Genomic DNA, 143,746 nt, shown 5'->3' on the forward strand with positions numbered 1-143,746 from the left:
TAGAATTAAATTAGAAACCAGGAGCAGAAAGACATCTAGAAAATAGCCCAGTATTTTAAACCAAATAAAACAATTCTAAAGAACCCACAAGTCAAAGAAAAAATTGAAGGGGAATTTTAAAATAATTGAACTAAAGTTTGTGGAGATTTGTGGACTCCAGAAAGGCAGTAGGCAGTACTTTTGGAGGAAATTTGTTCTAAACTTACCAAATACTCAGTATTTAACAGAAACAAGCTATTGATTTATACATCAACATAAACGAATCTCAGTTACTAACGGTGAAAGGAGCCAGTCAAAAAAGTATATCTTGTATAATTACAGGTCCTATTTTTTAAAAGATTTTATTTATTTATTTATTTATTTATTTATTTTTTTTTTTTAAATTTTTTTTTAATTTATTTATGATAGTCACAGAGAGAGAGAGAGGCAGAGACACAGGCAGAGGGAGAAGCAGGCTCCATGCACCGGGAGCCCGACGTGGGATTCGATCCCGGGTCTCCAGGATCATGCCCTGGGCCAAAGGCAGGCGCCAAACCGCTGCGCCACCCAGGGATCCCAGATTTTATTTATTTATTCATGAGAGACACAAAGGGAGAGAGAGGCAGAGACACAGGCAGAGGGAGAAGCAGGCTCCATGCACCGGGAGCCTGATGTGGGATTCGATCCCGGGTCTCCAGGATCGTGCCCTGGGCCAAAGGCAGGCGCCAAACCACTGAGCTATTCAGGGATCCCCAGGTCCTTTTTTTTTTTTTTTTTTTTTAATTACTATTTTCTTTCTTTTTTTTTTTTTAAATTTTTATTTATTTATGATAGTCACAGAGAGAGAGAGAGAGAGAGGCAGAGACACAGGCAGAGGGAGAAGCAGGCTCCATGCACCGGGACCCCGATGTGGGATTCGATCCTGGGTCTCCAGAATCGCGCCCTGGGCCAAAGGCAGGCGCCAAACCGCTGCGCCACCCAGGGATCCCCAGGTCCTATTTTTTAAAAAGGATTTTATTTATTCATGGGACACACACGGAGAGAGAGGCAGAGACACAGGCAGAGGGAGAAGTAGGCTCCATGCAGGAAGCCCGATGTGGGATTCAATCCTGGGACTTCAGGATCATGCCCTGAGCCAAAGGCAGACGCTCAATGGCTGAGCCACCCAGGCATCCCACAGGTCCAATTTTTAAAAATTCTGGAAAATTCAAACTAATCTTTTTTTTTTTTTTTCAAACTAATCTTTAGTGACAAAATAGATCAGTGGTTACCTGGTGCCAAAATTTGGGGTGGGGGGATCCCTGGGTGGCCCTGCCTTTGGCCCAGGGCACGATCCTGGAGACGCAGGATCGAATCCCACGTCGGGCTCCCGGGGCATGGAGCCTGCTTCTCCCTCTGCCTGTGTCTCTGCCTCTCTCTCTCTCTGTGACTATCATAAATAAATAAATAAAAATTAAAAAAAAAAAGAACTGCTTAAAACAAAATTTGGGGTGGGGAAAGAGGAAGGATTACAAAGGCGCATTAAAGAAGCTTTTTGGAGTGATTGGTATGTTTATTTTTATTTTGGTGATGGTGTGTGGGTGTATAAATATGTCGAAAATTATCAAATTAAACACTTTAAATATTAAATTGAAAAAGAGCCCAGAAATCTGTATAGAGATCTTGAATCTTCGATTGAATTCTAAGCTGTGCACATGAGAATAAGTTTCTTTCTTTCTTTCTTTCTTTTTTTTTTTTTTGTTTTTTTTTTTTTGAGGATAAGTTTCTACTTAGTTTTAGCTTTCTGTAAAACTTGCCTGATGTTGCTTACTATGCCTCCAGTGTTGATGTGATGCCAAGATTTGAACCACTCTTTATCCCTCTTATGGGACATGTATCAGGGATGCAAAAACCAATGAACTCTATTTCCACAAGGAGTTCTCATCAGAGCATGGACCCCAATCTTCAGGAGCCAGGCACGTATATATGTGTGTATAGCTATTAGGCAAGAAAGTATAAAGACTAAAAGCACTCTAGAAAGGCCAAATGCAAAAAGCAGTAAAATCCAAGTGCTATATTTAAACATCTCCATACTAATTAACTAATTAAACATTTCTGTGGCTGACCATTTTATCACTGCTGGTGTAGATGGATAAGGGCAAAAAGTATGGCAAGATCAAGGTATGAGGATATATCAGGGAAGAACATAGGCAAAGGATTGCAAAATAAAAGTTTGATTTAATTAAATAGTTTTATGTATTTGGGAAGACTGGAACATAAAGTATAAGTGAGAGGCCAATACTTGTTCCTTTATTTTTTTTAAAGATTTTATTTATTTATTCATAGACACAGAGAGAGAGGCAGAGACACAGGCAGAGGGAGGAGCAGGCTCCATGCACCGGGAGCCCGATGTGGGACTTGATTCCGGGTCTCCAGGATCACGCCCTGGGCTGCCGGGGGCGCTAAGCCGCTGCCCCACGGGGGCTGCCCTACTTGTTCCTTTATAATATATATTGAAATTTTCAATAGTTTTTGTAAGTATTTGCTTAGTTATGTCACCAGACTGGATGATAACAGAGGAGGAAGGGTCTTGGAAATTCACAAGTGAGTTGTTTACCTATAGAAATACCATTCTGAATACTAATTTCATCAGAAGATGTTTTACGCTCATGAGCCATTCCTTCCCTAAGCCGGAAAACAGATGCCATTCTTGGATGATTAAATCAAACAACCTTGATATCTACTCTGGACAATGCTCAGAAATTGTGTGTCAAATCATAATTGGTCTCAATTGCTCTTGAATTAGTTCCACTATATTTTGAAAAATGGTCTGTATCCATATGTAGTATCATCAAGAAGCTTTAAAGCACTAACTTTTTAAAATTTTTTAATTTTAGGTGGTTACTGTATAGTGCAATACTGGTTTCTGGAGTAGAATTCAGTGATTCATTATATGCAACACCCAGTGCTCATCGTAACAATGCCCTCCTTAATTCTCATCACCCATCTAGCCCATTCCCCACCCACCTCTGTCCATCAGCCCTGTTTGTTCTCCATTATCAAGAGCCTCCTATGGCTTGTGTCCTTCTCTCCTTTTTTTCTTTTCTCCCTTCCCATATGTTCATCTGTTTTCTTTTTTAAATTCCACATATAAGTGAGAGCATATGGTATTTGTCTCTCTCGAGCTGACTTATTTCACTTAGTATAATACACACTAGCTCCATCCAAGTCATTGCAAATACCAAGATTTCATTCTTTTTTTTAGATTATTTATTTATTTATTTATTTATTTATTTATTTATTTATTTATAGACACACACACAGAGAGAGAGAGAGAGAGAGGCAGAGACACAGGCAGAGGGAGAAGCAGGCTCCATGCAGGGAGCCCGATGTGGGACTCGATTCTGGGTCTCCAGGATCACACCCTGGGCTCAGGCGGCGCTAAACCGCTGCGCCACCGGGGCTGCCCAATATTTCATTCTTTTTGATGGCTGAGTAATATTCCATTGTGTGATGTGTGAGTGTGTGTGTGTATGTGTGTATGCATATCACATCCTCTTTATCCATTCATCAGTTGATGGACATCTGGGCTCTCTCCATCGTTTGGCTGTTGCTGATAATGCTGCTATAAACAATTAGTGCATGTATCCCTTCAAATCTGTATTTTTGTATCCTTTGGGTAAATACCTAGTGGTGCAATTGCTGGATGGCAGGGTAGTTCTATTTTTAACATTTTGAGGAACCTCCATACTGTTCTCCCAGTAGCTGCACCGGTTTGCATTGCAAAAAGCATTAACCTTTGAAGTTAAAGACTGAATCTAAATCCTTCGTTAATGTTATTCTATAACCAGATACACCAACTTGATTTATTACCATATCAATAATCACAGTATTATTCATTATATTTCAACTACAGTTCTCAAACCACACTTTTTAAAAAAATATTTTATTTATTTATTTTGGATTTTATTTATTTATTCACGAGAGACACACACACACACACAAACACACACAGGCAGAGACACAGGCAGAGGGAGAAGCAGGCTCCATGCAGGAAGCCCAATGTGGGACTCCATCCCAAGACCTCGGGAATCACAACCTGAGCCAAAGGCGTAGACGCTCAACCACTGAGCCACCCAGGTGTTCCTGAAAATCTCTCTCTTTCATTACCCCAACAGAAATAAAACAATAATTGGAGGCTGTTCAAATGCTGAATACTCCTTAAATGAATAGGTTAAAAGATGTGTAGAGAAAAATATGGAGACCAAGCTAAGGATTTAGAATTTCATTATTTGCCTTTCCCATTAGACTAATTTCCAGGAGGGCATATCCATGTCTTATTCTCTGTTGGATTCTCACTGTGTAGCTAATGGTAGGAATTGTGGAATTTATTGAATGAGTGAATACTGATTCCCATTTTTCAAACTCTATTCCAATGAGAGGGATATGTAAGGCTGAGTAGGCAAGGCTCCAGAATAGTTTCTTTAATCAGTTTGTTAGAATTTTAATTAACTTATATGGAACAAAGGATTTCGTGACTAAAGTTTTAAAGTTGCTGCTTTATTCAACAGAGCTTTATGTGGGAGAGGATTTTACTTTAAAATTTTGTTTTAGTTAATTAATTAATTTATTTATAGAGAGTGAGAGAGAACATGAGCAGGGGGAGGGACAGAGGGAGTGGGAAAGAAGGAATCCCAAGCCAACTCTGCACGGAGTGTGCAGCCCAACTCCGGACTCGATCCCAGGACTCTGAGATCATGACCCAGCCAAAACTGAGAGTTGGGCACTTAACTGACTGAGCCAACCAGGAGACCTGGGAGGTTTTACAGTCAACCCACCTTACGGAGGTAAGTGTAGAGGGATTCTTAGTGGAAAGTAGAACAGTTAGGAAATTATGTCAATAGCCTGCTCAGGGTGGTCTTTCTTTCTTTCATTTGAGAGAGAGTGAGTGAGTGGGGGTAGAGACAGAAGGACAGAAGGACAGGGAGGAGAGAATCTCAAGGGGATTCCCCACTGAGCAGGGAGTCCAATGCAGGGCCCCCTCTCATGATCCTGAGATCATGACCTGAGCCAACATCAAGAGTTGGTCACTTAACTGACTGAGCCACCCAGGTGCGCCCTAGGTGGTTTTCAATTAAGGCATTAGGAATGAAGAGAGAGGGGATAGACAGAATTTTTTTCTTTTTCTAAAGATTTTATTTATTTATTCATGAGAGAGAGAGATAGAGAGAGAGAGAGAGAGAGAGAGGCAGAGACACAGGCAGAGGGAGAAGCAGGCTCCATGCTGGGAGCCTAATGTGAGACCGGATCCCAGGTCTCCAGGATCATGCCCTGGGCTGAAGGTGGTGTTAAACCGCTGAGCCACCTGGGCTGCCTCAGAAATTTTTTCTTAAAATAATTTTAAAAAGCCAAAACACACACACACACACACACACACACACACACACACACACAAAGCCAAAACACTTAACATAGGGGCGCCTGGCTGGCTCAGTTAGTAAAGCATGTGACTCTTAATCTCAGGGTGTGGCTCAAGCCCCATGTTGTGTATACAGATTACTCAAAAATAAAAAATCTAAAAAAACCAAAAATCCCCCAACAAAGCCTTTAACATAAACAAATGATTACCATCCTAACCATTTTTTAAGTGTAGTTAGTTCAGTGAGATTAAGTATATTCACATTGTTGTGCAACCCTCACCCTCTATCTTCAGAACTTTTTCATCTTCCCCAATTGAAATTCTGTACTCATTAAACCAAATTCTTCCTCTCCTTTCTCCAACCCCTCGCAAACACCATTCTATCTTGTCTCTATGAATGTGACTAATTAAGGTACCGTATATAAGTGGAATCATACAATATTTGCCTGTTTGTGACTGGCTTATTTTACACAGCTTAATGTCTTTAAGGTTCGTCCATGTTGTAGCATGTGCCAGAATTTCCTTCCTTCTCTCTTTTTTTTTTTTTTAAGATTTTATTTATTCATGAGAGACAGAGAGAGAGAGGCAGAGACACAGGCAGAGGGAGAAGCAGGCTCCATGCGGGGAGCCCAATGGACTCGATCCCGGGTCCCCAGGATCAGGCCCTGGGCTGAAGGTGGCGCTAAACCGCTGAGCCACCAGGGCTGCCCAGAATTTCCTTTCTTTTTTTTTCTTTTTAAAACATTTTTTTTTTTTTTTAATTCATAGAGACAGAGAGAGAGGCAGAGGAGGCAGAGGCACAGGCAGAGGGAGAAGCAGGCATCACACAGGGAGCCCAATGTAGGACTCGATCCAGGGTCCCCAGGATCACTCACTCCCCGGGCCGCAGGCAGTGCCAAACCACTGCGCCACCGGGGCTGCCCAGAATTTCCTTTCTTTTGAGGCTGAATACTATTCCACTGTGTAGATATACTGCTTTTTGTTTATCAATTCATCTGTGAGGGTCATTTAGGTTGCTTCCATCTTTGGGCTATTGTGAATGCTTCATGGATATACAGATGTCTCTGAGGCCCTGATTCCACTGGAGTCTATACCCAGAAGTGGAATTACTAGATCATATGGTAATTCTATTTTTAATTTTTGATAACTACCATACTGTTTTCCATACCAAAGACACCATTTTACTTTCCATTAATGATGCACAGCAGGGAGCCTGGGTGACTCAGTTGGTTAAGCCTTCGGCTCAGGTCATGACCCCAGGGTCCTGGGATTGATGACAAGGAGCTCCCTGGTCAGCGGGGAGCCTGCTTGTCCCTCTCTCCCTCTGCTATCCACCCTGCCTCCCCCCTCCCTCCCCCCCCTCCGCCCCCTGTGTGGGCTTTCTGGCTCTGTCAAGATTTTATTTACTTGAGAAAGAGCGAGCACAAGAGGGGTGGGGAGGAGGGCAGAGGGAGAAGCAGACTCCCCACTGAGCAGGGAGCCCAATGTGGGGCTGAATCCCAGGATCATGACCTGAGTTGAAGGCTGAAGGCAGATGCTTAACCCCAACTGAGCCATCCAGGAACCCTTTTTCAAATTTTTGAAAAAGCTTTTCTTTTGATAGTAGCTATTCTAATGCGTGTGAGGTGCTCACTGTAGTTTTGACTTGCATTTCCCTAATGATTAGTGACAATGAGCATTTTTTCTTGTGCTTATTGCCGATTTGTAGAACTCCTTGGGGAAAGATCTGTTCATGTTCTTTGCCCATTTAAAAAAAAATTTTTTTTTGTTCACCTGTAGTTCTTTATATATCCTGAATACTATTCCCTCATCAGATAGGTCATTTATGAATATATTCTGACAATCTGAATGCTTTTTTTTTTTTTTTTTAAGGTTTTATTTATCTGACAGAGCACAGGCAGGGGGAGTGGCAGGAAGAAGCAGACTCCCTACAGAGCAGGGAGCCTGATGCAAAAATTTTTTGAGGGGTGCCTGGGTAGCTCAGTTGGTTTAGTGGCTGCCTTTGGCTCAGGTCATGTCAGGTCATGACCTCCGGGTCCTGGGATCAAGCTCCTGTTAGTGAGTCTAGCAGTTAAGCAGTTAGAGTCTGCTTCTGTCCCACCCTGCCCCTCACCCCACCACATACTCTCTCTCAAAATCTTAAAAAAAAAAAAAGACTTTTTTCTGAGAGAGAGAGAGAGAGAAGAAAGCACAAGCTGATGGGGGTGGAGTGGGGTGGCAGGGTGGGTGTAGAGGGCTAGGGAGAAGACTTCCTGCTGAGCAGGGAGCTCAAGGCAGGGCCCGATCCCAGGACCCTGGGATCATGACTTGAGCTGAACACAGCTGCTTAACCAACTGAGCTGCCCAGGTACCCCTGTAGGTTGCCTTTTTATTCTGTTGATTTATGTCCTTTGTTGCAGAGAAATTTTAAATTTTGGTGAAATCTACATTTACTTTTTTTTTATGGCAAGAGATTTATATTTAGATTTATTGCCAGCTGGACTCAGTTCAGATGATCCCAATTTTGTTGGCAACATCCAAAGCATCAGTCAGGAGCTAGTGGAACATATGGTTTCTTCTCTCCATCAGGCTTGAACAGGGTGTTATCTTGGCCACAGCAATATTGTAGAGCTTCTTCACAGCCTGATCTGGTGCTTGTTGGCCTTAACATCCACAATGAACACGAGTGTGTTCTCTTCTATTTTCCTCATGGCTGACTTGGTAGTCAGGGGGGACTTGATGATGGCATAGTGATCAAGCTTGTTTCTCCTGGGGGTACTCTTTTGAGGATATTTGGGCTGCCTTCTGAGATGCAGGGTGTGTTGGGTCTTCGGAATGTAGGCATTGTGCAGATCTTTTTTTTGGATGCCTTTCAGCACAGCTTTCTTGGCTTTCAAAGCCTTTGCTTTGGCTTCTGCTTTGGGAGGGGCAAGGGCTTCCTTCTTCACCTTAGGGAACATCTTCATGAAAGTTTTTTTTTTTTTTTTTTTTTAAGATTTTATTTATTTATTCATAGAGACATAGCTGGAGAGAGAGGCAAAGACACAGCAGAGGGAGAAGCAGGCTCCATGCAAGGAGCCCGACGCGGGACTCGATCCCGGGTCTCCAAGATCACGCCCCGGGCTGCAGGCGGTGCTAAACCGCTGCGCCACTGGGGCTGCCCTGTTTTTGTTTTTTAAGGTAATCTCTACACCCAACGTGGGGCTTGAACTCACCACCCTAAGATCAAGAGTCATATGCTTTACCAACTGAGCCAGCCAGGCACTCAAACCTATTTTGCTATTGCCTATGCTTTTGGGATCACATAAACCATTGCCATATCAAAGGCACGAGGCTTTTCTCCTGTTTTCTTCTTAGAGTTTTATGGTTTTAGGTCTTATAGTTAGGCCTTTGATCCATTTGCAGTTAATTTCTTTATATGGTAAGGTGAGAATGCTTTGTCATTCATGAGCTGTGTTAACACAGGGAAAACACAGGAAAATTCTGAGAGGGTAGACAGATAATGGAATTAATTTTGGGGATGTCAAAACTGAAGATGAAACAAATTTAAGAGGAACCAAGGGGATGTTAAGGAGACTAATTTGAAGACAAATATAGCTATGCATCAAAGCCCATTGGAATTAGCAACTAGGTGAACTTGAGAGCTATTTGGTGGAAAGGTACAGATAAAAGCCTACTATGGACTAGAAAGGGAATGAATGTAGAGCTACATCTATCATCATAGAGAGATCATGGAAACAAAGTTGAAGTGAAAAGAAATCTGCAGGAAGATATATAATGTACAAAGTTTTTTCTTTTTTTCACATTGTTTAAAGTTTTAAAACTTGTAAATCACTAACTTCTTTGGGTATATAAATATGTATTGAGAAAATATCAACTTAGGTAGAGGAATTATAAAACTAGTTCATGATAGTGCTATCTCGGAGGGAAATAGATCTGAGGAAGGATATACAAGGGTCTCTATACCTATCTGTAATGTTTAATTTCTAAAAAACAAAATAGCAGGAGCCTGGGTGGCTCAGCAGCTGAGCATCTGCCTTTGGCCCAGGGTGTGATCCTGGAGTCCTGGGATCTGGTCTCACATTAGGCTCCCAGCATGGAGCCTGCTTCTCCCTCTACCTGTGTCTTTCTCTCTCTCTGTCTCTCATGAACAAACAAAGTCTTAAAAACAAAAAACAGGGATCCCTGGGTGGCGCAGCAGTTTAGCGCCTGCCTTTGGCCCAGGGCGCGATCCTGGAGACCGGGGATCGAATCCCACGTCAGGCTCCCGGTGCATGGAGCCTGCTTCTCCCTCTGCCTATGTCTCTGCCTCTCTCTCTCTCTCTTTCCGTGTGTGACTATCATAAATAAATGAAAAAAAAAATTAAAAAACAACAACAACAACAACAACAACAAAATAGCTGATGTCAGGTGCACAGTTCTCTATCTGCACGTTTGAAGTATTTCCCCAAATAAGAAGAAAGTCTGCTAATGGAGAAACATGGTGAGAGAATACAGCTAACTGGCCTACTTTGTTTTCTTCATCTTTTCCTTTATAAATCAGAAGGGTCATTCAGTAAATAACCAGTGGGATCTAACAATCCTATACATGTTTTGGAAGTATCAGTTTGTTTTTATTCCCTTTAACAGATGAAGTCAGAGGTTACTTAAAATATCACTGTTGGGACGGCTGGGTGGCTCAGCGGTTGAGCGTCTGCCTTTGGCTCAGGGTCTGATCCCGGAATCCCAGGATCGAGTCCCAGGTTGGGCTCCCCGCATGGAGCCTGCTTCTCCCTCTGCCTGTGTCTCTGCCTCTCTCTCGGTCTCTCATGAATAAGTAAATAACTTTAAAAGAATATATCACTGTTAAATGGTCCTTCGGGAGCACCTGGGTGGCTCAGGTCTTGATTTCAGGTTTCTGAGATAAAGCCCCAAGTTGGGCTCTCTGCTCAGCGGGGATTCTTCTTCCTGTTTCTGCCCCCCACACCCCATACTCAGGCTCTTTATTGCTCTGCTTTAAAATAAATAAAACCTTAAAAAAAAAAAAAAGGTCTGGTGACTATTTGAACAGAGACTTAATCATTTTAAGAACCAGGAAAGAGGGGATCCCTGGGTGGCTCAGTGGTTTAGCACCTGCCTTCGGCCCAGGGCGTGATCCTGGGGTCCTGGGATCAAGTCCCACAACAGGCTCCTTGCATGGAGTCCGCTTCTCCCTCTGCCTCTCTCTGTCTCTCATAAATAAATAAAACAATCTTAAAACAAACTATATATTCCCTAACTTAAGAACCAAAAATTTGAAAAAAAAAAAAAATTTGATCATTCTGTGACAGAGGATGTTAGTGATACATTTCAAGTGTGTTGGAAAAAAAATGCTTGAAGGGAAGGAAATAATGGTTGAAGAAAAAAGTAGCGATAACAAGGTTCTTGAGATGGGAAGAAAGCACTATAGCACTAGTGGCAGTAATAGCCTTGAACAAGATACTTCTCTAAAAGTAACCAAGAATTGGCAGTTTAACACTGTAGAGAGGGAAAGGTGAGGGAACTAGGAGTTAATATCCCTGAATTTCTTCCTGAAATGAGAATTACAGAGCTAAGTCAGATTTGGCAACCAAGGGGCCTATCTTCAGCCTCATGAGCAAATGAACTCTTCTACCCCAGTAAAATGGAAGGTCACCATTCTTAGCGAGATATCCATTTGTGGTTCTTCAGTACAGCCTACGACTTCTTACAAATATAGCCTACCCCAATGAAAAGACACTACTATTCAGTGGCTGTCTTTGGGGGAAGTCATTTAACCTCTTTGGCCCTCAGCTTTCACTCACATCTGTTAAAATATCTACTCTTAGGAATCAAGAAGACTGAATTCAAGGGGCACCTGACTGGCTGTCAGAGGAGCATACAACTCTTGACCTCAGGGTTGTGAATACAAGCCCCATGCTGGGTGAAGAATCTTACATAAATAAACTAAAAAAAAATATTGAACAGTAATATAAATGTAAGTTTCGTCCCCAAAGCCTTCCACCATGTTAACCTCCCATCCTAACATTGCTTCGAGTTGTATTATCACTCGTTTTAGGATTCTTATCTCTACATTTACTTTTAAGCCTTCCTATTTCCAAATTTCAGTCCTCAGCTTTTCCCCCAAACCATTTTCTAACAATTCAAACTCAGAAGCTTTACCCTTCATAGGACTTCTATGGAATTAGGTATATTTTTCATATACTGGCTAATTATGTATCAATTTACCTGGTTTCCACTCACTGCCTTAGCGTAAATTATGGCTACTCTAATTATAATTTATTCTGTACATTAAAATGTCTGTATAATGAGAGCAGAGGATTTGCACTGTATACAACAGTCAAAAACTCCCTTCATGAGGTACCTTTTCATTTTTAGTCTTTTCATCTACATCCATTATGTTCCCTCTAAACCCTGTATCAAGCTTTTACGTATCAAGATGTAACCAGTGTGAACTGCTTCTCAAAGGCCAATATATATATTCAAAAAGATTGTGGGCCACCTGATTTTGGGCCAAAAAGAAGTGGCTGAGAGCCTCTGCCTTTGGCTCATGGTGTGATCCCGGAGTATCGGGATTGAGTCTCACATCGGGCTCCCTGCAGGGAGCCTGCTTCTCCCTCTGCCTGTGTCTCTGCCTCTCTCTCTCATGAATAAAGAAATAAAAATCTTAAAAAAAAAAAAAGAAAAAAGAGGGATCCCTGGGTGGCGCAGCTGTTTGGCGCCTGCCTTTGGCCCAGGGCGCGATCCTGGAGACCTGGGATCGAATCCCACGTCAGGCTCCCGGTGCGTGGAGCCTGCCTCTCTCTCTCTCTCTGTGACTATCATCAAAACAAAACAAAAAAGAAAAAAGAAAAAAGAGAAAAAAGAAAAAAAAAGATTGTAGGCCAGAAAAGAGGCTGATGATTATCAAATAAAGAAGAGTCACGGGCAGCCCCAGTGGCACAGCGGTTTAGCGCCACCTGCAGCCCGGGGTGTGATCCTGGAGACCCGGGATCGAGTCCCACACGTTGGGCTTCCTGCATGGAGCCTCCTTCTCCCTCTGCCTCTCTCTTTGCTCTCTTTGAATGAATAAATAAATAAATCTTAAAAAAAATAAAAAAAATAAAAAAAGAATCAGGATTTGCTAACAGTTAACACCTGGGAAAGAAAATGGAAAGGAGAAACTTTACATGTAAGTTGTATTCTCTGAAGACAAGACAGTCCTAACAGCCTAATATAGCATCTTCTTACAAGAGTCAAAAAGACTGAGATTTTAAGTGGGGAATATGTGGCTTTAAACCTTTTCAACTAAAGCTGAGGTCTGAAGAGTAATTATGGATTTTTCATTCTAGAACCTTCATGTTTTTTTTGGGAGGTGGGGTGGGGGGGAGGGGGGAAGAGACCAAGCACCCACTGAGTTCATCCAACAAGAAGCCATAACTTTATTAATGATAGAAACAGTACAAATTTCAAACCAAGCTGCAGTTATTCTTTTGAAACACCAAAAAAAGTCCTCGTTTTCATACGGTTACATTGTTAATTCCTGTAAGAAAAGAGATCATTAGTAGTAGTAATAAGCAAATTGAGAATTCAGGCCATTAAAATATGAAGTAACTCAGAATAGGCTTTGGGATGAAGCTTCCTAACTGGCTAATATTAAACAGAGAAAATAAAGTCACCCATAACTGGTCGGGGCAGAAGTCAAGGAATAAAGGTTTGGACACTTACCATAATAGCATTTACAATATCATTACTGTTGTTCTTCAGGGCTCGAACTGCCTTTGCTCTTGACACATTTGCTTGTGACATGACCAATTCTATGTCCTTAACCTCTACACCCGTTTCATCAACCTAAGAGAGGGAAAAAAATACACAATAAATTAGAAGGCCAAGAACAACTCCAGTAGTTCTTTGGAGTCAGGAGTCTCTTGAACCTAGATAATATAATTCAGAAACTATTGAACTCCATTGAATTAGATAGTCTAAAGCAATACAGAATCCACTCATCAATACAAACATACTACTATCTGGAGAGGATGAAAAGTATAAAAGATTTCCCTATATACCTCTTCTTCTTCACTCTCCTCTTGTACAGTTGGAGTCTGTGTGTTTTCTTGAATGTTTGAGACAGCTTCACCTTGAACTTTGAATTTCTCAGCAGCTGCTAGTTGTGCTTGCTGAGATAAGTCCTCAATCTATAGGGCAGAAAATACAGATTTATGTAAATAGATCAGTCTGCAGTAAATGAAATACATCATTTTTATCTTTTCTAAACTCTCACTCTAAAACCATTTCAGGGTAACTTACTATATGGCTATAAATGCTTGCCCTCACCAAGATTATAGATCACTGTACAAAGAGAAGTAGTTTAGGGACAGTTGGGGGGGGGGGGGGGGGGGGCTCAGCGGTTGAGTGTCTGGCTTTGTCCCAGGGTGTGATCCTGGAGTTTCGGGATCGAGGCCCACATTGGGCTCCCTGCATGGAGCCTGCTTCTCCCTCTGCCTGCATCTCTGCTCTCTCTGTCTCTCATAAATAAACAAACAAACAAACAAACAAACAAACTCTTAAAAAAAAAAAAAAGCAGTTTAGGTATAAAGCAGTGGTTTACAACCAGGAGGTGGTTTTGTCACCAAGGGACATCAATGTCTTGAGATCTTTTTTTTGGTTATCACAACTGGGTAGGATGCTGCTAAACATCTCTAACACTCAGGAAAGCTTTTCTACAATAAAGAATTACCTTATCCCAAATTCCACACCAAAGAATTATCCAACGGAGTATCAATAGGGCTAAGGTTGAGAAACCGTGGTCTAGAGCACATCCAAGAAAACTTTCTTTACCTTGGCTTCCCCAAAAACTATGTAGGTATCTGAAGCTGGGCTCTTGTAGACATCTGGTTTTGTGATGACAAACAGGATATTCTTAGATTTCCGGATAGTGACTCTTGTAACCCCTGTAACCTGTCGAAGACCCAGTTTGGACATAGCCTAAGGAATAGAAAAGAACATCAGATCTTTAACTTCTCTAGAAGCAGGTTCAGAGGGGGATCTGGGTGGCTCAGATGGTTGCATGTCCAACTCTTGATTTCAGGTCAGGTCATGATCTCAGGGTTATGAGATCAAGCTCTACTTCGGGCTCTGCGCTTGGTGGGGAGTCTGCTTCTCCCTCTGCCCCTCCACCTGCTCGTGTGTGAGCTCTCGCTTTCACATAAATGAGTAAATAAAGTAAAATATTAAAAAAAAAAAAAAAAGAGAAGTAGCTTTAGAAAGTAAAAAACATAGTAATAACTACATCCAAAGCAAAGCCTTTTCCTAGGCTAACTTTATATAATACTGAATTGGTTTTCAGGACTCCTGTTTTTTTTTTTTTTTTTTTTTGCCATAGTAATTTCTATCACTTTAAGTATGATTTTACTACTATGGTTCCTCCTCTCTAAAGCTGCTTCATCATAACTTTTAATCATCGTTTGTAACTTAAAAAATCTTACCTTTCGTGCCTTCTTTTCACTCCGGCTCTGTTTTGCTTTACTGACTGGTTCTTCATCGATTTCAGCTGCTGCTGCCAGCTAAGATAAAACAGCTATGAGTAAACTGGAATATAAGGCCTGGATAACAGAATCCCCATGAGGTTTTCCGTTTATTAAGGTTCACATTTCCTAATATTTAAGTCAGCTCTCAACCCTCGTTTTCCAATGCTTCCTTGACTCAAGTACTTTGACCAGCAAGTAAGAGAATACCCACCTGGGCTTGTTGTGTGGTTGCTTGTGTGGAATCCTGTTCCTCAAGCTCTGGTACTGATTCATCACTGTCAGATTCTGTTCCAGACCCTGAGATGACAAATAACTTTTATTATTTTATAATAGATTATAAGGAGGCACCTCACCACAGCCTGCCTGGATTAAAGGTCACTGGCTTATGCTAGACCTCACAAAGTTAAATGTAAACCAACCGACTTGTGTGAAGCCAGCCTGACAGCCTCCAACTTAGCTAAACTAGTGTGTACACATCCATTAAAGACCCAGCCCCAGAAATAAGAGGTGATAACTAGTTACAGCCAAGCAGTTTATCAACTGTAACTGCTTCCTTTCTCTCAAGGTCTTCACTTGGCACACGCCAACACCAATGACCTATATAACTCCAAATTCTACCCAACAGCTCAACCACCCCCCAAAGGTTCTAGCAGACAAGGTATCTCCAGATAAATAAGATTACATTGTGGAAGTAGACCAGGGAGGACACTTTCCCTTCATCCTTTATATTGGTTTGGGGAAGGCCAGAAGCAGTTGTGTACACACATTCAGCTTTACTTTCAAACTACTTACCCTAGCAATTTGGTTTCATCAATATAACTTGATGATTTTCAATGATTGCCAACCTACAATTCTAACAGTCACCTCTGTTAGAGCCTATCCTGTGACCTCTCCCATTTCTTCCAAATATAATTTACATATTTTACATTTACCTCAATCACAAGGCCAAGCATCAATAAAGACTACTGAGAGAAAAAAAGCATACACCTGCACCATTCTCAGGCTAGGAAAAAAGTCTTGAAAAGGAAGTCCCTTGGGCACTGGTCATTACTAAATCGAAGATGTGAAAAGAAATTCAAGTACTTCCATATTTCCCAACATTTTAGCAAATCCCAGGCCCAGGGACAAGGTTAGTTATGTGGTAGAGATTAGAGCAAATTAAAAGGCCTAATAGGTCTTGGTTTTCAATGTCAGATCATTCAGGTAGAAAAGATGGCAGATTCGTAGTTAGCTTGGACTGTATTATAGATGATGATACAAAACAGACTATCTGAGGTGATGAAAACCAAGATTATTACACATTCCTAGAGCTTTTGCATTTAAAATTATCACTCTATGTTCTATGTCCAAACACAAGCAGATATACTGGAGAAAGCGGCGCATCCTAGGGTTAGTATTGGTGGGTAGCCCCAGGAGGGGTGTGGGCGACACACCATGCACACAGCAAACCAAGGCAAATACCCTTGTTGTTCTTCAGAACAGGCTGCTTGGCAGAGGGGGTTGGGGCAGGGATCCCAGCAGGTTTGGGGGTGGGCATGTTGACGAGGACCGACTGGAAAGGCACTCCCCCCGAGATTGGTTCCGGGGGAATCAGAGGCGGCAGCTCATCCTCATCAGCAGGGGCTGAGGGCTTACAGGGTGATTCCAGCACCAGCCCAGGTGAGGACGGCAGAAATTGCTGTTTAGGAAGCAGAGGGGGGACTGGGGAGGGAGCGAGAGGCAGAGAGACTGATGGGGTGGGTGCTGGAGAGACAGGTGCTGATCCAGCTTTGGAAAGGACTTTCTCAGAGGAAACTGTTGCTAGAGGAGGAGACATCAGAGACTCAGGAGGAAGAGCCAAAGGGCTTTTTGGGGAATGAAAAGAATCTTTGCTTTTTAACGGAGAAACAGGGAGGGTTTTGGGAGTCTTTGAAGAGACTTTCTGAGCAGAAACGGTCTCTGTAGAAAGGGGTCCTTTAGTACCATTCTTAGCTGAGGGATCTGGGCACACAGGTGAAGCAGAATTCTTCTTGGCCAGGAGACCTTTCTCAGAGGGAGCTGTAGAGCCTTTCTTTACTGGTAGGCCTTTAGAAGCCTGAGGGGCAACGGACCCCAAGGGACATGTGACTGAAACTGGAGACATAGGGGCCTCTTTGGGTGAGGGAGGAATCTCAGATGAGGAAGTGGGGGCACCTTTGGATGGGGTAGCTGGGGCTCTCTTGGGGGATGGAGTTGCTGAGGCACCTTTGGAGGATGGGGTTCCTTTAGAGGATGGAGTCATAGCTGGGGGAATGGAGGCCCCCTTGGGAGATGGGGTTGCTGGGGCCCCTTTGGGGGCTGGAGTTGCCAGAGACTCTTTGTGGGAGGAAAGAGCCACAGTTGAGGGAGGGGGAACCCCTTTGGGAGGTGGAGTAGCTGGGGCATTTTTTGAAGGAGTCATTGCTGGGGGAATGGGGGCCCCTTTGGGAGGTTGGTTAGCTGGAGACTCTTTGGGGGAGGAAGGAGCTACTGATGAAGGGGTGGATGTCTCTTTAGGGGATGGGGCTGCCGAACCCCCTTTGGGAGAAGGAGGAGCCACAGCTGGGGCAGTGGGGGCCCCTTTGGGAGGTGGAGTAGCTGGGGCATTTTTTGAAGGAGTCATTGCTGGGGGAATGGGGGCCCCTTTGGGAGGTTGGTTAGCTGGAGACTCTTTGGGGGAGGAAGGAGCTACTGATGAAGGGGTGGATATCTCTTTAGGGGATGGGGCTGCTGAGCCCCCTTTGGGAGGAGGAGCCACAGCTGGGGCAGTGGGGGCCCCTTTGGGAGGTGGAGTAACTGGGGCTTTTTTGGAGGCTGGAGTTGCCTGAGACTCTTTGGGGGAGGGAGGAGCTACAGCTGGAGGAATGGTGGTCTCTTTAGGGGATGAGGTTGCTTGTCCCCCTTTGGGAGATGGAGCTGCTGGTGTTCTTTTGGGGGCTGGAGTTGCTTGGGGCTTTTTGGGGGAGGGAGGAGCCACAGCTGGGGCAATGGAGGCCCCTTTGACAGGTGGGTTAGGTGGGGCTCTTTTGGGGGCTGGAGTTGTTTGGGACTCTTTGGGAGAGGAAGGAGCCATAGCCTGGGAAGTAGAGGTCTCTTTAGGGGATGGGGTTGCTGGGCCCCCTTTGGGAGGTGGAGTAGCTGGGGCTCTTTGGGGGTCTGGAATTGTTTGGGACTCTTTGGAGGAGGGAGGAGCCACAGTTTGGGGGGTGGGAGCCCCTTTGGGAGACTGGGTAGTTGGGGATTTTTTGGGGGAGGAAGGAGTCATAGCTGGGGGAGTGGAAATCTCTTTAAGGGATGGAGTTGCTGGGCCCCCTTTGGGAGGTGGGGTAGCTGGGGTTTTTTTGGAGGCTGGAGTTGCTTGAGACTCTTTGGGGGAGGAAGGAGGTACAGCTTGAGGCGTGGTGGCCCCACTGGGAGGATGGGTAGCTGGAGACTTTTGGGGGGAGGAAGGAGCCACACTTGAGGGAGTAGAGGTCTCTTTAGGGGGTGGGGTTGCTGGGCCTCCTTTGGGGGAAGGAGGACCCACAGCTGGGGCAGTGGGGGCCTCTTTGGGAGGTGGAATAGCTGGGGTTCTTTTTGGGGCTGGAGTTGCTGGAGACTCTTTGGGGGATGAAGGAGCCACAATTGAGGGAGTGGAGGTCCCTTTGGGAGGTGGGTTAGCTGGGGTTCTTTTTGGGGCTGGAGTTGCTTGAGAGTCTTTGGGCGAGGAAGGAGCCACAATCGAGGGAGTGGAGGTCTCTTTTGGGGATGGGGTTGCTAGACCACCTTTGTGGGAAGGCGGAGCCACAGCTAGAGCAGTGGGGGCCCCTCTGGGAGACTGGGTATCTGGAGATTCTTTGGGGGAGGAAGGAGTCACAGCTGAGGGAGTGGAGGTCTTTTCTGGGGATGGGGCTGTGGGGCCCCCTTTGGGGCAAGGAGAAGCTACAGCTGGGGCAGTGGAGGTCCCTTTGGGAGGTGGGTTAGCTGGGGTTCTTTTGGGGGCTAGAGTTGCTTGAGACTCTTTGGGGGAAGAAGGAACCACAGCTGAGGGAGTGGAGGTCTCTTTAGGGGATGGGCTTGCTGGCCCCCCTTTGGGAGATGGAGGAGTTGTGGCTTGTCTGGGGGCTAGAGTTGCTTGGGACTCTTTGGGGGAGGGAGGAGTCACTGCTGGGGCAGTAGGGGTCCCTTTGGGAGATGAAGTAGCTGGGCCTCTTTTGGGGGCTGGAGCCGCTTGGGCCTTTTTGGGGGATGAGGTTGCTGGGGCTCCTTTGGGGGAGGAAGGAACCACAGCTGGAGGAATGGAGGCCTCTTTGGGAGATGGGGTATCTGAGTTCTCTCTAGGGGATGGAGTGGGTGAATGCTTCTTGGCCAGTGACCCTTTAGGGGCTTGAAGGGAAAGACTGGCCTCTGGAAGAAAGGAAGCTTCAACCGGAGAAACAGGGGATGATGAGTGATTTCCAGCAGGAGTATCAGGGATAGCAGGAACACTTTTAGAAAGAGAAGGAGAAAGAGTTAAGGTAGTAGGAGCTGAACCCTTCTTGGTTGGACGTCTTTTAGTTTGAGGAGACACCTTAGTCCCTAAAGGAGATGAGGAGTCACCTAAGTAAGTTCCTTGAGAAGATGCATTAACAGAAAGACCAGAGTCCTTAGTTGGGTGCCTTTCAGGAGAGGAAGCCACAGGTGCCAATGCTGAGGTATGAGAAATACCATGAACTTTCTTTGTACCATGAGGAAGAGAGGGAAAGGGCTCAGACTTGAGAATTTCAGGGGCTAGTGCCATGGCAGCTGGAAAAGCAGAAACATTCTGGGAGGATAAAGTCACAGCTGAAGCCACAGGGCAACTTTCCGACGCTGGAGGAACCAAAGGTAAAACAGAAAGAGTGAAACTACCCTTCTTATCTGGATGGCTTTTATGAGCTAAAGAGACATCTCCTAGATTAGGGCTGGCTTTAGCGGCAGGAGTGGAGGCATCTTTGGTAATTGTAGGGACCACCCCAACAGCTGCATCATGTTCCAAAGGAAATGTAGCTACGGCTGGGGTAGTGAGAGAACTTTTGAGAAGCAGACTAGAGGAGTCTGTGCTTGAACAAGGATCTGTCTTGATTACAGAGGTTGGAGAATTAACATCCAGAGGAGAGGGAGCAGTACTGGCTTGTGTAACTACAGAGAGAGGCTCTACAAGGTTTCTCTTTGCTAAGGTGGCTTCAGGAGAAAGAGTTCTCTCCAGAGATGATGATATACTTTGGGGAGTGGGGAGATTTTTAGGGGTTGCCAGGGCCAGTGGTATTAGAGTAGAGTCTTTCTTGGTAGGAAGTCCTGCCTGGGCTGGTGAAGCAGGGGTTCCAACAGCAGAGAGAGGTACAGTTTGGAGATCTTTTTGTGTTGGTAACTTTACCAAGGCTGATGCAGGGAGACTTTTGGGGTTCTCAGGGGCTGACAGAGGAGAGACTGGTATTCCCAGAGGGGTCACTTGAGGAATAGAAAATTCTTTGGGAGCCACAGGAGCCATAACCAAGGAAGCATGGGAAGCTGAGTCCTTATTACTTATGGGACCTGATGAAGTTGGAGGAGACACACAAGTAGTCACTTCAAAGGTAGTAGGTGCTGCAGAAATTTTAGAGAGGTTAGTCATAACAAATGGGGTGGTTGCAACAGAACAAACAGAAGTTTCTTTCAAGCTTGGACTCCCTGGAGGAGGAATTTGGGTCACCAAAGGCTGAGGATGAGTGACATTAGGAGAGCCTTTGAGAATGACAGAGCCTGTAGGAGATAATGGAGAAGAGGTATCTACACTTGAGCCAGAAAAGGAGGCTATGTCAATGATGGCAGAGGGATCTTTGTCAACAGAAAGAGCCAGAGGGGAAGCTGAAGCCCCCACTGGAAAAGTAGCCATAGCAGCAGGAGCCACCTCATTTCTAGAAGGCAGTGGAGGAATTACAGATCTCTGAGAAGGATAAGAGGCCCCTATGGGAGAATGATCTGCAGAAATGGCATCCACTTTAGGATTTGACAAAACATTAGGGCCTGTTTGACCTAAGGTCTGAAGAGGAGAACCAAGAGAACTCTGATGTAAAGGTGTAAGATGAGAGCCTGGAGAAGTGAGGGAAACTGGAGGGATACTAGGAGCCACAGATAGAGACTGAGTTGAAAGAGATAACACAGCAGGTGAACTAAGGGGTCCCTTTAGGCTGAGGCTTTCAGGGTTTTGTGGAGAAGTCAGAGCTGAGGAAACAGGGATGTCTTTGAACTGAGGAGGAGTGATGGGTGGCATCTGAGGACTTGAGGCTACTCCAGACTGAACAGAGGCCAAGGGAGTTCCAAGATGGGAAGGTACAGTACTGACTATACCTGGAGGGATGGGGGTGCCTTTTGGATTAGGGTCTACCTGCAAGGGAGCTTGAATAGGACAGGTCTTTGGATCTAAGAAAGCAATGGGAGGGGACAGAGATGTCACTGACCCAGATTCAGCCACAGCAATCAAAGGAGGAGAACTAAGAGGGTTAAGTGGATAAGCAGAACTCTTTTGAACTGAGTGGGGAGCCAAGGCCACCAGTGCCAAGGGAGCTGAAGAGGAATGGGCACCTTTCATTGTCGGAGTTATCATGGGAGAGGCCAGAGCTAAGGCAGCTGGGGAGATGGGAGGCCCTCTTAGGTTGGGTAGGAAAGCTGGGGTGTCAGTGGGGGAATGGGCAACTCCCAAAGGCAGGGTTGTCCCAGAGGATGACTGGGGAAAAGGAGCTTCCAAAGGGGTTGAGACAACACCAGAGGGAGAAGGGAATGGGGAAGGCTGGTTAGGGGTTGCCAGAGGGCATTGCTGGGGGGCCAGGGAACAAGGAGGGGGAAGGGTAGATTCAGACTGCCCTAAGGCAGCAGTGACACTCAAGGCTGAAGACACAGGAAGCACAGCTGGAGGAGAAAAGCAAAAAGGGGAATAAAAAAGGGAAGGAAAAAAACAAAGGTGAGTTATGCAGCCCAATTTGGTACAACATGCCTCATAGGAAACACGGAATTTTTAATCTGAGAATGAAAGTCACCACACAGGATTAGACAAAGGTGACAGGCAACAGCAACCTCCCCAAACATACTTCAATGGTTGAATAAGAATACATCCCTCTCTCCATCTCCCACATTTCCCAAGTTCTACCAAAAAGAAGCAAACTATTTTAAGGTGGAGATAACAGTCTAAGCAGCCTATTAGTCTCTAAATGGGGGAGCACCAGGCCTAGGAGTGGGTTGGGAATACCATGCTTTCCACCCTTTGTCAGATTTGCCCTCCCTTCCCTCCTTGAACAAACCCAAAGTATCTCTTCAGGCCATAGAATACCACTAGGATAGCTGCTCTACTGTCAAGGATGACAAACTGAAACCACATATTGAAAACTGGAACAAGGAAAGTAGGGACTGGTGATGATGGGAGTTGGATATGAATGAAACAACAAACAAACCTAAGTCTTTATATGCTCAGGCTTTTACTAGGTCAAGAAAAATCTGACTCGTAGAACAAAGTTTTAGGAAGGTGGTGTCGACGTACAATTCTATATGAACTATTAAATACTAAGTCACTTTGCCTCCCTGTGCCTGTTTACCTACTCCCCTAAAACAAACAAGCAAGCAAGCAAACAAAAAAAAACCCAACTCAACCACAAATGGGATGTACTTCATAATCTCTACCTACACACTCTCCTAGGTATAGTTAGCTCTTCAGACATCAATTTAAGATGAATCAGACTGCCAGGGAGAGAGTTTAGTCACAAGGGTAGGGACTCTATTATGAAATCGTAGCCCAACGTGTTAAACCAGACTGTGGTTCTATTTTGGAAGTAGGGAATTGGAGTGGAGAATATATTGGCTCTCCACCCCTTAATCTGGATAAGTATGTCATCCTGCCAAAATAGACCAATGTTCCACACTACAGTAAAGCTCAGCAAAAGATTTTCTGAATGATAAAAATTTACAATTTATTCAACCAGTAATCCTGAAATTGTGAGAGAAAAGACAAGTGGCCCAATCAGTTTTTCCCGGAGAGTAGGTAGGTCAAAGTCTTAGGATTAAGGTGCAAATGCCTCCAAACATATTAATCACAATTTGAAACTTAGAATGTTTCTTCTGACTAGAGTTCAAAATAGGATAAGGCCCAATTTTCTTGCTTTAGACACCATAACCAATTCCCGGGGCTAGTTTTCGCATTTGTTGAAAGAAAAAATTCAATGTTTTACCACTGGTACTACCTTAGTATTACAAAACCTATTGTGCAAGCTCAAACTATTCAGAAACAAACTTAACAGCACTAAGAATGACTTCAAAAGCAAATAGCATTTGTTTTGAGGCTTGAAACCAGATTATTCTACATTCATCTGAATTTCAGTCTCCACATTTGTAAAGCCAAATTGTTCAATAAGGCTCTGGTTAGCACTGAATTACAGGATCTTTAGAGACCAGTCCTTTATTTTCTCCTTCTGTTAAGTCCCTTGAACTTCAAGGATGTCATATAGCTTGTTCACTAGCTTAGAGGCCCCCTCCCTTTCTTTTCTAGCAGCTGTATTAATCCCTTCAGCTGCTAAAATCAGACAGGTGGGGAGAGAGAACCTCAATGCTTTCAACTATAAACAACTCTATTTTAATTCCAGAAGAAGAAAGAAATTGCCCTTAAGTGACAGGTGGAGTTTAAAAAAAATTTTGCATTAAGAAAAAATGAGTATGGAAGTTACAGCCTGAAGATTTCCTTATTTCAACACAACTGACGCAGCAAGAATATCATTAAATATTTTTCAATACCTCTCAAGTTTTCTAGAGAAGTATTTTAACCAGAATTCAAGACTTGCCTTTACACTACGTTTATATCCATCAATTTCAAAGCTGAAGAGCAAAGGAAAAGTCTTATTTCAATTTTGGGTTCCAGGCAAGCTGTTGATGCAGGCACTATTCCAGCACACTAGAAACATCTTAGCACCAACCCATAAAGTGAGTTAACCAACCTAGGAGGGCGGGGGGCCCAGCGGGGCACATTTACCTCCAGCACACATCTCATCCAGACATGTGATGAAGGCACAGTGCCAAACTCTGCCATCTAAAACCTTGATGCAACTTGCTGGCTGGAACTTCACAAAAGCTCAGGTCTCCTTGGCCTGCAAGTGTGTCATCCAGTTCCAATAAGTAAGAATCACCAAGCCCCTTCCCCGCTCGGTTTTTCTCTGTGGGTTGAGGGTTGGTTCTGCAGAACAGTCTGTGAGGCAGTTGTCATACACTACAAAGCAGGCCAGGGGGCTTTTAATGCTCCTGGATCTTAAATATACGGTTTATATTCCATTCCCTAATTACGTCCCTCCAGGACAGCAGTTAATACCATGGATTCTCCTCCCTGGTAAAGCTACAGCCATCGTCAAGGAGTTAACCCTCAAAGACCTCGTTTTACCCACCGAATGCTCTTAGGGTCAATCGTACATTTTAATGCACAGTAAGGGGGGGGGGGAACCTACCTGTCTCAGCCTGGGGCTGTGGCAACTCCTGCTCTGTAGCAGGGACGGTTTCTGTGGCTTCACCAGGCATTTCTGAAGGGAATAAAAAGGAGGCCTGAATTGACTGGGATCCGTTCTGCTACCCAACCCAGAGTCAAATATCCTTTAAAAACTCTGCGAAGGGCTGTTAAGAAAAAACAAACAAACAAAACCATCAGGGTGTTTGGGGACAATCTTCCCCACAGCAGCCAGGAATACGTAAACAAGAAGCCGCGAGCCTCCGATCCCGGATCCAGCGGATCACCTTCCTCTACCTCTCTTCACTCCGCAGGGCACAGCCTGCTAGCGCCCGGGAGTTCCTTTCACACCGCACTCCACATGCCACAAAGGCGACAGCCGCCACCGCGTTCTCGGGCCGAGGCAGAGGCTCCTCGGACGCTGCCCTGCAGCACCTCCCCTCCGCCGCTCACGCCGCCGGGACGCCCGGTGGCCGACATCGCGCGCCTTAGGTCCCCGCACTCGCTTGCCACAATTAACGGCGTGTGCGTGTGCGCGGGGGGGCTGTTCCCAGGCTGTGACCCCCTTAACCTCCTTTAGGTCTCGTGAGGCCGGCCCCAGCCGCAGACGCGCTCCGCTTCCGCCCCCAACACCGCAGCGGCTCTCCTCTCCCCGGCCTCGGCCTGCGGGTCCGGCGCGCGGACCCCCTGCCCTGCTTTTGCCAGGACGTCAACCGCAGACCCCATTTTGTCCGGAGGCCCCAAGGCCACACTTCCCTGGGCCGAGCGGGGACCCAGTCATCCTGCAGAGCCTCCGGCTGCCCTTAGCTCTCAGGCCGCGGGCCGGCTTAGTCCGCAAGAAAGGCGGATGGCTGCGGATAGAGAGTAGCGGCGAAGACAGGACTTACTGTGCGCGGAACGCGGAACCAAGATGGCGGCGGAAAGAGAGCGAGCGAGAGCGTGACCCACGCCTGTTGCAGGAGGAAGCCTGGCGGCGGGGGCGGGGCCACAATGCGATTCCGGGTCAGGAGCGGCCGCAGTCACTTCCGGTAACGGGTGACCCGTCCGAGTGTTCGCGGGTGGAGGTGGGACGAGGTCTAAATAAGGGTAAGAGCTGGGAACGCGGCGCGTCGGCCTGGCGGGACCCGTCGTCCCGAGCTCTGCGGCCCTTCCCGTCCGCCGCGTCCAGGCATGTTTGACACCCGAAGGGAAGCTGACGACGGAGCCGCCTCTGCGCGCTCGGCACTGAAGCCGCGCGGCGGTACTACGTACAGTGACTTTTCATTTCCCCTTTTCAACGAATGCAGGGATATAGGAGACACTAAATAATACCGGGTTCCACGGATCGTGGTCACATTATTGCAAGGCAGCGGTGACTTAGGTTAATCCTCCGCTATTTTACTTTTGGAATACACGGTTTAGACCGGTGCTGAAGCTAGTCGATTGCACTCCTCGGAAGAGCGATACTATTTTTTTTTTCTTTTTCTTTTTTTGGCCTCCTTTTAGGTAAACAGATACTATTCATTCTAGTAGTCCCAGCCCTCACGTTAAGAAATAATGCTTTAGGGGCAGCCCAGGTGGCTCAGCGGTTTAGCGCCGCCTTCAGCTCAGGGCTTGATCCTGGAGACCGAGAATCGAGGCCCGCATCGGGCTCCCCGCATGGAGCCTGCTTCTCCCTCTGCCTGTGTCTCTCAAGAATAAATAAAATCTTTAAAATAAGAAAATCAGGGGATCCCTGGGTGGCGCAGCGGTTTAGCGCCTGCCTTTGGCCCAGGGCGCGATCCCGGGTCTACAGGATCGAATCCCACGTCGGGCTCCCGGTGTATGGAGCCTGCTTCTCCCTCTGCCTGTGTCTCTGCCTCTCTCTCTCTCTGTGTGTGTGACTATCATAAATAAATAAAAATTAAAAAAAAAATTCTAAAAAAAAAAATAAGAAAATCATGCTTTACACGGTAAGAGTCTGGACAGTAGGGTGTAATTTCAGTGTTTGTGTTAGTGAAAGCCCATGGCGCAAGTACCCTACCGAAACCAGCCTGCGCTGTTCGCGTTGTGGCTGCCTTTTATTTTTTTTATTTTTATTTATTTATTTTTTTTGTGGCTGCCTTTTAAGGGAAGCAGCGACTATGCTTTGGAAACTACTTGTGAAGTGAGGATTCATAAATTAGAATTCAATTAAATAGTGGAGTTTACCGGGAATGAGAAATTCTGAAACTTTTTTCCGGTAGGGGAGGCAGTACCGCGGAGTGGTAAGAGCATGAACTCTGTAGGGGTGCCTGGCCGGCTCAGTTGTGAGCACACAGGACTCGATCTCAGGGTCATGAGTTTAAGCCCTACGCGGGGTGTAGAGATTGCTTAAATAAACTTAAAAAACATATATATAAAACATGAACTCTGTAGCCGTACTCCTTGTCTGAATCACAGCTTGTCACCTCATAGTGACCTTTCGCGATTTAACCCATTTGTGCCTCAGTTTCTTCATTTATAAAATGGGGCTATAGTAACTACTTCGTAAGATTGTTAGGAAGACTAGGTAATATATGTACATTACTTAAAAAGTGCTTGTATTACTTTTTATGAGTAAATATGTGATCTGGAAGATTTGTCAGCACAGTCCATTTATTTACCTTCAGAAGAAAGGGCCAGCAATAGCTTATCATCTCCTTAGACAAGTAAATATTTTGACCATTTCCTTTCCTTTCCAATCAAGCCCACTGACCCTTCTGTTGTGAATGACTAAGGAAGGATATATTTTCTTTCTTTGGATTTTTTAATAAATTGGCAAGTTTGGAGACGAAGACAGTTTTGTGCCCTTTGTTTCTACAATTCTCATATATGTAGGAGTTGGTAAAATCAGAGAATAGGGAAGTCAGTATAGTTTTTGAGCATGTTTCTGCTGTCTTCAAGAACCACATTTATTTATTTAGAAAAAAAGGACTTTATTTTTTAAAAATTCTTTAGGTTTTAAAAAAAATTTTTAATTCAATTTGCTGACATATAACACCCAGTAAAATGAGTGGGGAGGGGCAGAGGGAGAGGGAGAAGCAGGCTCTTTGAGCACAGAGCCTGATGTGGTGCTCAGTCCTGGGACTTGGAACACCAGTATCATGACCTGAGCTGAAGGGAGACGCTTAACCGACTCACCCAGGCATCCCTTTAATTTTTAAATTCCAGTTAGCATACAGTGTAAAAACATTTATTCTTTTACATGAGTACAATATGTTCAGCTTTATCCAAGAACTTTAATATTAAAGCATTAAAAGACTTTAAATGGTAGACATTTTGGAAGCTTGAAACCTCTCTTGTTGAAGCATAATACCAGTTCTTACACTCTTGTTCTGAAGTCTTTTTTTTTTTTTTTAAGATTTTATTTATTTATTCATAGAGACAGAGAGAGAGAGGCAGAGGGAGAAGCAGGCTCCATGCAGGGAGCCCGATGTGGGACTCGATCCTGGGTCTCCAGGATCACACCCCAGGCTGCAGGCGGTGCCAAACCGCTGCGCCACCAGGTCTGCCCAAAGGTCTTTTTTTTTTTTTTTTTTTAAGATTTTATTTGTTTATTCATGAGAAACAGAGAGACAGAGAGGTAGAGACACAGGCAGAGGGAGAAGCAGGCTCCATGCAGGGAGCCCAACGTGGGACTTGATCCGGGGTCTCCAGGATCATGACCTGGGCTGAATACGGTGCTAAACCACTGAGCTACCCAGGCTTATTCTGAAGTCTTAAAATGGACTGAGTCTTTAGTAATCTTGTATTCAGGAATTATAACTGACCCCTTTTCCAGACCTAGAAACTGAACAATATATAGTAATTAGAAGCTTAAATAATGAGGAATTTTGCACAATGGCCTTTAATGTTTTTTCTTAAAAAATTAGAAACGAGAAGGAAATGCAAGGCATTGCAATATGTTGACTGCATTGTAAAGTCTGTTTTATATATATAAGCCAAAAGATTAAGAAAAAAAAAGGCTGTGTGGGTATAGAGAAAACTATGTTAAAGGAAATGCAAAGGAAGGAAAATTTTCATAAATCACAGAATGCACCAGCCTGATAGCTTGACTTCTCAGTGTTTCTCAAAAGATGGACTGTAAACCAGAATGACTGTTTTGTTTCGATTGGTTGTAAAACTAGGCAAAAGAAATCTGACACTTTCAGAAAAAAAAATTTTAATATGGTAGAAAAAAACCTTTAAAATTAAGTATCTGGATATGTAGAAAGGGAAGTGTTTTGACAAGTATAACAAGTTTTATGTCGGTGAAACTGGTTATTCTAAGCTGCTGCTTTATGGTGCAGCCTAATCCAATTGTTTTCTGAGGAAGGAAGTTGGTAGCTACAAATGCAACAGTTGTAAAAAAACACTCTACTATCTCCTATTGTAATCTAGTAACATATTTTTTGAATTGAAGTTTCCGTATGTTTAGATGCCCAGTATAAAATGATTTTTAAAAGATGGGCAGTGGGGTGTGGGCTGACCAACAAAAATATCAGTAAGGCAACATTAAAAGTGATGAAATACACACTCCAGGTATAATTAAGTGTCTAAGACTTAAGGACAAAGCTCTCATGCACCTAGAATATTCATTCAGTTCATTAATTAGGAGGCTGTATCCAGTGAGCTGAGATTAGAGTCTTTGGGATATTACTGCTCACTTGCCCCTACATGTGGCAACTGGTAGAAGTATATCAAAATACATATGGCAACTGGTAAAAGGTATATAAAAAAAATCTTAGCATTATCTTTGTATGATATTAACTTTTACAAATGTATCTGCAATCCACTTATTTCTCCCATTATTCTTCCTTCCAGAAAGCTGGACACTCTCCTTTGGTAGTCTCAGGAATCTTTTCAACATAATCATTTTTCAAGAAAAGGAAATTTTGCTTTGAGCATTAAGACACATCTATGGTTCTACAATATTTATCAAATGGCTCTTGAAATATCTGATTCTTGGTTGAAGCTAGAAGTTATCTACACTGGTTTGAGGAGAGTTGTTATCTTCAGAAGTCTTTTTGTAAATCTGAAAGAGAATAGATTCTTATCAAAGGATAGTAAAGGAAAACAAGACAAATCCCATTTATTTTCACATTCTGATTTGCTTAATGCTTCCATTAAATTCACATCATGCATAAAGATTTGTTTTCACATTTGCTGAAGCCTACATTATAGGCTGAGCTAGTACAGAAAAAGAATACAAAGGACTTAACACAGCCAGTTGGAATGGCAGGTTCACTGAGGCTTTCCAAGTTCAGAGTCATCATTGTTCATTCAATAAGCACATATTTGAGTGTCTACTATGAGTTCAGCATTATCTTGGGCACTATTCTTTAAACATTATGCATATTATTAAAAAATGAAGTGGAAAGGGAGTTTGTATTTCTATAACCCTACTACAGTTGCCTATGGTATCTATCAATTTCCTGAATAATATTCACTGCTGATTTCATTTGGTTTATACATATGTTCACATCTCTCCTATTCAAAGAACTTTTTCCTTTGATACTGCTGTCCTCTTACTCTTAGTATCTCCTTTTAGTTTCAGTATCCAACAGGATCTTAACAGTTCTCTACTGCATTTGACACTTGATAATCTCCTTGAAGTTTTCCTTTTCCCTGGCTTCTGTGACACTTTTAACTTTCCTAACTTTCCTCTTTCATCTCTACTTCCAAATCATTACTAACTCTCAAGGATGGCTCTAGTATTTGCACCTTTTGGAGATAGCGGGTACTAGTGTCCTAATGGTAACAGCCCAACTGGCCTCTTGCTCTCTCTATTCTCTCCCCTTCCTCTCCTCAGATATATTGTTGTTAGTTTTATTTTGCTAGATAAAACTATAAATCATGGTACTCCCTCAAAAACCTTTGCTAGCTTCCTTGTCCCCGTTGAATTAAGCCCAAACTCTCAAGACTAGAATTCAAGGCCATTGATACTCTGGCTTCAGTCTGCTTTTTCAGAATTCTATCCTATCACTTCCTGACACATCTTTGTTCCAGGTTAGCTGTACTACTCGATGGCCTCCAGAGTTACCTGATGCTTTCCTAATGCCTTTACCTTTGCTATTCCTTCAAGAATGAACAACCTGTCTCCTTTTTCCATTCCTGTACCTTTATCAAATCTCTGCTTGTGGAAATCCTACTCATACCTCAAGGCATGGTATAATGGCATTGGGAATTAGAATCTGCATAGCAGCTCACTGTAAAGCATTCAAATACCACTCTTCATATGAAATCTCAGCTTCTCTCAATCAGATGAGATCTTTCTTAGCATTTTATACTTTTTTGTTTTTATCAGTGAGTACTTCCTAAGGGCAGGGAGGCATGGTGTGGAATTCATTTTTATAATTAATCTTTGTTTCCTTCATATTACCCAATACACAGAAGTGTTTAATGAATATCTGTTGAATTGAATTAAGGGAGCTCAATTTTTAAAACACCAAGGATAGTAAGCTAAATTATTAACTTATTTTAGGAGGGCAAAGGCTAGAGCTCTAAAATTACTCACTTGCTGGATGTTTTCAACTTCCCACACTAAGATCTAAATGGCTAAAAGGGAAAGGTATAGAGTCTTACCACTCTTCTTGAGAAGTTCTCCTTTTCGGGATTTATCCAGGTTTTCAAGAAACTGTTCAAAAACTTTTATATAAGGAGCTAGACTAGTCTTCTTATAATCTAAATCATAAAGGCCATGCATTGTAATTAGCATTTTGGAAGCAAGAATAACATGACAGTATAACTTTAAGTTTCTTATAAGAATTCTCTAGAACAACACAATTCTCTATTTTTTAAAAAAATATTTTATTTATTTATTCATGAGAGACACACAGAGAGAGGCAGAGACACAGGCAGAGGGAGAAGCAGGCTTCACGCAGGGAGCCCAACATGGGACTCGATCCTGTATTTCCAGGATCACACCCTGGCTGAAGGCGGCACTAAACTGCTGAGCCATCCGGGCGTCCCAACAACACAATTCTCTAGTACAGTACTTCCAACATAATGATAAATGTGTTGTTTAACTACTCTAGTAGCCACATTTAAAAGGTAAAATTAATTTTAATATTTAATCCAGTGTATCTAAAATATTATTAATACACCATAAAAATGGAAATATTTTACATTCTCTTTCATAGTCTTTGAAATCTAGCATTTTGTACACATCTCAATTTAGATGATACATTATGAGAAATATTTGATTTATATTTATATTTGAAGTGTAAAATAGTATAAAAGTAGGCTCATTTACCCAAATTTCCCAAACATTAAAACTTTTAAATTTTAAACATTAAAACTTTTTTTAAAAATTTATTTATTTATATTAGAGTGTGTGCACACACTTGTAAGAAAGTGAGGGAAAGGGCAGAGGGAGAGAGAGAATACTGAAACAGACTCCTCCTCACTGAGTGTACAGCCTGATGCAAGGCTTTATCCCCCAGATCCTGAGATCATGACCCGAGCTGAAATCAAGAGCTGGCCACTTAACCGTTGACTGAGCCACCCAGGCCTCTATCAGTTTTAAAATTTAAAGCAATTAAAATTAAATTAAAAAATATCAGTTCCTGGGGATCCCTGAGTGGTTCAGTGGTTTAGCGCCTGCCTTGGGCCCAGGGCGTGATCCTGGAGTCCCAGGATCGAGTCCCACATCGGGCTCCTGGCATGGAGCCTGCCTCTCCCTCCTCCTGTGTCTCTGTCTCTCTCTCTCTCTCTCTCTCTCTGTGTGGGTCTCATGAATAAATAAATAAATTAAAAAAAAACAAAAAACAAAAAACAAAACACAGGCCACAAAAAAAAAAATCAGTTCCTTGTTTATACTAGACATTTTTCAAGGGCTTGATAGCCATATGTGGCTACTGTATTTTAAGAGAGTGCTGCTTAAAAATATCCAAGTCACATGTACGTATCTACTTTAGTAGTCAGGCTTTCTAGTGTTAGACTGACATAATCTATTGCTCTTTGTTAAGTCTCATATATTCCTTTCTTTAGAAATTGTGGCTTCAGTAATAATTTTATTAACAGAGCAAACATTAAAAATGTGAAGCTAGGGCATTTTACCTGGGGACAAACTGAAGTTTATAGTCATAGTGACTTAAGTATAGGTATTCTTTGATTTATATAAAATTTAAAAGATGTACACAACAAAACTTTGAATACAGAATCTTATTCATTTATTTAGTTACACAATCTATATCTGTTAGGGGAGAAAATCTGAGAACAAGATGAGATTTGGATTTCGGTAGCATGCTATGACTGCATGGAATATTCCTCATAATGGTTCATTTCAGAGTGAAAAAAATTATACTTAAAAAAATTTAATAAATATACTTGGGACTAGAAAAGGAATTTTGATGAGGATATTAAGGATAAATATCTGAACTGTGGCAATTATAAAAGCACATTATAGTTTGTCTTAAACTTTTATATATGAATTTTCTTTTTTTTTTTTTTTTTTTAAAGATTTTTTATTTATTTATTCATAGAGACACAGCTAGAGAGAGAGGCAGAGACACAGGCAGAGGGAGCAGCAGGCACCATGCAGGGAGCCCGATGCGGGACTCGATCCCGGGTCTCCAGGATCACGCCCCGGGCTGCAGGCAGCGCTAAACCGCTGCGCCACGGGGGCTGCCCCTGAATTTTCTTTTAATAATAAAATGTATAACAAATAAACAGTTTAGTTTGGGATCAACCACATAAACTTTGAATCTTTAATTCAAGATTCTAAGCTCCTTGTATATAAGTCATATAGGACAACCCCAGTGGCTCAGCGGTAAGTGCCACCTTCAGCCCAGGGCGTGATCCTGGAGATCTGGGTTCGAGTTCCATGTTGGGCTCCCTGCATGGAGCCTACTTCTCCCTCTGCCTGTGTCCCTGCCTCTCTCTTTCTCTCTGTGTCTCTCATGAATAAATAAAATCTTAAAAAAAAAGAAGTCTATATGTTTACTTCACCATTGTGGAATATATAATAGACACTCAATAATTACTTAAATATTTACTAACTACCTATTACATATTAAGTACTATGCTAAATTCTATATGTGCTGCTGAAGTGAGCACCAAACTCCTTGGTTTTAAGAAGTTTTTAAATGAACTGGAAAAACAAGTCCCGTATGTAGTAATAGAAAACAATATAAAATTAAAAGACCAAACAGGCATATTGATAATTATAAGGCCAACTAATCCATCAGTAAAGGGTTACTGAGGTGGCTATGAAGTGGATCTTAGGAAAAAAAAAAATAGAATTAGGGACACCTGGATGGCTCAGTCAGTTAAGCATCTGACTCTTGGTTTCCACTCAGGTCATTATCTAAGTGGTATGACTGAGCCCTGGATCGGGCTCCATGGTCTGTGTAGAATCTGCTTGAGATTCTTTTCCTCTCCCTCTGCCCCTCCCCCAACTCATGCTTGCAACCTCTCTTTTTTTTAAATATTTATTTATTTATTTATTTATTTATTATTTATTTATTTATTTATTTATTTATTTATTTATTTATTTATGATAGTCACACAGAGAGAGAGAGAGAGAGAGGCAGAGACACAGGCAGAGGGAGAAGCAAGCTCCATGCACCGGGAGCCCGACATGGGACTCAATCCCGGGTCTCCAGGATCGCGCCCTGGGCCAAAGGCAGGCACTAAACCGCTGCGCCACCCAGGGATCCCCTGCACCCTCTCTCTTAAATAAATAAATAAAATCTAAAAAAATAATAATAATAAAAAAAATAAAATCTTTATTTTTTAAAAAGAATTTATTTATTCATGAAAGACAGAGAGAGGCAGAGACATTGGGAGGAGGAGGAGAAACAGGCTCTATGCAGAAAGCCCCATGTCGGACTCTGTCCTGGGACTCTGGGATCACACCCTGAGCCAAAGGCAGATGCTCAACCACTGAGCCGCCCAGGTAGTCCCTAAATAAAATATTTAAAGAAGAAAAAGAAGGGGCACCTGGGTGGCTCGTCAGTTAAATATCTGCCTTCAGCTTGGATCATGATCTTAGGGTGTTGGGATTGAGTCTTGCATTGGGCTTCCTGCTTCTCCCTTTCCTTCTGCCCCCTCCCCTCTGCTTGTGCTTTCTCTCTCTCTCTCAAATAAATAAAATCTTAAAAAAAAAAGAAAAAAGAAAAAAGAAAAAAAAAAAGATACAATGAGAGGAGAGGAGAATATTCCAGGATTTGGGAAGAAGGGCAGGAACAAATGGTACTAGTATGAAAAAGGACAAAGGCTTCAAATCACAGAAACTAAAACAATAGTAGGGAACTTACATATCACTTACTCCAACCCCCCACCATTTCTAAAGCACCTCTGTTGACTATTTATGAATACTTGAAATGATAGTTTAGTTTATTTTTGAATAGTTATATTAGAAAATTTCTCTTTAAAATATCTGAATAAAAAAGATGTCTATCAAGAGATTAATATTAAAAAAATTGTGTTAAAGTAATCTATGCATAAAATAATACTAACAGGCTGGAAAAAATAGCAGCTTCCTGCTCTAATTCTGACCTCTCCATCCTCTTGAATGGCAACCACTTTTTCTTTTCCAGTATCTACTTCTAGCAAATGAACACTTCAATTGTTTAGAAATTCGAGGCCATTCTTAGGTCTGTGGCTTTTGTGGGGACAAGTAGGAAGGGGTCAGAAAGCTCTTTTCTTAATTCTCAGTGTTTTGAGATTTCGAAATGATGTGCCTTGGTGCTGGTTTGTTTTCTTATGCTGAACCTTTTCAATAAAGGGCCCATTTTCACAATGGTTTCCTATATAATTGATATTTTTTCCCTCCTTGTTTGTTATTTTTCTGAAACAACAGGAGATAGGAGACCTCCTGAACCATTCTTCTGATTTCCTTTATCATTTTCCTCTTTAAAATAACAACAAACTTATCTTTATCTTTTTTGTACTACTTTCTTCCACTGAATTTTGTATTCTAAGGATTATGTTTCTGATTTCTAAGACCTCTTTGTTCTCTGTTTCTTTTCATAGTCACACACAGAGAGAGAGAGAGAGGCAGAGACACAGGCAGAGGGAGAAGCAGGCTCCATGCACCGGATGGATACATCTGATCTTGCTTCATGGATACTCTATCTTCCCTTATCCTCTGAGGATATTAATTTCTTAAAAAAAGGTTTTCAGGGTACCTGGCTGGCTCAGTTAGAACATAGGACTCTTGATCTCTGGGTGGTGAGTTTGAGCCCCATGTTGGGCACAGAGATGACTTAACCCATTACTTAAAAAAATAGGGGTTTTCGGGATCCCTGGGTGGCGCAGCAGTTTAGCGCCTGCCTTTGGCCCAGGGTGTGATCCTGGAGACGCAGGATGGAGTCCCACGTCAGGCTCCCGGTACATGGAGCCTGCTTCTCCCTCTGCCTATGTCTCTGCCTCTCTCTCTCTCTCTGTGTGACTATCATAAATAAATAAAAATTAAAAAAAAAAAAGACACACCAAAAAAAGACCGTGCTCTTTAAAAAAAATTAAAAAATAAGGGTTTTCTTTATTCCTTGCATTATCTGTTTTCTCTGAGTGCCTTTTTCCAGTTTATTCTGATTTTTCATGTTGGAGACATTTTTTAAATACTTTATTTACTTACATTAAAAAAATATTTATTTTTTCATGAGGCATACAGAGGCAGAGACATAGGCAGAGGGAGAAGCGGGCTCCCTGCAGGGGAATCTGATGCAGGACTCAATCCCAGGACCCCAGAATCGTGACCTGAGCCAAAGGCAGATGCTTAACCACTGAGCCACTCAGGTGCCCCTAACTACTTATTTTTTAAAAAGGTTTTATTTATTTATTTGAGAGAGAGAGAGAAAGTGTGGGGGTGGTGGCAGAGGGAGAGGGACAAGCAGACACTGCGCTCAGTCTGAGCCAGACTCAGCTCGATCCCATGACTGAGAGCATAACCTGAGCCAAAACCAAGAGTTGGGACACCCAACCAAATAAGCGACCCAGGTGCCCCTCAAATACCTTACACAGAATGCTTGTAATCATTCTACAAACATTAATAATGAAATGTACTATGTTTAGGTATTATGTTAGAGCTGGAATAGATGAAATGATTTTTTTTTTAATGGAGTGATATTTGAGCTTGGATTTTGACAGAAGGTAGCATCATTTGACCAAGAAAGGTCAGAGATCACAGATCTGCACTATTACAATAGTCACCAGCTACATGTGGCTATTTTAAATGAAATGAAATTGAAAATCCAGTTTTCACAATTCAGGTGGATTGTGCCACATGTGGCTAGTGACTACCACACTGAGCAGTGCATTAAATTTCCATCATCACAGGAAGTTCTATTGGCTTTGTGGCTATAGAGTGTCTCTTGGGTGTTGTTATATAAAGATTTGGCTTCTATTAGCAGAAGATTTATAAATTCCCTAGCTCCTTCAAAATCTTGAATATATAATTCAACCACAGTTTAGATATATATTACCATAACACTCATCTATCTACATCAAAAACAAAGAACAAAAGTACTGCATACATAGTAGTTGTTAAATAAGTAGCTGTTGAACCTAAGATTGTGAGAGTCAAACAACTATCAACACAAATTGACAATTTAATCTTATAGTATAGATCCTGGCATTTAGATGTTGCTTGGTAAATATCTGTTGATTAAATTGGATTCAACAGCACCTTCCGGCTAATTGATGAAGAATGGACATTGCTATGATATTATTTGTTAACATGATATCATGTTACATGATATTATGATATTATATATTATTATTTGGTGGTTTCAGGATAAATATTGATCCATTCTGGGCTGAATCCAAAGAGAATTAATTACTCGACTGACAGAAGGATGTCTATATAAGAAACATGTTAGGGCAGCCCTGGTGGCGCAGCGGTATAGTGCTGCCTGCAGCCCAGGGCGTGATCCTGGAGACCCTGGATCGAGTCCCACGTCAGGCTCTTTGTATGATGTCTGCTTCTCCCTTTGCCTGTGTCTCTGCCTCTCTCTCTGTGTGTCTATCATGAATAAATAAATAAAATCTTAAAAAAAAAAAAAAAAGAACTGCTAAAAAAAAAAAAAGAAACATGTTAAAATGAGACTTCAATATATTAACGTACCTCTGGTTCTATGTTTGATATCAGATTCAGCTTCGTTTCCCTCCTTTCCCTCATCATTAGTGGAAACAGCATCCAATTCATGGCAGATAGAGCTACAAATAATAGAATAAGATAATTTTTTAAACTTTTTCTTAACTCTATACTTAATGTGGGGTTTGAACTCATGACTCCAAGATCAAGAGTCACATGCCCTACCCACTGAGCCAGCCAGGTGCCCCAGAATAAGAGAATTCTAATTTTTTAAAAGATTTTATTTATTTATTCATGAGAGAGGCAGAGACACAGGCAGAGGGAGAAACAGGCTCCATGCACGGAGCCCGATGTTGGGACTTGATCCCAAGACTCCAGGACCTCACTCCCTGAGCCAAAGGCAGACGCCCAACTGCTGAGCCACCCAGGCGTCCAATTTTTTTTTTTAAGTAGGCTCTATGCTCAGTGTGGAGCCCAGTATGAGGCCTAAACTTATGACCCAGGGATCAAGACTGGAGCTAAGATCAAGAGTTGGATCCTTAAGTGACTGAGCCACCCAGGCAACCTAGAATAAAATTTTTTAAAGTTGGTTCTTGGTCAACATTACCCAGTGTGTGATAGCACATGAATCCCACAAGATTTTCTGTAAAAAAGATGTGACCAACTAAATTTGGGATAGTCTAAAAATCACAATCTCTTGTTAGAATTTTCCATGCATAATGAAAATTAGGAAATCTTACAGTAAAGAACGTTTTATCTGTTTAAGTTGTTATTTCCCAAACTTATTTGAACTTGTAATCTTTTTATTAGAGAAGAGCAGCTTGTGTTCTGTGGAACTCACTAGGAAATGTTGCCCTACTAGGGCATCATCATATAGCCTCAGAACAGCTGCCTCTCTGGAAGGGATCTAATTCAATCTACTTCAAATTTAGAATAACAATCACAAATTTAAAAAAAAATCAATAATCTAGAACATACCTTATGGTTGGAACAGTAAATGGATCAAACTGATCTACTTTCTGTAAATCAATAGGCACAGAAATTCGACCTGTAAGAACCAAAAGTTATAAATTGATGATTGTAAAATACAATCTAATGTGTTATTTTGGCTAAACTTTAATCTAAGGCTTAGAAAAAGGGTTAGACTCATCTGTTAAAAAAAACAATAGTTAGAAATTACTTACACATTAGCTGCGCTTTTAATTTCTCTTAAAAAATAGGTATGAAAGACTGTTGAGCTATTACCTAGTGCTCTTATCTATCTATCATCTATTTATTTATTTATTTATTTATTTATTTATTTATTTATTTATTTATTTATTTATTTATTTTAATGAGAGACACAGAGAGGCAGAGACATAGGCAGAAGGAGAAGCAGGCTCCCTGCAGGCAGCCTGATGCAGGACTTGATCCTAGGACCCAGGACCATGACCCAAGCCAAAGGCAGATGCTCAAGCACTGAGCCACCCAGGCATCCCTCTACTTTTATTTCTATCTCCTTCCTCCTAATATCCTTTTATATATAAGTACAGAATGATATCAAATTAGTGAGTCCTGAAAATGAAATAACATAGTTATAGTTCATTTCATTAACTTGGTTTATTTGGTGAGATCAGAACAGACACCTATATGTTGGGCATCTTTGGAAAGCATTTTAGAGATAAAGTCGACAGCATTATACTACCATTTCATAATATCCACACCTGGGAACACCTCATAAAATTCATCACATCGCAGAAATGAGATAATGAATCTAAAAGATGCCAAGTAAATAGCAAGTAAAATAATTAGGAGAATTGAGAGTTGCTGCTTGAAGACTGCAGCTGCTTAATGGGAAAACGATATAATCAAAATGTACATACATATGAACATCATTATTTACCCAAACCCTGGATATTAGAATAAGGGGATACCCACTAAAGCTCTAGAATTAGGTTTAATAAATATTAACAAATATAGGGACGCCTGGATGGCTCAGTGGTTGAGCGTCTGCCTTTGACCAGGGCCTGATTCCAGGGATCGAGTCCCACATCAGGCTCCTACAGACAGCCTGCTTCTCCCTCTGCCTGTGTCTCTGCCTCTCATCCTCTCTCTGTCTCTCATGAATAAATAAATAAAATCTTTAAAAAAAATTAACAAATATATAATGAGCACTAGGTGTTATATGGAATTTATAAATCACTGAACTCTACTCTGAAACTAATCATATACTATATGTTAATTAATTGAATTTAAATAAAAAATTTAAAAAAAGAAATATTAAGCTTATTACCAAAAGAAGCTGAAAACACATAGTTGATAAGTTTGGAAAGGGGCTTATTCTAATATATGGACTAGAGAATCATTACAGATCATTAAAGGAAACTAGGCAAGTTGGGAGAATTGAATGTGTGACACTTTTTCCGAGCACTTTACATTTTAGATCTTCATAAGGGATCCCTGGGTGGCGCAGTGGTTTAGCGCCTGCCTTTGGCCCAGGGCGCGATCCTGGAGACCCAGGATCGAATCCCACGTCGGGCTCCCGGTGCATGGAGCCTGCTTCTCCTTCTACCTATGTCTCTGCCTCTCTCTCTCTCTATCTCTGTGTGACTATCATAAATAAATAAAAATTAAAAAAAAAATCCATGGAGGTAGGTAGGTACTATATTATCTCCATTTACAGATGAGAAAACCAAGGCACAGAGAGAAATTTGCCTAACATCCCACACGAGTGACAGAGTTGGATTATTGATGCTAAAAAGGACAACTATATACAACTATGTATGTTTCCTGGGTGGATGATGCAAAGTTTATATCAATATAGCACCTTTTATATTTATTTTAAAGTCAGTTTCAGTCTATCAAAACATATTTAAGAGAAATGTGAAGGAAGAACGCTAAAACTGTGGAAAAAGAACTGAGGGAGGAGGCATAGTGGGCAAAGCACAGAACTTTGAGTTTTAAGAACTGAATTCTGTTCCTAGCTCTGACACAATTTATTTTAAGACAAGTCACATTAACCTCTTGGACAAATGTTTTCTCATCTGTACAAGAGCTGTTGTTCTGTGATTTCTAAGTTCCTCTATAATTCCAACACTAAACCTCAGAAACCCAGATGAAAATTATTATGTAGTGAAAACTCATCTGGTAGCTACTAATCAACAATTAAAAAATAATTTAGGTATTACCTAATAGTCTTTCAATTTTTCATATATCTCAGATGTCATAATGTATTCACACTGAGTGACATGCTTACTAAAATAAAAAAGAACTCATTTTTCTTCTAGTTTTCTTTACTTTCTTTATACTGTACCTGTTTTAGGATGAACACTAAAAGGGCTCTTCAATAAATGATTGATTCCTTTGCTAACATTGATATCCAGCCGTGGAAAACAGTACTGAAGCATGATTTCCAATTCAAGCCAGTGCCCACATTTGTCATTTTTGATATCCTAAAAGCAGAGGCAAGTCTAGTGTGAGGATCAGTTAGGAATTTTGAGGATTTCTTTAAAAAATGGCTTCCAATGCTCTTTAACTTCTTTAACTTACTAAGCAAAACAATCAGAATTTAATTAAGAATTACATTATTATATTTATAATAGAGATTTCAATGGAATATACCTGAGAGCTGATGGCTTTCTTTAAACACTCCCAACGCTGAAGTGAATTGTGATGCTTCTGGAAGTTTTGTTGAAGTTTCTCATGAATTGGTAATGAGTCATTAAGGAAACACTCATTTAGGGCACATCAACGAACAACTTGTTTTCAGTATGTATTACCACAAGGATTTCAAAAGTTTATTAGAAAGTAATTATGGTTTTCTAAAATGCAAATTTTAAGATTTTATTTATTTATTTATTTATTCATTCATTCATTCATGAGGGTCACACAGAGAGACAGAGAGAGAGAGAGAGAGAGAGAGAGAGAGAGGCAGAGACACAGGCAGAGGGAGAAGCAGGCTCCACACAGGGAGCCTGACATGGGACTCGATCCGGGTCTCCAGGATCAGGTCCGGAGCTGAAGGTGGCGCTAAACTGCTGAGCCACCTGGGCTGTCCTCTAAAATGCAAATATTAAACACATATCCTTAAAAAATTCCCTGTAAAAATATATACTGATATGACAGAAATAATGCCAAAATAACTATATGGTTTAATATAAAAGCCTTCCCTGATCTGTACATATTTTGACTAAATGATTCAGCATTCTTTAAGTATCTATTAATTCTATGAGGATCAACTTCCAAAAATGAAATTTATTTCCAGAATGGCCTCATTTCTTATTGTATTCCAGACTAGAATGCAGAAAACCAGTTTTGTGTAAAAAGATTAAACTTATAAGAGTAAATATATGAGAATATGTAGGCAGAACACATAATATCATAGATCAATACATATAGCTGACATAGAAATGGCCTTGAGAAAGGATATTTTCAGGAACAAGGGCTAAAATTTTATCCCAGGTTTCTTTATTTTCAAGAATATCTTGATCAACTAAGGCATATTCTTCAAAGTATTTTTTTATTATGTTTATAGATTTGCTGTAGGAATAATAATAGCACAGTCCTAATACTATTGGCAACATGTACATTGCGTAGTTTTTCTTGCCATTTGGGAGACTAGTGCTTACTTCTATTGAATTTTTTTAATGAGTATATACTAGTCTAATAAGAAAAATACAAACAGAAATTAGCTATGTAACGTGGGGATAATACACCTTCACAGGATCATAAGAGCTAACTAAGACATTCTAAGGGGGAACAACCTGGTACAGTACCTGGCTTAGAATAGATTCAAGAAATGTTTACTTCTAAAACTCCACAAATTAGAAGGTTAATAGCATCATAAATATGTAATAAGGTAGAAAGCAACCAGGCCAGGACAACATAATAATACATCAGTAGCAGAGTATGGGACAGAATCTGAATAGCTTCCACTGAGAAACAGAATAGTTTCTACTGAGGTACTTGCTTTAACACCTCAACAATTATGTAGTGCTTAGCAATTTGCAAATAGACGTCACACCTATTGTTTATTTAATCTGTGCCACAACTCTGAGATACATGGAGCAAATGTTATTTTCCCCAACATATATATATATGGAAATAGAGGCTCTAATATTTTATCATGGTCTTAGAAAGCCACAGAATAGAGATTCTTACTCTTAATACGATGCTCTTTTCACCTAGAGAAGTAATGAATTTAGTGGAAAGACTATGAGTTTTGAAATTAGGCAGACCAAGACATGAATCCTGAATTTAACAATTACTTGTGTGGTGCCAAACAAATTATATAATCTGTCTAAATCCCACTTTCTTCATCTATAAATGGAGATATCCCCATGTCCCTCATGAAGTTGTTGTTAAGGGCAATGAGAACATTTGTAAAGCATGTCATGCATACTGCAGCATAAAACAGCCATTCAATTAACTCTTGCTATTATTATCTATAAAATGCTACCCCAATAGAGAAAATTGGTAATAGTGTAACTGTAAAAGCATGTTAGGTAAATCAGACAAGAACTGCATGGAGTCTTTCCCAACAGACCTGACAAAAGGGTGAATTTTTTCACTTAGGTGGACTTTCTTTTTAACGTCCTGACCACCCTGAAAAATAAACCATCAAAAAAGAACTTCATATATATGACACAAATGAAATACTAAAAAAATTTCTTTAATGTGTTCTACAGATATGATTAAATTGTCAAAATACAGAAATTTACATGCTATTTTATATAGTTTCAATACCTGTAACTTTCTGGGTTAACTTCACTTGATATAATTGAACTAGAAAAGCAATTTTTTCCTTTTGTTACAAAGGAGGATATTTACAGTAAAATATGAAAGATCTTAGAAAATGTAGCTACTATGATTATTTGATCTGCTGGTAAGATCATCTACTCTGGAATATGCATATAAAAGATAGTTTCATTTTTTTCACTAAACATTTCAGGCTTGGAAATATCTGGCAAACAAAAAAATGTAAAATATCATTGAGATCTTACCTTTACAAGACTCAAATACTCAACTATCCCAGAACGTACTGCAGAGGACAATTTTCTAACTGATTCATCACAGACCCAACAATGAACACCTCTCCTTCCAGAATATACCCAGAGACGATGCTTAAATCCAAAGTCCTCTGAGGAGGGGAGAAATACGTTTTAAAATCTATAAATAAACTGGTTCTTGCTTACTTCCTTGGTTTCATTTTTACCTCTTATTCACATGTACTCACCTTAACTATACTAAATTACATGTAGTTTCCTGTGTCTATGGTCTTGCCTTCATGTCTATACGTATCGTGGTCTCCTCTCTCTGCCAAGAATTTCTTCACACTCCAGCATTTCCATTTTTCTCCTTGACCAATTGCCATTTATCATTTAAGACCATGTCTAGGGGGACGCCTGGTTGGCTTAGTGTGTTAAGTGATTGCATTCGGCTCAGGTCATGATCCTAGGGTCCTAGGATTGAGCCCAGCATCAGGCTCCCTGCTCAGCAGGGAGTCTACTTTTTCTTCTCCCTCTGCCCCGACCCCCACTTGTGTTCTCTCTCAAATAAATAAAATCTTAAAACAAAACAAAACAAAAAAACCCTGTCTAGGGACATTAAAAAAGTTAATAAATTTAAAGTGTTTAGAACAGTGCCTGTACACGATACACAGCCTATATAGAGTTAGCTTATTTATTTATTTATTTTTTCGGAGAGAGAGAGAGCATGTGTGTACAGGGGCAGGGAGGGGCAGAGGGACAGAGAATCCTAAGCCGGCTCCACACCCAGCACGAAGCCCAACGTGGGGCTAGATCCCAGGACCCTGAGATCATGACCTGGGCTGAAATCAAGAGTTAGAGGTTTAACCAACTGAGCTACCCAGGTGTGCTGAGAGTTAGCTATTTTTAACATTATTATCATCACCTTTTCATTTTTTTCTTTTTTAAAGATTTTATTTATTTATTCATGAGACACACACAGAGAGAGAGAGAGAGAGAGGCAGAGACATAGGCAGATGGAGAGGCAGGCTCCCTGTAGAGAGCTGATGCGGGACTAGATCCCAGGACCCTGGGATCATGACCTGAGCCAAAAGTAGATGCTCAATCACTGAGCTATTCAGTTGCCCCTGTCATTACCTTTTCTGATGCAGTCTCTTTCCATTCCTGTATGTACTCCTGCTGTTCTATATCTCCAGGGCACCCTGTGTGTATTACTTAACATAAATGTAATCCTCAATTTTGTCTCCTTCCTAGACTGTATAACCTACTTGAGGTAATCATCATCTTTCATATTTCCCTCATCTAGGACAGTTTGTAGCACATACAGCTGCTCGACAGATGACTGAATTGGGAAAAAACTCACTGGTTTGATCAATAGCTTTATTAGAGTTTCAACTACAACTTTATTCTAAAAATCTCTTATTTTCCGGCCATATGTTTCAAGGAAACATGTTAGAAATCTATGAGATTTGATTATAAAATGGTATAGACAGATAAATATTCACAGGAAAACAGATTATTGCATTTGACCCCACTGCCAATACTTGCCCTTCAGTGCTCGGTCGATTATGCGTATGGCCATCGTCATGAGGGTCCAGCACTTAGAACATATGTCTGCAGAACTGGAGCAGAGGAATCATTACTCATTGTCAGTGATATCACCCACCCTACCAGCAAGGCATGCGGCACTTACCTACAACATCTCCTCACATCGTCATAGTCTGTCATGTCAATGTCAAACACCAGTTCTTTTTCCTGAGCCTGGAAAGCTCCCAGCTTTACTGTATTGTGTTGATTGGGCTACAAGTAGAAAATATCAATCATTTTCTATAAGAGCTGTCATGCTGCCAATTATGCTATTTTCTAACCACACACAAAAAAAAGTGGCCGAAGAGCAATGAAGAAACCATACTATAATGCCAACTCTCTATCAGTTAAAATTCATTAATTCGGATTCTATGCATCCAGAATTGATGAGTGTAAATTTCATCTACCTAAAACAGGTTTTGATAAATATATATTACCATAGATATTTTTTCTAGTTCTACTGATATAATTGACATGTAACCTTGAATAATAAATATTTATTAATCAGTAAGAGATCATAATAAAGCTTTTTTAGGTTTCTGATTAGGAAAAGCACATACAAATAATGCCCTATTGCAAGCTGTCTTAAAGACCTTTAATTATTATTGGACATATAAGTAATAAAAATGTATTTAAAATATTTCAATAATTCAAAAGATCTCAATTAGTTTGAACTGAGCCTTTGGCTCAAGCTGTAAGTAGCCTCCTGGCTACTCTATACCTGGCTATGGGCCACCAGGTATAGAAAGTAGGCTACAGATACCTATCTTGGTCTTTCCAAACCTGCACAAAAATGATAGTAAAGGTTTTCTTAAGAAAGGCATAAATCTTTTTAAAAAGGACCAGAGGAAAAAATCTTTTTAAAAATCAAAAAGTTCCAGAGAGGAGAAAGTATTACCACAATTTTTATAAGGATACCCATAAGAGCTGAATCTTAAGCTCTCAATAAGGAAATTACACCTCAGCATCCCCCCAAAATTCAGGTGACAACAAGTATCTTAGAGTGAGAGAGTAAGAGTGTGTGTTTGTGTGGTAGAGGTGAAGCTATGATTAAAAATATTATCAGTTAAAAATCTATGAAGCAGTTAGTTCCTCAGATTCCTCCATTACTCTGCAGAGCTAGGTGACTGCACTTTTAGTTTCCTGGCAGATACCTAATTATTATGGGGAGAACCTCAAACAGTGGGTCTCTTTGGATTGGGATGGGAGGCAGGAACAACAGGTACTGTTGAAGAAAGTGTATTGTACTGATATACAGGGGATTAAGTGGGTATTTACATATGGAAAGCTGAGACCCAGTGCTCTTCTCCACTTCTATATCCTATCACTGCCACCCCAGGCAGGAGATCAGAAGATTCCTCTCTGAAGAATCTGATCAGGAGTGTCAGGCATTAGGAATAGAAGATGAGTGATCAAAACAAACATCTCTGTGCTAGTGGAGTTTTCATTTAAGCAAAGTTCTAGAGAAATTGACATCAGAACTTCCTTCCCCAAAATTGGTCCAGCCAGATCACTCTGTAATAAATCTTAGCCATGTATACACATCTTCCAATCAGCTTTTTTAGTACTTTATTTAAAAAACATTTTATTTATTTATTCATGAGAGACAGAGAGAAAGAGGCAGAGACACAGGCAGAGGGAGAAGCAGGCCCCCTGCAAGGAGCCCAACAGAGGACTTAATCCCTGAACCCGGACTACGCCCTGAGCTGAAGACTGATGCCCAACTGCTGAGCCACTCAGGCATCCTTAGTACTCTATTTTTAAATATAAACAACATGCAAGAAATTACCAGACTTGAGGAAAGCCTCTAATATGAAAGAGGAGTTAAAACGGGGAAAAAAAAGCAACTTTGAGAAAACACTGTATAACAAAAAACTTAAACTATCATTGATATCCTCAGAAAGATATGACGTATCAATGAAAAAAAGTATTGGATGCTCTAAAAAAAGTTCTTGGAAATTAAAATAGCAGAAATGAAAACCTCAATGGAAATTCCCCAGAAAGGAGAGCAAAAGGACAAAAAAATAGAAAATAGGATTAGAAAAGAAGTAGTGGACCAGTCCAAGACATATAACATCTGACTTAAGGATTTCTAGAGACATCAGAGAAAAATTATAGATAAAAAAAATTGTATTTAAGAAAAAAAATGGGGTGCCTGGATGGCTCAGTCAGTAGAGCATGAGACTGTTGATCTCTGTGTTTTGTTTTGTTTTGTTTTGTTTAAAAGATTTTACTTATTTATTCATGAGAGACACACAGAGAGAAAGACGCAGAGACACAGGCAGAGAGAGAAGCAGGCCCCATGCAGGGAGCCCAACATGGGACTCGATCCCAGGTCTTCAGGATCACACCCTGGGCCAAAGGCAGCGCTAAACTACTGGGCCACCCGGACTGCCCGATCTCTGTGTTTTAAGTTTGAGCCCCACATTGGGTATAGAGACTACTTCAAAATAAAACCTTTTTTTTTTTTTTTAAGATTTATTTATTTATTCATGAGAGACACGGAGAGGCAGAGACATACACAGAGGGAGCAGGCTCCATGCAGGGAACCCGATGTTGGACTCGGTCCCTGAACCCCAGGATCATTCCCTGGGCTGAAGGCAGATGCTTAACCACTGAGCCACCCAGGTGTCCCCAAAATAAAATCTTAAAAGAGAAAAAAGAAAATTTCCTAGAATTGAAGGACATGAGTTCATGATTATAAGAGCCCATCAAGTATCTAGCACAATAGGTGTAAAAACATGCACACCAAGGCACATCATAGTCAAATTTTAGAACATTAGGGAGACGGGGGATAGGTAGAAAATCCTAAGAGCTTTCAAATCCAACATAGTGGAACAAAAATGAGAATGCATTAGTCTTTTTTTTTTTTTTGAAGATTTTATTTATTCATAGAGACAGAGAGAGGCAGAGACACAGACAAAGGGAGAGGCAGGCTCCATACAGGAAGCCTGATGTGGGACTTGATCCTGGATCTCCAGGATTACACCCCAGGCTGCAGGCAGCGCTAAACCGCTGCGCCACCAGGGCTGCCCTGCATCAGTAGTCTTTTTTTTTTTAAATGCAGTTTATATAGATAGTTATTTTTTTTTATTTTATTTATTTATGATAGTCACACAGAGAGAAAGAGAGAGGCAGAGACATAGGCAGAGGGAGAAACAGGCTCCATGCACGGGGAGCCCGACGTGGGATTCGATCCCGGGTCTCCAGGATCGCGCCCTGGGCCAAAGGCAGGAGCCAAACCGCTGCGCCACCCAGGGATCCCCCTGCATCAGTAGTCTTAACAGCAACACTGGAAACTAGGGGAAACTGATTTACAAACTCAACCATTACTTAAGCCTAAAGGTAGAATGAAGACATTTTCCAGATACAGAAAGTGTCAAGTATTTTCTTTTCCATGCACCTTTTCTCAGGAAGCTCCTGAAGGATGTGCTCTACCCAAACCAGGAAGTAAACCACAAAGAGAACAAAGGATTCAGGCAACACAGGATCCAAAATAGGAGAGAGGTGAAAGGAAACTGGGGTGATTACAGGATCATATTTATCCATGAGGCTTAGAGGGAGCAATCAGTCCAGCTTGGAGGTTGGAAAGCTCCAGTGAAATTTCTTTGGGATGAAACTGACCAACTACCTGGTGTGTCTGAATACATTAGGAGATTAGACAATTGGCAAGAAATTTGGGGTTGACTTAGTGATCTAACCTGATTTTTAAAAAATATTTTATTTATTTATTTGAGAGAGAGAGGGAGAGCATACAAGTGGGGGGCAGCAGGTGCAGAGGGGGAGGGGAAGCAGACTTCCTGCTGAGCAGGGAGCCCAATGTGGGGTTTGATTCCAGGACCCCGGGAACATGACCCCAGGGAGCCCAATGTGGGGTTTGATTCCAGGACCCCGGGAACCAAAGGCAGATGCTTAACTGACTGGGCCACCCAGATTTTTAATCTAACATATTGGGACATGTGGAAATGGGAAGGTGAGGTGAAAAAAAAGCTAAATCCTCACTTGCCAGAGTAGAAGGTCAAGTACATTATGCTTAAAATGGAAAACAGAAGAAATACAAAAATATTATTTACACACGAGGGGCAAATACCTTAAGAATCAGCTAAAAGAAAGCAGTTGGCTCTGGGGAGCAGAAAATAATAGGAGTAGGAAACACTTAAAAAAAAAAAAAAAAAAAAGCCTGGGGCGCCTGGGTGGCTCAGTCCATTAAGTGTCTGACTTCTCATTTTGGCTCAGGTCATGAGTTCAAGGTCAGAGGATTCAGCTCTGTGTTGGGCTCTACCAGTAAGTCGGCTTGAGATTCTTTGCCTCTCTCCCTGCTTGCACACCTGCACTGTCTCTCTAAAATAAATAAATAAATCCTGGGAAGAAAGAAAAGAAAAAGCTCCATATAAAAGCTATTATCCCATAAGCGTATTTCTCCCCCTCATTTGTGTGTTTTTAAGGAGAGAAAGAATGGCAATTTTGGTATGTTCACTCGTTCAACAAATGTTTATGGTGCACTCTCTCTGCCAGGCACTATTCTAGCATTTAGACTACATCAGTAGCGATGGGTAGGAGCGGCAGGTTACAGTAGGCCTCACTGAGTGAAGACTTGAGTAGGTGAGGGAGGGAACCGACAAGATACCTGGGAAAACGGGATTGGGCAGTGGAAACTGCTTGAGCAAGGGTTAGTGTGGCTGGAGTGGAGGGAGTGAGGGGGAGAGTGGGGCTTCTACTCTGAGTGAAATGGGGAGCCACTGGAGAATGGTTTTGAGCAGAGGAATCACAGATTCTGACTTGCTTTAAAAGGACTGCTGTTGGGCAGCCCGGGTGGCTCAGCGGTTTAGCGCCGCCTTCAGCTCAGGGCATGATCCTGGAGACCTGGGATGGAGTCCCACGTTGGGCTCCCTGTGTGAAATCTGCTTCTCCCTCTGCCTGTGTCTCTGTCTCTCTCTCTCTGTCTCATGAATAAATAAATAAAATCTTAAAAAAAAAATAAAAGGACTGCTCTGGCTACTCTCTGAAGAATAGACTTTAGAATCTATAGGGGCAAATTGTTAGAAAGTTTTTACCATAATTCAGATGAAAGATGATAATGGTAGTAGCACCGGTACCCGTGGTTGGATTTCAGATACTATTTTAGTAGAGCTAAAGGGATTTCCTAATGGAACAGATATAGAGTGTGAAAGAAACAGAGGAATCAAGACTCCATGGGGTGCTGGCCTGGCTCTGCCCATGGAGTAGGTGACTGTCGATCTCAGAGTTACATTGGATAAAGAAGTTACTTAAAACAAAACACCTCCAATGCTGGAAGACAATGTAATTGTTTAAAAATACCGTCCTTTAAACCATGCTGACTTCCTCGTTTACTCTTTCGGCCAGATACTCAATATTTTTGTCCGAGTGAGAATACAACCAACTCACTTCCAAATGTAGAGTATCAAGGAACAAAAAATACTGCAATTTACTTGCAAGAAAGTTAAAGTGGGGTTCCACTAGAATAAGCTCTAAAAATTAAATCTCAGAACGATGGGGGCACCAATCCATTCTTGGTTTATTTTACTTATTTATTTTTAAAGATTTTATTTATTCATGAGAGACACAGGGAGAGAGAGAGAAAGAGGCAGAGACGCAGGCAGAGGGAGAAGCAGGCTCCATGCAGGGAGCCTGATGTGGGACTCGATCCCGGGACTCCAGGATCAGGCCCTGGGCCAGAGGCAGGTGCTAAACCGCTGAGCCACCCAGGCTGCCCCGTTCTTGGTTTATTTTTTTTTTTTAATTTTTTTTTAATTTTATTTATTTATGATAGTCACATAGAGAGAGAGAGAGAGAGAGGCAGAGACATAGGCAGAGGGAGAAGCAGGCTCCATGCACCGGGAGCCTGAGGTGGGATTCGATCCGGGGTCTCCAGGATCGCGCCCTGGGCCAAAGGCAGGCGCCAAACCGCTGCGCCACCCAGGGATCCCCCGTTCTTGGTTTAAAAACAAAACTACAAAATACACAAAAGACTTCTTACACTGTGGGAATATACCGCGCCTATATCAATCTTGTATGGGTTCATTTTCTGCATCTCCTTTTCCAGATCCCTCTGGTTGCTGAAGGATTGGTAGCGAATGTAAATATCATCTTTCAATGTGAATGAAAATTCACGGTGTTGAAAGTAATTCTTTATTACTGCAAAATAAATATACAATTTTAAAGTTAATTTGGTACTTTTTGTTTTGTTTTGTTAATTTGGTACTTTATTCAGCTCGGGGCATTATAACTCTGACCCATGAGAAGATAATTTTAATGAGCCCTCTGTGCCTAACACTGTGCTACATGTTTTTTTTTTTTTTTTTTTTTTAATGATAGTCACACAGAGAGAGAGAGGCAGAGACACAGGCAGAGGGAGAAGCAGGCTCTACGCACCGGGAGCCCGACGTGGGATTCGATCCCGGGTCTCCAGGATCGCGCCCTGGGCCAAAGGCAGGCGCCAAACCTCTGCGCCACCCAGGGATCCCCTGTGCTACATGTTAAAAAAAAAAAAAAAAAAAAAAAAAAAGACCTAGTCCCTGACTTGAAAGGGCTTACCATCCTGCATCTGATAGGAAAAGTAAAAATGGGGGAAAAGCAGAAATATTTAAAGGTGCAATGTCACCCGCGGCTCCTCAGCGGGCCGCAAGCAGCTCAGCTGCGAAGTCGGCAGCTCTCCCCTGCCGGGAGCTGCCCGCGCGCGGGCCCTGAGGCGGGAGCCGCCTCTGCAGCCTGAGGCTCGGACCCAGTCGTCGCCCGGGCTCAGGCACCGCGGCCGGCGAGCGCGGCCCTGACCGGAGTCCGACCGCGCAGGGGCCGAGGCTGCTTACGCTCGCCCGCTCGGCCCCTTTACACCCCTGAGGTGGTGGGAGCGCGCGACAGGACGCCCGGCGCGCAGGAGGCGCCCTCCCAGAGCCCCCTCCTCACCGCCCCCCGGACCACTCCCCTCTCCGCCCCCGGCTTCCATCACCTCCGCCATAGTTGAGCCAGCGGTAGTACTGGGCGTAGGGGAAAAGCCTCCGGTAATAAAGCTTAAGCAGCTCGGGCAGCTCGGCCGGGTCAAACGTCGCCATGGAGCACGGGACTCAACCTCTGCAGGATTATCGCAAGAATTGGCGGGAAGCACACAACCCGGGCTTCGGCCACTGCGCAGGCGCGCTGTGCCCACGCCCCGGCCTCTGCAAGGGCCTCTGGGAATTGTAGTTCCCTCTTGGGGGTTGGCCTGGGCCGGCGGGATCTCAGCGAATCAGCTGCCTCGCTAAACTCGGCTGCTCTGGTGGGCAGAGGAAAGCCGCTTCCGTTCCGGGAGGGATCCCGTGCAGAAAGGTGAGCCCTTGGGCTTCTGGAAGTAGGTGCTAAGATGAAGTAAGAAATGATGTTCCCCGCTAACTTTATGAATGTTTCAGAAATAACGCATTTAAACAGTGTAAGCCAGTATCTTTTAAAGAGGGTTTGGAAATTAATTCTTCATAGAATTACTAGGTCTAATATGTGGAAATAAACGAAGACCAAGCAAATAAGAAAATCAAAGCCTATTTACTCAGAGTTTGCTATATGGCAAGGGGTCAGCTGCAGACACTGGAGTTTTGGCAAAGACTCAAAGGCGGGCAGAGGCAAGGGAAAGCTTTACAGTGGGGGGAGGGGAGGTTTCAGGTATACCTCGATTCAAGGCTGTTTGCAATGGGAAAGCTGTAGTTGGGCTATCCAGGAGTAGGGACACATATTTGACTTTATCTGGTTGGTCCTAAATTGGAAGTGGCCACAAAATTTAGGGAAGCTGGTATTTATTAATCAAGGGCTGGCCATTTGGGGCCAGTTGTTATAGGGGCTATTGTTTGGCTTCCTGGACTATTACTACAGACAGTGATCTGACTTCTGCAAGTCTAACTTACAGCAGGCTGGCTTCCTGAGGTGTTTATTATAGATAGGGGGATTGGTTTTCTGGGTTGGCTTCTTCAGGTTGTAGGTCAGGGTTCTGTTTTTAAGTAAACTCTACACCCAACATAGGGCTTGAACTCCCAACCCTGAGTTGCATGCTCTTCCACCTGAGCCAGCCAGGGTTCCTCAAACTTCTGTCTTTACATATGGCCACTGTTTGTATACTCAGTCTCTCAAATAGAACACCCAGGAATCCTAAAATCTGAATTAGAGAAATCTTGCAGAATCATGGAGAGCTTTGAAAGGAGTCTGCTACTAACGTGCCGATCTGCCAATCAATCTTACCTGGTAAAGATACACCTCATTGCAAATGTGGAGTGGGGTGGGAAGTCTATAATTACAAAGTATGTTACTTGAAAACCATCATTTTCATGAATTTTATGTTTGCAGTAACAGTAGAAGAACAAGGAGAGAATAGAGTCTCTATTAGCCTAATCTCGAAAATGATCACAGTCTTTTAGCTTCTGTGGGCAAAGTGGTCAAAAATAGACTCTGGGCAGATCATACTTATTTGAATATTCCTTGAAATCTAATTTCGTGCACAAAGTTAGTTGATTTTCACAATCCTTATGCATCTTGTTTTGAGTAGGGTGAATTTTGTTACTGGGAAGATCTTCTCTCTAATAAGAAAGGCAAGAGTGCCATAGGGAGTGCTCTTTTCCAGAGCCGTCTCTCTCTGGACTTTTTTTTTTTTTAATATTCTATTTATTAACTCATAAGAGACACACAGAGAGAGACAGAGACATAGGCAGAGGGGAGCCCAACATGGGACTCAATCCCAGGACTCCTGATCACCACCTGAGCCAAAGACAGACACTCAAGCGTTGAGCCACTCGGGCTTCCCCTCCCTCTGGACTTTTTAATGGAGGTTTCTCAGTTTTTGCGTTGCTGCCTTTAGGAACTGACTTCTTTGGAATATTTGAGAGTCCCCTGTTTGAATTTCAGAACCACTAAGGAGCACAACACCTGAGAGAGCTAAGATGTAAGGGAAAAAAGCAAAGGAAGTTATATATATATATATATATAAATTTTTATTTATTTATGATAGTCACACAGAGAGAGAGAGAGAGAGAGAGGCAGAGACACAGGCAGAGGGAGAAGCAGGCTCCATGCACCGGGAGCCTGACGTGGGATTTGATCCCGGGTCTCCAGGATCGCCCTGGGCCAAGGCAGGCGCCAAACCGCTGCGCCACCCAGGGATCCCAGGAAGTTATATTTTTTTAAGTTACTACTGTGTACTCAATTTATTTAACATTGATTTTCTCATCAGAAAAAGGGAATAATAATAGCTACTATTTATATAGCATTCGCTATGCTGTCAAGTACCCTTTTGAGAATTTATTTTTCTCCCTTACACCTGTCAGAAAGGGTAAAATTAAAAGGACAAGAAATAACAGGTGTTGGTGAGGATGTGGAGGAAAAAGAACCCTTGTGGACTATTGGTGGAAATGTAAATTGGTGGAAAACAGTATGGACTTTCCTCAAAAAATTAAAATTGAAATACCCTATGATCAAGTAATTCTATGATTGGGTATTTACTCAAAGAAAATGGAAGCACTAATTAGAAAAGATATGTGCACCCCTATGTTTATTGTAGATTATTTACAGTAGCAAAGATATGTAGGCAAGCCAAGTATCTAAAATAGATGAATGGACAAAGATGTGATATCACCTCACCCCCCCAAACACACACAGAGGAATATTACTCAGCCATAAAAGAGAGTGAGGTCTTGACATTTGCAACAACAGGAACGGACCTAGAGACTATTATGTTAAGTGAAATAAGTGAGACAGAGAAAGACAAATACCTTATTATTTAACTCATATGTGGAATCTAAGAAACAAAATGAAGAGACAAACAAAAAAAACCCAGACTCTTAAATACAGAGACCAAATAGTGGTTGCTGGAGGTGAGGTGGGTAGGGGGATGGGTGAAATGGATAAAGGGGATTAGGAAGTATTAACTTCAGTTATAAAATAAAGAAGTCACAGAAATGAAAAGTACAACATAGGGAATATAGTGAATAAGATTTTTAAAAAAGATTTTATTTATTTATTCACGAGAGATACAGAGAGAGAGAGAGGCAGAGACACAGGCAGAGGGAGAAGCAGGCTCCATGCAGGGAGCCCGATGCGGGACTCGATCCCAGGACTCCGGGATCATGCCCTGGGCCAAAGGCAGATGCTCAACCACTGAGCCACCCAGGCGTCCCAATAGTGAATAAGATTGTAATAACACTGTTTGGAGACAGACGGTGACTACACTTACTATGGTGACCACTGAGTAATGTATAGGATTGTTAAAAACAAAAAAAAAAGAACTTAATTGGGGCACCTGGATATCTTAGTCCATTGAGAGTCTGACTTTGATCCCAGTTCAGGTCTTGATTTCAGGGTCATGAGTTCAGGCTCATTGAGCCACGCTCGGCATAGAGCCTACTTTAAAAAATTTATCCCTCATAAGAACCCTATGTGGTAGATAGTAGTATTATCCTATTTTATAGATGGGGAAATATGCAGAGAACTTAAATTCTTGGTCCGAGGTCACACCACCTAGTATGTTGGGAAAGCCAGAAAGCTCTCTGCATTTAACTGCTAAGCTACATGTTGTGTCTCTACAAGGAGTTGTTGTCAGAATTAAGTGAAATAAAGTGAGAAGTCCCTAGCACAGTTCTTAGGCCACAACCACACTCTATCAGAAAGTTGTTATTCTGTAAAAGTGCCCTGCTTTAGAGGCTGTTATTTTAGGTGCCACTGGGAGGCAGTATTGCCATTCAGTTGGTTTCCCCTTGTGCTTTCATCCACAAAGGTGCAAAACCCCTTTGTCCTTCAAGCCATAAACCGTCTGCCATCCTGTTTTCTTTTACTACATACATCTACCATCATCCTCTTTGGGTAATCCATCAATCCTAGGTCTCCGCAAATTATTTGCAGACTTGGACACCTACTTCATGACTTCCTTTCTAGTTCGACTCTTGTTATTTCGGATGTTTTTAACATATAAAGGATGATCTATTTGATTGATAGATCCACAGATAGTTAATGAACATTTGTGTTGAGCACTTAGCTAGATTGTAGGGCGAAAAAAATTAATGACATAGTTTTTGTTTCTGAGAAAGTTATAACCTAATAGGGGCAATAAACACAAATCAAAAAATGTAATGAGGGATCCCTGGGTGGCACAGCGGTTTGGCGCCTGCCTTTGGCCAGGGCGCGATCCGGAGACCCGGGATCGAATCCCACGTCGGGCTCCTGGTGCATGGAGCCTGCTTCTCCCTCTGCCTGTGTCTCTGCACCTCTCTCTCTCTGTGTGACTATCATAAATAAATAAAAATTAAAAAAAAATGTAATGAAGTGTTATAGGTGTATTTATAACCCAGCTGTCTATAGGTATCAGCATTTTCCTTAAGAATTGGGTAGGATTGGTACAGGGAACACAGGCACAAAATTGTAAATGGCATGGCACTTTCCAGAAACTGCTTGAGTTCCATATGGACAGAGCTCAGACTCAGACTTGAAGGGAAGGCCTGATGAGAGGTGGAGCTAAGAGGCAAGCCATAGCTAGAGCATTGCATGTGGAAATAGAAATGATTTATCTTTTGTTTTTATTCTGCTTTGGTTAAAATTAAGATAAAATATTGATCATATTAAAATTTGATGAGCCGTCTTAGAGTAAATAATCTTTTTTTTCTTAAAGATTTTATTTTATTTATTCATGAGAGACACAGAGAGAAAGAGGCAGAGACAGGCAGAGGGAGAAGCAGGCTCTATGCATGGAGCCCAAAGTGGGACTTGATCCCGGAACTCGGGATCACGGCCTGAGCTGAAGGCAGACGCTCAACCGCTGAGTTATCCAGGTGTCCCTAGAGTAAATAATCTTGTTGAAATGAGTAAGTTGAACATTTGAAATACTCGGGGCACCTGAGTGGCTCAGTTGGTTGAGCATCTGCCTTTGGCTCAGGTCATGATCCCGGGTTCTTGGGATCGAGCTCCAGAGTTAGGCTCCCTGTTCAGTGGAGAGCCTGCTTCTCCCTCTCCCTCTGCTGCTTCCCCTGCTTGTGCTCTCTCTCCCTCTGTCAAATAAATAAATACATTTTAAAGGAGAAGTCGTCATTACCCTTCCTCTTCTTTTTAAAAAGATTTTATTTATTCATGAGAGACACAGAGGCAGAGACCTAAGTAGAGGGAGAAGCAGGCTTCTCACAGGGAGCCCAGTGCAGGACTTGGTCCCCAGATGGGATCACGCCCTGAGTCTAAGGCAGACGATCAACTGCTGAGCCATCCAGGTGTCCCATAAATAAAAATTAAAAAAAAAAAGAAATACCTCTGCACCAGTTGTTTTCCTCTTTAATAAGGTAAAAAGAAGTTTAGAGAATGTGTTCTGATGATGCAAGATCATAATAGAGACTTATCTAGTTGTGGCCAAGGTCATATTTAAGTTTAATTATGATAGATTTTGTCTCTTGTTATCATGAACTACTGAAAAATAATAAAGAGAACCTTCATAATTGTTAAGAGCAAAGTTTTAGTTTGGATGCTTCTTCTAACTACAAAGCAAATGATGACCATAAAGCCGATATATTATATATTAACATATTAAACATGCAGGTTTTTTTTTTAATCTCTACACTGGATTTCATATATAAAATTGATTTTTTTTCATCTAAACTGTAAATTAACCCATCAGTTTTTTGATAAGTAATCCGCCAGTGTGCATATTGTGTAGGTTTTCTTTTTTTTTTTTTTTAATTTATTTGTGATAGGCACACAGTGAGAGAGAGAGAGGCAGAGACACAGGCAGAGGGAGAAGCAGGCTCCATGCACCGGGAGCCCGACGTGGGATTCGATCCAGGGTCTCCAGGATCGCGCCCTGGGCCAAAGGCAGGCGCCAAACCGCTGCGCCACCCAGGGATCCCAGGTTTTCATGTTAGTCATGAAGCTACGTACTCTTTGGGTCTAGCTTTCTCTTCGCAGACTGCATAAAATAAAGGATGACAGATTCAAATGGAAACACATCAAGCCTTGTTCTTCCACAGGAATTTGGATTGGTGGGAAGACAGTGGGGAGCCTTGGAAGTCTTTTAAGCAGGAGAGAGGCATAAACAAAGTTGTGTTTTAGAAATAAATTCTGGAGCTCTGAGGAGGGCAGATAGGAGGGGAGAGAGCAACCAGAGGCAGAGCAGTCCCCAGAAACTGTTGCTGGAATCCAGGTGACAAATACTTGGGGCCTGAACTAAGACAGTAAAGTGTAGATGGAGGGGATTGGGTGGACATAACTGACTTAAGGTGGTAGAATTAATATTGATTGGGTGTGGGAGTGAGGAAGTGGTCTAGGATGATTTCTCAGGCTTCAGGCTTGGTCAGCTGGAGAGAAGGGGGTTGTCTGGCACCTAGTGTGAACTCATTACATTTGTTGAGTGGATTAGATTTAGGGATAGGAAATAAGATGAAAATGAGGAGGACCAGGGCAGCCCCAGTGGCGCAGCGGTTTAGCGCTGCCTGCAGCCCAGGGCGTGATCCTGGAGACCCAGGATCAAGTCCCACGTTGGGCTCCCTGCATGGAGCCTACTTCTCCCTCTGCCTGTGTCTCTGCCTCTCTCTCTCTCTCATGAATAAATAAATAAAACAAAATCTTAAAAAAAAAAAAGAAAAGAAAAGAAAAAGGAAATGAGGAGGACCAGATTGCAACGAAGCATCATTATTACAGTTTTGGAGAGTTACTGCTGTGATACTCCCTAAGCACCCTGTGCTTTTCTTTCATAGTTCCCATCAGTATGTAATGATATATTTATTTGTGGGATTATATATTGAATGTCTGTTTTTTCTGCTTAGATTGTAAATTCTAAGATTTCAAATATCATGTCTACTTACTCACCTCTAATCCCTAGCTCACAATAGGAACTCTGTTTATGGAATGTATCGGTGAACCCAGTGGAAGATGTCTAGCGGGCATTTGGATTTGAGGAGCTAAATCTCAGGAGTCATCCGGACTGAAGATCATAGTTGAAGGCGATGATTACTGAGGATGTGTTCAATGAGAAGAGAAGAAAGGCCAGGATAGAACTCTTAAAGATACTGACTTTAGAAACTTGGAAAAGGAAGAGGAGCCAGCAAAAGACAATGTGAATGAATAGGAATAGAAGCAGAAAAGAGCTGGGAGAGGGTGATTTCATAAGAGCCAAGGGAGGAGAGTTGTGAGAGGATGCTGATTCCCATTCCAATGTGGGTACAGAGTGTTTCCCACATATCCAAACCAATTCTTTAGACACTAGCTGGGTGTCCTACAATTCAACTCCATTACGACACTATCTACCTGGAGGTAGCATCAGATTCTGTAGGTTAAGGGTTCAATCACTTAAGACTGCCCCGCTTCAGATGCTGATTGCAAGCCCAGCTTGTCACTCGTGCTTCTGACCAACTGGCTACAAATCAGTGTCCCACAGATCGCTCCTTGGGTTTGATTAATTTTCTAGAGCTGCTCACAGACCTCAGGAAACCCATTTACTCACTAGATTACCAATTTATTACAAAGGATATGAATCAATAGCCAGATGAAGAGATACATAAGGCAAGGTACGTGGGAAAGGGCATGGAGCTTCCATGCCCTCTCCAGATTCTTCCTGAATCGAATCTACATGTGTTCACCAACCTGGAAACTCCCTGAACCTTGCCCTTTTTGGGTTTTACGGCAGCTTCATTATATAGGCACAATCAATTAAATCGTTGACCTTTGGTGATTAAACTATCTCTGGCCCCTTCTTTCTCCCTGAAGGTCTGGGAGTGGGACTGAAAAAATCCCAACCTTCTACTCCTGGTTGGCTCCCCTGGCAGCCAATGAAGTGCTTTTCAAAAATCACCGCATTAACATTAACCCAGTTGTGGTAGAAAGGGGGTTGTTAGGAATAACAGTATACCCACTTTACCTTCTTGACTCTGAAGTAATTTCAGGGACTGAGGAGAAAAGGCCAAACAATGTAAGGAAAGATGCTCCCGTTGCTCTCATCCCTCAGGAAATTCTAAGGGCTTTGGGACCTGTGAGCCAGAAACATTGACGAAGACCAAACATTTATGAAAAATATGTTTTTGGTCATCTGAAAGACCAAATGTATATTTCTTAACAAATTACAGTACTGCATACTGATACACACTACTGTGTGGAAGAAGCTTGAAACCATTCTACATGAAAGGAGCCAGTCATAAAGGGCCATGTATCGTGTAATTCCATGTATGTGACATTTTCAGAATAGGCAAATCCATGGACGTGGAAAGTAGACTAGTGGTTGCCTAGGGCTAGGGTAAGAAAGAAGGGTGATTGCTAAGGAGTACAGGGTTTCTTTTTGGGGTGAAGAAAGTGTTCTGAAATGAGATGCCCTGTGAATATACTAAAACCTACCAAACTGTATACTTTGAAAGGGTGAAGTGTATGGTGTGTGAACTTTGTCTCAATAAAGCTGTTATTAACACACACACACACACACACACACGCACAAAGGCACATATCCTGGCTGCAGGGCCTGAGACTAAGCAGCTGCAGCTCTTTGGAAAGGTGTCTGACTACTTGAAGGCTTAGATCCCAAGTGTGAAGCAGCTAATCTCAGGTTGGCAGGCTTGTGGGCTCTGGTAAAATTAGCCAGCCTCCTTACTCCTTACTCCAGCAGGGGTTTGCAGTGTAGTATTCCAGCTTAAATTGGAGGATGGAGGACTGAAGAGTATGGGAAATGCTCTGGTTAGCCAGGGCAGCTCTTTTCTTTCTGCTTTTTGTTTTGGTTATAACAGATGAGCAAGGATGACACTGGTCATCCTTGAGAACTGCGTGTCCAGCTGAGCAAGGATGACACTGAGTGTCCAGCTGAGCAAGGATGACACTGGTCATCCTTGAGAACTGCAAGCTTAGCTCAAATAGTGGAGTGGTCCCGGCTCTTCCCACAAGAGGGAGACGTTGTGAAAGCAGTGTATAAGGTGGAGGGTGGGCAGCACTGGGGTGGGAGGGGGCCACTCCCCGTGGGGATTCAGGAAGTCCTCTCAAGTCTCCGGGACTAGACTTTTCCTAAGCTGTGTGTGTATATGTGTGTGTGTGCTGGGTTGGAGACAGGGAGGAGATAAGGTCTGTGTGGAGAGAGGTCTTGATAATGATTTTTTTTATTTTCTGCAAAGATCTTTCAGCTTTCATTCCTGAAAGACATTTCATCAGCATTATTCTTTCTGCTTTTTAAATCTTTACTCTTGGGGCACCTGAGTGGCTCAGTGGTTGAGCATCTGCCTTTGGCTCAGGTTGTGATCCCGGGGTCCTGGGATCGAGTTCTGCATCAGACTCTCCGTAGGGAGCCTGCTTCTCCCTCTGCCTGTGTCTCTGCCTCTCTCAGTGTGTCTCTCATGAATAAATAAATAAAATATTAAAAAAATATTCAGTCCTTTGGAGTTTGGGAAAGTATTGTTTAAAAGTTGGGGGTGAAAAAAAAAGTTGGGGGTGATTTTATCCTTGCAAATAAGAGCTCCTGGGTATGTTCTATAAATTAAGATTCTTGACAGTGGGGAAAATCAACTCTTTCATAGTTAATACTGGTAGCTGTGAGGTAAGTTCATGAAACTGTGGGTAAGCAAAAGGAGCCTTCTCTAATTAAATCAAGAGAATTGTGTTGCTGAAGCTTGACAGTCTAGTTTGGGTCTTGCCTTAGCCAATCCCCACTCCCCCACCCCAAAGCCACCCTTTCTCCCATTTCTAGCAAGCCCTTTGTAGTGGGAGTGGTAAATTTATTCTTTCTTTCGTTCTTTCTTTTCTCTTTCTTTCTTTCTTTCTTTCTTTCTTTCTTTCTTTCTTTCTCTTTCTTTCTTTCTTTTTCTTTCTTTTTCTTTCTTTCTTTCTTCTCACTTGTCCAGTAAACACGGTTTAATCATCCCATTATTCTTTCCCACTTGTTAAATTTCTAATTCTGTAGGAAACAGAGAAGTAAAATTCCAAAGGCAGTTAAACAAGGAGTATTTGAAATCTGACATATATTCCCAAACAAGAATTCTTCAGGTAACATTTCTCCTTTCTCTTTGTGGAATCTTATATACTGATATGAAATGAAGTGTGATATTAAAAAAATGCCTGTCCAAGGCATCAGTTGTTGGAGTATTTGCTTATTTTTTCCCCTTGGCAGAGTGAAGTCAGTTTTTGGAATGAGGCTGAGATTGGAGAATCTTTTAAAGTTTTATTCTTGGACAGATGCAGCATCTTCAAAAAGAGTTTGAGGTAACCTAAAGTGAAAGACATATATACACTTAGGGATATTAAAATGCAAATTGAGTGCTCGCTTTGGCAGCACACATACTAAAATTGGAGTGATAGGGAAGATTAGCATGGCCCCTGCACAAGGATGACACGCAAATTCGTGAAGTGTGCCATGTTTTAAAAAATAAATAGCCAGTGGAGTACAAAAAAGAAATAGAAAATTAAAGTGATAGAAGAGAGAAGAAAAAGTGCTGTCGACAAAGGCTAAGAGAATTACTCTGATTGATCATTAATTAAATTTGGCTTTGAACTTTTTTTTAAATTTTTATTTATTTATGATAGTCTCACACACACACAGAGAGAGATAGAGAGGCAGAGACACAGGCAGAGGGAGAAGCAGGCTCCATGCACTGGGAGCCCGACGTGGGATTCAATCCCGGGTCTCCAGGATCGCGCCCTGGGCCAAAGGCAGGTGCTAAACCGCTGCGCCACCCAGGGATCCCTGGCTTTGAACTTCTAAGATAATATGAAAAACTAAGTAGTTTAAAAATAATCAGTAGCATACTCTTTACTTAGAAAAGACAAAGTCTCTCCTGGTAGTAAATGCATGACAGCATTTATTATGTGGGGTCTTGCATAGTGTACAGATGCATGCTGTTCTTGATAAGAATTTTTAAAAATATTTTTTATTTAAATTCAATTTGCCAACATATAACACCCAGTGCTCATCTCATCAAGTGGATAAGAATTTCATAAGCAAATGCAGAGGCAATTTTCTTCAGACTTTTTTTTTTTTTAAACCAAAGAAGTAATTTTATTTATCTAATTTGAGTCAAAAAGATGCAGGTCATAAGTGGACAATTCAGTGAATTTTTACAAAATTAATACTTCTATTACAGCCACACAGGCCAAGAAATAGAACATTACCAGCACCACAGACAACCCGTAAAACCTCGCTCCATCTTTCACACCACCCACCTCCCCATGGGTAATCAGGAATCTGATTTGCAGCAAGATAGATTAATTTTGCCTCTTTGTATTAAGTTTGTGAGATTCATACATCTAATTGTGTAGCTGTAGTTCATTTTTGTCACTATATAGCATTACATTGTATGAACATATTTCAACTTACTTAACTGTTGTTACATATTTGGTTGTTTTCAGCTTTTGGCTATTGCAGATAATGCTGCTATGAACACATCTTATGATGCACATGTGCACGTATTTTGTTGTCATTGTTATAATGTACCTAAAAGTGGAATCAATTAGTATAGGGAAGGTGGATCTTTATTTTTGGTAAATAAGGACAAACCATTTTTTCAGATTGATTGAATCAGCTCTTTGAATGGAAATGATTGATCCATATTCTTGTCAGCACTTGACATTGTCAGCTTTTTTTTTTCAGTTAAAACATTATAGTGGGTGCACAGTGACATCGGATTATGATAAACAGTTATTGACTTGAGCACCACCTAGTCTGTATGTCCAACATGGGAAGAAAGAATGTTGTGGTGGATCAGTCCATGATTCCATGTGGTGATTATAGACACATCATAGCATCAGGGACTAGACTGATAGGTGTCTATAGACAAACCCAGGTCTGAAGATTTGAAAGGAGGGAATAAAGGCTACTCCTTATTTTGCTGTGCACCATATTGCAGAGAGATATGTCCTCCGCTTGAGATTGAAGAAAGTCAGGGTGAACTGGCATTGTCTAGTATGGGGATAAAGGGCTGGTAGAAATGATGAAGGAAGTTGCAACACATGGAGTTTCGTGTACTGTGAAAAAATGGTAGCTGAATGCACCAGGTAGTTTGAGTTCTCATGGTGAAATTTCCTTCTGTTAAAGCCTGAAGGAAGAGGTAGGACTCATAGAGAAAGGTGTAGAATGGCACTGATAAAACAACAACAACCAAAATAGTGCTAATAATATCTAATAATTTTATACTGTTTTATGTGTGTTAACTCATTTAACTCAACAAATCACTGAGGTGTCGTTTTCCCATTTTGAAAATGAGCATCCAGGTATAGAGAGGTTAATTCACTTACCCAAGGTCACAAAACAAGTAAAGCCTGAATTTGGACCCAGGTAATCTGGTCTCACCATCCAGGCTCAAGACTTTATGATATCCACAAAATTAGGGTTGGGGGCAGGGGAACTCATGCAGAAAGATTCTTAGAAAGGAAGAAAAGGAAAAGTAGGCAGGGAATTAGCAGGTAGTCTCACTGGTATCAACTAACAGGCTCCCCCCAAAAATGTTCTGACAAATGGAATACATTCTGCACTGTTGCTGAAGAGGGACATCATGGAAGCTTGAAACATCGCCAGGTTGGGATGTGAGAGTTTTCAGAACACAGCAAGCACAATGGCTAGGTAGGGAAGCCCACACAGCAGGGAGCCTAACATTGAGGATTGCTAGTCTTCCCTCCTTCTCACATCTGTATCAGGTTTTTATGGTTGCTCTACTGAGGGATAGATATAAGAGTATCGCTGCTAGTTTCTTTAGGGTTTCCTGGTTGTAGAGAAACCAATCAGGGGCGCGATTGATACTTACATTTTTAATATCCATGCCAGTGGCTAGGGACCCTGTGGTTGTCCTAGATTCCAAGACAACTGGAGAGATAATTCATGGGGCTTCAAAGGAGCCCTGTCACTAAGACCTGGGCTGAAGGGTGGGATCTGGAGACTGGTAATGGGGAGAGAGGAACAATGGAGGGACAACCTAGTGGGTGCTTAGGTGTAGATTAGACCATCTCTACTTCTTCTTGGAGCCCCTGGACATGTCCCACTTCCCTACATCCTTTTATACCTTTGTTTCCTCTTCTGCTAGCTTTTCCCTTTTTTCCTTATACTTACATTGCCCCACCCAAAAATATAAATAACCTTCTCTGGGAGAAGAGCTCACTCTAAATGGGGAGAAGAGGAAGGAGATCTCAGGCTGGGAAATGGCCAGATGACCTCTGTCGTTTATGTGGATAGTCTCAGGACCAAGTCCCCAAGACAGAACAGGCCAATGACTGCACTGTTGGTAAAGAAAAGGCTCTGTAGGTGTTCCCTGCAGAGTCATGTTTGGACTCCAGCATCTCCAGCCCAAGGACGTAGCTCAGTGAAGACACTAAGCAGAGCCCGGCCCCACTGTTGCTCATCTCCCTGAGACTTCACTCAGGCTTTCTGTTCTCTCTTTCCAGCTTCCTTCAGGTTGTTCCCCATCCTTTCCAACACTTACTATTTCTTGTCTTTTTGGATCCTATATATATGTTGACTGTGTATATGTGGGTTTGTTTCTGGGCTCTTGATTCTGTTTCCTTGGTCTCTGTGTGTTTTTATGCCAGTAACATACTTCTTTGATTACTGTAGCTTTGTAGTATAGTTTGGAATCAGGAAGTGTGATGCCTCCAGCTTTGTTCTTCTTTCTCAGTATTAATTTGGCTATTAGGGTCTCTTTTGCTTCCCTAAAAATTTTAGGATTGTTTTTTCTACTTCTGTGAAAAATACCATTGGAATTTTTTAAAAAAGATTTTATTTATGTATTCATGAGAGACACAGAGAGGGAGAGGCAGAGGCACAGGCAGAGGGAGAAGCAGGCTCCATGCAGGGAGCCTGATGCAGGACTCGATCCTGGGACTCCAGGATCGTGCCCTGGACTGAAGGCAAGCACTCGACCGCTAAGCCACCCAGGGATCCCCCAGGATTTTCTATATATATTGACCATGCTTGCATCTCAAGGATTTGAAAATGGAAATCATCCTAGGACTCCCCCATCTAATCACTAGGTCCTAGGGCATCTGCCTCTTATATTTCTAATTGCTCCCTTCCTCTTCAGATCCACTGAATGCTTAACTCTTTCATCTCCTGTATATCTTTGTTCAGATGTTGCTTTCTCCTTGAGGCCTACTCTGACAACTAAATGCTATAAACTATCCTCTCTCCAGCCTTCTTGATCCCCCTTATTCTGCTCTTTTTCTTTTTTCCAAAGTGCATATCCTCTTCTAACCTATTTATTATGTCTATTGTTTATTTTACTTTTTTAAAAGCTTTATTGAGATCTAAGTCACATACACAGTTCACACATTTAAAGTTTACAATTCAGTCACTCTTAATATATTCACAGAGTTGTGTGATCATAACCAAAATAAATTTTAGAATATGTTTATTACTCTCTTTCACAGTCACTCCCCATTTTCCCTCAACTCCTTCAGCCCAACCCTAGGTAACTACTCATCTACTCTTTGTCTCTATAGATTTGTCTATTCTAGAAATTTCATATAAATTGAATCATGCAATATATAGTCTTTCGCAACTGACTTCTTCCACTGAGTATAATGTTTTCAAGGTGCCAAAGCAACTGCACCATTTTACATTTTCATCAGCAATGAATGAGGGGTGAGCACTTAATACAGTACCTGGCACATAGTGGGTGCTCAATAAATGTTTATTAGATGAATGAATGAAAAAATGTAGGACACAGTCTACATTTTTTAAGCATGCCAATTAAGGGCTTTCCTGATCAGGTCCCTACTATTTTTCTAGCATCATCTCCAGCCTTACAAACCTCTCTGCCTTCTCATTTCCTGTTCCTGCTGCCTGGGGTATACTTCTTGTCATTCTGCTTAGTGTGCTGAGCTTCTGTTCACTTCTAACACTACCTCTGCCCTTACACCTTTGGCAAAAATAGGTGCTTTCTCTTCCTGTCCTCTCCACATTTTCTTAGTGAGTTATTTCTATTTCTATATCCCCTACTTGTTTTGTGAGTTTCTTAAGGGTTGGCACTGTTCTACTCAGTGCCCTCAGTCCTTACCCAGGGTTTGGCACAGAGTTGGTATTTAATAAATGTCTGTTTCAGTGAATAAGTAGAGGAAATGGCAAGAGCAAAACCCCAGAGGGAGAAACTGAGTTTTTCAACTTGACTGTTAAAAAACAAAATTCAACAGAGTAAATTTGAGGATCTAATTGACTTTATTAAATAATTCATGAATCAGGCAGTATCCCATTTAGCAAGTAGAGGGGAGCTGCACTGAGCTTGGAAAAGGAAAGGTTTTTAAGAAGAAATTTTTTAGCAAGGAATGCATTCTTTAGGCAAGGTTGCCCTCCTAAGGGAGAAAGGGTCTATGGGAGATTATCTCCTAGTGTTGACCAGGAAATTCCATTTTGGCTGGTTAAAGGTTGCATTCCTCGGGAGGTTGAAACTGTAGTTAGCTTCAGTATTAAATCATGGTTTACTGACATGGGATCTTAACATAAGTGACTCCATTTGGGGCCTGAGGTTTTCTTTTTAACGTTCCCCCCTTTTGATCAGACTTTGAGTTTAAGTGAGAAATGTGATTTAAAAAAATTGTTTTTTGAGATGTGATAAAAATTTAAGGCATTAGCGCCACCCTCAACTACTATTCTGCAGTTTTTCACAGCTGTTAAAAAAACAAAATTCAACTGAGTAAATTTGAAGATTTAATTGGCTTTATTAAATGATTCATGAGTCAGGCATCCTCCCATCTAGCAAGTAGAGGGGAGCTCAGAGGAGTTGTACACAACGGAAGGTTTTTATAGAAGGAGGGTAGGGCAAGAAAATTATTAACAAAAGAAAAGGATTATTCTAGGCAAGGTTGCTTTCCCTTAGGGGGAAGATTAGGGGGGTTTATTATTTTTTTTTTATTTTTATTTTTTAAATTTATTTATTTATGATAGTCACAGAGAGAGAGAGAGAGAGGCAGAGACACAGGCAGAGGGAGAAGCAGGCTCCATGCACCAGGAGCCCGATGTGGGATTCGATCCCGGGTCTCCAGGATCGCGCCCTGGGCCAAAGGCAGGCGCCAAACCGCTGCGCCACCCAGGGATCCCTAGGGAGATTATTATAATTATTTTAAGGAGGATAATTTCCAATGTTTGAAGTGTACTTTGAAGCCATAGTCCCTGGGACCCAAACCAATCAAAATCAAGTAAGTCAAACAAAGACTTTATGGAAGGAGTCACCTTTTTAAGTCAAGTGGCTTATTCAGTGATCTTATGTAGTTGAGTTTTAGCTTTCCCACAAGTGTTAATCTAGATATCACATGTGGTGTTAGCCACAACAGAGACACCTTGTTCAGCTAACAGATAATCAAGGACTATCTTATTATGAAGAACAACTTTGAGAGTCTAAGGATCCTTGTTGGACAGCTGTTGTTTTAGCAAAATTTTGCAATATCTTCAAGAGTTAAGGAGAAGTTTCTGATCATATTCTCATTTACTTTTACTCCTAATCAGGGAAGTATGACTCTGACAAAGAAAGTGAATCCTGAGTCACGAATGCCTCCTGGTAGGTTTTTTCTAACTTAATAATGTCAATCCAGGGAAACCGATCATTGAGATGTCTTATTTCACTTGTGAAAAATTAGGGACACAGTTAGAAACCCTAAGAGGCATCGCCCAGCTACGCTATTTAGCCATTCATAGACTCAAGGGGAATGGTAATCACCACAGACAGAGGCAAACTCTGAGAAGGCACAAACCAATGCCAGTAACGTGGCATTGTTAATGGACAGATAGAAGATTTGATGACAAATCCAGTAGTCTGAAAGGTGAAGATTTCCACTCCTAGCCATGGCCTTTCCAGGTCAGCACCAGAGGAAAGAAAGGGAAGAAGAAAGCATTTCATATTTAGTTAAAGTATGAAGTCTTGATCTGATGTCTTAGGAGAGAAGCAGTCTATCTCAATGTCAGCTTATTTTCCTACTCACTTTCATTTGGAAGTCTCCACTGCTTGTGTAGGACCAGATGTAAGTGGGGCCTTCTTCAGCTGTGGATGCATTTTCAAGGTTTAAGTCCCTGAAATCTGGCTGCCCTTTAAGTAATGAAGAAGACCTGGTAAAGTCACTTCCAAGGAGATTCAAAAGGCAGTCTTTGCTCTTACCTGTTCCAAATCAGAAGGATGGAAGAAAATTGGAAGCTAAACAAAAAGTGTCTAGTCATGGGCCCCTGGGTGGCTCAGTTGGTTAAGTGTCTGCCTTTGGCTCAGGTCATGATCCCAGGGTCTTGAGATCGAGCCTTGCATCAGGGGCCCGGCTTCTTCCTCTCCCTCTGCCCATTCCTCCCCCTGCCTGTGTTCTTTATGTCAAATAAATAAATAAAATCTTTTTTAAAAAGTCTAATCATATCTGAGTCTAGGCCCATCTCTTTAAGATATGATATTCTGAAGCACCTGGGTGACTCAGTCATTTAAGTATCTGCCTTTGGCTCAGGTCATGATCCTGGAGCGGGGGAGGGGGGGGGTTCCTGCTCAGCAGGGAGTCTCTTTCTCTCTCTCCCTCTGTCCCCCGCTTATGCTCTCTCTCTCTCTCTCTCAAATAAATGAATAAAAATCTTTAAAAAAAATAGGATATTCTAGTCAAAGCTTTGGTAATACAACCAGTCTTTCTACTTGTGTCCTGTTAAAAGGAGAACAGATTTTCACTGAATTTATGTAAATGACTATTTTGTCATAAAAAGAATACTCAAGAGCTTTTGAACTATGGAGGGATTAGGTAGGGAGAGAAAGTAAATTTCTATATCTTACCAAATTTTTGGTAAGTTACAAGAAAAAGAGAAGTTTTCCTAAAATATGAAAAAGCAAAATTTTAGAGAATGAGTGATGTTTTAAACAAGAGTCATAAAAATTATAATAATCTTCTTTAGTTCATTAGTCCCATGTTATTAATTCTAATTCTTGTTCTGTTTAAATCCAGTTTTCCCACCAGTTTTGGAAATTCTTACTCAGTTCAGTTGTATGATCTGAAAGTTATCAGAAATCTGTATTCTAGAGTACTTGTCAGATTCCTTTCCATGAATTTCTCTGAAGATGAAACATTTGCTGGAAGCTTTTGTAAAGACATCTGAGTAAAGCAGTAACTGTTTGTAAATGGCTTAAAAAGGTCATGGTTAACAATAGCCAAATTATGGAAAGAGCCCAGATGTCCATTGACAGATGAATGGACAAAGAAGATGGGGTATATATAGTCAATGGAATATTACTCAGCCATCAAAAATGAAATCTTACCGGGACATCTAGGTAGCTCAGCAGTTGAGCATCTACCTGGCTCAGGGCGTGATCCCAGGGTCCCGGGATCGAGTCCTACATCAGGCTCCCTGCATGGAGCCTGCTTCTCCCTCTGCCTGTGTCTCTGCCTCTCTCTCTCTCTCTCTCTGTGTGTGTCTCATGAATAAATAAATATTTTTTTAAAAGATTTTATTTATTTATTCATGAGACACAGAGAGAGAGAGAGAGAAGCAGAGACACAGGCAGAGGGAGAAGCAGGCTCCATGCAGGGAGCCCGACATGGGACTCAATCCTGGGTCTCCAGGATCACGCCCTGGGCTGAAGGCAGGCGCTAAACCACTGAGCCATCCAGGGATCCCCTAAATCTTTAAAAAAAAAAAAGTCTTACCATTTGCAATGATGTGGATGGAACTAGAGGATATTATGCTAAGTGAAATAAGTAAATCAGAAAAAGACAGTTATCATATGATTTCACTCATATGTGGAATTTAAGAAACCAAACAGAGGATCATGGGGAAGGGAGGGAAAAATAAGACGAAATCAGAGAGGGAGACAATCATAAGAGATTCTTAATCAGGGATGCCTGGGTGGCTCAGCAGTTAAGCCTCTGCCTTTGGTTCAGGGCATGATCCCAGGATCCGGGATTGGGTCCCACATCGGGCTCCTTGCAGGGAGCCTGCTTCTCCTTCTCCCTCTGCCAATGTCTCTGCCTCTCTCTGTATCTCTCATGAATAAATAAATAAAATCTAAAAAAAACCCCAAGAGATTCTTAATCATAAGAAACAAACAGGGATGCTGGAGGGGTGGGGTGGGGGGATGGGGTAACTGGATGATAAACATTAAGGAGGACATGTGATGTAATGAGCATTGGGTGTTATATATACCTGATAAATCACTGAACTAATAATACACTATATGTTAATGAATTGAATTTAAATAAAATAAAAAAATTTAAGTCATTAAGGTCTGATTAGAGTTCATTACTATGTCATTGACAAGATGATAACTAGAATTACAAGTGATAGCATATACTAGGACTTCTCAAATTTCTAGGTTTCATACAATTTGTAGAACACTCATTTTCATAATGTATATCTACATAAATATAATCGACGAAGGGTTAGCATCACTTATTTTATAATGTTTCCCATGAAATATAACATACCAAATAAGCCTAATTAGTTTCATATCTCTCTTTTATGAGGAGATCAAATCTTTTGAAATGTTCCAGGAACCCTCAGGAAAACTTAAAAGTTAGTTTGTGATCAAAAGACTTCATTTAGAATTTGATTCTGGGAAAATTATCAAAAGATACTAAAGGGGCTTTAAAATACTTGGTCAAATAGGATCATAGGTCACCGCGAAACAGTACTTAGTTATCCATTTAACCGAAGTGACATTAAGACTTTATGGGCCAATACAGAAAGTTAAATAGTTGTAAAAAGCCTTAGCTCTTTTTTTTTTTTTAATTTAAGATTTTATTTTACTTATTCATGGAGGCAGAGAGAGAGAGAGGCAGAGACACAGGCAGAGGGAGAAGCAGGCACCACACAGAGAGCCTGACGTGGGACTCGATCCCGGGTCTCCAGGATCATGCCCTGGGCTGCAGGCAGCGCTAAACTGCTGCGCCACCGGCGCTGCCCCCCACCTTTTTTTTTTTTAAAGAATTAAAAAAAAAGATTTAATTTATTTATTTGAGATAGAGCATGAACTGTGGGAAGGGCAGAGGGAGTGGAGAAGCAGGCTCCCCACTGAGCAGGGAATTCTACACAGGGCTCAGTCCCAGGACCTGGGATCATGACCTGAGCCGAAGGCAAGCACTTAATGCATGAGCCACCCAGGGACCCCCTTAGCTCTTTTAATATTAAACTCAGCTTTTTTTTTTTTTTTTTTTTTTTATTCATGATAGGCACACAGTGAGAGAGAGAGAGTCAGAGACACAGGCAGAGGGAGAAGCAGGCTCCATGCACCGGGAGCCCGACGTGGGATTCGATCCCGGATCTCCAGGATCGCGCCCTGGGCCAAAGGCAGGCGCCAAACCGCTGTGCCACCCAGGGATCCCAGACTCAGCTTTTTTCTTCTGAGTAATTAAAGATCCGATAAAGACAAAATGTAGAATCTTTGTTTTTCTAGGCAGATTACATTAAAGGTAAAGAAAAACCCCTTTTATCGGGTTTTTATTAAGAACAGACCAAAAAACAAAACAAAACAAAAAACAGACCAATAATCTAAGGAAATCATCCTTTAAAATTTTTTTAAATTTAAATTCCATTTGATTAACATATACTGTATTATTAGTTTCAGAGGTAGAATTCAGTGATTCATCAGTTTCATACAATACCCAGTGCTCATTACATTGCATGTTCTCCTTAAGGCCCATCACCTGGTTACACTGTCCCCCCACCTACCTGCCCTCTGGCAACCCTCAATTTGTTTTCAATAGTTAGGAGTCTCTTGTGGTTTGCCTCCCTCTCTGTTTTTGTCTTATTTTCTTCTTCCTTCCCATCCCTTATGTTCATCTGTTTTGTTTCTTTTTTTTACTTTTTAAAAAATTATTTATTTATTTGAAAGAAAGAGAGAAAGCATAGGCTGGAAGAAGGTACAGAGGGAGACGAGAAACAGACTCCCCACTGAGCAGGGAACCCAATGTGGGGCTTGATCCCAGGACCTTGAGATCATGACCTGAGCTGAGGGCAGATGCTTAATGGACTGAGACACCCAGGCACTCCTGTTTTGTTTCTTAAATTCCACATATGAGTAAAATCATATGGCATTTGTCTTTCTCTGACTGACTTATTTCCTTCTAGTTCCATCCATGCCATTGTAAAAAAAAAAGATTTCATTCTTTTTGATGGCCACTATTCCATTGTGTGTAGGCATACTTTATATACTTATGCACATATATATACTTTTATGTTAAGTGACTCCATTTTGGGTTTGTAGTTTTCTTTTTAAGAACCGCAGACTGACATTAGTAGGTTGGACTTTAGGTCCAGGGCCTGAAATCATCTGGTGAGGTTTATACTTTGTCTGGTGGGCCACTGGGGACTGCTGAAGGGGAATAACATGACTGAGGCTGGGCCTAAGAAAAATGAACCTAGCAGTGATGTGTAGAATGAACTGTAAGCTGGGAGACAGATTAGCTGGGTGAGAAGAGTGAAGGGAAAAATACCTTCAAAGGTAGAGTGTCAGGAAGAGCAGAGGAGTAAGAAATAGTAGTAGAGAATTTGTAGAATGTGGTTTCCTTTCCAACCAGGACCTAGCAGAGTGGCTCCCACAAAGAAGGACTGTTGTGCTCTCAACATGGTAGTGACCAGAGAACACACCATCGACCTTCACTAGCACATCCACTGAGTGAGTTTCAAGAAGCATCGCCTCTGGTACTCAAAGAGATCCAAAATATTGCCATGAAGAAGATGGGAACTCCAGATGTGTGCATGGACATCAGGCTCAACAAAGCTCTCTAGGCCAAAGGAATAAGGAGGAATGTTCCATTTTGTATCTGTTTGTGTGGTTGTCCAGAAAACATAATGAGGATGAAGATTGACCAAAATAGCCCTATATGTTGGTTAACTATGTATCCGTCATCACTTTCAAAAATCTACAGACAGTTAATGTGGATGAGAACTAACCAACTGCTGACTATCAAATAAAGATATAAAATGCACCAAAAAAAAAAAAAAAAAAAAAGAAGAAGAAGCTGTATGGTTTGAAAAGCAACTGAGTGTGAGTGAGGAATGATGAAAATGGAACAGCCGAAGACTGGACAAGGCTTTGGACAAGCCCAGTTCCTGGCAGAGTGGTCAGGTTGAGTAGGAGAGTCTTGGCTTATTATATTTGCTTCCATGCGTCTTTGTGGAGTTAGATACTTTCTAACTATCTACAGAGGGGAAAAGCCTGTAGAAACACTATGTATTACCATTGCGGCCTTTAAGAAAAACAAAAAGGATCCCTGGGTAGCTCAGCGGTTTAGCGCCTGCCTTTGGCCCAAGGCGCGATCCTGGAGTTCCAGGATCGAGTCCCATGTCGAGCTCCTGGCCTGGAGCCTGCTTCTCCCTCCTCCTGTGTCTCTGCCTCTTTCTCTCTCTCTGTCTATCATAAATACATCTTAAAAAAAAATTAAAAAAAAAAAAAGAAAAACAAAAATACTGCAGGGGATACATGACATATAATTATAGCCGATCAATTAGGTGCAGTGGCATTGTTTTTCAATTGTGCCGAAAACAACAGGCTGGGGCACCTGGGTGGCTCAGCAGTTGAGCGTCAGCCTTCAGTTCAGGGCATGATCCCAGATCCTGGGTCCGGGGATCAAGCCCCACATCGGGCTCCCCGCAGGGAGCACCTGCTTCTCCCTCTGCCTGTGTCCCTGCCTCTCTCTCTCTCTCTGTGTCTCTCATGAATAAATAAATAAAATCTTAAACAAAACACAAAAAAACAAACAGGCTCTTCCAGAAGTGGTAATTGTTTATTCAATTCAATTACATACTGGACGAAAGCCCTGAGGTGGCTGCTGTGTCACTTATAAAGATGAATCACTCACAGAACTGCACCAGGGATACCAGTCCTGTTGGAGAGATGAGTTATATGGGAGAGGTATGAATAGATGTTATGGGAGAACAGATCTATCTGCTGGTTGATGCTTCAGAGGGAGCTTTATATGGAGGAGGTATGAATTGCTGAGCATTGTGGGAGGACAAGATAGTATTTGACGTGCAGAGAAGAGCAACAAGGGCATTTACAGGAAAAGGAGTGGTAAGAGCATGGACAGACCAGAGCACAACTAGGTGGAGAGCGGCCAGTTCTTTCGTTTGGTTGCAACATAGGCTCTATGAGTGGGAGGAAAGGGAGATAAGTTTGAGGCCTAATCATGGAAGGCCTTGTACACCCAACTAAGGTTTTAGACTTAGAATATTTTTAGTAGGTTCAATGCTTTACATGGAGTTACATCAGCAGAGCCGTGCTTTGGGGAAGTTAACCAGACAGCACCATGTGGGTGAGAGGGGAAGGGACTGACACCATGGGGACAGCGAGAAGTCGTCTATGATAGGCAAGCAAGAGGCACTAAGTGTTGAAGGCTTGAACAATGGATGCAGCCATAGGAGTGAATAGGAGGGAACAGGTGCTCCAGACACAACAGAGCCGGACTCTACAGCCTCATCTCAAGGAATATATGTGGCAAGGAAGAGAATGTCAGCACATTAAGGCTAAAATGTAATACAAATAGAAATTGGGAATACTGGAGGAGAAGCACTTTTAAGAGAGAAGATGATGAGTTCTATCTTGGGTATATTGAGTATCGGGCTGGAGAGTACTTAAGAAAATTAGAAATACAGGACAGGGCCTTAGAAAATGGTCAGGTTGGGGATACAGATATGAGCAGTTGTGTGGAAGTGAGAGTTGAGAGGGGATAAGATTGCCCAGGAGAGAGTGAGGAACAGGCAGGGAAGGATTCTGGGACAGAACATTGGGGAATCTTTGCATTTAGGGCATAGGAAGAAGGGGAAGGGCAGAGGAGGAGGAAGGGAAGGAGCACTGTGATGGAAGCAGGAGAACCAGGAGAGTGGAGTATCTCAGAAGTCAAGGGAGGAACATGTTCCCAGAATTGGGTGGTTAAGATGGAGCAGGTGATGGCTTCTGCCTGTGAGAGCAGGGAGCTTAAATGGGAAAAGTAGACCAGGGCCAGACCATGGGAAGTCTTCTAGGGGAGAGAGAATACTTGATCCTGTCTCTACTACTCATTTTCTGTTTGACTTTGGACAATGCACTTAATTTTTGCCTTAATTTGTGCCTTGGTGTCCTCGCCTGAAAAATGGGCATAATGATTGCACATACCTCACGAGGTGGTCGCATGAGGATCACATATGTATGTGTTGCTTTGAACAGTGCCTGGAACAAGATAAGTTCTTAATTACTGTTCACTATTATAATTATTTGCCACGCTGAGGAGTTTTGACTGTATCTGTGGGTGATAGGGAGCCATAGAGAGTCTCCAACAAGGGCATTGGCGTGATCTGAAAGCAACCTCCTCCTTCACCCAAGAGCCAGTTGGAATCTGAGAATCAGGTAAGATTACTAGAAAAAAGGAAAGTGCTAACTATTGCAGTGATATCAGAGAAGGAGGAGAGATAAAAGGTCTTGAAGATTGGCTGCCAGGTTCTTGGTGAGCTCTGAGTTTCTGGAGAGTGATGGGAGTGGGAGGTGGAGTACAAGGGGTTGGGGAACACAATGGGTGGTGGGACAACAGAGGACCTGTTCATAGGCTTTTTGAATATTTTGACCATATGAGGTAAGAGAGGATGGTCATTTAGAGGGTAGCAGGGTAGCCTGGTCTCAGGGAGGAAGGAAGACAGAAGAGGCAGCCCAGAGGACAGAATCAAGAGACATTTAGAGTGGGGATGTCCTCTGTGGATGTGGCAGCCTGAAAGGAGAGGTAAAATGTGGGTATGAATTAGATTGTGCCGGCCATTGGTTCAATTGTAAGGAGGATGAGCTGGTCTGGATTTTGGCGGAGGCAAGAAGGGAGCTCATCTGTGGAAGAAGAACCCCGGTGAATGGGCAGTTGGGAAATTGAGAAAGTTAGAGAAGATTTGGAGTGGGTGTTATTGGGAAAACAGGAGGGAAGGGTCAGATGCAGGCAAACAGAAGGTCTGCCTTGTATCAGCGAAAGTCCAGCCGAGGAGGCCTATCATTGATTTGATAACAAATTGACAACAAATAACTTGTTTGTTTTATGGCCATTCCCTTGTGCCCTTTGACAGCCGCCAGTGAGGGAAGGCAGATGGTACAGGCTTTGGGAGGCCAGTAAAACATCCCTCAAGTGGCTGGCCGTGGGACCTACACTGAACAAGGCGGTAAGCCTTAAGAGGACTGTAATAATAGAGACGGAGGAAAGGGAGGGCACAGTAGGAGGAAAGAGACCGGAAGAGGTGAGGGAAGAAGGGGGAAGAGCCCTAAAGATACAAAGGGCTGTAGTCAGAGAGGACAGTTTCAGCTTTCAAGATCTTTGTGGGAGAGCAGCTTCAAATGCTGATGAAGACGAGGGTGGGGTGGGGGGTGGGGTTAGGCCTGGAGTAAATGGTTAGATCTTAGTTGTGCATGTGTTTACGAAGGTGTTTTCTGAGTTGCACTTCAAAACTCCTTAAAGAAAATTAACCAGGTAGCATCATGTGGATGAGAAAGAGAGACTGACGATGTAGTGTGAGAAAGAGCTAAGTTCCCCTTACCTCAACAGGAAGTCGGTTGAAATTGTCTAGGGTTGATAAATCCAGAAATAGTATATCAGTCTATAAATCTCCTGGGTCAAAGGCGGAAGCCTAAGTGATTGCCCGGCTTTTGCAGATGGATGGTTGTAAAACAGGCAGACCACTTGGGGTTTGATATTTGAAGCAGTCAGGGCATCTTTAGCTCGCGTTTAGGTGTGGCCGGCGTCTGGCGATTCTGTTTGGCCTGGCATCTCTCTTCTGCAGCTGTCTTCTTGCTGCTGGGTATGCGGTGCTTGAAGAGTAGGACCCGGGGAGTCGGTGCAGCCTGAGCTGCTCTCTGATGGGGAAGTGGATTTTCATCTTTGATTAGCGTGAGGAAATTACTCTTTTAGTGAATAAACAGGCAGGCTGAAGCCATCCGTAGAGTGCACCAGAGAATGCCAGGAAGGCAGAACGGAAGCAAGGGCTAGAGAACTCAGAGCTCCCAGATTGGAAAAAGACCGAAAGCTGGGGGTGGGAAAGAGTGGGGAGGTGGAGGGAGAGGGAGAGGGGAAGAGAGGTGTAGAGAGGGAGGGAGCGTTAAACATCTCTGTCAGTTATTTTCTCCCCACGCATTGGCTCCTTCAGTTTTACTCCCCTACACCCTGAGTGGCTCTGCACCCAGTTACAGTGTGTTGGCAGGGGGAGGGGTGTTGTCCCCGCTGACAAGCAATTCTCTGTGACACCAGCTGGGTGTCCTCCAGTTCAGCTCCATTCAGACATTGATGTAGGAAAGATGTTGGGCTTCAGAGCCAACAGCCAAGGAAGAATTCTTGAGATGCCTTTGGGGCAAAAAGGTGGTTTTATGAAAGCATGGGGGCAGGGGCAGGGCCTGTGGACAGAAAGAGCTGCAATGGGGTTATTAGGGGTGGCAGTTTATATACTCTCAAGTTGGGAAGGGGCTGGGGATATCATAAGTCTCTAAGGAATTTTGGTAGCAAAGTTTCCAGGACCTTGAGGGGGCTATCTATTGTTGGGAAAAGGTCATTTATTACTGTCTGATAAAACCTGAGTCATGAGACCCTTCAGATGCTTACCAGTGGTTCAAATGGCTGGGGGATGATTGCCAACAAGTATCTTGGGAGGTAGAGATAAAGGACATTTCCAAAGGGATTTTTATATGTTAAAGAAGGCTTCAGGGTCCTGGGCTAAGATTGCCTTTTGCTCTTAGCAAAATACTAACATTTAGGCAGCTGAATCCCTAGAGGCACATCACTCTGTCTGTTTCAAGGACTTGTCAAGGGATTGTAAATAATAAGGAAATCTAATAATTTTCCTTCTGCTTTGTTTCCCACATCATCACTGTCTACCAGGAGATAGCATCAAATCCCAGAGGTTAAAGGTTCAGTCCTGCAAGACAGTCCTCCTCCCCCCCAACTGCAGATGCCAGTTACCAGCCAGGTTAGCACCCGTGCTTCTGACCGACTGGTTACACATTGGAAGTTCCAGTGATCCCCTTTTTGAGTTATATTAATTTACTAGAGTTCCTCACCAAACTCATAGAAACGCTTAACTATAGAGAACAAACTAAAGGTCACCAGAGGGGGGGTTGGTGGGGGTGGGTGAAATAGGTGAAAAGGATAAAGAGTACACTTAACATGATTAGCACCAGGTGATGTATAGAATTGTCGAATCACATATTGTATACCTGAAACTAATATAACACTGCATGTTAACTATACTGGAATTTAAAAAAAATTTGCAAAAATATTGTATGTACTAGATTACTGGATTATTATAAAAGGATATAAGTTAGGAACAGCTAGATGGAAGAGATGCCTAGAGCAAGGAGTGGGTAAGAGCTTGCATGCCCTCTCTAAGCATGTAGCCCTTCCGGAATCTCCCAAGTGTTCACCAATTCATAAGCTCTCTGAACCCCATTCTTTTGCTTTTTTATGGAAGCTTCATTACATAGGCATTATTGATTTAAATCATCGGTCATTGGTGATTGGACTCAATCTCCAGCCCCTTTCCCCTTCCCAGAGGTGGAGGAGTGGGTGGGGTTCCTTCCAACCCTCCAATCACATTATTGCTTCCCTCATCCTTAGGTGCGGTTTGCAAAGTAACCTCATTTACATGATAAGACAGCTTCGTGTTCTCCTCACTTAGGAAATTCCAAGTGTTTTAGGAACATTGTGCCAGAAATGAACAAAGACCATATGTATATATTTTATTATAAATCACAGTATCATAACCCTTCATTCCTCTAGAGCTATTGCCTTCTTTCCTCTCTTTCCCAGACTCTTTTGAAAGGCTCTACTTTCTGCCCTCCAGTCCATCCATCAGCCCACTGCAGGCTGGCGTCTTTACTCTTAACTCCCTAAGAGTCTTGTTTCGATCGTCAGTAACCTTCTAGTATTCAGTGAACCTCCATGCTGCGAAGTTGATCCTCATGAAGCCCCTCTAACGTTGGTTTCCTTGGGCTTTCTTTCTATTACTTCTCTGGCTCATTCTTCCTGTTGTTCTTTTCTCCCTTTGTCCCTCCACCCCCACCCCCACCTCGGGATATTTTCATTTAATTTATCTAACAGCATTTGTCTTAACAACATAGCACCGACTGTGTACCATTTACTGTGCCAGGTGCAGATGAATACACAACCCTGGGCTCTCCAGGGTGTTCATCTAAAAGTGGGAGGAAGCCTTGCAACAAGTTGGTGAGTGCCACGATCCACTCAAGTGCAGGCTGCGGTGGGGATGCCAGGAAGGAAGCAGTCCATTTTGTCAGACCAGGGGTCAGGTCAAGAGGGGTCAAGAAAATCTTATGCCTGGACCACTCTCCCCACCACTTTGCCTGAGCTATCCTTAATCTCTCAGTGCTCATCTATAAAGTAATGTGGCAGTTGTGGAGGTGCATTACTCAGATGTCTTTTTTGCTTTAAGGAGTGCAGTTGACTGGCAGCCTCCAGCTGTTGCTTTTGGATCGGCTATGGAATGTATACTGAGGCACACTTCTGGGCACCCCCAGCCAGTGACTGGGCATGGCAGCAGCAGTAGAGCCCAGCAAGTTCTGCCCAGTGCAGGATTCTACTGGGCAGTCTGTGCTCAAGGGCCCCCCTCTGGCCTGGTTGAGACCTTCCTAAAGTGTAGGCTGTCCTACACTTTAAGGAGTTTCCTCTCAAATCCTCCCTTCTCTCTCTCCTTTCACACCCGCATTACCATCTACTCCTGCACTCCTGCACTCCTCCCTTTTCCCCCACTGAATCACTTGCAATACTAATTGTTTTGGCATTTGAACCTAACACAGGGCTAGGACAGGACTGTGCCATAGAGTGCTGTTGTGAGAATTCAGTGAGTTAATATATGGGAAATGCTTAGAGAAGGTCCTGATACACAGCAAGTGTTATGCTATTGTTGTTAGCTATTGTATTTATTATTATTGTTTTATTATCCTTTAGATATCAACTTCTATTTTACTCTCTCAAGAAACCTCAGATCTGCCAAGCGCATCTTGTCCTTAATTCTGTTCCATTGCTTTTTCTTGTTGGCCTTCACACTTAGATGGTGAATTCAATGAATAATGGAACATTGTTGGGTTTACTGTTGTTTATCAGTGCCTAACATTGTGTCTGACTCGTAGTAGATATTGAATTGATGTTTCTTGAATGAAAAATGATGATTCAGCTAAGTATTAACAGATGAGCATTATTTGTCAAATGGATTAGGGCTGGAAGAAAGGAATTGTTGAGAGAATTGTCTACTGTGGTGTGAAAAGCCTGTACTGTGAATTGTGTACTGAAAGCTGCTAGTTATGATTGAAAAATAGGGTGCAAGAGAGATGTGGCAAGAAAGAAGCCTAAGGAGTAAGTCAAGGGCCAGACCGCTGGGAAGGCCTGAATGCCAAGCCAGAGATTTTGAATGGCAGAGTCACCTCATGCAGGTGTCATGCAGGTGTCATCCAGGCCTTCCAATGTCCTAGTGGGCTCACATCCATCTTTGTTAGTGGTTATGTGCTTACAAATCATATGTTACTTCACCCAACACTAAAGATTGCCCCCCAAATGGTGGCTCTTTCTCTAGAACTACATGAAGAAATGTGGGCATCTTTGAACACTTATTTTAACAAGGCATCTTAATTGGTCTTTATTTACAAACTGCTTTTTTTTTAAGATTTTATTTATTTATTAGAGACACACAGAGAGAGAGAGAGAGAGAGAGGCAGAGGGAGAAGCAGGCTCCATGCAGGGAGCCTGACGTGGGACTCGATCCCAGGTCTCCAGGATCACACCCTGGGCGGAAGGCGGCGCTAAACCACTAAGCCACCAGGGCTGCGCTACAAACTGCTTTGGCTGCTCTATTTCACCCAAACAGTTGGGTCTCTTAACTGGTCTCTTTGCCTTCCTCAAAGCCCTGTTAAATATACCTTCTACTCCCACTGTGAGACAGATCTCTCTAAAGCTAAATCTGTTCATTTTACTCCTTAATTTAATACTTCCCAATAATAGCAACAAGATAATGTCCAGATTCCTTAGTGTGGTCCACAAGGACCATCATGGTCTGAGCCTTTCCTGCCTCTCTGTGCTCTGTACCGCACCGTGCTGAACTGCTCGTAGGCATCAGGAAGTTACGCTGCTCACCATTTTGTTCATGTACACACTACTGCTGCCTGGAATGCCCTTCATCTGGGTCTACTTTTTGAACTCTTATAGGAATTAGTTCCAAAATCACTGTGTCCGTGAAGCCATTTCTAACTTTGTAGGCAGTGGTCATACTCCTTTGCAGCCTCATTAGACTGCGTTTATATTGCTATGGCACTCACCTCACTGCATTGCACTCATCTGGTTACCTCCGATCCCCTCTGTAGATTGTGGCTCCTTGAGCATTAGTGACTATGGAGTCCCCAACACCTGGTGCAATGCCTGACATGTAGATAATAGATAATTGGTTAAAGAGAAAAGGACAAAATGAAATAAAAGCCATTCTCTTTCTTTTGAAGGGGAAGGAGGTCCCCTCACCATGTGGTGGTCCCTGGCAGTCCTCGTGGGCCTGTACTGCCTCCTGCGCTGGTACCGGGAGAGACAGGTGGTGAGCCACCTCCATGACAAGTACGTCTTCATCACGGGCTGTGACTCGGGCTTCGGGAACCTGCTGGCCCGGCAGCTGGACCTGCGAGGCTTGAGGGTGCTGGCTGCATGTCTGACGGAGAAGGGGGCCCAGCAGCTGAGAAGCCAGACGTCAGACAGGCTGGACACGGTGATCCTGGATGTCACCAAGACAGAGAGCATCTTGGCGGCCACCCAGTGGGTGGAGGAGCGTGTGGGGGACAGAGGTATGGAGAAGTATTTTCTCCTTTTATTTACTTGGGCATGAAGATGTTAAAATTTTCTCTCTCTATATAAAATCTCAAAAGCAGGGCTTAAAAGACAGCAGGCTGTCTTTTTCATTTGAAAGATGATCGTGCTCTTTGGTAGTGTTTCATTTCCTTAACAATGTTTACCTTGAAAAATGAGCTGAATAGATTTGAAGCTATTATTTCACCTTGTCAGTGGGGTATTTATAACATAGTTATTTATGTTTAAACAATTTTCAAGGTATTCTTAAGAAACTGATTCTTTCCCCCTTTGCTACCATTTAAAATATAGTCATTCCTGGGCCCCTGGATGGCTCAGTCGGTGAAGAGTCCAAATTTGGCTGAGGTCATGATTCCAGGTCCTGGGATTGAGTCTTGTGTTGGGCTCCCTGCTTGTTGGGGAATCTGCTTCTCCCTCTCTGTTTGCTCCTCCCATTGCTTATACTCTCTCTCTCAAATTAAAAAAAAATAATAATATATACATATATTTAGAAATACATAGTCATTCTTTGAAGTCAGCCTTTGGTCCATTTCTTTCTAAAAAATATTTTTTTCTGATCGATAGACTGTATTTCTTAGAGATATTGTAGATTGACAGAAAAATTCAAAGTGAGTACACAGTTCCCATATACAACCCCTCTTACAGTTTCCTCTATTATTAACATGTTACATTGGTGTGATACGTTTATTACATTTGATGAGCCAATATTAATATGTTATCATTAACTAAAGTCCATAGTTTACATTATGGTCCAGTTTGTATTGTACAATTCTGTGGGTTTTGCTGAATGTCAAATAACATGTATCCACCATATAGTATGATATAGAATAGTTTCACTGCCCTAAGATCCTGTGTTCCACCTGGTTGCCATCTGTGCCCTCCAACCCTGCGAATCCTGGCAATTACTCATCTTTTTCCTGTCTGCGTAGTTTTGCCTTTTCCTGAATGTCATTTGGTTGGAATCACATTGTATATATGGCCTTTTGAAATGGCTTCTTGCAACTAGCAACATGCATTTAAGCTTCCTACTTGTCTTTCTGTGGCTTGATAGCTCATTTCTTTTTATTACTGAATAATATTCCACTGTATGTATAGCAGTTTTTTGTCATTCACCTCCTGAAGGACATCTTGGTTGTTTTCAGTTTTTGGCAATTGTGGATGAGTCTTCACTTCTTTTTTTTTTTTTTAAAGATTTTATTTATGTATTTGAGAGAGGAGAGAGCAGGAACAGGGACAAGGGCAGAGGGAGGAACAGACTCCCCACTGAGCAGGGAACCCATGTCAGGGCTCTATCCCAGGACCCCTGGGATCATGACCAGAGCTGAAGGCAGACACTGAACTGACTGAGCCACCCAAGCACCCCACGAGTCTTCACTTCTAAGTTTAATTTTTATCCAGATCCTCTTCATTCCCCTTCCTGTCTCTCCCTCTTGTTTTCTGATTCCATAGATCTTTTTCATTGACCTTCCTAAACCTCTCTTCACCCCAGGAGTTGCAGACTAGCAATAACATTGTTTTGCTGGGTTGCAGGAGGTTTAATTTTTTAAGAGATTGACTTGAAAGTTGACTTCAACGTATTATATCCTCTCTGAGGATGTATCCCAGGCAGAGTCAGGAATTCTGGGGAGTTACAGCCTCTGTGCTGTGCCTTGCAGTTTATTTCTGTTGTATTGTTACTGGTTTCCCATCTGTTAGAGTGTGAGCTACCTTGAAGACATGGGCCTTCCTTACCCATTATTGTACTTCCAGTTTCTGGCATATTCTCTGGTACCTGTTAAGGGCTCAACAAATGCTGAATAGATCCTATCTACTCATAGTTGTTTGTTTGTTTGTTTTTTTAAGATTTTATTTATTTATTCATGAGGGACACAGAAAGAGAAGCAGAGACACAGGCAGAGGGAGAAGCAGGCCCCCTGCAGGGAGCCTGATGCAGGACTCGATCCCAGGACCCCAGGATTACGCCCTGAGCCAAAGGCAGATGCTCAACCACTGAGCCACTCAGGTGTCCTGAAGAAACTATTTTTTATTAGAATCCCTACCTTAGGTGGGCTCTGGACTTCATATCTTATTGAGGCTATAAATACCGAAACCCGTATTCACATTGGTTGGCAAATTCCCTCAAATCAAAGCTGGTATCAGTGTCCTCTTTATTGTTTCTGGATTCCCGCCTTTTCTTAGTTTTTGGCCTGACCTTTCTATACTTTCTTGTTATAAACTGATGGACTCAGAAACATTAGAGAATATATTTTGTCCAACATTTTTTTAGTTGTCAGCAGGAAGATGATTAAGGTAAAAAGTTTGTCAGTTTTGTTTGAAACTGAACTTCTGCTTTGACTTTGTTCTAGGTCTCTGGGGCCTGGTCAACAATGCAGGCATTTTTCACCCACATTGCTACAGCGAGTGGCTGAAGATAGAGGCCTATGTGGATGTCTTCAAAGTGAACCTCACTGGTTTGATTGAAGTGACCTTAAGCATGCTTCCCTTGCTGAGGAGAGCACGGGGGAGGATTGTTAACGTCTCCAGCATTCTGGGAAGACTTGCTTTCTTTGGAGGAGCCTACTGTAGCTCCAAGTACGGAGTAGAAGCCTTTTCAGATACTCTGAGGTAATGCTCTTAAGTTAAAACAAAAGCAACTCTTGAGCACTTAAATATGTTTTAGCCATTGTGCTGATTGCTTTCACCTACATTATCCCGTTTCATTACTCTAAAAATCTTGATTTGTAGATATTATTACTAGTCTGTTTTATATAGGAGACTGAGGCTCGTGGGCGCCTCGGTGGCTCAATCAGTTGAACGTCTGCCTTCAGCTCAGGTCGTGATCCCAGGGTCCTGGGATTTAGCCTCTCCCTCTGCCTGCCGCTCCTGCTGCATGTGCTCTCCCTCTTTCTCTGTCAAATAGATAAACAAAGTCTTAAAAAAAAAAAAAAAAAAAAAGGAAACTGAGGCTCAGATTTAAATCTCTTTTCCCAAGTTCACCTGCCACAACCAGGGTTTGGCATAACTGTGTTTCGACCCTAGGTCTTTGTCTCCTGCCACCAATCACACTTTAATTCTCAAGAGTTATCTTTGATGAAATTTCATTTCTGAAGAGAAGGTGACTGTCCTCCTTCCTCCTTAACGTGAGCCTGGCCTTGTCTCTCCCTGGTGAGACTCTCTCTCTCTCTCTCTGGGCGCTCATCTCCTTACTCTGTATATCTTTTCTATTTTTTTTTTTTTTTTGTATATCTTTTCTTTATCTAAGAACTTCTTTTCTTAGGACTTCAGTTCACCACAGCCCTTAATTGGCCCTGCCTCTACCTCCTGGCTTTTTTTCAGGCAGTGTTTTAGCTTCATGTTGCTCTGTCAGCTTCTTCCTTTTTATATTTCCCTTTACATTTTCATTCCCAAGAGAGACGACTCTATCAGCTGTGTTTATTTTCTGTGTGTGCCAAGTGACTTCTTACGTGACATTTTTGTGTACTTATTGTTGTGCCAGACACTGTTGTAGGTACTTGACATCTAGCAGGTCATTTAATTTTCACAGCAACCCAATGAGGAAGGTATTATTTGTATCTTTATTGTAGGTGTGAGGAAACTGGGGCACAGAGGTTAGTAAGTCTTCATAGTCATAACACAGGTAATAACAGGCAGAGCCATCCCATCCCAGGCAGGGCTTTCCTCCCCATCCAGTACCTTCCCTGGTCCAGTTAGCTGTGGACATGATGGTGTAGTCACATGGCACGAAATATTGCTGCTTAGTCTCCCCATTAGTGGGGGCTGACTTTAGGGCAGTTATTGGATATGAGCTGTGAATATTTTTAGGCACTATGGATTAGCTTCCTATAGCTACTGTAACTTTTTTTTAAGACTTAACTTTTTTAGGGATGCCTGGGTGGCTCAGTGGTTTAGCGCTGCCTTCAGCCCACGTCGTGATCCTGGAGTCCTCGGATCGAGCCCCATGTCAGGCTCCCTGCATAGAGCCTGCTTCTCCCCCTGCCTGTGTCTCTGCCTCTCTCTCTCTCTCTCTCTCTCATGAATGAATAAATATAATCTTTTTTTAAAGAAAAAAAAGACTTAATTTTTTTTAGGTAATCTCCATACCCAACGTGGGGCTCGAACTCACAACCCCAAGATCAAGAATCGCATGCTCTACTGACTGAGCCAGCCAGGTGTCCCATACACATTGAAAGCAACACATATTCGTTTCCTCACAGTTCTGGAGGCCAAAGTCTGAAATCAGTGTTACTGGGCCAAAATCACGTTGTTGTCAGGGCCAGGTGCCTTCTGAAGGCTCTCGGGGAGAATCTGTTCCTTGCCTCTTCCAGTTTCTGGTGGCTTTCAGCATTCCTTGGCTTGTGACTACATCACTCCAGTCTCTGCCTCCAAGGTCACATTGCCTTCTCATCCCCTATGGGCCTTCAGATCTGCCTCTGTGTCGCTTATAAGGATAGTTGTGATTGCACTAAGGGCACACCCAAATTATCTAGCATAATCTCCCTATCTCAAGATGCTTAATTTAATCACAACTGCAAAGTGCCACATTGGGTGACATTTATAGGTTCCAGGGATCTCTGGGGGCCGTTACTGAGCCACCATGTGCCATAACTGGTAGATATCTCTTATAACACACACATTGTACTATCTGCCTAGGAAGAGAATAGGGAAATACCTGAGGAAGTCATGTGAGTCGTCACCGTGTAGCAGGCACCTTGCCTGGCCTGCAGCCTAACTGACGTTCTGCCTGCCCCCACGTGGCTGCTTCTGCTGGTTTACCACCACTCATGACTGGTGTCTCGGACCCCTTGACTCATTCGCAGACCAAGAGCAAAGAATGTCCTTCCAATGTTCAAATCACAAATTCCTTTAGAAAATTGCAATGTGCCTTAATTGTGCTAAGGCGGAACAGGGAAAGGAAGTTCTGTCCCACATTTGAGTTGGAGTTTTAAAGGGAATGTAGATGTTGTGTTGTGATGGGGATCACAGTGAGGAAGCTGCAAGGGGAAGTGAAATCTTAGGGCAGAGGTGCCACTGGCTTGCATAGCCCTCTCTTCTCCAGCACACGCTGGCACCTGGAGGATCTTTCACTGAGGCTCTACCACGGAAAGTTTTAGGTTTTGCTTTGATAAAGGGAGGCTTTTCCTTTAGAACAGTGGTTTTTAACCTCTAGGATGTCTCAGAGCCACTTGGACGACTTATTCAAACAGATTGTCGGGTCTCACCCCCAGAGTTTCTGACTTTATAAATCTAGACTAGAGCCCAATAATTTGTATTTCTAACAGGCTCCCAGATGCTGGTGTTGCCATTTATTTGGGGACCACACTTTGAGGACCAGTCACTCACTGCTTAGAGGGTCATGATGCTTTGTGTTTTACTGTCTTATGGATTATTATTTCAGACATTTCTCTTTTTTAAAAAAAGAGATTTATTTATTTATTCACGAGAGACACACAGAGAGAGGCAGAGACACAGGCAGAGGGAGAAGTAGACTCCCCATGGGGAGCCCGATGCAGGACTCGATCCTGGATCCCGGGATCACGCCCTGAGCCAAAGGCAGACGCTCAACCGCTGAACCACCCAGGTGTTCCTCAAACATTTCTTCTTGATATCAGCTTGGGCTTCACCTTCTCCAGTGAGGCTACTTGAACCTCTAGATTAGGGAGCACCCCTCATCACTGTCTCCTAAACACCTAGAGGATACCTCCACTGTGGTCACGATGCCATCTTCCTTCACTTGGTGAAGGCAGCACCTAGCCCCATACCTGCTACTACATACTCAGCCCCTGATAAATATTTTGGAACTGTTTGTTGAACTAACCTGAGTATTCTAGAGCGACCAGTGACTTGTAATCTTAATGCCCATGTCATATTCCACTAATGGTCTCTTGTAGTCTTTGAATATATGGCGATTTTTCAGAAGCCCATGCTCTTGTGGATACAATTCCACTACTTGGTATTATGTTCATCCCCTTTCTTTACTCAGAAATTCCCTCTTTATCCTTCAAGGCTCTACTGAAACATTCTCTCCTCACTGAAGCCTTCTCTGACTCCCTCAGAAATCTGTCTGCCTCCTCCTCTCTACTTATATAGCCCCCCGAATACCTCTCCTTTATAATTCTTTTGAGTTGTATGACAATTATTTGCTTACTTGTTGGACTCCCCCACTGTGAGCTTTTTGAGGCAAGCAACTGAGTCTTAATTTTCTGAGATCATGCATGTGAAATACTTAGCACAATATCTGTCATAAGAATGCTAACTTTCGGGATCCCTGGGTGGCGCAGCGGTTTGGCGCCTGCCTTTGGCCCAGGGCGCGATCCTGGAGACCCGGGATCGAATCCCACGTTGGGCTCCTGGTGCATGGAGCCTGCTTCTCCCTCTGCCTGTGTCTCTGCCTCTTTCTCTCTCTCTGTCTCTCTGTTACTATCATAAATAAATAAAAATTTAAAAAAATAAAAAAAGAATGCTAACTTTCTTTATTATGCAGGTACTTAATAACTCTGAAAAGAGTGGATGTAGAATTGAATGGTTATGGTAGTTTGTATGATCATGTCCCGATTTGTTGGACCTAGAGATACTAAAAAATTTTTTTCCTCTCCATTTCTTTATCCTTTAAAATATTCAGTAGAGATGTTTTTATAAACTTGTTCTTTTTTGTTTTCCTCCCTGAGAGCGTTGAAATTGTGGTGTCTTTCAATCAAAAGAGTTAAATCGAGGGTTTTTATTTTCAGGCGTGAGCTTCGACATTTTGGGGTGAAAATCAGCATAGTTGAACCCGGCTACTTCAGGACCGGAATGACACATGTGGCGTGGTGCCTAGAGAGACTAAAGCAAGCCTGGGAAGAAGTCCCCACGCATATTAAGGAAGCCTATGGACAGAAGTTCTTTGATGCTCGTGAGCTTTTTTTTTGGATGGGATAATAGATAACCTTGCATGAGAAGGGAAAAAGAGGGTTGGTGAGAATGGTTGGTAGGTCCTCTGAGAGCAGAGGTCCTTAAGCAAAACCTTCCCAGGACAGGAGGGGTTTGGGAAAGTCCCAGTGCTCTCATGGTTGTTGGTGATGGCTGCCATGGCTGAGGAAGAGGTTATTTATTTTTTTTTTAAAGGATTTTATTTATTCATGAGAGACACAGATAGAGAGGCAGAGACATAGGCAGAGGGAGAAGCAGGCTCCATGCAGGGAGCCCAATGCGGGACCCGATCCCAGAACTCCGGGACCACGCCCTGAGCCAGAGGCAGACACTCAACCACTGAGCCACCCAGGCGTCCCGAGGAAGAGGTTATATAGATAGCCAAGGACCAAGGCTTGTGCTGCTTTGTCACCTGTGGGCCTGGCCACCTGAGCAGGAGGGAGGGATTACATGGTTAGAGGCATGGTACCTCTGGATCTTGTGTGGCCCTCTGTAGTTTGGTGGGGCTGGTGTGAGAGGCCTGCACAACTAAAGTCCAGCCTTCAGTATTGTCCACCCTTTTGGTAACAAAGGGCCCAACCGCAAACTCCATGTCTTATTGTAGGAAGAGGAAGGCTGTGTGTGGGCAGAGGGAAGTGGGTGAGGGCTAGCTTTGCAGGGCCTTATTGACTGTGTCCAGAGACTAGACCTCATATGCAGGTCTCAGGAGCTTCATTGGAGTGAGATGGTTCAATTTCTTGTAAGAATGTCATTCTTATGACCTGGAAGAGAAGGCAGTTTGGGAGTGGGTGCAAGGCAGTCATCTTCATAGAAGTAAGTTAGGCACATTGGTGTGGGGTTCCATCTTCCTGGGAGAAGCAATGCTTTTTCTTCACACAGAGAAGTCAACAACTTGCCAAGGCCAAATGGAGCAGCTCTCCTTTCATAAAGGGACCCCGTGATGAGTAGGGTAGCAGCAGCCTTGTCGCTGGCTTTGAGTGGTATTGTCATCCAGCGAAAAGGAGGTAGACAGAAGTCGAACAGAAGACTCCTGACCTGCAGCACTGTCTTCTGGGCGCATACGGCCCAAGAGGGTCATCATTAGCACAGGGGAGAAAAAGTGGATCAGGAAAAAACTGGCACACAACAGTGCCTGAGCTTTTCCGAACTCGCTAGTTCCCAGCATGCCAGGGCCAGCCATAGCTGTAAACTCTTCCCCATCTAAGGTTTTAAACTGTGTATTGGGAATTTTTCCCCCTCTGGATACATACAGTTTGATGATAGAAATTAAGAGGAAAATAGAATTTATTGTAGTGGCTATACATGAAAGTATATATAGATATAAAAAGATATATATATTTCATGATTTAAAAGGAGTTGAAATGTTCATAGAGTTGTCATGGATCAGGATAATTTACAGTGCTATCCAATAGAAATATAACGAGAGCTGTATATGTAATCTTAAATTTTCTAGTTGCCACTTCAAGAAAAGGAAACAAGTGAAATTAATTAATTCTAATCCAGTTTATTTAATTGTACATATCCAAAATACTATCATTTCAGTATTTATTATCAATATAAAGTTGTTAAGGTATTTTATATTCTTTTTTCTTATTAGTCTTTGAAAATCGGTACATATTTTACATTTACAGCATATTTCAACTTGGATGCTAAATTTTCCTAGGAAATACTTCATCTATAGATTAAGAAAATTTAGTGTTGCCAGCAGTATTATTCATAATATCTCAAAAGCAGAAACTACTTAAATGTCCATCAACTGATGACTGGGTACGCAAAAGACAATAGTCATACAATAGGATATTTTTTGGCAATAAAAAGGAATGAAGTACTGATACATGCTACAGCCTGGAAGAGGCTTGAGAATGTTTGGCTTGAGAACGTTTTGCTTAGTGAAAAGAAGCCAGTCCCAAAGGATTACAATGTGTAATTCTATGTATATGAAAGGTCCAGAAAAGGCAATCCACAGAGACAGCAACCCTACAGCTGGGTTGGTGATGCTGAGAGGTATAAGTTTTCTTCTGGGGATAATAAGAATGTTGTACACTTAGACTGTGGTGATGTTACATAACTCTGAATATACTAAAAGCCATTGATTTCACTTTAAATGGCTGAATTTTGGGATGCCTGGGTGGCTCAGCGGTTGGGCATGTGCCTTTGGCTCAGGGTTTGATCCCGGGATGTGGGATCAAGTTCCGCATCGGGCTCCCTGCAGGGAACCTGCTTCTCCCTCTCTGTGTCTCTTATGAATAAATAAATAAATCTTAAAAAAAAAATAAATGGCTGAATTTTATGGTATATTAATTATATCTCAACAAGATTTAAAAACTTTCCAGTTGCAAAGGTAGATTCACATATCTCTGTTATTCCAAAAATACTAAAACGTTTTACAACAATGGATTTGAGTTTTAAAATTAAAATTTTTAAATTCCATTTTTAGTTATACTAGCTATATTTTAAGTTCAGTAACTACATTTGGCTAGTGGCTGTCACTGGGAAGCATAGATCTAATCAGCCTAATTCTTGTAGAAATAAAATGTAGTTAGACTTCTATGAGAGTATAACAGGATCTTAACATTAAAATGCAAAGATTGGGACGCCTGGGTGGCTCAATTGGTTAGGTGTCTTTTGGTTCAGGTTGTGACCTCAGAGTCCTGGGATGGAGCCCCTGTCCTGGGATGGGCTCCCTGTGCTCAGCAGAGAGTCTGCTTCTCCTTCCTCAGCCCCTGTCCCCCACTTATTCTCTCTCTCTCTCTCTCTCAGATAAATAAATAAAATCTTAAAAACCCAAAACCACAGGGAGTAAGATCGCTAACCGTCATTTCTCTTTTTGTATACAGATCACAATGGCGTCAAACAAGGGCTCTTGAAATGTAGCACAAACCTGAACCTGGTCACTGACTGCATGGAACATGCTTTGACATCTGTGCATCCCCGCACTCGATATTCAGCTGGTTGGGATTCTCAGTTTTTCTTCATTCCTTTATCTTATTTGCCTACATCACTGGCAGACTACATATTGACGAGATCCTGGCCCAAACCAGCCCAAGCAGTCTAAGAAAACTAGTTTGATGGCTCTTGAAATGAAGAAGAGGAAAGTCTGAAATTGATCATTAGTATCTCAGTAATCCTTATTTGGAATTAACATGTTTATATTATAGATATCCAAAGCATTTTCCTTTAGGTAATAAATTTTTACTATTTTAAGCGTTTTTTCATTAGAATATTTCCAAATACATCGTTTTTCTTTGCCTGTTAAACAGAGTGGACTGAAAACAATTGAACTTGTTTTAATATTATTTCTTTACAAAAATGAATAGTTTTCCTGTGCAATTATACAATTGCTTGAGGACTATTGAGAAATATATGGGCCTGTTTATTTGAAATGGATCTGTACTATGGTACTTTAAATAAATATTTCATTTATTTAAATGAAATATTTCTGCCTTCTCTCTGTTGCCAGCTGTTTTTGAGGATGTTTCTTCTTTGTTTAAAAATAAGTGGTTTTTAATGTTTTTAATTAAAATAATATACACAGGGGATCCCTGGATGGCTCAGCGGTTTGGCGCCTGCCTTTGGCCCAGGGCGTGATCCTGGAGTCTGGGGATCGAGTCCTGCGTTGGGCTCCTGGCATGGAGCCTGCTTCTCCCTCCTCATGTGTCTCTGCCTCTCTCTCTATTGTCTATCGTGAATAAATAAATAAAATCTAAAATATACACACACACACATAGTGAAATGTTCAGCTAACATTCAAAAGCTTAAAAAAAAAAAGCCAGCAGTTCCCAACCCTTCATTGCTGCTCCTCAGAGGTAAATGCTTTTAACTTTTAGCTACTTCTTCTGGTAGTAATCTCTGTATTTGTAAATAATATACTGTTACTTCTTGATTTATTAAGTTTAGACATTCTCAGTTGATTTCTTGTTAAGGAAAATCCTGTTGATTTTTCCTATTAGCTTATTTATACCACTTTCCTGGCCATTTCCTATATTTCCATATTTTTAATAAAGTTTTATCTTATTTTCAGTCAAATTAATAGTGTTGACTTTGTTAAGTATGTTACTATTGCGTACTGTTTAGTCAAATATTTTTCCTTTATAGTACCATGATTTTTTTGGTTGTTTTCTGAGAGTTCCTCATTGCCTTGGTTTTTTACTTGCACTGTTTTTATTTTTTACTTTTGGTTGTCCCAAATGTCAGAACACTATCAGTAGTATTTTTTAGATAGTTAAACAGATTATAGAATTATCTATTCCATTTAAACAGATCCAATACAGGGTCATACTTTGATTTAGTTGTTATCTCCCTGTACTCTCATTTACCTATAATAGCTTCTTAACTGAAAAAAAAAAAACAAAAAAAAACAAAAAACAAAAAAACAACTTTTATGATACTGATATTTTTGAAGAGTACTAGTTATTTTGTAAAGCATCCCCCCCATTTGGATTGTATGGCCTGTCCTCATGATCAGATTCAGGTTATGCATTTTGGCAAAAATGCCACAGAGGTAATATCGTGTCCCTCTCAGTGCATCATATCAGTGGTCATAGATGTCAGTTTATCTCATTATTGGTGATGTTAAGTTTGAACCCTTGGTTAAAACAGAGTCTGCCAAGTTTCTCCACTATAAAGTTAATTTTTTTCTTTTGTAATTAATAGGTAATTTGTGAGGATATTTTGAGATTATATAAATATCCTGTTCTTCATCAAACTTTTACCTACTAATTTTATAATTATTAGTGATTCTTTTTACAATCAGTTATTACTGTGATGATTACAAATGGTGATTTGTAACTCCCTCATTCCATCTACAACTTGAAATTTCCATCTCCTTTATTTTTTAATTTATTATAAGAATGGACTCATGGATTCTTATTTAATTAGTTATAAGCCATTGCTGTCATTATGTGTTTCATATTTTTAGAATTCTTATACCCGTACAACTTTTAAAAAATCTACCAGATGGAGTTCAATATTTTTTTAAAATTTTTTATTTATTTATTTATTTATTTTATTTATTTATTTATTTATGATAGTCACACACAGAGAGAGAGAGAGAGGCAGAGACACAGGCAGAGGGAGAAGCAGGCTCCATGCACCAGGAGCCCGACGTGGGATTCAATCCCAGGTCTCCAGGATCAGGCCCTGGGCCAAAGGCAAGCACTAAACCGCTGTGCCACCCAGGGATCCCTGGAGTTCAATATTTACGTGTGTGTGTGTGTGTCTGTTTGTCTTTAAACAGAAAATATATAGTCAAAGTACTCCTTGCAAACATTAGATTTTTTTTCTTCATTCAGTGTATTTTTATTCATTCAAAACACAGTTTGGTGTATTTCTTTCCTGTTAGTATTTAATTTACCTTTTTTCCCCGTGCAAGCTCATTGATTTTATTTTTTTAAAGAATTTATTTATTTATTTATTTATTTATTTATTTATTTATTTATTTGAGAGAGAGCATGAGTGGAGTGGGGGGAGGGGCAGAGGAAGGCGGGGAAGCAGCCTCCCCACTGAACAGGCTCAATCCCAGGACTCTGAGATCATGACCTGAGCTGAAGGCTTAGTGCTTCAGTAACTGAGCCACCCGGCTGCCCTGATTTTATTTTTTGAATATGTAAAACATTAACATGATTCTAAATTCAAACCTGGTTTATATTGAAGGAAATCTCAGACATTATATAGGAACTGTAATATAAAAAGCTATCATTTGCAACAGCAACAAAAAATATAAAGTACCTAGGAATAAATCTAACAGAAGATATGCAATGCCTTCACTTGGGAAATTATAAAATTTTATTGCAAGACATTAAAGAAAGCCTAAGTAAATGTAAAAACATACCATCACTATGAATAGGGAGTCTCAATATCAGAAAAAGATATATCAGTTTCTTTCAAATAACTTATAAATCCAATCCAGTTAAAATTCCAACAGCATTTTATTCAAATTAAAAAGCTGGTTTTCAAATTTAATAGTAAGAGCAAAAAGGTATGCACTACCAAGAGACTTTTGAAGAACAAGATAAAGGAAACTTGCCTCCTCTGAGCATTAGACTTACTATAAAAATAATATAAACAAATAAATGCAAAGCAAAGATAGACCAATAGATGTAAAGAGCTGAAAAAAAGTGGAGGGGCACCTGGGTGGCTCAGTGATTGAGCATTTGCCTCTGGCTCAGGTCGTGATCCTGGGGTCCTGGGATTGAGTCCTGCATCAGGCTCCCCATAGGGAGCCTGCTTCTCCCTCTGTCTCTGCCTCTCTGTGTCTCTCATGAATAAATAAATAAAATCTTAAAAAAAAAAAAAAGATGTAAAGAGCTGAGTGGAGGGATTTGGGTTAAAACAGTGGAGTAGTAGGACCCTCTATTTACCTCATCCCTAGGACATAATTAGACAAATATCAAATCATCTGAATACCCAGGAAATCAATCTGAGGAGTGAGAGAACAAATTGCACAACCAGGAGAAAAGAGGCCACACTGTGGAAGGTAGGAGATGCTGAGACATGATTTGGGGGAGAAAACAATCACTGTTGCTGCAGAGAGAAGGGTGTCCTGATCAGGGAGAGAGGGGAGAGTGACAAAGAGAGAACAGAGCTCAGGGCATTGCACAAGAAAAACACTTCCCCAAAACCACTGATGGGGAAAATGGAAGGGGCTGAGTATTGCAAGTTTTTACAAGCAGCAGAGCTCAAAGACTAAAGTTTTAGAAGTCTGCACATCGCTGGGTGGACCCTGGCAGATATATTGGTACTCCTGTGGAGAAGGATGGGAGAGGCCCAGGAGCGGATGCATGGTTTGAGGATCCCCGGAGTTGCACTGGGAAAAACAGTTCTTCTTGGAGTGCATTTGGGAGAGGTGGCACTGTCTCTCCAGGGGACAAAAGAGCGACAAAAGAGCGAGTGCCATTGAGCTGCCCCACTCATTAGCATATGAATAGAGATGCTAAGGGCAGCTAACCTGGACACCAGCTTTTTTGCTGCACTTTGCCACAAACTCCAAGCTCTGTGCATTCGTGTGACTGCCCTTCTAGGACAAATTGGCACCAGCTATAGTGCAGTGAGACTCTCCTCCAGAGAATCAGGGAGGGTCCATGCCTCCCTAGCTCTCTAAAATTTGTTTTTGTTTTTTTTTAAAGGTTTTATTTATTTGACAGAGAGAGGGAGAGAAAGCACAAGCAAGGGGAGCAGCAGGCAGAGGGAGAGGGAGAAGCAATCTCTCTGCACAGGGAGCCTGATGTGGGCTCAATCCCAGGATGCTGGGATCATGACCTGATCTGAAGGCAGATGCTAACCCCATGAGCCAGCCCAGTGCCCCAAATTTGGAATTTTGAAACCCAGCCAGTGGACCTGAGATAAAATGCAGGAGCACTGCTCTGTTGGGGGAGCAGATAGCTTAGACACAGACAGGGTGAAGGCAAGGATCTGAGGGAAGCCTGGGACACATGAGGGGAGATGGTTCACTCTTCTGTGAGGGCTTCCTGAACAGCAGGGGTATGAACTGCCTCCTTTCCCCACCCCATCAGCATAACACCCACAGTGAGGGCTTGAGCCAATTATACCAAGCTATGCCCCCTTAACTTGGGCAAGGGTGCCTGAGAGAGTAGCAGTGGGTCCTTCCCCCAGAAGACCAGCGTAAACCTGCGGGACTCACCAAGTCTACGAGCAGAGTGCTGCCAAACTTAAGCTCTAGGGGGAAATAGAATCTAGCCTCTTAACAAGCAAACCCAAGCACACCTAGTTAGAACTTGCCAACATTGGATAAGGTCCAAATACTCAACACTGCAGGCAAGGAGAAAGAAAATCCTAACTTACAAGGGAAGACAAATAAAGTTAGCGGCAGATCTCTCCACAGAAAGTTGGCAGGCCAGAAGACAGTAGCATGATATATTCAATGTGCTGACCGGCAAAAATAGGCAGCCAAAGATACTTTACCCAGCAAGGCTGTCATTCAGAATAAAAAGAGAGATAAAAGAGTTTCCCAGACAAACAAAAACTAAAGGAGTCTGTGACCACTAAACCATGCTCATGGATTAGAAGAACAAATATTGTGAAAATGTCTATGCTACCGAGAGCAATCTACACATTCAATGCAATCCCTATCAAAATACCATCAACATTTTCCACAGAAAATACAAAATACAATCCTAAAAATTATATGGAACCAGAAAAGATCCCGAATAGCCAAAGGAATGCTGAAAAAGAAAACCAAAGCTGGTGGCATCACAATGCTGGATTTCAAGTTGTCTTACAAAGCTGTGATCATCAAGACAACATGGTACTGGCACAAAAACAGACACCTAGATCAATGGAACAGAATAGAGAACCCAGAAATGGACCCTCAACTCTATGGTCAACTCATCTTCAACAAAGCAGGAAGGAATATCCAATGGAAAAAAAGTCTCTTCAACAAATGGTATTCGGAAAACTGGATAGCAATGTGCAGAGGAATGAAACTGGACCATTTTCTTATATTATACACAAAAATAAACTCAAAATGGAAGAAAGACCTAAATGTGAGACCGGAAACCATGGAAATCCTAGAGAACAGAGGCAGCAACATTTTTTACCTCAGCCTTAGCATACTTACTAGACATGTCTCTGGAGGCAAAGGAAACAAAATTGAAAATGAATGATTGGGACTTTATTAAGATAAAAAGCTTCTGCACAGTGAAGGAAAGAATCAATAAAACTAAAAGGCAACCAACAGGAGAAGATATTTGCAATGACGGAACTGATAAAAGGTTAGTATTGAAAATATATAAAGAACTTATCAAACTCAACACCCAAAAACCAAATAATCCAGTTAAGAAATGGGGAAAAGACATGAATAGACATTTTCCCAAAGAAGACATACAGATGGCTAACAGATACAAAAAAGATGCTCAACATCACTCATTATCAGGGAAAACAAATCAAAACCACAATGAGATACCACCTCACATCAGTTAGGGTGGCTAAAATTAATAACACAGAAAACAACAGATGTTGGTGAGGATGTGGAGAAAAGGGTGGGAATGTGAACTCTTACACTGTTGGTGGGAATGTGAACTGATGCAGCCACTCTGGAAGACTGCATGGAGGCTCCTCAAAGAGTTAAAAATAGAACTACCTTATGACTCAGGAATTTACCCAAAGGATACAAAAATACTAATTTAGAAGGGGCTCAAGCACCTTGATGTTTACAGCAGCATTATCAACAATAGTCAAATTACAGGGGCAGCTAGCTGGGTGGCTCAGTGGGTTAAGCATCAGCCTTCAACTCAGGTCATGATCCCAAGGTCCTGGGATCCAGCCCTGAGTAGGGCTCCCTGCTCAGCAGGTGGTCTGCTTCTCCCTCTCCTTCTGCCGCTCCTCCTGTTTGTGCTCTCTCTGTCAAATAAATAAATAAAAATCTTTAAAAAATAATTAAAAAACCCAAAAGTCAAATTATGGAAAGAGCCCAAATGTTCATCGACTGATGAATGGATAAAGAAGGTGTATATATACACAATGAAATACTATTCAGCCATCAAAAACAACAAAATCTTGCCATTTGCAGTGATGTGCATGGAGCCAGAGTGTATTACGCTAATTGAAATAACTCAGTCAGAGAAAGACAAATATTTATGATTTCATCCATATGTGGAACTTTAAAAACAAACAGATTAACATAGGGGAAGAGGCAAAAAAGAGAAGGAGGCAAACCATAAGAGACTTAACTATAGAGAACAAACTGAGGGTTGCTGGAGGGGAGGTGGGTGGGGAATGGGCTAAATGGGTGATGAGTATTAAGAAGGGCACTTGTGATGAGCGCTGGGTGTTATATGTAAGTGATGAATCACTAAATTCTACTCCTGAAACCAATATTATACTATAGATTAAGTAACTAGAATTTAAACAAAACCTTAAAAAAAAGAGCAGATTAGAGAGCTGAGACATGTGGAAGCTTGACACAACAGTATCATAAAAAGGTAGTGGGGAAACAATCTGATAACAAATATTGGAGAATAGTTTTTTTTTTTAATGGATAATAATAAAATTTGATACCTATTCCATACTACACACAAAAATGAGTTCCAGAGGAATAAATACCTAAATGTGAAAAGCAAAACTTTCTAATGATCTAAATAAAACATTGAGAGCATATTTATATATGTAGGCTAGGGAAGACTCTTTAAATAAGATATATATACACAAAAACACAGTCGTAAGGAGGTATTAAGTCTGACTGCAATGAAATTAAGGACTTCTCTATATCATAGGCCAAAAGACAAGCCACCAATTGGAGAGATGTATTTACACCATAGGTAACCACAAATACACCACAAATTTTTAAAATTAAAATTTTTTTCCAGTTTTATTGAGAAATAATTCACATACATGACTGTATAAGTTTAAGGTATATCGCATGATGGTTGAATTTACATATAGTGTGAGATAATTAACCACAATAGGTTTAGTTAACATCTATCATCTCATATAGATAAAATAAAAAGCAGTCTCCTTGCGTTGAGAACTCTTAAGATCTACTCTCTTAATAACTTTCCTATATATTATACAGCAACATTAGCATCATATTTATATTATAGTCTAGTAGTTATTTATCTTATAAGTGGAAGTTTGTGCTGTTTTTTTTTCATCCAAGGGAGGATATTTAAATTTTAATTATTTTATTTTATTTTATTTTAATTCCAGTATAGTTAATATACAGTGTTAAATTAGTTTCAGGTATATAATACAGTGCTTCAGCAATTCTACATATTACTTAGTGCTCATCAAGATAAATGTACTCTTTTTTAAAAAAGATTTTATTTATTTATTCATGAGAGACACACAGAGACAGGCAGAGACATAGGGAGAGGGAGAAGCAGACTCCTTCCAGGGAGCCTGATGCGGGACTTGATCCCAGGACCCCAGGATCACGCCCTGAGCCGAAGGCAGATGCTCAACCACTGAGCGACCCAGGTGCCCCAAGATAAATGTACTCAGGACTCTTGAGATCCACACTCCAGGCTCCACACTCAACCAGGAGTCTGCTTTTCCTCTTTCTTCCCCTCTGCTCCCCCACCCCCTGCTCATGTACTCTCTCAAATAAATACATAAATCTTTTTTTTAAAAGATAAATGTAGGGATGCCTGGGTATATATATACATATAAATAAATAATCATATAAATAATAATAATTATATATATAAGCAGGCATCCATATATATACATGTACCCATATATATAATATTATATATTATATATACATATCTCACAACTTTATCCATTGTTTGTCTTGGCCAATGTCAGTAGTGTTGCTATGAACATGAGGGTGCAGATACCTTTTCCATTAGTATTTTTTTTTTTGCATTAGTATTTTTATGTCTTTTGGATATATTACCAGAAGTGGAATTACTGGGTCATATGGTAGTTTTATATTTAATTTTTTTGTGGAGGTTTCATGCTGTTTTTCATAGTGGCTGTACCAACTTACATTCTCACCAATAGGACATAAAAATTCCCTTTTCTCCACATCCATGCTAGCATTTGTTATCTCATATCTTTTTAATGATAGCCATTCTAACAGGTGTGGGGTGATATCTCATTGTGGTTTTAATTGCATTTCCCTAGTGACTAGAGATATTGAGGATCTTTTCATGTACCTGTTGGCCATTCATGTATCTTCTTTGGAAAAATGCCTACTCCATTCTTTGCCCATCGTTAAAATTGGATTATTTGTTTTTTTTTTTTTTTCCTATTGAGTTGAATGAGTTCTTAATATATTTTGGATATTAATTCCTTTTTTAAAAATTTTTTATTTATTTATGATAGTCACACAGAGAGAGAGAGAGAGAGAGGCAGAGACATAGGCAGAGGGAGAAGCAGGCTCCATGCACCGGGACCCTGATGTGGGATTCGATCCCAGATCTCCAGGATCGCGCCCTGGGCCAAAGGCAGGCGCCAAACCGCTGCGCCACCCAGGGATCCCTGGATATTAATTCCTTATCAGATATATGGTTTGCAAATTTTTTTTCCATTCAGTGGGTTGTCCTTCCGCTTTGTTGATTTTTTTTTCTGTACAGATGCTTTTTAGTTTGATGTAGTCCCACTTATTTATTTATTTTTTTCTGTTGCTTGTGCTTTAGGTGTGACTTCCAAAAAAATCATTTCTAAGACCCATGTCAAGAAGCTTTTTCCCTTTGTTTTCTCCTAGGAGTTTCATGGTTTCCATCTTACATTTAAGTCTAATCCATTTCAATTTTATTTTTGTGGGTAGTGTTAGATAAAGGTCCAGTTTCATTCTTTACAAATGAATAGCCAGTTTTCCCAGCACCATTTATTGAAGAAACTGTCTTTTATTCATTGAATATTCTTGGCTCCCTTGTCAAATATAAGTTGATTGTATATCCTAGGGTTTATCTCTGGACTCTTGATTCTTTTTCACTGGTCTAGTTGACTGTTTTTATGTCAGTACCATACTGTTTTATTTTATTATAATTATTTTTTAAGATTTTGTTTATTTATTTGAGAGAGAGAGAGCCCAAGCAAGGAGAGCAGCAGAGGAAGAGGGAGAATCAGGCTCCCTACTGAGTAGAGAGCCCAATGTGGGGCTTGATCCCAGGACCTGAGATCATGACCTGAGCTGAAGGCAAATGTTAACCTACTGAGCCACCCAGGCGTCTCAGTATCTTACTGTTTTAAACCCTATAGCTTTATAGTGTAGTTGAAATCAGAAAGTGTGATGCTTCCTGCTTTGTTTTTCTCAGGATTTATTTGCCATTTTGGGGTCTTTTGTGGTTCCATATATATCACAGAGTTTTACTGTTAAATGGAGAGAATTTGAAATTATAACCAAGAGAAACAGTGATGGGGTACCTGGCTGGTTAAGTTGGTAGAACATGCAACTTGATCTCAGGGTCATGAGTCTGAGTCCCACATTGCGTGTAGAGATTATTAAAAAAAAAAGAAAAAGAAAAAGAAACAATGATAGAAAAATGGACAAGGGAAAAAGGTGGGGAGGGAGGGGAAGACAAACCAAAAAACAGACTCTTAACTATTGAGAACAGATGGTTACCAGAGGGGAGGTTGTTGGGGGTGATGGGTGAAATAGGTGAAAGAGATTAATAAGAGTACACTTATCTTAATGAGCACTGAGTAACACATAGATGATTGTTGAATCACTGCATTATATACCTGAAACTAATACAACATTGTATGTTAACTATACTGGAATTAAAAATAAAAAAAATAAAGAAAGCCACAATATAATGGATAGATACACTGTTTATGAGTAGGTCAGAAGACTCAGTATAATTGTTAATTCTCTAAAAAAAAAAAAGAAAAGAAAAGAAAAATGAACAGAGGAAATGAAAATATGAATGACTAATACATATATAAAATATACTCATTTTCACTAGTAACCAGAGAAATGCAAAGTAAAACCACAGAGAGATACAATTCCACATCCACGATACTGCCAAAAATTAAAGTCAGCCAATACCAAGCGGGAAGCTACAGATCAATGGTAGGTTCCACACTCCTGTGCAAGATTAAATTTGTAGGGATCCCTGGGTGGCGCAGCGGTTTGGCGCCTGCCTTTGGCCCGGGGCACGATCCTGGAGACCCTGGATCGAATCCCACGTCGGGCTCCCGGTGCATGGAGCCTGCTTCTCCCTCTGCCTGTGTCTCTGCCTCTCTGTCTCTCTCTGTGTGACTATCATGAATAAATAAATAAAATCTTTAAAAAAAAAAAAAAGATTAAATTTGTAGAGCCATTTTGGTGAGCAATTTGGGAAATATCTGATAAAGTTGAAATGCAGTTGCCCTATGACTCAACAATTTCACTCCCAGATACAGATCATAAATATCATACATGCACACAAGAAGATCTGTACAACAAACTCCATTATTTTATTGTTTGAATTATGATAAACTAGAAACAACTTATCTGTTGATTTACAGGATAAATGGATAAATTGTAGTATGTTCATACAATGGTTGGATGACTACTTATCATCCATTCATCTATCATCTATCTATCTATCTATCTATCTATCTATCTATCTATCTATCTATCTATCTATCCAACCATCCATCCATCTAACCATCCATCTGATGGTTAACATGAATCCTCATGAGGATTAAGCTACATATATCAATGTAGATAATATTTAAAAACACAATGAGTGACAAAAATAGGTTGCAGAAGATATGAACAGTAGTATGATATCTTTTGTTTAAAGTGTTAGAACTTGCAGAAAGTGCTCTATATTGCTTATGGACATAAATGTATATAGTAGAAGTACTAGCATGTTTACTACCTGATGGTAATTACCTTTGGGGATTGAGGAATTACTTTTGGGGATTGAGGAAGTGTATATTGGAGATGTCAATTGAACTAATGTTATATTTCTTAAGCTAGGTGTTATATAGGTGCAGGCATTAGTTAATATTCTTTTTAAAAAAATATTTATTTATTTATTTATTTATTTATTTATTTATTTGAGATTAAGAGAGCAAGGCAGGGGGGTGAGGGGCAGAGGGAGAGGGAGAGAGATAATCTCAAGCAGACTCCCACTGAGCCTGGGAACCTGATGCAGGGCTTAATCCCAGGTCCCTAAGATCATGACCTGAGCCAAAATCAAGTGTTGGATGTTCAACTAACTGAGCCACTCAGGCACCCCTAATTAATATTCTTTATACTATTTTGTAGGACACAAATTTTAATAACAAAAATAAAATTTAAAGAAATTATAGTCTGTATAATCTCAAATTATAGGAACTGCATCTTTAAACACCTATTACTATACCTCATGTTCAGTAACAGTAAAAAAGTATTTGTTGAATGTAAAAAAAAAACCACATTTTTTTCAATAGGGAGTAATAATTTGAATCTACTTTTCTAGGTTCTCATTTTAGTAGGTATTGTTAAAAATTGTATTGTGGCCAAACACTGTTTCAAAAAAAATATGTTCAAGTAGATCATTTACAGAAACTTCTATTTATACTGTCAGTTGATTTAGTAAAGTGTAGACTGTTTAGAGGGCACCAGCATTACAAAATAGTTTAGTCCTTATAGAGGAAATCAATCAATAAATGTGTCAGTAAAACTTTAGGACCTTTCATCTAGTAGTCATTAAATAAATATTTGTCGAATGATGCAAATACAGGAAATATAAAATTATCTTTTTTTCTGATGCTTTGAGGGGAAGGTTTTCTTGAAGAGTTAGCAATTGTAGGAACAAAAATCAACTTAGATTGCTGACTGGAACTCAAAAGAGTGATAGCTCTCTCTGCACGTTTAGGAGTTTTTCCCCCATGAATTACACTATTTTGTACCGTTGGAAGCCTCTAGACATTCATTTAGATGTGCTGTACAGGATAAATAAAACATTAACCTTCCTGTTAGTGAATTGCTTAAACAAAACCTCTAAATCATCAAGTTTTTATCTACATAGAAAGCTGTGTGTAAGATATATTATCAATTAAAAAATATAGAGTAGCATGTATATTATGAAACCTCTTTAAAAATAAATTTATATATGTACATATACATACATGCATGCATGTGAGGGGCAGGTGTATGTGTGTGTAAGAGAGAAATAATCCCGGTTGTTGGTGTTTGTCTCAGAGGCAGGATGGGGATTGATTGAACCTATATTTTCTTTCTTTTTTTTTTAAGATTTTATTTATTTATTTGACAGAGAGAGAGAGAGAAAACACAAGCAGGGGGAGAAGAGGGAGAAGCAGACTGCCTGCTGTGGGGATCAATCCCAGGACCCTGGGATCATGACCTGAACCGAAGGCAGATGCTTGACCGACTGAGCCCCCAAGCACCCTGGACCTATACTTTCTGCATTGTACATGTTTGTAATGTTTTAATTTTCTATAATTTATGTTGTGTTTATGATAGGAGATATTTATATGTATATTTCTGGCAGGCCAGAAAACCAGTCTATTAATCAGTGTGATGAGGTTCCTGTTCTTAGGGAATAGGGGAAAGAAAGCACTGGGGTGCCTTCAACTAGGGGTAGATGATAGGATGGGAGTTGGGGACAGCATTACGCAAAGCCTCTGTAATAATTTAAGGGCCAAGTTGACATTCTTACCACCTGTATAGTTTCTTATTGCCAGAGGACAAAGCAGGCAACTCTAGATGTTTTCGTACTTTCACTTCCAGTTAAAGGAATGGTTTTCAGAGTTTTCCTTGACGAGGACTTCTCACCTCCGGTCCAGCAGCAACTAACAGTCTCCCAATGAGGGCAGTGCGTCCTTAAGGAAGCCTCAAGTCCTGGCTTAGGGCACTTTGACCCACTGCTTGTGAGAATGTAAATTGCTTCAAGCCTGTTGGGGGCTAGTTTGATTATACATCATTAGAATTTGTAATGTTATGAATACCCTTAAATCCAGCAATTTATTTATTTTTTTAAAAGATTTTATTTATTCATGAGAGACCCAGAGAGAGAGAGAAAGAGAGAGAAAGAGAGAGAGGCAGAGACACAGGCAGAGGGAGAAGCAGGCTCCCCACCAAGCAGGGAACCCGATGTGGGACTCAACCTCAGGACACTAAGATCATGAACCTGAGTCAGGCAGACACATAACCAGTTGAGCCACCCAGGTGCCCCTGCATTTGGCTTTTAAAAAGGAAACACCTGTGGGGCACCTGGGTAGCTGAGTCGGTTACTCGTCTGCCTTTGGCTCAGGTCATGATCTCAGGGTCCTGGGGTTGAGCCCTGCCTTAGGCTCCACCCTCAGTGGGGAGTCTGCTTGAGATTCTTTCTTTCTCTTCTGTCTTCTCTGCCCCTCTCCTCACTATCACTCTAAAAAATAATAATAATAAATTTAAAAAGGTTACACATGTGCATACATATACTCACACAAATAAAGAAAAGTCTAGGGATCCCTGGGTGGCTCAGTGGTTTGGTGCCCGCCTTCCGCCCGGGGCGTGATCCTGGGGTCCCGGGATGGAGTCCCGTGTCAGATTCTCCCTCTGCCTGTGTCTCTGCCTCTCTCTGGGTCTCTCATGAATAAATAAAATCTTAAAAAAAAATAAAGAAAAGTCTAAAAGGATACACATTCGAGTGTTAACATGGGTTCTGTCCAGTGGGATTACGGATTGTTCTTTCTCCATCCTTTGCCTGTCTGCCTTTATTTCTCATTTCCTTCCTTGTTTTATTCCTGTAAGTCATACTTTCTAAATTTTCTACAAAGAGCATTGTAAAAAATTAAAAAGAATCATTGTAAGAGTCTCAGTTCAGGTTGCACCATGTGGATATCCTTATTGCCACTTAACTCTATACTTAAAAATGATTAGAATGGTAAAATTTGTTACGTATGTTTTATCACATAAAAAACAAAATAAAATCTCAGTTTAGGTATCACTTCTAAGAACACTTCCCTGACTCTGTTCTCTTGCCCTTAGTCTGAGGCATGGCTTTTCCTCTGGTTGGAGCACAAAACATCAGAGGAACCGCCATCCCAGCGCTCACCACATTGTGACAAATGTGCAGCGTGATGTGGCTGTCTCTTCCCCGGCCTGTAAAATTCTGAAGACTTCAGTTTCCCCTGGAGTTAGTTGGTACATGTCACATAGAGGTTTGTTGAGGCAGTGAATAGAAAACAGAAGAACACCACCGGTTTAGTTATCCCCCTTACATCTTTTTTTATTTTTTATTTTTATTTTATTTTTATTTTTAATTTTTTTTTTATTTATTTATGATAGGCACACAGTGAGAGAGAGAGAGAGAGAGGCAGAGACACAGGCAAATGGAGAAGCAGGCTCCATGCACCGGGAGCCTGACGTGGGATTCGATCCTGGGTCTCCAGGATCGCGCCCTGGGCCAAAGGCAGGCGCTAAACCGCTGCGCCACCCAGGGATCCCTCCCCCTTACATCTATGGTAAATAAAGATTTGGAATTGGATTATGGTTTTAAGTAATATTCCAAAACCTGTACCTTCATACATGCTATCCCTGCCCTCTGGGAAGACCTGCCCCAGTGACCTCTCCCTCCTAGGGATTCTGGTGACACTTCATCAACACTGTAACTATTCCTGAGCTGTTTTTTACTGTTTTCTCTCCACAGACTTCTCTCTCACAGTGGATTATAACATTCTGGAGAGGTACCAGGTACACAGGGTACTTGGCCCTGGGTCTAGCCAGGTACAAACACGGTAAATATTTGTGGAATGGGTAGATATCAACAATTTTAGAGCACCATTACATCAGTTGAAAAGAATAAACCTTAACATGGCAAAACATATTAAATCTTTGTCTTTGACTTCCAGATAAGCTGTTCATTTTAAACTCTTAGGAAAGAAGGACAAGGACAAGTGCAGAGTGGCGGGTGTGCACATCTTCAATAGAAAACCCAATAGGACGTTTGAAGATTTTGGACAACATTTCCAATGTTGATTGGAAAAAGAAAAAACCCATGCAGTGTATATAATTCCAAATATAGGGTGACTGCATAATCATTGTTGAAACTGGGGCATTTTTGGGAATGAAAGTTGATGCTGAAATACTTAAAATTATATAATTTTGTGTTGGTTTGAAACCCTCACAGGAGCTTCCTGGGTGAAATCTGAAACCACCTCCGTACTCAGAAGGCAGAGAGAGCATCTTCTTTATCCATCATCTACTCTTGGACATTTGGGCTCCTTCCATAATTTAGCCGTTGTAAATAATGCTGCAATAAACATAGGGTGCATATATCTTTTTGAATTCGTGTTTTTGTATTCTTTGGGTAAAATACTCTGCAGTGGAATTAGAACAAAGTATTTACTTTTTTAAATTTTTATTTATTTATTCATGAAAGAGAGAGAGAGGCAGAGACACAGGCAGAGGGAGCCCGACGTGGGACTCGATCCAGAGTCTCCAGGATCATGCCCTCGACTGAAGGTGGCGCTAAACCGTTGAGCCACAGGGGCTGCCCCAAAATATTTACTTTTAGCATCAGTTTTGCCACAACACATTTGTAGTTCAGCTCCTCTGTATATAAATTAAAACATTTGTGAAAGTTGACAGAACTTTTACTTTGGTTGGTAGAAGATTCCAGCTTGTTTGGAAACCATCATTAATGATTTGTGTGCCACAACCGAGGCCAAGTGCATTTCTCCTCCACAAAATTTTAATTTAGTCAAAACATTGTTCTCATTATGACATTGGACTCTATCAACTTTTGTACTTGTAATTATTACCACCAAAAATAATGACTTTATCTTAACGTTGAACTTTTAAGCTGAATTTACAGTTATATTTACAATGTTGCATGTTTTCATCTTTCATAGTTTTGAATTAACTCCAAAAACTTTACTTTCATTTTATTAGTTTGATAAAAAATCAAAGCATTATTGTAATTTTTTTTATTTTTATTTTTTTAAAATTTTTTAAAATTTATTTATGATAGTCACAGAGAGAGAGAGAGAGAGGCAGAGACACAGGCAGAGGGAGAAGCAGGCTCCATGCACCAGGAGCCCGATGTGGGATTCGATCCTGGGTCTCCAGGATCGCACCCTGGGCCAAAGGCAGGTGCCAAACCGCTGGGCCACCCAGGGATCCCTGCATTATTGTAATTAATTCATCTTCTACTTGAATCACATGATAATACTGACATAAAGTGACATTATTAGCCATTTGTGAAATTCTTCTGCTAATGAGTTGACACATCAACAGCTTTGGCTTCATTTATCACATGTGGACAAGAAAACTTGGAATCAAAATTGTCATTTGTTCGAAATGCAAAGTGATTCTTCACAGAGTGATGTGGGAAGGTGTCATCTGCAATTGCAGGTGTTAAGTCTTTGTCTTTGGGTAGAGTCTTCATAAAATAATGGCTAACTTATTTTTTTTTTTTAAATTTAGGGATGCCTGAGTGGCTCAGTGGTTGAGCATCTGTCTTTGGCTCAGACCCTGTGATCGAGTCTGGCATCGGGCTCACAGAGGGGAGCTTGCTTCTGCCTCTGCCTATGTCTCTGCCTCTCAAGAGACACACAGAGAGAAACAGAGACATAGGCAGAGGGAGAAGCAGGCTTCTCGCAGGGAGCCCAATGCCAGACTCGATCTCAGGAGCCCAGAACCATGCCCTGAGCTGAAGCTGGACGCTCAACTACTGAGCCACCCAGGCATCCCTATAAATAAACTCTTAAAAAAAATAAAGATTAAAAAGATTTTCTTTTTAAGTAATCTCTACACCCAACATGGGATTCAAACTCACAACCCCAAGATCAAGAGTCTCATACTCTACTGCCTGAGCCAGCCAGGCACCCCTCCAGGTGCTATATTTAAAGAGGAAGAATTAGTAGTCAAAAACCAAATGCCCACCACATCCATTATGTTTTTTCATCTGGCTTACTATGGTCTTCTCCATCACAGTTTTATCATCAGTCTAGGTGTCTTCTGTATCCATGATGATGATATAATATCCTAGTTTCACACTTTTTTTTTTCTTTAGGGAGGGAGGGACTGAGAGAGGGGCAAGAGGAGAGAGAGAGAGAGAGAATCCCAAATGGGCTCCACACTCAGTGCAGAGGCTGGCTCGGGGCTTGATCTCACAACCCTGAAATCATGACCTGAGCCAAAATCAAGAGTCACTTGCTTAACTGACTGAGCCCCTCAGGCGCCCCCACACTTTCTCTATCTCCCCAACTTTAGTGACTATTTCTATTTCAGGCAGCCAGGTCATCAACTCAGACTTTTAACGTTCAGAGGCGTTTCTTCTCTGAAGCCTCAGTTTGTTTCTTTTACAAGATATTTCCAGGAGTCTCCATTTTCTCTTCCCAAATCCCTTGCTGTGGCCTCATGTACTCTGCAGGTCCCTTGACCCTTTCCTTCACTTCCTTCAATCAATCAACCTGTCCTTGCCTTCACTTTCTTCCCGGGAGAGGACAGACAGATGGTCCATTGTAATAGTCAATCTTGCTACTGTAATATTGAGGTTCCAGTAGTACACTGAGTTAGCTTACTGCAGCATCGTCTAAGTCCCTAACCACCTGTCTCCCATTTCCCTAGGAGTTCATTTAAACATTCGCCATTATTCTCAAGGCTCCAACCCCACAGTCTACTAGTTATACTGAAAATTGAGGAATGAGGAAAGTTAGAAATGAAGAACCTCTCCATTTCCTGTGTTTCCCACTCACTGACCAACATAATTTCCTTCCCTGTACTTTTATGGGAATAAGCGTTCCTCCTCTTGTTGTAAGGCTAATTCCTTCTCCTGTTCTGACTCCAATCCCTCCTGTATCTTACTCCCGCAGTTATTCCTTCCCTAGCCTGTGTCCTCAACCTCTCCTGTCCATAGGCTCTTCCTTCAGGCCTAGAGACACTCTTCTATCTGCCATCTTGAAAAGACTTCTTCTGCACTTTAGCATCTCTTTCTAGATATTGCCCTGTCTTGCTCTTCCCTTTGAATTCAAATTCTTCAAAAAGAGTAGTTTATATTCCACTCTCCACTTTTTTTTTGAAACAAATATTTCAATGACTCCATTTTATTTTATTTAACTTTAAAGATTTTTAATTTTTTAATTTTTATTTTTTTAAGATTTTATTTATTTTTTTAAAAATTTTATTTATTTATGATAGTCACACACAGAGAGAGAGAGAGAGGCACAGACACAGAGAGAGAAGCAGGCTCCATGCACCGGGAGCCTGACGTGGGACTCGACCCAGGGTCTCCAGGATCGTGCCCTGGGCCAAAGGCAGGTGCCAAACTGCTGCACCACCCAGGGATCCCAGATTTTTTAATTTATTTGAGTGAGAGAGATAAAGAGAGCACGAGCTGGGAGGAGAGGAAGAGGCAGGCTCCCCACTGAGCAAGGAGTCCAACGTGGAGCTCGATCCCAGGACTCTGGGATCATGATCTGAGCCGAAGGCAGACACTCAAACAACTAAGCCACCCAGGTGCCCCCACTCTCCACTTCTTTACCCTGTGCCCTCCTCAGCCTAGTGTAAGTTAGCTCTTTGCCAGCTCCTGTAACTTCCAGATTAAAAAACTAACGGATGCTAGTCAGCTCTGACGTCACTATAGTATTCGCCTGTCCCTCTTTCTTGAGGCTTCCTCTTAACACTTCACCTTCCTAAGTCTCCTCTGAGGAGGGCTCCAACCTCTGTGTGAGCCCAGGCTCCTCCACCTCACACCAACCCTCTTCTCTGCACAGAACCAACTCTGTACACTTCTTTATTGAGTTGGAAACTGAACTTCCATTTCTATGCAATTTAGTAATATGAGGAAGAGCGAAGCAATTTGTTACAGCAGCCAAGTTCTTCGGTTCCGCTGGTCTAAGGACACATTCTACTTCTCACGTATTGTAGTCACTTCTCATTAGCCATAGAAGCTGAAATGAGAACATACTATGACCAACAAAGTTTTCCTAAACTTTAATAACCTGACTTACAAATGCTGATTCTAGATGGCTTATATCATGCTTACAGCCCAAGTTAGAAAAGTTTAAAAAGCACAGGGAAAGCTGGGACTCAGGAAGTACAGGATGTAATCATTTTGAAAGCACAAATTGCAGAAGTAAAGCACCCTCATCCGTCATTATTCAGTGTCTGGGTGTACATTTATAATAGTGCCTTTGTTTACTTCTTGCATTGGGCCTCAGGGGGGTTGTGGGGGACTTCAAAAGACATTGTTCCTTGAACATAATAGTTGCTTAATAAATATTCATTGAATGAGACAGCAGAGACAGACATTCAGAGCTTCACAGATATGAAGAGTTCTTCATTGAGATATGCTGCAGGATTTTGGTGTGGGTGGAAGTGGTAACAAAGTGGTGGTTTTATGTGGAAAAGCCAGGGCACAGGGGTCAATGAATAGAAAATAGCGCCATGAAAAACTTTTAATGTGATTATGTAACAAAGTTGACGTCTCTTTAGTTTAGACCCAAGGACACCTGATGTCCCCTAAACCTTTTTTATATTATTTTAGCTTTAATTTTTTAAGTTGGCATCCATGTAACACAAATGAGCTCCTTGGAGCCAGGCAGTGAGGTCACAGAGGCAAGGAGACTCACAGTCTAGACCACACAGGAGGACTGAAGCTTGTTTAAATATGAGTGAAAATGCATATAAGGCCTCTAGTGTTTAGCAATAGGTTAGACTTGAGGACTTGTTTTTGTTGATGAACCCAGGTATGGTGGTCTTTTGTGCTCTTGCTCAGGTAGCCAGAAACAGTTTCTGCCCCACATAAATCCAAAAGCAGGATTCAGAATCCCTCCAATATTCCCCCAAAGAATCCATTTACAAAAGAGTAGTGAAGGATCTACTCTTCCTAAGGTTTCATTGAAGATTTTGTAGGGAGAAACTGAAGGGCCTTCACATGCCTCAAAAAAAGCAATTAAATATCCTTAACTGGCTTGATCCCCCAAACTTGACTTCTCTTTTACCTTTATCATGGGGCCTTCTCTCTCTGATGCTCTTCCACCTGCACCCAGCCTCTTGACTTCTTCCCATTGCTCTGGGGATTTCCCATGGGAATGTCAAAGTCTCCATCATGCAGATTGATTTAACTTGGTCCTATTTCCTGTTCCAGGTGTACAAATCCATGTCTCTCTTGGTGTTCAACAAACAAAAGTTTACTCAGATCTAATCTTATTTACTTATCTAATCTCCTATTTTGCCAGTTTTTACTCATATTGCCTCAGCATGATTATTAATATCCCTCTCACACTCTCAAAAATGACTTGGTTTGGATAATAAATTATATGTTCTAAGTTGTACATAACTTTTCTCCCTTGAGTAAGCTAGATCTTTCTATTTTCTCAAATGAGATTGATAATGCTTTATTCTTCTTTAAGTAGGCTCTACTGTCCAACATGGGGCCCAAACTTATGATTCTGAGATCCAGTGTTGCGTGCTCCGCTAACTAAGCCACTCAGGTACCCAGATATTGGCAACTCTTTAGATAAAGGACTCAATCTTCTATACATTTGTATCATTTATCTTGGTAGCTACTCAGTAGGTACTTGTCAAATTGGACAATGTGAGTCAAAGTGTATGAGCAGCCTCGTGCAAGGGTGTGTATGGACAGGACTGTCCTTAAAGAGAGTGTTCTTGCTAGGGAACTCTGGTGGGAGATCAGGTTGCTAGAAAAGGTAGGACCTATAGGGGGCAGGAACTGTTTGAAGATTAAATGAGATTGTGTGTGTGTGTGTGTGTGTGTACACATGTGCATGAATGTAGAGAGATCCTAGTACTGTGGCATGAATACCAAGGTATTCAATGAATGTTAGTTTCATTCTCTCATATTTGTATCCCATTAGCTTTTTCTTCTCATATTTGTATCCCACTAGCTTTTTTCTTTTTCTTTCTTTCTTTCTTTTTTTTTTTTTAAAGCTTTATTGAGGGACTCCTGAGTGGATCAACAGTTGAGTGCCTGCCTCTGGCTCAGAGTGTGATCCCAGAGTTCTGGGATCAAGTCCCACATCAGGCTCCCCGTAGGGAGCCTGCTTCTCCCTCTGACTGTGTCTCTGCCTCTTTCTTTGTGTCTCTCATGAATAAATAAATAAAATCTTTTAAAAAAAGCTTTATTGAATTATAATTGAACATAAGATCGTAAGATCTTTAAAGTGGACATCCTGGTGAGTTGATCTATTTCATTAGCTTTTTATGTGACTTTACATTTGCCTAATATTGGGCAGTTTCCAAAATGTTGGTAAAAACATTGTCTAATTTTAAGTCTCAACATCCCTCTGAGGGTGTATTATTATTATTATCCCCATGTTACAGAGGGGATAATAAGATTCAAAATGTAACAACTTTGTTTTCAAATAATCAATGGCTAGATTCTTTAAAAAACAATTTAGAAACTGCATGAACAGCATTCACTCAAATGAAAATAAAGAAAGATAATAATCCAACTAACAAGAGTTCAGTCACCCTAACAAATTAAACCATTTGATTTTTTTCCACATTTCACTATGCAGACATACTTTTAACATTTTAAGTATAGTGTCAAAACAATGCCCTTTTTTCACTTAATATACTGTCTCTCTACATAATCTTTATATATTTTAATGATTTGAATTTTAATCTGTAATTCATGTAATTCCTAGGAATTGGATATTTAGGCTGTTTAAAAAAATATTTGTTTTGGGGGATGTCTAATTTGACATTAAAGACCATAACTATTTTGATCACAATAATATCTCCTCTCTGGGCATAGAAGCTGTAGCAAATATGACAAACAAATACCTAATAGCTATGTCATATAAATGCCCACATATGTTGGTAGACAAAACATCAAGACTCCATTAGATAAAAGAGCACAGAACTGTGTACTGTGGGACAGAAAAGAAACGGATCTACAGAGACATCAGGCGCCTTTGCCATAATTTACAGGAGTTTTTCTATCTTCAAATTACCTGTTACGGAGCCTTGAAAATATGCTCCCTGACCTCCTCCCCTCCCAAATTAATACAAAACAGAGATCTAAAGTCCCAGTGCTGCTAATTGCAGTAGCATTTACAAACACAAATATATTTTTTAAAGATTTCTTTTATTCAGAAAGAGAGAGAGTGTGTGTGTTTATGTGTGTGTGTGTGTGTGTGTACAAGCTGGGGGAGGGGCAGAGGGAGAAGGAGAGAGAGAGAAAGAATCCCCAGGCAGACTCCCTCACCCCGCTCCCCACTGTCCCACCCCTGATCGCAGAGCCCCAACGCAGGCCTTAATCTTAGGACCCTGAGATCTTGACAAGAGCTGGCCGTTTAACCAACTGAGCCCCCCAGGGGCCCCAAACACAAATATTAACTGACAAAATGCATGAAATCCAGCCAAGGAAATATCTAGCTCAACTTACATAACACATAACACTGACACCTTTTTCCAAATATGATGTATTGACAAATGTATTGAAATAGATTATTTTGACAGTATTAGTCATGGGAGTCACATTGCTCTGGGCAGAGATATCACAAGGCATCATTTAAATTAAAGAGACTCTTTTAATATCAAATATCTATCAGGTTAACATTCAGAATTATTGTTTTCACAAAATGTCAGATCAGTGTAGTTAAGAAACAAATAAGGAACGGATTTGAGAAATATTCCAAAGTTTCAATGTGATTGAACATAACATCTCCCCTGGGGAAGTGATTGTACTAAAGTACTACTTATGTACAATCTGTTGACTCACCTGCTCAAAGGTACAGGCTGTTCTGGGTTAGCCTTGGGCCTGCTTCTATCTGCCTTCCCAGTGGAACTTAAAGGTCTTTTAGGGCCAACCAGTTCCACCAACCATAACCTTTAGTAGAGCCCGGTCCCCGCTCATATCAGTATCCAGAAACTGAATAGCATGACTTTGCATTAAATGCAAGTAAGAATGAATCAAAGAAGTCTGTGCTGATTGAGATGACTGGGTAATTGAAAAATTCATGATAGAAAAATGACTACTTGTGATGGACTTTGAAGAGGATTGGGATGGACTTTGAAGAGGATAGTGATTATGTCTCTTGGACAAAATTAAAACTTGATGGTGTTAAAAAGAAAACCACAGGCTCCAAATGCTGTCACTTATGTTGGGGGCCTATGTCATGAAACCAAGACTTAATACCTAATCTAACTGCAGTTTAAACCACCCCCACTCCAACCCCAAATGTAACCCTAACCAGCCAGAACTGAATTTTCTGATAGGTACTAGGAGGTAATTTCCTAGCAGCCCCTTTGATTCCCCTTAGGAGGGTGACATGCCTAAAGCTATGCATTCCTTGGTAATACATTCCTTTTTTTACATCCCTTCTCTGCTTTTAAAACCTTTCCATTTTGGGCAGTTCCTTGGAGCTCCCCTGTGTTTGCTAGATGGGATGCTGCCTCATTCATGAATAATTTAATAAAACCAATTAGATCTTCAAACTTACTTGGTTGAATTTTGTTCTTTAACAGTGGAAAATTGGGGAACAATTTGCCTAACCTAGATAATAAAAGCAAAAAGTCATAACCTTTTTTTAAATTTGTTTGTTTTTTAGATGAGCTGGGGGAGGCTGGAAGGATAAAAATGAAATGGGAGAACATGGAAATCTGTATTTGGAACATGGAAAAATGTCCTCAGCCATTAAAAACAATAATATTAATCCTCACTGTTTTTTATTTTATTTTATTTATTTTTATTTTTATTTTTTTAATCCTCACTTTTAACTACATCATATAACTTGACTACTTTTTAGAGAAATTGAATTTTGTCTAGACTATTGGATAATGTCTGGAAAAATAAATAATTTCTCCACATGAAGGCCTTGGATCATCAACTTCCATCTATGCTTTTGATCAAATGCTATTTGGCTGATACATTACAGGAGTGATTTAAGGTGTTTGCCTTTTATTATAGTCTCAGTCATAAGGTTGGTTTATTATTAAGTAAACAAATTAAAAGCTTCCCTGAAAATCTGAGAGAGAAATGTTGAGGAAGGAGTTCATGCCATCTGTGGACCATTGGTTGCACGATTTACTCTTCTTTTGCAGGTGGAGACATGTGTTTGCCATGAACATGGCAGCTACCAACATGACTCCACTGTCAGAGGAAACACTAAACTCGCAAAACCTTTGTTTCAGCAGCAAAATATATAACCAAAAAGTCAGGAGTGCAAAAAAGTTTTTAATTTGACATAATCCAATATATCTATTCTTTTGTTGCCTGTGCTTTTGGTGTCATACCCAAGAAATCATTGCCAAATCTAATGTCAGGAAGATTTCCCCCTGTTTTTTCTTAAAAGCTAAGAGTTTTATAGCTATATCTCTAAATCTTTTATTCATTTTGAGTTAATTTTTGTATATGGCATAAGGTAAAGATCTACCTTCATTCTTTTGCATGTAGATATTTAGATTTCCCAGCATCATTTGTTGAAAAGACTACCCTTTCCCCTTTGACTGGTTTTAGTGCCTTCATCAAAAGTCATTTGACCATGGGGCTCAGTCAGTTAAGTATCAGCTCTTGATTTCAGCTCAGGTCGTGATCTCAGGGTCCTGGGATGGAGACACCACCCCTCACCCCCTCCCTCAGTCTCTGTGCTCAGCAGGGAGTCTGCTTCTCTCCCTCTGTCTTCCTCTGCCTCTGCCCCTCCCCCTGCTTGTGTGAACACGCTCTCTCTCTTTCTCTCAATAAATAAACAAAATCTTAAAAAAATCATCTGACCATATATGCAATGTTTTATTTCTGGACTTTCTATTCCATTCCATTGGTCTATATGTCTATCTTTATACCAATACCACACTATTCTGGTTATCTTAACTTTGTAGCAAGTTTTGAAATCAGGAAGTGTGAGATCTCCAACTTCATATTTTTTTTTCTTTTTTTTTCTTTACCAACTTCATTTTTTATTAAAATTGTTTTGGCTAGGGGCTCCTGGGCGGCTGAGTGGTTGAGCATCTGCCTTTGGCTCAGGTTGTGGATCAGGTCCTGCACTGGGCTCCCTGCAGGGACTGCCTGTGTCTCTGCCTCTCTCTCTGTGTCTCTCAATTTTATTTATTTATTCACGAGAGACACAGATCGAGAGAGAGGCAGAGACACAGGCAGAGGGAGAAGCAGGCTCCCTGCGGAGAGCCCGACATGGGACTTGATCTCGGGTCTCCAGGATCACATCCTGGGCCAAAGGCAGACCCTAAACCGCTGAGCCACCCAGGGATCCCCAATAAATAAAATCTTAAAAAAAAAGATTGTTTTGCCTATTCAGGGTCCCTCAAAATTCCAACTGAATTTGGGATGGATATTTTTTTTTAATTCTGTAAAAAAACATCATTGGGATTTTGATGGAGATTGCTCTGATACTACAGATCTCTTTAGGTAGTAGTAACATTTTCCAATCCATGAACACTGGATGTCTTTCCTTTTAGTTATGTTCTCTTTAGTTTCTGTCAGTACCATTTTAGTGTATAAGTGTTTTGACTCTCTGCTTAAGTTTGTTTCTAAGTATTTTATTTTTTTTTAAAAAGATTTTATTTCGAATTTATGTATGTATGTATGTATGTATGTATGTATGTATGTATTCAGTGGGGGAACAGAGGGAGAAGGAGAGAGAGACCCAAGCAGACTCTGCTCAGGAGCCTGATGCCAGGCTTCATCTCCTGACCTTGAGATCACAAGCTGAGCCAAGACCAAGAGTCAGATGCCTAACTGACTGTGCCAGTTAAATAAATAAATATTTGTTTATTTTAGAGAGGGAGAGCATGAGCAGGGGGAGGGACAGGAAGAGAGACAAGCAGACTCCCCCTGAGCATGGTACTAAATGTGGGCCTCAATCCCAGGACCCTGAGATCATGACCTTAGCCAAAATCAAGAGTCAGCCACTTAACTGACTGAGCTACCCAGGTACCCCCTAAGTATTTTGTTCTTTGTGATACTACTATAAATGGGGTTGCTTTCCTAATTTCCTTCTTGGGTTATTTATTGTTAGTGTATACAAACACAACTGATATTTTTTGTGTTGAGCTGTATCCTACGACTTTTCTGAATTTGCACATTAGTGTTAACGGTTTTTTTTGTGTGTGGAGAGCCTTTAGGGTTTTCTCCATATAAAATCATGTCATCTGCAAACAGAGATAATCTTACTTCTTTTTCTTTTCTAATTTGGATGCCTTTTATTTCTTTTTGGCTAATTGCTCTGGCTAGAGCTTCCAACACCACGTTGAATAGAAACAGTGCGATTGGGCATCCTTGTCTTGTTCCTGATCTTAGAGGAAAAACTTTCAGCATTTCACCTCCGAGTATGATGTTCGCTGTGGGCTTGTCACATATGGCCTTCATTATGTTGAAGTGATTTCCTTCTATCCCTAGTTTGTTGAGGGGAGAATAATTTTTTTAAAGGGAACTTTTTTTTGAGTACTCATTGTGTCAGATACTATGCGAAGCTCTTCACATGTGATCAGTTAAATTGATGCTTCCCAGGGTCTTTGGGCTAGGAAAGCTATTGTTGCTCTTTCAGCGATAAAGAGACTGAGGCTCAGGGAAGTTTTACAGTTTATCCAATGTCACTGGATAAACTGAGTGAGGAAGTTGGCTCAAGTTTGAATCTGGAATTGTGTTCCTATGTTCTGCTTATGCTACTACTTAAAGTTCTACTCTTTGATGTGTTTCACATACAAATCCAGGGGTTTGTGAATTTTTTTTATAATAAATTTATTTTTTATTGGTGTTCAATTTGCCAACATACAGAATAACACCCAGTGCTCATCCCGTCAAGTGCCCCCCTCAGTGCCCGCCACCCAGTCACCCCCACCCCCCGCCCTCCTCCCCTTCCACCACCCCTAGTTCGTTTCCCAGAGTTAGGAGTCTTCATATTCTGTCTCCCTTTCTGATATTTCCCACACATTTCTTCTCCCTTCCCCTATATTCCCCTTCACTATTATTTATATTCCCCAAATGAATGAGAACATATAATGTTTTTTATATGTTTTGTGAATTCTGAAGGTTTTGTGAATTCTGATGTGTGAGCTGCGGGCTGGGTTGTGCTCTGAGGAGGAAGACAAGTGCCTTGGGAAGGCCTGAGTTACCTCAGGGAGAAGCTACACCTCCGTTGGTTAGACCCAATTCTTCCCAGCTCAGCTCTGAGGAGCAAATAATCCGTAGAGCTAGATTTTAGAAATGAATTCACTCAGACTGTGGTAAGCTGACGTAAAGACAGTGTTAGAAGAGATGTGTTAACACATGCTTATGAAAGCAAGTAAGAAAAACGCTAAGAAACAAAACAAAAAATGTATCCTCTGGAGCAGGGAGAAAAGGAAGTTTATCTGTGTTCCAGGTCTAATGTGTGAGGAGAGGCAGCAGTATGCTGGGTTACAAGCACAGGCTTGGCAGTGAACGTCTGGATCCTATTCCTGACTTGGCTACTGACTTGCTAGGTGATCTTGACAAGTAACTCGACGTCTTTTACCTCAGTTTTCTCATCTACAAAAGAAGAATAATTAGACCGCCTACCTCAGGGGTTTGTTGTGAAAATGTACTGAGTTATTCTTATAAAGCGGTTATAATTGGCCTGACATGTAGCTCAAGTGTACTAGGTGTTGAGGTACCGGGAAAAGAGATCCATCAAAGCGTGAAGGAGAGGCAGCAAGTGAGCCTGGAAACAATGCTCAATAAATATTGTCCGAACAAATATGTTTGCCACCCCACTCTTGGGGAATTGAGGAGGGAATCTATAGCCTTCAGAGAACTTTTCTCCAAATTCTCCTTTGCCTCTGGGGATGCCTGGATCCAGCAGCCCTGGAATATCCTATATGTTGTCAGGGTTTGAGAGACCTGTTCTGGAGCTGCCAGGCTCTATGATAACCACATGAATTTCAAAAGGACAACTCTCCCTTCTGAGAGGTGAGGCAAGAGAATGTGAGCCAAGGTAAACCTGGGAGTAACTGTGAACAGTGCCAGTGCCAGCCTGTCCTCACAACGATGCTCAAGGCAAAGTGCTTGAGAAGAATAGGAAAGGGGAAACCTTAGAGGGCTGGGGAAGAAGTCCACTCAAAGGCATGAGATGGAAATAAGTTTCCTTGTCAAGCCTGAAGATACTTCAGGCCGAAGGAGGCATTAGTGCTGCCTTTTCCTGCCCAGTCACACACCTCTCTCAGGGACCCTCCCCCCACTTCTGTGACAGCCATGATGAGCACCATGTGGTTCCCTGGACTCATGAGGGCTTTTTCTTTTCTTTCTTTCTTTCTTTTCTTTTCTTTTCTTTTCTTTCTTTTCTTTTCTTTTCTTTCTTTTCTTCTTTTTTTTTTTAAGATTTTATTTGTTTATTTGAGAGAGAAAGAGCATGTACAGAGGGAGGAGTAGAGGAAGAGGAACAAGCAAACTCTGTGCTAAGTGTGGAGCTCAACACAGGGCTCAATCCCACAACCCTGAGATCACAACCTGAGCTGAAATCAAGAGTTGGGTGCTTAACTGACTGAGCCACGCAGGCAACTCTGTCATGAGGTCTTTTATTTTTTTTTATTATTTATTTATTTATTCATAGAGACAGAGAGAGAGAGAGAGGCAGAGACACAGGCAGAGGGAGAAGCAGGCATCATACAGGGAGCCTGACGTGGGACTCTATCCAGGGTCTCCAGGATCACGCCCTGGGCTGCAGGCGGCGCTAAACTGCTGTGCCACCGGGGCTGCCCTGTCATGAGCTCATTTAAACCTTCTTTCCATGTCTTTGCAACAGAGGTTTTCCTCTGCCCAGAATGCCCTTCCTCCCCTTGCCAACTTCTCAGCTTAGAGTCCAAGTCGTTTGTGAATCCTTTCTTGACCTATTGTCCCAAGGGAAATTTTTTTTTAAAAGATTTTATTTATTTATTCATGAGAGACACACAGAGAGAGGCAGAGACATGGGCAGAGGGGGAAACAGACTCCCTGCAGGGAGCCTGATGTGGGACTCGATCCCGGGTCTCCAGGATCATGATCTGAGCTGAAGGCAGATGCCCAACCGCTGAGCCACCCGGGGGTCCCTGCACCAAGGGAGATTAAGTATCTTTCTCATTGTTTCTCTAAGGACTTGATATGTACATATCTGCATTTTTTTTTTCCAACAAACACTTGTATTCCTCTACGCTAGGCCTTGGGCCAGCGCCTAGGAGCAGTCACGAATCCACCCTCAGGGAGATGATTTTATGATTAATAAGCCAGAGGTCACACAGTATAGTTACCTTCTGAGCCATAGATTCTGTTTTCTGAGCTCAGGGCCCAGCTGGATTCAGACAGTGAGGGCTTGTTGCATAGCTAATTAATCATTGATCTGCTTGTCTCTTCTGTAAGTCATGAACTCCTCAAGTCCATGGGATTCATTTTCCAAATATTCAGCTGAACACCCAGCATTATGGAGCAGCACCGAGCCCAATGCAACAACAATTGGAAGTGTCTGATGTCTGAAGCTCTTGTTTGATGAAACTTTCTCCTAAGATGGTCTATGAAGACGTGTGTATGTATGTCAGAGACTAAGGTCCAGACTGACGGGAGAATGACAGAGCCCAAGCCATCGCATCATGTGGAAGAAGGTGAGAAGATTGAGAGTGTTGAACAGTGCAAACCACATGTGTGGAAATACTGTCACCACCTCCATTGTACTGATATCCACAAAATATGAGTATAATCTGAGAGGAAAGGGTCCTTAGAGAATTTTGGTAGGATTAATACTTCAGTAATTGTTCTTCTAGAAAATCCTGACAGTCAGAACTTTGGTGAAGGACTGGATGGTTTCTTATTAGGAAAAAACATGAACCCTTTTCACAGGCAGATCTAGGTTCAAATTCCTACTTTGCCACATACTTAGATGGGAAGGACATCACACAATGAATGCACTGAGTTGCTGTGATGAGTAAAGAAAGTGCTTGGAATAATGTTTCTTTCTCCATGAAAACTTTGAGAGAAGATTAGACGTAAGATAGTGGCCTCCAAATTCCTTTGGTTATAGACACTAATCGGGTTGACATTTGAGCACCCCTGTGTGTATATTTATTTATAATTTATATACATATATTTCTGGAGACTTTTCTATAAGCATGTCACTGGTTACTAGGTACTTTTTTTTTCATGTCTAAGGGGGAATATCAAGAGTTGGGTTTTGGAAATGTGAAATTTGAGAAGTCGAGGAGGCAGCTGAAGTAGTTGAGGTTAAGCTGGGGAGAGAGGTGTGAGTCACAGATACAATATGAACTTGGAATTTGTCAAGATATGGTCAGTACATCAGCTCACCAAGGGAGTGGGTGAAAATACAGATGGAGAAGTCCAAGGACTGAGTACAGGAGTATGGCAACACTGGGAGCTGGAAGGAAGGACAGAGTCACCAATGGAAAAACCAGAGAAGAAGAAGGAAAACCAGGTGAAGTGTGGCATCCTGGATTCCAGGAAACAAAGCATATTAAGGAGGGAGTGATCCACTGTGCCAAATGCTGATAGGTCAAGTAAGATAAAGGACTATTCGATTTATCCATGGTGATTGGTGGCTTTGCCAGGAGCACTTACAGGGTAGCCGTGAGGCAAAGCCTGGTTGGAATAGGTTTAAGAAAAAATGGGGAGAGAGAAACCAGAGACAGTATGCACCCTTTGGAGGAGTGCTCGATATGGGAGGACAAAGAAGTAGGGTGGTTCCCAGTGGGGAAGAGTCAAGAGTTTTCTTTCTTGCTTGTCTTTTGTTGTTGTTGTTGTTGTTGTTTGTTTGTTTTGTTTTGGTTTAAGGTGAAAGAAACAACTGTGTTTGTGTGCTGACAGGCTGGCTCAAGTTGGAGAGAATGAAGTGTCATAGGAGTACCTGGGAAGGATTGGCTGACAGACACGTGGAGAGATCACCTCTGGTGACAGAAGAGAGGGCGGCATATGTGCTCAAAGATACTGAGACTATGAGGTCCTGGGAGTGGTGGAAATTCTTTGAAAATGCTTCAATTCACTAAGTAAAGCAGGAAGCAAGATCACTCCTTTAAAATGAGCTAGGGGAGACATTGGAAGTTTGAAAAAAGAGGACAAAGTGTAAAGTACTCGCCTAGGAGTGTGGGAGAGAATGGGCTAGGGCAGGATAATGTGCTAGCTGGGTAGCAGTCAAGGCCCAACAGAAGTTTGTCAGGTTTTTTTTTTTTTTTTTAAGACTTTATTTACTTATTTATTTGAGAGAAAGAGAGAGCAAGAGAGTACAAGCAGGGAGAGCAGCCTAGGGAAAGGGAGAAGCAGACTCCCTGTTGAGCAGAGAAACTGATGCAGGGCTCGATCCAGGACCCTGGCATCATGACCTGAGCCAAAGGCAGATACTTAACCAACTGGGCCACCCAGGGGCCCCAGAAGTTTGTCAATTTAAATACATCAGCTTAGCTCTTAGCTGTTCTTCAGCCATGTTCAGCATGTGGAGCAGACACAGAGTTGGATTCAACTAGAGCTGTGGTTTGGCTGAGTGAGGGCACTTTTCCTGAAGACAGACAAATGAGTTGAGGATAAAGGAAGGGATGATTAAAATGATTGTCTAAGTGGAAGTGCGGTTTCTTCCTTTCTGCTGTAGGCTCAAGTGGCTGGTGCTTAAGATGGGCGAGTTCATGAAAGCCGGGAAGGCGGTGCTGGTCCTGGCTGGATGCCACTCTGGATGCAAACTGGTCATTGTGAAGAACATTGGTGAGGGCATCCCAGACTGTCCCTATAGCCACACTCTGGTGTCTGGAATTGACCACTATGCCCACACAAAGTGACAGCTGCCATGGGCAAGAAGGAAATCGCCAAGAGGTCAAAGATAAAATCTTTGGTGAAAGTTCACAACTACAATCACCTCATGCCTATGAAGTACTCTGTGAATAGCCCCTTGGACAAAACTGACCTCAAACAGGATGTCTTCTGAGACCCTGCCCCTAAATACAAGGCCTGAAGAAAGGCCAAGATCAAGTTCAAGGAGAGGTACAAGACTGGCAAGAACAAACTTCTTCCAGAAGCTGCAGTGTTATATATGTATATCTGTTTTGTTTGCAGTCATTAAAAAAAAATTTTTTTGTTCATGCAATTTAAGCTGGAAAAAGATCAAAGTGAATACATCGTGGTAAGGAGCCAGGGAAGAGGCAGTAGACCCAATCTGAATGTATATCCTGGTGGGATCTAAGGAGATTTATTTACTGGAGGGAGTGAGCTGGAAAGATAGGAGTAGGATTCGTGGGTCAGAGATTGCAGAGGCTTCTCTAGGCCAGGGGGAAGTGATTCCAGGGCTACTGTGTTCGCTGCCAAGAGTGAGGCTGATCCTGTAGGAATCTTGCTGAGCTCGGGAAATTGTGGGAAATCACCACTGCAGGAGGCACATGGCTGGCATGCCTCCCCCCACCCCCCCATCCTTCCCAAAGGTGTCCCAATTCAGAGTACATTGGTTCTGGACCCAAACAGAGAAAAACCATGAGTTGAAACTTAAATAATTGTAATGCTGGTAGATGATTTGCTTTTAAAATAGGTGTTGGGGGCAATGTTCCTAGGGCAGTATGTACCTTGGATCTTCACTTTTCTCTCCAAGAGATGAAGGTCACGTATGTTACCTACATCCGGGGAATTTCCAGCTGTGTAATCTATAGCCCTCTCGTTTTTATTTATTTTATTTTTTATTTTTTTATTTAGACAGGCTTTATTTACAGTACACATGTTTTCGGCTCGTTATTCTGGAAGTGGGAATGGAAACTGGGCAGAGCAGGAGCTCTCCCCGTGAGCCTCACGTTTGGAAGGGGCTGAGGCTCGGCGCAGTCGAAGGATCCCTCTCTGGCTGGCGAGGTTCCCTAGTGAGAGGCTTTGGAGGAAGCAGGAGCATAGAGGGCGCTGGGGCGCACCCAGGGGGTCAACCCCTCCCGCAGGGCCACTCTTCAAAATGCAGAGCACCCCAGAAAGGTGACACACCCGCAGCTCATTTCACAGACTTCAGGGAGGGCGACGGCTGGCGGGTCACATGGACACCAGTTCAGTGAGGAAAGCAAGCGTCTTTAATTTCATTTCCTAGGCTGCCTCCTTATGCTTTGGACCTCCGGGGTGACCCAGATCCTGGTCGCTCTGGATTCTGTGAAGTGCCTTGTCCAAACTCCTGAGTGCAGGGTACAGGCCGGCCAGGCCGCTAGGGGGCCGGGGGTTGCCAGCCTGCAGTCAAGCCTGCTTTTTGGCAGCTGTTCAGTAAGTGGGGTGGGCCGGTTAGGGACTGCAGGAAATTGTCTGAGTTAGATTAAATATTTTACAAAACCTTCGGGGGGCCCACGGTTGACTTGAAGCTGGCAATGGTAAACCAAACAAAAGTTAACGAGTTCTCTCTCCTGACTTTTTAGGTACAGTTCAGAGAAAACTGAGGGTAGTGCTCTTTAGAGGAAGTAAGTTTAATGGCGTTTCCTCTCATTTTTCTCCACATTGAGATGTAGTCTTCCTGCTGCTTGCAGAACTCAGTAGCTTCTCTGGAGTTGGGGTGTAAGAAAGGCCTCTCTAGGGTCTCTCCTGGGGCAGGGGGCAGGGGGAGGGGTGCAACTGACTTGATCTCCCCTGGCCTCTGAATTCTAAGTCCTAGGCCCTTTGCTTGCTTCTGACTCCTGTAACCTGACCGGAGGAGGTGCTCCGGCCCTCGGCACTGCAAGGGACACAGTGCATACCCGGGAGCCCCTTCTCCCAGCCTTCCTATAACTCAGCCCCTGGGAGAGAATGGCCTACTCTTCAGGGGTCAAGGCCCAACAGCCTGTGCCTGGGTTTCTCTCCCTTTCTTCAGTTTCTGGCTGCAAAACCTGAATTGCTTTTTGGGGTTAGTCTGCAGGGTTCCCTTTTCTGAATCTCACATCCCTTGGTCCCTGCCCTCTGGCTTGCGGGGGGTGCTGACTTTTCCCTGGTGTGGATACCCACCCCAAGCCCATAACCAAGCTGCAGCATTTGAGCTCCGCAGGCCAGAAGTGAACCATGGTCCTGTGAGAGGAGATGGCTTGACCTTTGCAGGAGGGGAAGAGAATGGAGATTCACAGCTTGCTGCCCGCATGGCGGGGAGACCCAGTGTTGCACAGGGAGCCGCAGGCAGGCTTGCCACAGCCCTGGCGGCTGATAGGAGTCTGTAAGAGGAACCCAGCTCTGGGAGGCAGAGATCTTCTATGCCCTGGCGAGGTGCACAGACCACTCAGCCAGTAGAGCTGCTTGGGGGTGGGGGCTGTGGCTGCTGCCAGTGGAGCCGGGTACGTGTGTGGGAGTGGTTCACAGAAGCTGGGGCCAAGGTTGAGGCTGCAGTGGAGGATGGGGCCTCTGGAGAAGACAATGGCCAAAGGAAGCTGCTCTTGAGGCCCAGCCACCTGGAGACTGGCTCATTTGATGAGGGGGGGCCCCGCTGCAAGAGCCTAGGAAGGTTAGAATTGCCAAAGGATCTAGAGCCTGGAGCCTGGTTGGGTCTTTAAACATGAATATTTGGGGTGATGTCTTCCATACAACGCCTTTCCAGGGGGAAACAGGCCCTTTATCTGTAAGTCCCCAGAGACCTCAGGCACAATGACCTCAGGGCTAGCATGCAGGTCCAGGCACCCCTAAGGGTGTGTGTCTCAGGAAGGGGCAACCCATGCTGGATCTTTCCTAGGCTCTGAGGGAGGGGTGGGCAATGATGGGGTGCTCCCACCTGATGCTGAGGCTGCTGCCGTTGCGGGTGAAGCGGGAAGGTGCTGCCTTTAGCTTCGCTGCTGGAAACCATTGTTTGAGTCTGCACCCAGAGCTTCTCCAGCCGGGCTAATTCTCCACATGTCCAATTTTCATGTCGCGGGGTACGAGCCCTGGGCCCCCCAGAGTGGCGGCAGGTTTGTGGTTTCACGTGGTGGCTCTGGTGACGTTCCAGGCATGCAAAAGCGAGGTTCGTGTGTGCTGTGAAAACCCGCACATTTCCTGGGCCTTCCAGGAGGCCAGCTGACTGGAAGCCTCAGGCTCTAGGCAGCCCAGGGTCACCCTCTGTGCCCGGCACCCCTGAGAACCCAAGCATACACTCAACCACCGAACTCCCTGTCTGCATATTGTTAAATCACGTACACCCTTCTAATCTTCCCTATTTATTTCCTGGGCCTGCCTGGCCACAGATTTCTGCAAGACAGAGCAGTCTTCGGGTTCCTCCTGCTTCCAGAAGGGCCATAAAAAACAGATGGTCTCATTAGGAACAATTTATGCATATATATTTCGAAGAGTTCAGCAGAGCCGGGGTAGGTTTCCCTCTCTTGTTTTTAAAATCCCAAACAATCAAACAAACCGGATAATAAGCAAAAGAGGCTTATGTTGTTGATAAGTCTGCCTCCTGCTGTAGATTTGTAATTAAACACTGTAAATTGTGATACCACAACTACTTTTTATTAACCAATGTCTTGACACTCCAGCAACTGGGTGCAGTCATGCTATGCTTTCAGAGGCCCCCTTGGAGCATACCTGAATGGGCAGAGAGGACAGACCATTGGCCCTGGAAACAGCGTGGGGGTGTTATGAAGCGACGCTGCAGCTGGGGAGTGAGTCTGGGAAAGACTTTGATTTCCACAAAGATGTGGGAGAAAAATAGAAGAGAGAGAAAGAAAAGGAAGTAGGTGAAGCAGAAAGGAACGAGCAGAGGAGGAAGAAGAGAAGGCAAAGAAGGAGGAAGAAGAAACGAAGAAGGAGGCAAAAGAGGATCAGTCAGGATCCTAATCCTCACGTCCAATAGTCAGCCCATAGCATCCGTCCTCCTCATGACTGACAAGGTGGGGGTCGTCGGGGAGGAAGACCTCCCTCTGCTCTGTGGTCTTTCCAGCTGGACTTTGAACCTGATTGGCAGGAGACAGATTAACAGGAGAAAATCAAATTTAAAGTGTATACAGATGGGAATCCAGACAGACATGAAGCTCTGAAGATGATGAGGCAATGGAAACTCGTGTGAGCTTAAACTTAAGGCCTGAGGTCACAAAGGCGTGAAAAGAAGTGAAAAGGTGAAAGGAGATGTTTGCAAAAACAGGACTGTTCTATCAAGCAGCTGAGTTCCTTTGGTAAAGGGGGTCTTTGTTAGTACTTCTCTTCCTGGTACAAGCTGTCCCTTCTCTTCTTTTTTTTTTTTTTTAATTTTATTTATCTATTCATGAGAGACACACAGAGAGAGGCAGAGACACAGGCAGAGGGAGAAGCAGGCTCCATGCAGAGAGCCAGACGTGGGACTCGATTCTGGACTCCAGGATCAGGCCCTGGCTCAACCGCTGAGTCCCCAGGTGTCCCATGGCTCTCCCTTTCAATGTAAATTTAAGCAGTGATGGGTTGGGGGCAGAGAGACTTTCCTGCATATGCTGGATTTTTATTACTTTTTTTTTTTTAAAGATTTTATTTATTCATGAGAGACACAGAGAGAGGCAGAGACACAGGCAGAGGGAGAAGCAGGCTCCATGCAGGGAGCCCGACGTGGGACTCGATCCCAGGTCTCCAGGATCACACCCTGGGCTGAAGGCGGTGCTAAACCGCTGAGCCACCCAGGCTGCCCGATTTTTATTACTTTTAACTAGAAATAATTTTTATGCCAAAGTGGCATATGTGGGGTATCTCATCCTGTACCCCTCCAAGATGGTCACTGGTGCTCAGATAGAGGATCCTCTCAGCTTGCTTTAATTTTTAAATTAACTGCCCTTCCCTATTTTCATTTTTGAAGAGTTAAAAATTCATAGGCCAAGAGGGCAGCCTCTTGCCAATGTATGGTTTTGGCTCTACACTCTCTCTAACCTCTCACCTGTTACTGAATTTTCTGTTCAAATGGGAAAGGACAAGGGGTCTTGTCCTGGTGTTGTGCCAGCACCAACCTGGGCAGGAGGTATTAGCTGATTGTTCTATGCTCAGCACCACTGAGGGCTCCTAAGAAAGACCAAAAGATTGTTTATATGCATATTAAACACACACACATATTTATGGCAACATTCCTTCTCTCAAAAAGATTACAACTTGCTTGAAATAACAGCCATATTAAGCAAGTACATAAAATGTTAATTGCTAGACTTGAATATGAGAGTTTTGAACAGGGTTATAGGCTCGAACCATCCCAGAGGTGTCAGAGGAGAAGGTGGCTTTTATAGGACAGACTGTCACCAGCTTTGAAATGACTTCACCTGCCAAGTCTCAAAGGAAGATATTTTACTTTCCTCAAACAGATACAGCCCCCGAGCTAACACTTTCACTTCCTACATCATGCTTGGGGCCCAGGGCTATTGGGGATGAAAGGCTTGTAGAGTGAGGCAGAGAATATTAATACCCTGTTTTCTTCTCAAGACTGGGAGTGAAAAAAAAAAAAAAAAAAGACTGGGAGTGGAAGGGAGATGCACAGAAGGAAAATGCAAGAGAGCTACAGAGTGAATTGCAAAGAAAGCAAAAGTTTAACCAAGTCCTTGTGTCACTTGCCACCTGCTCCCCTACATCCCCCACATCCTGCTCTGGTCCTTGAGAAAGTAAATATTAACCTGAACTGAGAAAGTAAATTTCTGCTAAATTTCTGGCCGAACATTTTCCAAAGGACATGCTGCAACCGTGAAGTGTTTTAACAACCCCTTTGTTTGAGCGACTACTGTATTTTTCACTTACTGAGAAACCTTGTTCTCTAAAAGAGCATCGATTATCAAAAACCTTGCTGTTTAAAATTATATCAGTAAAAATGAATATCCCATTCTTACCTCTGAGTCACTTTGACACAGAAGCAGCTTCAATATACAATTCAGATGCAGAGTTTCAGATGACGGGGGCTAGACACAACATTTTGCAGCTATTTTAACTGTATGTTTGACCCTTGAGAAACATGGGTTTGAACTTCATAGTCTACTTATATACAGATTTTGAAAAATTTGATAAACACAGTATAGTACTGTAAATGTAATTTCTCTTACGATTTTCTTTACTTTTTTTGCAACATATAAAATTTATTTGAACATTTGCTATTCTTAAAATTAAGGGGGAGCACCTTTGGAAAACATTGGCATTTGAAATCAGATCCTTGAATTTACATAATAGAACCTAGGATTTGATATAGATGCCTGATCTGAACTGATCAGATGTCTGGAGGTGGGAAGCTCTGCTTTTTCCTTTACACCACCTGTAAAGTGATTCTTTTCCAGTGGAATTCAAGCCAGACCTTCAACTTGGCAGCTGGAAGTTGGTGTATCAAATGGCCTTGTGGATGTAGCAGGTATCTCCCTGTACCCAGGACTAAATACTCTGAAATTATGATATCTTCATTTGTAGCAGATTCTTTACCCAAGCTGGGAAGAGGCAAAATTGTGAACCCTGGAGAAAAGAGAGTGGTCCCCTCAGTTAATGCAATATTATGTATGGTATAAGCTTCCAGTTATGGAATAAATAAGTCATGGGAATAAAAAATATAACAGAGGGAATAGAGTCAATGCTATTGTAGTGTGTTGTCAGATGGGAGCTGAAGGTAGCCACACTTGTGGTGAACATAGCATAGTATAGAGATGATAAAGCACTATATTGTACACCTGAAACATTGTGTGTCAACTCTAAAGACTTTTAAAAAATGTATTCTGTAGGGTAGTCAGGATAAGGATATGACATAAGGATATTTTATTTGTAAATATTTATGAACCCATCATAGGATCACTGAATGCTCTAGGTATGAATCTGCTTCCAAGCCCTTTTACTTTGTTGGTCGAATTCACTTCTTGTGGTTATAGGATTGAGATCTTCAGTTTCTGGCTGGCTATCACTCAGGAACCAATCTGTGTTCCCAGACCTGTCTGTGTATGTTCTTTGGAGAAAGTCCTGGAAGCCTCTCTCTGCAGTAATTAATTGTACAGGGCTTACATGGTCTCAGAGCCATCACAGCATCTCAAATACCTATCACTATCGAAGTCTCCTTGACTGCTCTTCTGGCATTTTTTGCACTTCCCTTATGATTTTCTTTTCTTTTCTTTTAAAGTTATTATTATTTTTAAAAAATTTCATTTATTTATTCCTGAGAGACACACAGAGAGAGAAGCAGAGACACAGGCAGAGGGAGAAGCAGGCTCCATGCAGGGAGCCCGATGTGGGACTCAATCCCGGGTCTCCAGGACTATGACCTGGGCCGTAGGCAGCGCTAAACCGCTGAGCCACCCGGGCTGCCTGATTTTATTTCTTTATTCATGAGACACACACACACAGAAAGGCAGAGGCAGAGGGAGAAGCAGGCCCCCTGTGGGGAGCCTGATGTGGGACTTGATCCCAGGACCCTGAGATAACAGTCTGAGCCAAAGGCAGATGCTCAACCACTGACCCACCCAGGTGCCCTTCATTATGATTTTCTTAATAACACTTTCTTTTCTCTAGCTTGCTTTATTATAAAAGTACAGCATATAATGCATATAATATACAAAATACGTGTCAGTTTACTGTTTATGTTATCACTAGTGCTTCCAGGCAACAGTAGGCTATTTACAGTTAAGTTTTTAGGGCATCAAAACTTAGGTGTGAATTTTCAACTATGCAGGGGGTTAGCGTCCCTAAACCCCTATGTTGTTGAAGGGTCAACCTTCTAAGATGACCCTAGGTCTACTTTGCAATTCAGACACGAGATAGACCTCTTTTCACACAGCCCTGCTTGCTTGGAGCCTATTAAAACATTGCTTCACTCCTAAATCCTGTACTAACTCTTATCCTTTGTTTGGTGAGATGAGCCATGGGTCTCCTGGGGTGCAGCCTCCTTCATGGCAATAAGTCAAAAGGCCTGACCATGCTGGACTGCAAGTTGGTTCGGACCTCAAGCTGATTGGGCTAGGACACCTTTTAATTTTTTTTTAAAGATTTTATTTTTAAGTAATCTCCACACCCAAGGTGGGGCTCAAACTCACAACCCTGAGATCAAGAGTCACACTCTCTACACTCTGAGCCAGCCAGGTGCCCCTAGGACACCTTGTAGCTTTAAGACTCTCTCCATGGAGCTCTGTCTTTCTCCCCTCAGAGCACTTGTCCAGGATGCCAGCTGGCTCTCAGGCCTGTGCCAGGTTGGTGCAAGGATGAAAGAGTCATGAGAATGTGTAAAATTTGCACGTGGCACTCTTGACTGCAGCCGGTCCTGCTGGGTGTACTCTCTTCTCCTTGGAGGGCATGTCATGACTAGCTTTGGCATTTCTTGCAGGAAACTAACACCTGTGTCTCTCCTCAGTTGATCTTTGATCAGATCCACAACGTGTCTACTAGTTCCTTGGGCTGCCTCACAAATTCTCCTCACAACTCATGAGGAGGAAACACTATGCAGAAAAACAAAACAGGCCTTAGTGATCAAAATATAGCTGTGACTTGATGCCTGATACTAAGACTTTACCAAAGATACTTTTTGAAAATTAAAACTTCTTAAGAATTACCTTGGATTCAGTGGGAATGATTTACACAATGATCTGCCTTCAGGAAAACATAAAATAAAACGATCTGCTCACTAAGGTTAAAGCTGAGATGTCTCCTAGGCTTTCAAGTGGAAATGTGAGGAGGCCATTGGGAACGCGGGTCTGGAGCTCAGCAGAGAGGTATGGGTGAGATAGAAGTATAGCTGCACGGGGTGTTGAGGGCTGAGCCCCGAAGGCACTCTGCATTAAGGATCTGGGGAAAGTTGGGGAGCCAGCAAAGGAAACTGAGAGGAAGCATTGAGATAAGAGGAAATAAGTTCCAAGAGCTTGGTGTTATGGAAGCCAAGGGACACCAAGTCTATCAAGAAGGAGACAGAGAGAGTGGTCAAATGCTTCTATGTAAAGCAGGGTGAGGACACGAAGTGAACCCTGGCAGTCCAGATGGAGGTCACTGGACACCTCCGTGGAAGCAGTTTGGGAAGAGTGGTGGGTGTGAGTGCGTCACAGAAATATTCAATCGAATATGGGAAGAGGGTTTGGAGGCAGTGAGTATGGACAAGTCTAGAGAGGAATTTTGTGGCAACAGGAAAAAGATGTGGTCGTGGCAGTGGTGATGAGGGTGGTGAAAGGATAACAAGAGGGAAAAATAAATAAGTAGTGGAAGCAAGAAAGTGATGATTCAGGAGAGGTGGGAGAGGGTGGGATTGCTGGAGGGATGCTGCAGGGGCCCAAGCGGCTGTGCTCTACTGCATATGCGCAGACAGGGCTGCAAGGGTGGCTGGGAGAGCGTGGGAGGACCCTCCACCCAAGCGTGGAGTTCTCCTCCAACTGCTCCAGTGTTCCTGTGGTTTGGCCAAGTGAGTAGCGTTAAGAGGATTGGGGCAAGAGTCTCAGGCATGGCCAGTGGGGGAGAGGTCACAGTAACAGATCGGAGAGTGTAGGTGGGGAACAAAGGAAGAGATGAGGGTTAGTGGAAAGGTGGTTGTTGGGTCAGTGGCACTGGAGTCCGGGTGGGCTCAAGATCCTGGGGACAGGGGAGAGCTGGAGTGAGCTGGAAGGAGCTGGGGTGGCTCAGTCGGTGAGGCATCTGGCTCTTGGTTTTCAGCTCAGGTCATGATTTCATAGGTCATGGGATTGAGGACCCCATTGGGCTCGGTTTGCTTGAGATTCTCTTCCTCCAACGCTGCTCCCCCCATTCACTCTCTCTCTCTCTCTCACACACACACACACACATACATGCACACACTTTCTAAAATAGATCAATAAGTCTTAAAAACAAAAACCCACAAACCCTCTATTGATTGGAATGTGACCGACCTATAGGGAGTGAGGTCAGAGGTGACCTCAACTCCTTTCCAAAGTATCTTTTCTCAATGTATTTTTGAAGGGAGCCTGGACAACCTCTGCCGCTGCAATCTTACTTGTTAAGTAAGAAACTGCTGCATCTCCCCATGACTTGACACATCTCGGTGCTTTCACATGCCTCTGATTGAGAAATGCTGATGTAGGGCCACATGAGAGTGGACCCACCCAGGTGACAGGGTCCCGTCCTGGACAGTGACTCGGGCAAAAGGTGTCCAGGAAAACAGACCGTCATTTGCAAAACTGCACAAAGGGGCAGGGTCTCCATTTCCACATAGACCCGCCAGGTCACAACGGCCGGCCTTCTGGGCCCCAGCCTCACTGCCCCGGACCGCCCAAACTCCCTTGCTGCTTAGTGAGGCCGGAGGCCAGGAAACCACCCCCGGGACCGACATTGCCTTTCTTGTAGAATAACGACACCCTTTACCCTCGCCCCTCAGACTCTGGGTGTGCGCGTGGGCGTGGGCGTGCGCGGGCTGCCTCTGGCACAGCCTATGGCCCGGCCGGCTGGCTGCCCCAGAAAGGCCGTCCCCGCTGAGAGAGCCTTCTGGAAAGGCAGAGGCGAGGGCTGCTGCGGCCCTGCCAGCGCAGAGCTCCGGGGAGTGGCGGCTGCCTCGAGGGCCCAGGCCGCCCAGCCTCTTAGGGGAGCGGGTGTGCAACTAGAACGGGTGTCAAGCTCTTTGAAGACATCTGTCCCCTCCCGGGAGACCTAGAACTGCTCAGGTAACTCTTAGGACCCAGTTAGACGCCCAAGGAGCTAGGAGAGTGCGTGCAACTCGCTTTGCAGAGAAGGTTCAGGCTGCGGGCTGCGGGCTGCGCTTCAAGAGCAAAGTCTCTGACTCAGGAAGGCAGAAAGGGGCAAAGGTGACCCCGGGGCACTGTGGTCCCCAGCGGTCCCCAGCACATCACATTTAGCTCCTGAAGTGTAAGAGGCTTGTTTCAGACACATCGAAGGGGTGAACCCATGCAGGCGGGTCTCCGGGGAGCCAGGAAGGTCTTTCCCCTTCCTCTGTCTTCACTGCAGGAGACAAGGACAAGGGACACTTGGCAGGAGCCGCGCTTCCTGGGGCCTGAGGGCTTGTCAGTGTCTGACAAGTGTTCACCCCAGGATTTTGACACAAATTGCCGAATAGGACCTTTCTGAGATAAGCGACTGCAGGGAGGCCTGGGTGGCTCAGTCAGTTAGGTGTCTGCCTGCTGGTTTGGGTTCAGGTCCTGATCTCAGGCTCCAGAGGTGGAGCCCTAGGGAGAGGGGGTGGGAGCTCAGCAGGGGCGCCTGCCCCTCCCGCTGCTCACATGCTCTCTCTCTCTCCAAAATGAATCAATACATCTTTTTAAAAAATGAAATAAATGATTACAAAATATATGCCACCTCGTTAACAGTCCATTGTTCGGTAAATCATGTAGGGATTAAGATCTCTCAGGTCTGGGTCCCTGGGTTGCTCAGCATCCTGCTCTTGACTGGGGCTCAGGTCATGGTCTCAAGGCTGTGAGGTGGAGCCCTGAGTCGGGCTCTACACTGGGCATGGAGCCACCTTGGGATTCTCTCTCTGCCGCCCCATGTCCCTCTGCCCCTCTCCCTCAAAGTAAGTGAATGAAAATAAATACAAAATTTCTCATGTCAACAGAATTTCTGAGGGTGATGATTGCTACAAAGACATCGCCAACCACTGACTAACATGAATCATGGGTAGTTGTGATGATTTCACTTTGAGTTCCATTAATTTTTTTTAATTAAGTAAAGTCTACCTGCAACGTGGGACACCCCCTCATGAACCAAGATCAAGAGTCCCATGCTCTGCTGATTGAGCCAGCCAGGTGCCCCTAGAATCCATTTTTTAAGTAAAACGCTGTTTTGTTTTATTTTTTAAAAAGATTTTATTTATTTGACCGAGAGAGAGAGAGAGAGAGAGAGAGAGAGCACAAGCAGGGGGAATGGGAGAGGGAGAAGCAGACTCCCCATTGAACGGGGAGCTGGATGTGGGGCTTGATCCCAGGACCCCGGGATCATGACTTGAGTCGAAGACAGACGCTAATTAAGAGCCCCTCAGGTACCCCTAAAACTCTATTTTAAAAGAAAACTGGCTGGGGCACCTGGGTGGCTCAGTGGTTGAGCATCTGCCTTTGGTTCACGGCATGATCCCGGGGTCTTGGGATCGAGTCCCGCATCGGGCTCCCTGAATGGAGCCTGCTTCTCCCTCTGCCTGTGTCTCTGCCCCTCTCTCTCTGTGTCTTTCATGAATAAAGAAATAAACTCTTTAATAAAATAAAATAAAATAAATAAAATAAAACTGGCTGAAGCAAGGCAGTATCACATGCTCTTTTGGGGGAGCCTCAGTAACCACGAAGCTCAGAGAAAAGATTGAAGCAGTTTCTTGTCTTGAATTTAAGCTAGAAAACGATGCCGCTCTCATCAACTGTGAACAAGCATTGTTGCCAAAGCCCCCAAGGAAGGCCTGGAACTTTGGCCCTAGGAGGGGGCCCAGTGCCTTATACCGAGTGGTGGGCAAGGGTTGTCTTCCTCTCCAGCTGCAGGAGCCCTTGGAAATGACTGGGGGGAGCCCCGGTGTGGGCAGAGGAAAGGAACTCTGCATTTCCTTCCAGAACTGGGAGTGGGAGGGCCCTGCAAGGTGGAGCAGTAGGCCCTGCAAGGGGGAGGGCTTGAGCGGGACTTGCAGGGAGCAGCAGGCCCCTCAGTGTGGGCACAGTGGGTGGGGGGGACAGGCAGTGTGCCCTCCCTGGTCACAGCCTCTGTCGGGGATCCCCGTGCTCCCACTCAGAGCTCTCACCTGGGGGCGTCGGGCCGGCCAGGTGAGTGTCAGGTGGGCAGAGAGACTCTGACAGCTGCTATCTGCAGGCTGCCTGTTGTGCCTGTCACTGCTGGGTGCCCCCCTTCTGCTCCCCAAATGGTCCGACCTGGACTCTCTTCCAAGAAACAGGGAAATTTGGCTGCTCCCTTGCCAGGGGTCAGGAGCCTGCTAGGGTCACAGGAAGCTGTGTGTGCTATTGGCCTGGGCTTCCTCAGAAAGCCTTCCCGGGACTGATAAGAGGAGAAAACACACAGGGACTCTGAGTCCTGCTGACCAGATTAGGGGCATGACTTGGTCTCACTTATTTTCCTAGAATTGTCCCATTTTATATTCATTCATAAATGAATATTTTTATATTGATTTATATATGTGGGCTTTGACTAAGCAATAAAGTCATCCTAGAATGCTGCTTGGATGCAGGAGGTTTTCTGATTATCATCTTGTGATTGAGAAAGACAGGTTTATACTGTTCTCAGGAAAAGATAACACAATGACATGGGCAGCACAATGGCTTTCGGCTTGAAGGAAACCAGAGGAATATTTTCACCCTAGATTTTCAGAGGCTACCATGCATGCACCTTAGAGTTTCTACTCCACAGTCATCTCTTTCTTTTCCTTCCTTGCCTTTCTATCCTTTATCTACCTTCCCTTTCCAGGTACATATTCTTGCCTGTTAAACCTATTTCCTCACTGCTAGTAAACTTCCTTCCACCCTCCACCTTCCACCCTGAGACATATAAATTCCACGCAACCCGATTTTGTTTATGGCAGTCCCAAATATATTTACTCTATGAATACTAATGTATATGTGGTTCCTTTTTTTTTTTTTTTTTTTTTTTTGTGGTTCCTAATGTAAAGACAAACAAGTAAAAACCTCAATGTATCTCCATCCTGATTCCTGAGACTTTTTACTGGACATGTTATCTGGTAATTCTGAAACCTTGAGGCTCAAGCAGCCTATATAATGGACAGTCGCCCCCAGGTGTTTCTTTGTCTGTTGCGTGGCCATAGTGATGCTCTCTGTCTTGGGATATCCGTGGTCACCAGCTCCAGCCTGCCTGATATCTGGCTGCTTGGCCCCTTTCCCAGTCTGACAGTTCCTGAAAGCCTATGTCACAGCTGGTGATGAAGGCATACTGGTCTAGAAGGTGGCTTGCCACCTGCTTCCAGTACCAGGGCAGAAGGAGGTAGAGGCCCATGAGGTCCAGGTGGAGCCACATGGCCACGGTCTCTTTGTTACCCCTGAGAAAGAAGGAAGATCTTCTATACTCACCTAGTTAGAGTTTGGATTTGCCAGCGTTAGAGACACACATCTCAGGTGCCTACAATTTAACAGGTCATCTGTTCTAGCATCTAGCTATTAAATTTTGTTATTGTGACAGTTGTCAACATAATTCCTATCTTGTAATACTGGAAGTGGTACATGTAAACTGCCTAATTCCTAGGTTCTTTGAGGACTATTTCAAATACAGGAATGCAAACTAATTTCTTTTGGATTATATTGACCATAGAATGTCGTTTTGTGGTCTATTTGGTTTAACAATGATGTTTTTTGTCCACTGATTATTTCTGTTTATGTACAAGATGGCAATGCAGTAGGCAGGAAGAGATTGCTCAACACAAAAAGCCCCAACTTGAAATCTATAGAAATCAAATTGTCTAGTTTCTCATGCAATAAATTGACATTCTCTTCCTTCTTTCCTTTTATATGTAAACAATTTCATAGAAAAAACCTACTTGGAGCAGCCCAGGTGGCTCAGCGGTTTAGTGCCGCCTTCAGCTCAGGGTGTGATCCTGGAGTCCTGGGATCGAGTCCCATGTCAGGCTCCCTGCATGGAGCCTGCTTCTCCCTCTGCCTGTGTCTCTGCTTCTCTCTCTCTGTTTCTCATGAATAAATAAATAAAATCTTAAAAAAAACCCAACTAAATAGTCATTTAATTCAACCCAATTAAGATTTTTATTTGACTAGAAAATTCTCTTTAATGAATGTAGATTAGTTCCTACATTTTGAAGGCAGCATGGGGGAAGGAAAATGAATAAAATACATACTTTGTAATCCAGGTGTATAAAAATAACTATCAATGATTAGAATAAGTTAAATGTTAAGAGAAATGTACATCATTCAAAGGAGTAAAAGAGTAGTTTGTTTGTTTGTTTGTTTAATTCTTTGAATACCTTTCATTACCTGGCTTTTCCCAAGTAGGTTATCAGACAGCGCACAGGTCTTTTACACTCCAAACCTTGTGTAGCTCATTACCCAGCTTCATGCCTCCACTTCCATGTCTCGTGGGCACATCAATTCCATTCTTCAAAAAGTACAAAATATACCACACATGCAGACAAGGTGTAGCAAATTTAATTTGTGCAGAATGATTTCTTACTCTTCACCCTCCTGCATATCTATTTCTTCTGCAGTTTTCCCTTCTTAAGAAATGTCACCTCAGGACACCTGGGTGGCTCAGTGGTTGAGTGTCTCCCTCTGACTCAGGTCGTGATCCTGGGGTCCTGGGTTTGAGTCCTACATTGGGCTCCCCGCAGGAAGCTTGCTCTCCTGCCTCTCTCTGTGCCTCTCATGAATAAATAAATAAATTCTTAAAAAGAAAGAAAGAAAGAAAGAAAGAAAGAAAGAAAGAAAGAAAGAAAGAAAGAAATGTTACCTCAATCCATTCCATTGGTAGGAGCCAAAACCCAAGGGGTCATTCCTACCACATTTCTCTCTCTTGGATTTCTACTCAATCCATCTCTGTGTCCTGTTTCTTATGTTTCTGAAATAAATCTGGATTCCCACTACTTCTTTCATCCCTGTGACCATTCATCTGGCCTTCTAACCAGCCCCTGTATCCTGCTATACCTCCTACAATCTGTTCTCCAGCCAGTGATTAAAGTGATCCTGTCAAGTGTAACGCATGTCTTCTTCGGTGGCTTCCCTTTGTCCTCAGCGTAAAACCCTCAGCCTCTCCTCACCCCTGTCTGCCAGCTGGTCCCTGCACCAGTCCCACTGGCCTCTTTCATGCTTAGCTCTTTGCCGTGTTTCCTCCTTCCCATCTACTTGTTTCTCTCTCTACGTTAAGCTGTTTATCTCAATTTTTTTTTTTTACCTGATTTATCTCCTGCTCATTCCTCAATGGGCAGCTTGGAAGTCACTCCCATACCATAGCCTTTCTGTATTCCCCTCTATAGCAGGCAAAATTCCCCTTATTGCCAATTAATAAGCTTTATTCTCTTTATATCACATATCACAATTAAAGTTGGACATCTGTTTGTGTGATGACTTCTCTTTTTAAATAAAAATATTTGAAACAATTTCAAGCCCACAGAAAAGATGCAGAAATAATACAAATAACTCTAGTATCCCTTCATCCAGATTCCCTCTTAACATTTTACCATATTTACTTTATCATTCTCTATCTTCCTCCCTCTGGCGGTTTGGGGATAAGCTGAGAGTAATGATGCCCTATTACCCCTAAACACTTCAGTGTATGTTTCCTGAGATAAAGAATCCTTCCACATACCTACAGTAAAACCATCTACATCAGGAAATTGATATAAAGTCAATACTACCATCTACTTCCCATTCAAATGCTGTCAGTTGTCCTGACAAACTGGCATCGGTGTATATGTGTGTGCATACCTCCAGAACCCAACCCAGGATCATGTGTTGCATCTTGTTGTCATTTCTCTTTGGTTTCTTTCCATCTGTAGTACTTTCTCAGTCTTCTATCTTTCATGTCTTTTAGTTATGAAGAATATACGGCTTTTATTTTGCAGAATATTCCTCAATTTATATTTGCCTAATGTTTCTTTGTGATATGGTTCACCTTAGGCATTGTTGGCAGAAATGCCACAGAAAATGTAAGAAATAGTGAAAGGGACTATAAGGGAAAGAGGGGAAACTGAATGGGGAAAATTAGAGAGGGAGACCAACCATGAGAGACTCCCAACTCTGGGAAACAAACAAAGGGTAGTGGAAGGGGACGTGGGCGGGGGGGGGGGGTAAGTGGGGGACGGGCACTGAGGGGGGCACCTGATGGGATGAGCACTGGGGGTTACACTGTATGTTGGCAAATTGGATTTAAATAAAATGATTAATTAATTAAAAAAAAGAAATGCCACGGCAGCAATCCTGAGCCCTTAGAGGGTCATATCAGGAAGCACGCGATGTGAATTTTTACTATTATGGCGATAGTAACTTTGACCATTTGGTGCTCTGCTTTTCCGTTTTCTCAATGGTAAAATTTACTATTTTTCAGGATGCCCGGGGTGGGGGGTGGGGGGGTAGCTCTTGGCGGTGGAGCATTTGCCTCCGGCCCAGGGTGTGACCCTGGGGTCTCAGGATCAAGTCCCACGTCGGGCTCCCCACAGGGAGCCTGCTTCTCCCTCTTCCTGTGTCTGTGCCTCTCTCTCTGTCTCTCATGAATAAATAAAATCTTTTTAAAAATTTACTGTTTTTCTCTTTGTAATTAATAAGTATTTTGTAGGAGACACTTGAGGGCATGTAAATACCTGAATTCTCGTCAAATCTTCACCCACTAGTTTTAGTATCCATTTACCATCCTTGTGTGGATTAATTATGATGGTTGCAAAACCATGATGTTTCTAACACGATCATTTCTTCTGCGCTTACTAGTTGCCACTCTATATTAAAGAAGGGAGAGAATCAGGAAAAACAGAGTCAACACATACTAAGGCCTGGGCCTACAGACCCCTTACCTGACCGATGTCTCTAATTTCCCCAAGTTTGGTAAGGCCTGAGTCCTCTGTAGATAGTAGAGCAGAAGTAAGAGCCCCACCCGGACAGAAAGTAGGAGGGAGAATCAAGTCCTTAGGGAGATGAGCTTGCGCTCAGCCATGGCACCATGTCTCCTCAGGAAAAGGAGATGACACTGTTGTCTTACTCTGGCAACTACAAATGTGCGCCCTAGACTAGAACCCCCGGCCAGCATCATAATTCCTAGGTGGTGAAAGAGGGAACAAAGAGGAAGTTGAAGCCCCAGCCCGTCCCCTACCATCAGGCCTAGCAAATCCCTCCCCTCTTCTCTGGGTCTGTCTTGTTCCATTCCTACTCTTCCATTGTATCACAGGAAAATCCTAGTGCAACTTTCTGTCTGTTCCACCTTTAACCAACACATTAGTTGGGTCAACCTTTACCTTCAGGAGAGCTCAGCTTGGATCCTACTAAAGCCATAGCTTTTAAAGGCTTTTAAAATCTGAAATTCTTCAGGAAGTTATGCTAAATCTCAGGGATTTATACTCTTAGGGTCTCCCCTTGTCAAATGAAGTTTTCCCACATAATGCCTTGCATGAACTCAGCCAAAAGGATTGAATCCTCGAATCCTCAGCCAAAAGGATTCATTTTTACGAAAAAAGAATTAGTGAGCAATGTAGCTTTTATGAACGGTACGGACAATCTTTAAATGTCTCATGGTCTCTCAAACTGCTTGTTCTTTTATATTGATCTTGTCTTCTAGGATTGACTTCCTAATTTCTATACATATGGCAGAAATGCCCATCTTATCCCTACCCGGTCTCTTAGTCCAAGAACTCAGGAGAGAATTGGCTAGAGGCTCTGAATCCCAATTACAAGTCCTGGGATAGAATCTGATAGCCTGATCGTGGGAAAGGATTGACCAGGCAGGCTCACTGAGGAGACTCAGAGGCTGGGCTCCACAGCTAATGATGGGAGAAGAGGGATCTTGTGGCTCCTTCCTCTGTGGAGAAGCCAATAAGCGTGAGGGATGTGTTGACACAGAGAGCGAGGCATAGACACAGGCAGAGGGAGAAGCAGGCTCCATGCTGGGAACCTAATGCAGGACTCCATCCCAGGACCCAGGGATCATGACCTGAGCCAAAGGCAGACACTCAACCACTGAGCCACCCAGTCATCCCCTTTATGTTCTTTCTTCACTTGGCACCCTGGGTAAGTGCTCTGAAGGATGAGGATGGAAAACCCCGGAGAGAAGCTGCAGGTAATGGGTCAAAGCTGGACACAGGGAATGGTTTGAATGATACATCATATGGTCACTATGGTCAAAGCAAATGCAGCAAAAGTACATCCATGAATACGCAATATGTATCACCATTGTCAGGTGGGAGAGCAGGAAAAAGTTAAGATCTGAGACACATTAACATGCAATTAGAAACATTCCTACCAAACTTTATTATTTTCATACTTTTATAATGATTTCTCTGGTTGTACAGTTGTGGTTACTCTCAACATTGTTTTGCCAGGCAACTTTAGTCTAAGCCAGCATGTCTTTTGGGGGAGGTGAGGATGAGGGCATGTTACCTCCCAGCCTGAGAAAGGGACAGTAGGTCAGAAGCTAGTTATAATACAGCAAAAACTGCTCCGAGTCACTCCGGTGTCTCCCTGTGGGCATGGACTGTTGAGAACCTTAAAAGTCGTGGCCTCTGACTGTATAATTAATATCTACTGACTGCATGGGATTTTACTAAATGCAAGGGAAGCATACATGGAGA

The 143,746-nt window shown here is 42.3% G+C and overlaps 3 protein-coding genes, 1 non-coding gene and 1 pseudogene across 24 annotated transcripts; 3 read left to right on the forward strand and 2 right to left on the reverse strand.

The window, feature by feature from the left end:
* Positions 1–12,750: 12,750 nt before the first annotated feature.
* On the reverse strand, positions 12,751–25,336 carry NACA (nascent polypeptide associated complex subunit alpha). Of its 14 annotated transcripts, none has more exons than XM_025476925.3 (9): positions 25,195–25,336; positions 24,312–24,474; positions 16,321–21,741; positions 15,071–15,156; positions 14,818–14,895; positions 14,171–14,317; positions 13,399–13,527; positions 13,061–13,183; positions 12,751–12,875 (listed from the first exon to the last, which is right to left on the reverse strand). In XM_025476925.3, the coding sequence occupies exons 2-9, from the start codon at positions 24,379–24,381 to the stop codon at positions 12,861–12,863; spliced, it is 6,069 nt and encodes a 2,022-aa protein (XP_025332710.2). In that variant the 5' UTR covers positions 24,382–24,474; positions 25,195–25,336; the 3' UTR covers positions 12,751–12,860. The 14 variants fall into 14 exon arrangements, with proteins under 14 accessions (XP_025332710.2, XP_025332709.2, XP_025332708.2 ...); XM_025476924.3 differs by having other exon boundaries at positions 24,312–24,383; positions 25,195–25,329; XM_025476923.3 differs by having other exon boundaries at positions 24,312–24,383; positions 25,064–25,203.
* On the forward strand, positions 25,197–92,865 carry HSD17B6 (hydroxysteroid 17-beta dehydrogenase 6). Of its 8 annotated transcripts, none has more exons than XM_035696333.2 (6): positions 25,197–25,335; positions 61,731–61,813; positions 82,192–82,524; positions 84,892–85,150; positions 89,251–89,414; positions 92,269–92,865. In XM_035696333.2, exons 3-6 carry the CDS (start codon positions 82,212–82,214, stop codon positions 92,484–92,486), a joined length of 954 nt encoding a protein of 317 aa, XP_035552226.1. In that variant the 5' UTR covers positions 25,197–25,335; positions 61,731–61,813; positions 82,192–82,211; the 3' UTR covers positions 92,487–92,865. The 8 variants fall into 8 exon arrangements, with proteins under 8 accessions (XP_035552226.1, XP_025332722.1, XP_025332719.1 ...); XM_049115698.1 differs by lacking the exons at positions 25,197–25,335; positions 61,731–61,813 and adding exons at positions 52,063–52,183; positions 73,274–73,824; XM_025476932.3 differs by lacking the exons at positions 25,197–25,335; positions 61,731–61,813 and adding exons at positions 52,121–52,183; positions 68,250–68,301.
* Positions 27,464–52,007, reverse strand: PRIM1 (DNA primase subunit 1). Its single transcript, XM_025476930.3, has 13 exons — positions 51,828–52,007; positions 50,859–51,016; positions 44,967–45,073; positions 44,822–44,895; positions 43,289–43,425; positions 42,832–42,890; positions 41,716–41,825; positions 40,908–40,996; positions 40,600–40,738; positions 38,286–38,355; positions 37,338–37,429; positions 30,851–30,949; positions 27,464–29,300 (listed from the first exon to the last, which is right to left on the reverse strand). Exons 1-13 carry the CDS (start codon positions 51,928–51,930, stop codon positions 29,281–29,283), a joined length of 1,257 nt encoding a protein of 418 aa, XP_025332715.1. The 5' UTR covers positions 51,931–52,007; the 3' UTR covers positions 27,464–29,280.
* LOC112678066 (U6 spliceosomal RNA) lies at positions 62,084–62,188 on the forward strand. The gene has a single exon (XR_003147358.1). It is a non-coding gene; the product is annotated as a U6 spliceosomal RNA (small nuclear RNA).
* A 50,337-nt stretch (positions 92,866–143,202) lies between the features above and the next one.
* LOC112677786 (60S ribosomal protein L7a-like) overlaps positions 143,203–143,746 on the forward strand; it is a 5,603-nt pseudogene continuing 5,059 nt past the window's right edge.

Source organism: Canis lupus, chromosome 10, assembly GCF_003254725.2.
Source record: "Canis lupus dingo isolate Sandy chromosome 10, ASM325472v2, whole genome shotgun sequence".
Lineage (NCBI taxonomy): Eukaryota > Metazoa > Chordata > Mammalia > Carnivora > Canidae > Canis > Canis lupus.

Excerpts from the sequence above, each read along its gene's own strand:
- NACA (XM_025476923.3), bottom strand. The coding sequence starts at position 25,088 with ATGACTGGGTCCCCGCTCGGCCCAG. Across the intron at positions 14,896-15,070 it reads CAACCACACAACAAGCCCAG|CTGGCAGCAGCAGCTGAAAT; the intron begins GTGGGTATTCTC and ends GTTTTATCTTAG. Across the intron at positions 14,318-14,817 it reads GTGAAAAGAAGGCACGAAAG|GCTATGTCCAAACTGGGTCT; the intron begins GTAAGATTTTTT and ends TCTATTCCTTAG.
- HSD17B6 (XM_049115698.1), top strand. The coding sequence starts at position 73,755 with ATGATGAAAATGGAACAGCCGAAGACTGGACAAGGCTTTGGACAAGCC. Across the intron at positions 73,825-82,191 it reads GTTCCTGGCAGAGTGGTCAG|GGGAAGGAGGTCCCCTCACC; the intron begins GTTGAGTAGGAG and ends TTTCTTTTGAAG. Across the intron at positions 85,151-89,250 it reads GCCTTTTCAGATACTCTGAG|GCGTGAGCTTCGACATTTTG; the intron begins GTAATGCTCTTA and ends TTTTATTTTCAG.
- PRIM1 (XM_025476930.3), bottom strand. The coding sequence starts at position 51,930 with ATGGCGACGTTTGACCCGGCCGAGCTGCCCGAGCTGCTTAAGCTTTAT. Across the intron at positions 45,074-50,858 it reads GCGCGGTATATTCCCACAGT|CCCAATCAACACAATACAGT; the intron begins GTAAGAAGTCTT and ends TTCTACTTGTAG. Across the intron at positions 44,896-44,966 it reads GATGTGAGGAGATGTTGTAG|TTCTGCAGACATATGTTCTA; the intron begins GTAAGTGCCGCA and ends CCTCTGCTCCAG.